This window comes from Lactuca serriola, chromosome 1, assembly GCF_051521515.1.
Source record: "Lactuca serriola cultivar US96UC23 chromosome 1, Lser_US96UC23_V15, whole genome shotgun sequence".
Lineage (NCBI taxonomy): Eukaryota > Viridiplantae > Streptophyta > Magnoliopsida > Asterales > Asteraceae > Lactuca > Lactuca serriola.
This window is the reverse complement of record NC_136408.1, coordinates 85,553,303-85,697,481: the sequence shown is the minus strand read 5'-3', so window position 1 is coordinate 85,697,481 and position 144,179 is coordinate 85,553,303. Positions and strand designations below refer to the sequence as shown.

General features: G+C 38.7%; 8 protein-coding genes and 2 pseudogenes across 8 annotated transcripts; 2 read left to right on the top strand and 8 right to left on the bottom strand.

Annotated features, from left to right (window-relative positions):
• Positions 1-23,082: 23,082 nt before the first annotated feature.
• On the top strand, positions 23,083-24,700 carry EDA3 (DnaJ/Hsp40 cysteine-rich domain superfamily protein). The gene is made up of 6 exons (XM_079032301.1): positions 23,083-23,239; positions 23,537-23,637; positions 23,753-23,906; positions 24,041-24,133; positions 24,223-24,354; positions 24,467-24,700. The coding sequence occupies exons 1-5, from the start codon at positions 23,158-23,160 to the stop codon at positions 24,351-24,353; spliced, it is 561 nt and encodes a 186-aa protein (XP_078888427.1). The 5' UTR covers positions 23,083-23,157; the 3' UTR covers position 24,354; positions 24,467-24,700.
• Positions 24,701-25,987: 1,287 nt separating this feature from the next.
• LOC145094031 (P-loop containing nucleoside triphosphate hydrolases superfamily protein) lies at positions 25,988-28,247 on the bottom strand. The gene is made up of 3 exons (XM_079032289.1): positions 26,961-28,247; positions 26,724-26,891; positions 25,988-26,590 (listed from the first exon to the last, which is right to left on the bottom strand). Exons 1-3 carry the CDS (start codon positions 28,185-28,187, stop codon positions 26,219-26,221), a joined length of 1,767 nt encoding a protein of 588 aa, XP_078888415.1. The 5' UTR covers positions 28,188-28,247; the 3' UTR covers positions 25,988-26,218.
• A 1,513-nt stretch (positions 28,248-29,760) lies between these two features.
• Positions 29,761-31,909, bottom strand: LOC145094023 (E3 ubiquitin-protein ligase SINAT2-like). Its single transcript, XM_079032283.1, has 4 exons — positions 31,771-31,909; positions 31,144-31,386; positions 30,495-30,881; positions 29,761-30,319 (listed from the first exon to the last, which is right to left on the bottom strand). The coding sequence occupies exons 2-4, from the start codon at positions 31,345-31,347 to the stop codon at positions 29,996-29,998; spliced, it is 915 nt and encodes a 304-aa protein (XP_078888409.1). The 5' UTR covers positions 31,348-31,386; positions 31,771-31,909; the 3' UTR covers positions 29,761-29,995.
• A 4,651-nt stretch (positions 31,910-36,560) lies between these two features.
• Positions 36,561-39,141, bottom strand: EMB1379 (embryo defective 1379). Its single transcript, XM_079032274.1, has 5 exons — positions 38,675-39,141; positions 37,954-38,150; positions 37,438-37,731; positions 37,232-37,309; positions 36,561-37,146 (listed from the first exon to the last, which is right to left on the bottom strand). Exons 1-5 carry the CDS (start codon positions 38,787-38,789, stop codon positions 36,853-36,855), a joined length of 978 nt encoding a protein of 325 aa, XP_078888400.1. The 5' UTR covers positions 38,790-39,141; the 3' UTR covers positions 36,561-36,852.
• Positions 39,142-47,673: 8,532 nt separating this feature from the next.
• On the top strand, positions 47,674-48,157 carry LOC145069806 (uncharacterized). The gene has a single exon (XM_079016756.1). The coding sequence runs from the start codon at positions 47,766-47,768 to the stop codon at positions 48,045-48,047; it is 282 nt and encodes a 93-aa protein (XP_078872882.1). The 5' UTR covers positions 47,674-47,765; the 3' UTR covers positions 48,048-48,157.
• A 28,449-nt stretch (positions 48,158-76,606) lies between these two features.
• On the bottom strand, positions 76,607-77,080 carry LOC145058195 (uncharacterized). Its single transcript, XM_079006108.1, has one exon. It carries the CDS (start codon positions 77,078-77,080, stop codon positions 76,607-76,609), a length of 474 nt encoding a protein of 157 aa, XP_078862234.1.
• Positions 77,081-77,718: 638 nt separating this feature from the next.
• LOC145058184 (uncharacterized) lies at positions 77,719-106,693 on the bottom strand (annotated as a pseudogene).
• A 2,054-nt stretch (positions 106,694-108,747) lies between these two features.
• LOC145058164 (uncharacterized) lies at positions 108,748-109,659 on the bottom strand. The gene has a single exon (XM_079006080.1). The coding sequence runs from the start codon at positions 109,657-109,659 to the stop codon at positions 108,748-108,750; it is 912 nt and encodes a 303-aa protein (XP_078862206.1).
• Positions 109,660-119,505: 9,846 nt separating this feature from the next.
• Positions 119,506-119,979, bottom strand: LOC145058155 (uncharacterized). Its single transcript, XM_079006071.1, has one exon. It carries the CDS (start codon positions 119,977-119,979, stop codon positions 119,506-119,508), a length of 474 nt encoding a protein of 157 aa, XP_078862197.1.
• A 638-nt stretch (positions 119,980-120,617) lies between these two features.
• LOC145058149 (uncharacterized) lies at positions 120,618-142,642 on the bottom strand (annotated as a pseudogene).
• Positions 142,643-144,179: the final 1,537 nt, after the last annotated feature.

The following is a 144,179-nucleotide window of genomic DNA, read 5'->3' as shown; positions in this document are numbered from 1 at the left end:
TCAAGGGATGACTCGGTGAGTCGAGTGTGAAAGGACTCAGAGTTGTTGGACTCGGCGAGTCTCGGGGTGACTCGGCGAGTTGAGTCGTGGATTGGGGAAGTTTTGTGCATGGGGACTCGACGAGTCATCGGGTTGACTCGGTGAGTAGAGTCAGTCAGGGGTTGACTTTGACTTTGACTTTGACCAAGGGTTGACCAATTGACTTCCAGGGGTATTTTGGTAATTGTTGGCATTTGTTTTGAGTTTAGTGTTTTGGTGATTGGTTAGTGGTGGAGATCGTATCAGCGGTCGGAGCAGCTTGGGTTATTCTCTTCAGTCTGCAGTTGCGAGGTGAGTTATCCTCACTATATCAATAGGGTCTACGGCACCAAGGCCGACCCTTTTATCAGATTGTGATCCGGGTATCGTTGTTATGTTTTGTTTGTTGTGATTTCATCCTGGTAGTTAGGATGATATATGTTAGAGACCTGGTTAAGGTCGGTATCCTGGTATATAGGATGATGCTATGCTAGTGACCGGTTAGGTCGGTATCCTGGTTAGGATGATGTTATGCTATGTGATCTATTAGATCAATTTGATTGGATGTGGTGTGCAATATGATTGAATGTTTATGTGCACATGGTTGTTGGACTGGGGTTGGGTTGAGGCGGAACCTGCTTTGTGCTGTAGGCCAACATACCCAGGGCGGACCGGTTATCCCGAAGGCCCAGCGAGCGGTCCGGATAGGCTGTAGGCCCCAAGAGGGCGGACCAGACGTGCCGAGGCTCGGAGAGTGGACCAGGCCGACTGAAGGCCCAGTGCGGGCGGACCAGTCATACTGTAGACTCAGAGAGTGGACCAGGTGGATTGAAGGCCCGGTGCGGGCGGACCAATCACACTGTAGACTCGATGTATGTGGCTAGACTCGGAGGGTGGACCAGGTGGACTGTTGGCCGGTGCGGCGGACTAGTCACACAGTAGACCCGAAGTGCACGGTTGTTCTGTGTTCTGTTATGATATGACATGTTATGCGTGTATGGTATATGTGGTTGGTATTTTGGGGGTATCTCACTAAGCTTTCGGGCTTACAGTTGTGGTTTAATGTTTTTCAGGTTCTTCAGGAGACCGTGGCAAGGCAAAGGCGTGATCGTACCGGTCCTCATGATTATGTTTTATGATATGTTTCTGGGAAGACTCTGATAATAATTGTATTGAAAACCTTTTTGTAATAACTTTGTGAAACCGGATTGTTTTTGAAAAGTTTAAATTGGCTTAAATTTTTAGAGTGTTACAAGTTGGTATCAGAACCTTGGTTTGAGCGAATTGGAGGAACATTCGTGTGAATCCAGCCTCAAATCGAGGAGGGTTTTCAAAAGAGAATTTAAAATGGTTTTCAAAATGAGTAAAGGAGGACGCGGAGGTACGATCAGCCGGAGCCAGTAAGTAACCCCAAAATACCATACATGATATTTGTTTTGAGCTTTGATAGAACAACATGCTAGTACTAGGCTAGGGATCTTCAGGATTTCATGATAATGTTGCTTGATTTATGATGCCTGTTAGCCTAGGGTTTCCTTTGTGGGAGATTTCCAGTGTTCCTCTAGGAGTGAGGGTTGAGTGCTTGTTATGCATGTTTTTCGCTAGGGTGTTGTGGTAGTACTTAATACAAATATGGGTAGGTGTGGAAGGTAGTATGAGCCCGTACTACTGAAAGCATAGGACCCATACGCATATCAGGGAAACCATGACCCTAGGGTTGGATTGGGAGTAGGTTCCCGGGATAGCGGGAAGTATCTGAGATCTTGTGGTGTTTTCAGTATGGAGATTCCGAGGCATGCTGGGAGTGGATCCGGGTCAGGATCGGGAGTAGGAGAGGGAGTTCAGGGCGGGTCAGTACCGCTCGAGGTTATTGGTCAGATGAGCACGTGCGAGTTGGATGCGAGGATTCGTGAGATCCTGCATGATGAGGTTGCTACGTTGTTCCGGGCTGAGTTGCCGGAACTGTTTGGGTCGATCAAGACCGCTATGGTTGAGTATTTTGATGAGCGCTATGAGGCCCTCATAGAGACGGCTGCCGCGGCGGCTACAGCGGCTGTAGCAGCGGCAGGGGGAGGAGCTGGTCGGGGTTTTAAGTATCGGGACTTCGATAATACGAAGCCTCACCTTCGACGGGGTTCAGGACCCGATTGTTGCTATGAGATGGTTGTTGGACGTGGAAGGGTGTTTCTTCACGTGTTCGTGCCCTGCTAATCAGAGGGTGAGGTGAGCTCTGAACCTGTTAAGGCTCGGGGCGAAGGATTGGTGGAGATTGACCACGGGGTCGTATTCGGATGCGCAGATAGCTGCGGTTTCATGGGATCAGTTCCGGGAGATGTTCAATACTGGTTATGTTCCGCGGGTTGAGAGAGAGAGAGGTTGGCTCAGGAGTTCCTGGAGCTGAAGCAGGATTCGGAGTCGGTGACGGAGATCACCAGGATGTTCATTGAGAGGGCGATGTTTTGCCCTGAGTTCGCTTCGGAGCAGGCTCAGATGTCCCGATATCTAAGTATGCTCAAGAGGGATATCAGGCAGCTTGTGTCTATGCAGAGGTGTGAGACTTTGTTGGAGTTGTAGGAGGCCGCCAGGCGGCGTGGGTTGGAGATTGAGTTGCAGTTGCGAGAGCTGAGGCAGGCTCCGGTGCAGTCGCAGCCGGCGCTGAAACGGTCTAAGACCTTTGATTCTAGATTAGGAGATCAGAGCAATCACACTTGTGGGAAGTATGGGAAGGGTCACACCGGGGTCTGTAGGTCCGGTGGTGCATGCCGCAAGTGCGGAAAGGAGGGGCACTACGTGAGGGATTGTCGGCAGGCAGCCTCGGGTCGGGATTTGAAGATTTGTTATCATTGTCATCAGGTTGGACACTTGAGGGACAACTATCCACAGCTAGCTGCAGGACCGATGCAGGCTCCAGCACCGACCACATTGAGGATCACGGGCAGAGGTCAGGGTGGAGCGGAGCCCCAAGGGCTCAGGGTCGTGCTTTTCAACTTACAGCAGAGGAGGTCAGGGCAGTGCCGGATGCAACTGCGGGTATGTTCCTTTCTTGATGTCTTGTTATCTTATGATTATTGTGGAGTATTGTATATCTGCTAGTCTTGTTGTGTGATTTCTGGTATTGTATTCGTTGTTCCTTGCGGGTTATGGTATGGTTAAGGGTTTGGTGTTGGGAATTTCATTGGTTATCGTTCATGAGGGTTATTAGTGGGAATTTGGCTTTTAGTCCAAATGTCGGGTATCATCTATAATCTGAGGAGTGGTTGCGGAAGGTCGGGCTTCTTTCGAGCCAAGATGATTTGTGTTGATATGTGATTTTGTGAAGGTTGCTCGTTCTAGTGGGAATCAGTTCGCGTGTAAGTGTTTGTGTTGTGTAGGGTTGTTGAGGGAGGTCGGTGATGGCGACCGGTGGTTGATAGTCAGTGCTCTAAGTGGGGGAGAATTGGAAAATTCTCCGGAAGGTCGATGGGCATGGGAGGTTGCTTAGCTGCTTGGGATTCAGCAGTGGTTCTGTCAGCCAAGAGTATAGGCTGGTATGAGTAAGTGACAGGTATGCGGGGCGGGATACAGACCAAGGGTGATTGATTGTGGAAGGCCTGGGATCAGGCCGGGGTGGAGATAGAGTTCGGAACCCCTAGAGGGCTAGAACAATATGCATGAGAGAGTTTTCCCGGAGGAATAATTCGGGATGTTGGATGCTGGTTGAGCGGTCCGGATAGACTGAAGGCCGGTGGGCGTACCAGTCAGGCCGAAGGCTCGGAGAACGGTCCAGACAGGCTGAAGGCCCTGGAGGGCGGTCCAGACCTGCTGTAGGTTCCAAGAGTGGTCCAGATGGGCTGAAGGCCTGGAAAGGCGGTCCAGTTATGCTGAAGATTCTGCTTGTGTTGAGAGATCGGTATGAGGATATGGATTGAGTATGTCGCGATGTGTTAGCGTCAGAAGGTCTGGCCCCGGGTATTGATCATGGTGAGTGGAAGGTAGAGCATGGACTTGAGAGTCCTTGCGAGTGAATCTAGAGTATGTGTAGTGCATGGGATAGTGGTTATGCTATAAGAGAATGGTGTAGTATTGGGTGAGCGTCGTGGCACTTGTCATAGTGACAAGGCGGCCAGGTGGATTTTCTTGCTAAGGAAAGGGAAAGGAATGTAGCTCCGAGAGGGAGTGTAAGTTCATGGAGGGGAAAGCAGTAGTGCAGAGTTATGATTGGGGTGTTCCAATCACGGTTGATGAGCAGTGTGTCTGTGGCTGTGGTATGGAATCACATCCGGGTTGGATGTTTGCTGAGGCTTGGAAGAAATGCAGGAATGGTATCTTGGATTTCCAGTTTGGTTTCGATCAAGGATTTATGTATATGATGGAAATTCATCCTGGGGGATGTTTGGAGGTGCTGTCAGTATATCGGGTTTTCCTAACCCGAAGATGCTAGAGCCAGTCCAGCATGGGTATGAGATAGCAGTGGAAAACTCATGGGAGTTGCTCTGAGGCTGAAGGATGTGTCATCCTGTTAGCATGGAATGGATAAAGTTGGGCTCAGACCGGGAATTCCAGTGGTTCATGGTTATTTCTAGCTCGTTGAGTCGAGTGATTGTTATGAGTTGGAGCGGGTGAAGTATCATGGAATGATACTCAATTGATAAGTTGGTAACTGTGGTTGTCAGAGGGCGAGGCCAGTGGCCGGCTTGAAGCAGTGGTCAGAACACCGCGGGAAGGAAAATTGGGTTTTTGAGTTTCGGTGGTTGTGCTTTGAGGAACCTGGTCTGGTTAATGCCAGGTGGTGCAGTGCGAGAGTAGTTCTGGAGTTGTGTTGCCGCAGGCTTCGATGACGAAGCCTAATTTAAGTGGGGGAGAATTGTAACATCCCGGAATACCAAGAGTAGAGTTTAAGGGGCTAAAAGTGTAAATGGGAAAGGGAAACTCGGCGAGTCCACGAGTGGGCTCGACGAGTAGGTTCGCGACTCTGGTCGCGTGTTAAGTGGCCAACTCGGCGAGTCGCAGGATGGACTCGGCGAGTAGGCGCTGAGTAGAGAAAACCCTAATTTCGAAGGATGAGCCCTATATAAAGGACATTATACCCTCTCCCCAGCCTCTTTACCCTCTCTTGAAGTCCAGAAAACCCTAAGACGCGATTGTGAGGGATTTGAGTGCATTTGAGCCTTGGAGAAGAGATTTTGGAAGAGATCTTGGAGAGTTAGGAGGCTTGGAGCAAGGGGCTTTGCTAAGATTCAAATTTCTCTTCTGTTGGGGCTTCCTTTTGAGGTATTACTTCGTTTCTTGGGCTGTTATTCTTCTAGATTCATCCTTTTGGAGTGTGTGGAAAGTTTAGCTTGTGGTATTTCGAGTTTGAAGGTTAGATCTGAGGTTGCTACCTCAGATCTGGAATGGAGAAGGTCTAGAGTGCATTAAAGTCCCTGTTCTTGAGTGTTTGGTGAAGCCATCTTGTCCCAAACCCTAGCCCTGTGTAAAATGCCTAGATCTCTTTGGATTCACGTAAAGTTTGCCACTTTACGTGATGGATGGGTTGTAGAAGGGTAGATCTATGTTTTGGATCAATTGCATGGCCTGGAAGGCTTCTGTATGGATTCAGATCTAGAGATACTCGGCGAGTCACACGGGTGTACTCGGCGAGTTGCTTGAAGATTGGCTGGAACTCGACGAGTTGGAAGAACAACTCGGCGAGTTGGATGAACATGGTCAGGAACTCGACGAGTTGGAAGAACAACTCGGCGAGTTGGTTGCAGATAGCCTTGGACTCGGTGAGTCTGGTCGTGAGGTCCTAACCTTTCTTATGGTTGAGCTGTGAACCGGTGAGTCAAGGGATGACTCGGTGAGTCGAGTGTGAAAGGACTCAGAGTTGTTGGACTCGGCGAGTTGAGTCGTGGATTGGGGAAGTTTTGTGCATGGGGACTCGACGAGTCATCGGGTTGACTCGGTGAGTAGAGTCAGTCAGGGGTTGACTTTGACTTTGACTTTGACTAAGGGTTGACCAGTTGACTTCCAGGGGTATTTTGGTAATTGTTGGCATTTGTTTTGAGTTTAGTGTTTTGGTGATTGGCCAGTGGTGGAGATCGTATCAACGGTCGGAGCAGCTTGGGTTATTCTGTTCAGTCGGCAGTTGCGAGGTGAGTTATCCTCACTATATCAACAGGGTCTATGGCACCAAGGCCGACCCTTTTATCGGATTGTGATCCGGGTATCGTTGTTATGTTTTGTTTGTTGTGATTGCATCCTGGTAGTTAGGATGATATATGTTAGAGACCTGGTTAAGGTCGGTATCCTGGTATATAGGATGAAGCTATGCTAGTGACCGGTTAGGTCGGTATCCTGGTTAGGATGATGTTATGCTATAGGGATGAGCAACGGGCCGAACCCGGACCGAACCGGCCCAAAGACCGAAAACCCGAAGACCGAAAATCATGAATTGCCTTACCCGAAAACCGGACCGTTTTTGGGTGTAGCGGGTCCGGGTATGGTCCGGTCCGGTTTCGGGTACTAAACCGGGTTTCGGGTTATGGACCGAATTAGACTTTAGTAGTATTGTTTACGGTTTCGGTCCAATCCTGTACCAAACTAGGTTTCGTATGTTTGTTATTTACGGTTTCAGGTTTTGTTTGTCATGTCACTCTCTAGCATAGTATTTCAAATTATAATCTTATTACGTAACATCCATCATTTGTATCTTTGTTGTTTGCACAATTCAACTAAAAAAATACATAAAAGATGATGAATACAATGGTACGATGCGAGACTAATTAGAATACGTGCAAATGAGGTGTATGCAAACAAATAAAAACGTTAGTAAAAAGTCACACTATTTTATTAAAAAAAACCTACACTATTTATATATAAAAAATTTACACTTAACATCACTATTTTTATGTAAAAAACTGCACTATTTTTATAAAAAAAAATTACACTTAACAACATTATTTTTATTAAAAAATACTTTAAAAAAACTGCACTATTTTTATTAAAAAAAATGTAGTAGGAAATATCTTTTGGTTTTTCGAGAAAAAAAAATCGACACCATAATACGATCAAGAGAAGAGGTCGAAACAAAAAAAAAATGACACTATAATGTGATCCACAGGAGAGGCCGAATCAATTCAATCGGACAACATTTTTTTTATTTTAGTAATTCTCGTTTACTGTTTGTCGATAAAAAAAAGAAAATAATTTTTGGTTTTCCGGTCCGGTCCGGGTTAAATCCTTTAATTCGGGTACGGTCCGGTCCAAACCCGAAACCCGATTATTGATAAAAACCAAACCCGAAAACTGGCCCATTAATATGATAATCCGGTTCAGTCCGGGTCCGGTCCCGGTTTTTTTCCGGTCCCGTCCGGTCCCATGGGTCGTATGCTCATCCCTATTATGCTATGTGATCTGTTAGATCAATTTGATTGGATGTGGTATGCTATATGATTGAATGTTTATGTGCACATGGATGTTGGACTGGGGTTGGGTTGAGGCGGGACCTGCTTTGTGCTGTAGGCCAACATACCTAGGGCGGATCGGTTATCCCGAAGGCCCAACGAGCGGTCCGGATAGGCTGTAGGCCCCAAGAGGGCGGACCAGACGTGCCGAGGCTCGGAGAGTGGACCAGGCCGACTGAAGGCCCAGTGCGGGCGGACCAGTCATACTGTAGACTCAGAGAGTGGACCAGGTGGATTGAAGGCCCGATGCGGGCGGACCAATCACATTGTAGACTCGATGTATGTGGCTAGACTCGGAGGGTGGACCAGGTGGACTGTTGGCCGGTGCGGCGGACCAGTCACACAGTAGACCCGAAGTGCACGACTGTTCTGTGTTCTGTTATGATATGACATGTTATGCGTGTATGGTATATGTGGTTGGTATTTTGGGGGTATATCACTAAGCTTTCGGGCTTACAGTTGTGTTTTAATGTTTTTTAGGTTCTTCAGGAGACCGTGGCAAGGCAAAGGCGTGATCGTACCGGTCCTCATGATTATGTTTTATGATATGTTTCTGGGAAGACTCTGATAATAATTGTATTGAAAACCTTTTTGTAATAACTTTGCGAAACCGTATTGTTTTTGAAAAGTTTAAATTAGCTTAAATTTTTAGAGTGTTACATTTTCGGTAAAGTTCTTAAGTCTTGGTTATAATGATTGCATCATTTTCACAGCTCGGTTATTGTCGCTTCATGTTGATAAACAAAACCATTAAACTTTTGTTGGTGTTCCTCCACTTCAAGTATATTTGATGGTGTGTTCGATAGTTGCCTTTCTTCATTTGGGCAATGAAACATTTTCATACTTTCTTATAAAGAATCATCCCACTTGGTCTTCTGAAACGTCAATTCATGATTATGTCGACGTCTTTTGTCTCTTCTATACGTCCAGGTCCACAATATATTTAGGGCCTTTTTTTTGTTCCAGTTAGGTTGACCATCAAAATCGGCTGATGAACCGATTTAGGGTTGAGGTTGGGGTTAGATTGAGATTGGAATTGAGTTTTTTGAATTGTCTCAAATGGATTAAAATCGGATAGGGATTAAGATGGGAATTAGTTTTGGTTCAGATGGATTATAAAATAGACCATTTTGGCATAATGAAACATTGTTGGTGAATAGACTTGACGATCCAATTGAGGTTGGTACCACCAGGGTGATGAAGGGTTTGGAGAACAAGGGTTTGTAGTTTTTTTTCTTGTTTCTCCTTCTAGTTTTTTAGTTGCTTGCAGAAGACATTTGAAGCTTGAGTATGGAGGGTTTGAGAGAAATAATTGAAATTTTGAAGGTTAAAATGTTGTAGGAAATGGATGTTGATGTTAGTATTTATATTGGTTAATAATTATAATTTTTTGATTAAAAATGGCTAGTTTTTTTTATTGGAAATGGATAAAAAAAGTATTTTTTTTCTTTTATCTTCAAGTTGGTGCTGTTGGGAGATGCCGATCTTGACATGGTGCAAGTATGGGATGGCGTTTACCTAAACCACCTTAATAATGTCGAGGCCACAACCCTAGTCTTATAACCTAAGAAGATATTTTTTGATAAAACTGCAAGAATGGTCATTGTGGTATGTCACAACTCGCAATTTTGGTCCAAAAAGATTTGGACTCGTGTCAGTGGTCCAAAAGTTTGATTTTGTTGCGAGTTTGTTCCAGTTTGTTTTGAATTTTTTTTAAATGCCGTTTTTGCCCTTTTTATTTTCTTTTTTCATTTTTTTATTATAGAAATAACAAAAAATGAATACCCACCTTTCTTTCTCTCTCTCTCTCTCTCTCTCTCTCTCTCTCTCTCTCCCTCCCCCTTACATCCACATATATTCAAAACACTTTAACATTTAAATCATACACATATTCATATAAACACTCAAGAACACCATCGTTGGTCACCAGTTTCCGCGGAAAAAATAAGAACGTCACCACCGACATTGTGTCTCTCCTTTTCCGGCGACATTGTCTCTCTCCTTCTCCTTTCGCCTTGTTGCCCTTCTAATTTTACGAAACCCTAGCGTCGCCACCTTTCTCATCCGAAACTAGGGTTTTCATCTTCTAGATCTGATGAACATCAAGGGTGACAACGAGAAAACAAATGTTCAGATCTCAAAGATGGTTGAGGGTGTTCCTTCTTCTCCTACGTCAATGTAAGATCTGAGAAAGGGGGCTGACGGCGTAGATCTGAGAAATGAGTGACGTAGATAGGCTTATTTTCTGTTCCAACTTCTTTTTGTTGTCAGATCTGCTTTAGATATGTTCATCGATTGGTATATTTTCTGTCTGTTTGTCACCGGAGTTCAGACCACCCTTTTCTGTCTTTTTAGATTCGAAATAAAAACTTGCCAGAGAGAGAGAGAGAGAGAGAGAGAAAGAGGTTCTGGTTTGGTTAGGGTGTGTGTTCCTCAGATTTCGTGTATATGTTTATCTAATTTTGTGTGTGTGTTCATCAGATTTCATGTGTGTGTGTTCATCTGATCTGATTGTGTGTGTGTTCATCATATCTGATTTTTATGTGTATGTATTCATCAGATGCGGGCGAACTAAAAAAAACCCATATTTTATGTATGGTTATTGTTTTTAGGATGATTTTTTGGTGGAGATGGAGGTGGCAGACGGTGGTGGTGGAGGAAGATGTTCTTGAGTGTTTTTGAAGCTATGAATATGTTCTTTGTTGTTTATCAAACACAAACCCGAAGAGAGAGAGAGAGAGAGAGAGGGTGAGTATTTTTTCTTTTTCTTTTTTTATTTCTGTAATACAAAATATTGAAAAAGGTAAAATAACAAAAGGGCAAATATGCCTTTATAAAAGAAATTTAAAATTTAGACAAAACTCACTACAAAATCAAACTTTTGGATCAAACTTGCGAGTTGTGACATAACATAGAGATTATTCTTGCAATTGACTTTTTTTTCTCTGTAGGATCCCAATTGGCTTCCATGTAGATAAAAAGCTATAAAACTGATTCTAACCTATTACAAATACCTACTAAATGTATCATATAAACTTAATTGGATTATGCATAACAAAAGAAATCCTAATTGGTATCTTTTTAGTCAATATTATCAATATGAATTACTAACATTTGAATAAAAAATACATGAATAAATATTGTAGTTTAGAGAAATTTTAGTGTTTCGTTTACATCTTTCATCTTTCTTGGGTACCATTTTTGTGGTATTTTCTAGTGCGGTTTTCGTCACTGACAGATAAAAAAGGACTATACTAACTTTACTTTTAAAAAAAAATTAGGTTGATTTTGAGGTTTGAATTTCAAGTTTGGTTTGGATTTCATGCTTAAGGTTTGATTTTGGTTTAGTTTTATTATATTTTGTGTCAGTGATGAGTGTTAGTGGTTGTTGGAGGTGAATATGGTGTCGTTGATGGTTGCTTGAATAAAGAATGACGAAGTTAGTGTAAGCTTTGTGGGTCCAATAAAAAACACAAAATAATATTTAGAAATGGCAATACGTTAATTAATATGTAACATGGATGAAAACTTGATGAAATAATACTACATGAACAATCTAAAAAATAGAGACAACTTGTTAGATGCATTTCATGCATCCATTTTGTAGTTTTACTCCATGAAAGTGCATTGCATATAGGCTTATACTCATGCATTTTGCATGTTTTTCGGGATTTTTCATGAGGCAATTTTATTCACACATTTTTGTGATATTTCAGGGACTTTTGGAGGTTGGATCTTACTTGAGGAGATAAATAAGAGGTAAATGATGTTTTGGGATTTGCGGAGCACCAAGGAGGAAGATGTCACACCCCCAAACCAGAACGACGGAAACGTTCGGGGGCGGATGACGTCATGTGGTAGCATAACAAATGAATACATAGTAAAGAAAGCAATACAACCATCATATATATAATTGAAAGTTTACATTGTTTAAAAAGTACATGTTCAAAACCAATTACAATATGATGCCAAAATATGAAGTTAAACTGACGACGCAGCGTCCCTTCTTCAAAAGCTGTTTGATACCTGTAATTACTGAATCCCTGGGACATACAAGCAGTTTAGAAAGAGTAGATCAACATTTAAGCTGGTGAGTTTCATAAGTATTAAATGACAACGTTTGTATGAAATGAAATGTTTTGTTTTTGTTTGTTTGTTCTTAGAAAATCCCATATTTTCTACTAGTATAAATGTAGCCTTCTATCAAGACTAATGTTTGTTTCTAGAAAATGTATGTACGTATAAAATATCCAATATGTTTGAAAAACCTCGTAAATCAATGTATTTTTAATACCCCATGTGAGTTTTATAACCATGCTATTGACTCGGATTGCCTATACACAACGTTCTTCAGGCGTTGGAATGTTCTGACGTTTGTCACCCCAAACGGTGGACTGTAGCTAACAGTCAGGGTGCGGGTTGTCAAGCCCGTATAGATCTATACACAAACACCACGCTCCCCCTCCAAGGGATTCTGGTATATAATACAGGACTTGAAATGTGTACTCGAACGTACGTGAAGTTAATGTCTCACAAAACTTAGTATAAAAACATATTTACGTGTTAAAATGCTCGTTTGTTCTTGTATGTGAAAGTGACTTCTTGAAAATCGCGTTTCTAGTATGTAAAAGTTAGTAATGTTCTCGTAAAACTATACCTATTATAGCTTTCTAAAAGTGTGTCTCGTTTGTTTAGAAATCCCTAGAAAATGAATCCCTTGTTATGAAAGTATAGATTTTTATAGTGTCTAAGTTGGACACATATACATGCAATCTAAAACAGAGTGTTTAAACTATACCTATATAACAACATTTTTCGTTTCAAAAGATATAATGTTATCGTGATATATTTTACATACGAAAGTTCCCTATAAAGTTTATAAATCACATATGATTATGTTGAATAAAAATGTATAATAAAACTTTATATAACACACGATAATAATCGGGTGTTTTACTTGTATTCCCCCCCCCCCCCCTGAAAGCATATAAAAGCATTTATAGAATATTTAAAAGGGTTAATTAAGGGGTATGAACTCACTTGAAAGATCGAAGAAAGGCGAGATGAAAACCGGGCAGAATTTCTTCTCGGGAAAACGGATTTTCTCGGGAATATCGGAAGTACAAACGACCTTCGGGACTTAAGCAAAGTGACCGGGGCTTCGGGTTAGCACGGGCACGGAAAACGAGGCAACAACGCAAGAGAAATGGGAGAGAATGACCCTTTTCTTCGGAACCCTCGCATCCCTTTTATAGGGGGTGGGAACCGCCTCGGTACGCTGGGCGTACGCGTGCGTCACGCATGACCGGATCCTCGACTGCCTCGGAGTTCGGATGGGACGGGTGCTAGCTTCGCATAGGGCGAGACGTGGACGATCCGAGGCCTAGGCCTTGAGTACGCTAGGCGTACGAGCTTACGCTGGGCGTAACTCGGCCCTATCTGATGACTCGCCTTCGGATAATACCAAGATTAAATAATAAAATTTATATTTTATTTATTTAATAAACTTCTAAAATTCATATCTTCTTCATACGAACTCCGTTTTCGATGTTCTTTATATCCACGCGTAGGTGAGACTACGCTCTACAACTTTCGTTTAGATTCCGTCGGCAAATTTTGAAATTATTTTTATTATTTATTTTTAAAAGGTCGTGTTAAGAGAATTTCGTTAGAAATTCATAACTTCTTTATCTGACGTCTGTTTTTGCCAGACTTTTTACCGTTGAAATACCATTGTCGAGACCTTCGATTCTCGTTTAGGGCAATCCGGTCAAAAGTCGTTCGATCTCCGATTCGAGTTTTTAGCTGTCTGTCGCTAAGCCGAACTTGTAAAAATCATAACTTCAATATACGAAGTCGGATTTGGGCGTTCTTTTTACGTACAATCATGGTTTAATGACATCAAACATAGTAGATAATTAAATAGAAACTTTTTGGACATTTTATTTTCGAAGCTAATTTCATTATCACAAAAGTGGTTACAACACTTGACTTTTAGGTCATTACATAGAGTTGAAATATCGGGTTGTCACATCATCCCCCCGTTAGAGGGAATTTCGTCCCAAAATTTAAAGTAGTAAAGATACTAGTGAATCAGAGAAAAAGATGAGGGTACTTTTCTTTCATCTGATCTTCGCGTTCCCATGTGAATCCAGGTCCCCGCTTGGCGTTCCAGCGAACCTTCACGATGGGTATGCGAATTTGTTTCGTTTGTTTGACCTCTTGGTCCATGATTTCTACCGGTTCTTCCACAAATTTGAGGCTCTCGTTGATCTCGATCTCGTCGAGTGGAATAACAAGAGTCTCATCGGAAAGACACTTTTTCAAGTTCGAGACATGGAAGGTTGGATGTATGTTACTAAGTTCACGCGGTAGATTAAGCTTGTAAGCCACAGGGCTGATTCTAGCAAGAATCTCGAAAGGCCCTACGTATCTTGGATTTAGTTTCCCACGCTTTCAAAGCGTATTAAGCCCTTCCACGGTGAGACCTTTAATAAAACATGGTCTCCTACCTGGAATTCCAAAGGTTTCCTCCTTTGGTCAGCGTAGCTTTTCTGTCGGTCTCTAGAGGCTTTCAATCATTCACGAATTTGAACGATCTTCTCTGTCGTTTCTCGTATGATTTCCGGACCGGTGAGAGTGCTTTCAAGAACTCGTCCTTTAGCTAACTGGGTGTCGCCAACTTCCGTCCAACACAGAGGGTACCTGCACTTTCGACCATAGAGGGCTTCAAACGGAGCAGCCTTTATGCTTGTATGATAACTATTGTTGTATGAAAATTCGACAAGGGGTAAATGGACATTCCATGCTTTTCCAAAGTCAATCACACAGGCTCTCAACACATCTTCCAAAGTTTGTATTGTTCTCTCACTTTGCCCGTCTGTTTGTGGGTGGTAGGCTGTACTCATGTCTAGCCTAGTCCCCAGGGAACTTTGTAGTGACTGCCAGAATCTTGAAGTGAATCTACTATCTCTATTGGAGATAATGGATATCGGAACACCATGCAGTCACACTATTTCCCTTAAATAAGTTCTTGTAAGCTTTTCCATCTTGTCAGTCTCCTTGATTGGTAGGAAATGCGCGGATTTGGTCAATCTGTCGACGATGACCCATATGGTATCGAGTCCGCCCGTCGTCTTGGGCACCTTGGTTACGAAGTCCATAGTAATCTGTTCCCATTTCCATTCCGGGATCTCCAGCTGTTGCAGTAATCCTGACGGTTTCTGATACTCGACCTTAACCTTAGCGCAAGTAAGGCATTTACTTACGAAGGTAGCAATTTCTGCTTTCATGTTAGGCCACCAATATAGTTTCTTAAGATCAAGATACATTTTATCTGAACCTGGGTGAACGGAATATCTCGTGTTGTGTGCTTCGGTCATGACTACGTCTCTGAAACCACCATGTTTCGGTGTCCGGATTCGATCTATGAGATAATACGCTCCGCCATCCTTGATTTCTAGATTCTTTTCCATTCCTCTCAGGGATTCACCCGCCACATTTTCAGGTTGTAATGCTTGCAGTTGAGCCTCCTTAATTTGTGTGGATAAGTGGGAATGGATAGTCATAGTCAGAGATTTGACTCTCCGCCCAATGTATTCTTTTCGACTAAGGGCGTCAGCTACCACGTTGGCCTTGCCAGGATGATAACGAATTTCACATTCGTAGTCATTGAGTATCTCGACCCATCGTCGTTGTCGCATGTTGAGCTCCTTCTGATAAAAAATGTGTTGAAGGCTCTTGTGATCGGTGAATATAGTACTCTTGGTTCCATACAAGTAGTGCTTGCCAAAATCTCAAATTTTGTTATAAGTTAGGACCTCGGCAAAAAGTTTTTTAAATTTCTTAAACTTTGTAACCGGAGACCCTTATAGGGGTCAAATTTTCGTGATCATTGTATCAACTATTATATTAATATAAGTGGCACTATTATTACTACGTGGGGTATTTCATTCAATCCTTAAAAAAGTTATGGAAAAACCAAATGCTTGTTTCATATTTTCAGTCTTACATATAACTTTCATTCTTCTATTTTGAGACTCGTACTATCATCTGTTGTTAGGCTATAGCAATTTAGTTCATGAGACACATACAGTTTCTATGCTATGGAATTCTTATCTTTATCTTTTCAACCTATAGTTGAAGGATGCCTCTGCGTAGGAACCCAAGACGAAACAACGGTGGGGAAGCTCCTATACCACCACCACCTCCACCTCCTCAATTTGATGCTGTCATGTTCCAGGCAGCAGTCACCGCAGCTGTAGCAGCTGCCATGTCACAGATCAATAACTCGAGTACTACTGGCTCGGGAACTGGCACACACCCATCCAACCATGGCGAGAGTCATGGGCAATCCCGAGAATGCACCTATAAGGAATTTACTAATGCCAAACCCCTGATGTTTAATGGAACTGGTAGTGTGATGACTCTGAGGCAGTGGATCGAAAGGACAGAATCAGTCTTTGAAATCTGCTCATGTCCCGAGCACAACAAAGTCAAGTTTGCAACCTTTACACTTACTGATAGGGCTTTAACTTGGTGGAATGGCTACGTTAAGGTACTTACCCTGATAGTGGCAAACTCCATAAGCTGGGAGAGCTTAAAAATCATGCTGATGAGAGAATATTGTCCACGAGGAGAGATTCAAAAACTCGAGCACGAACTCTGGACTCTTGGAATGATTTATACCGACATAGCAACTTATACCAACAGATTCTGCGATCTGGCAATCCTTTGCCCATATATGATTGCTCCTGAGAGCAAGAAAACAGAGAGATACATTTGGGGACTGTCGCCCCAAATTCGATCAAGCGTGTTAGCTTTAAAACCTGACACTTTTGAAAGTGCCAAGGAACTGGCACAATCTCTTGTTGATTACGGAGGTCATCAGAACTCAACGGTTTCTACACCAGAACCACAAAAGGGAAACAACAACAACAATAACATGAAGAGAGTATGGAATAAAGGGAAGGGTGGGTCTTCCCAAGAATCCGCGAAGAAACAACAACTGGTTTCAGTGAATGCTGCTACTGTACCTACTACCGTTCCTACAAATCCCTAACCAACAAATCCTTATGGGGGTAAACTTCCAAAGTGCACCAAATGCACTTATCACCATCATGGACCTTGTCGGGAAATGCAGTGCTCCAACTGCAACAGAAAGGGACACACTGTCCGTTTCTGCAAGGATCCCGCGAAGCCGATCACTCAAGTTCCCAGCGCGGGTGTAGGCCAAACTTGCTACGGTTGTGGCGAGGTGGGCCACTACAATAGAAACTGCCCAAAGGCAGCAAATACCGGTGGGGTGGGACGAGTGTTGGCTATAGGCCACGATGAAGCCGTAGCTGATCCGACTGTAGTTGCTGGTACGTTCCTTCTCGATAATTCATATGCATGCATATTATTCGATAGTGGAGCGGAGAGAAGCTTCGTGAGTCAAAACTTTATTCACTTACTTAAACATAAACCTAGCAAGTTAGAAAAATCATTCACTGTAGAGATGGCAAATGGAAAAACGGAAAACACTAACTGCATATAAATGGACTGTACGTTAACTTTAGACGGTCATTCTTTCCCAATCAACCTCATGCCGGTCCAAATTAAAAGTTTCGACGTCATAGTCAGCATGGATTGGTTAAGTCTTCTTCGTGCCAACATCATGTGCTTTGAGAAAGCAGTTCGTCTTAGTCTTCCTAACGACGAAACATTAGTGATTTACGGCGACAAATCAAGTACAAACCTTCGCATCATTTCGTGCATCCAAGCTCGAAAGTGTTTGCGGAAGGACTGTCATGCATTTATTGCGCACATCGTCGATACGAGTCATGAATTAAGAGACATCAAGAGCATTCCTGAAGTATGCGACTTTCCCGATATCTTTCTAGAAGAACTACCGGGATTACCACCACAACGCCAAGTCGAATTCAGAATCGACTTAGTTCCAGGGGCTACCCCGGTAGCGAAATCGCCTTATCGCCTAGCACCAGCAGAGATGCACGAACTTTCCATCCAGCTTAACGAACTCCATCAAAAAGGATTCATTAGACCAGTTTTCTCACCTTGGGGAGCACCGGTCCTATTTGTAAAGAAGAAAGGCGGATCGTTCCGCATGTGCATCGACTACAAAGAACTAAACAAACTTGCTGTAAAAAATCGTTATCCTCTACCCCGCATTGGTTGCGCTTGGAGCTTGACTCCGCATCCGATTGCTTCAATTCCATTAGACGCCTATCAAAGGCGGCTTGTTGTTCCCTTAATTTGGCGAGGGCTGCAATCATTTATGCTTGGAATGCCTCGGTCTGGAGTTAGGCATTGTCCTGAATTCTGTCCAGCCTACGGATGTCAGAAGTGTGAACCTGTACTTCCACATTGACATCCCAAATCCGGCTAGCTTGAACTCCGGATTGGTAGGACTGATTGGCTAGTTTGCCCACCATTACTGGGAGTGCCCGATCAGCCGAACCTCCGCCACGGACATCGTAGAAGTCTCGGCACATGCCGTAGGGAGGGCGTAGGTTTTGTTGTTGGCTCCAATGGTGGAGGTGACTTCCCCAGATGGGAGTCGGTCCTTGAAAGTTCCTTACAAAGACGGGAGGTTGTGCGGGTGGTGGGTTGATCACTTCCGGCTCTGAGTCGGTTCCGGAGTCATCATCCAATTCTATGGGTTCTTCGCCCTCCTCGGGATCCTCTTCGATCCATCCCCCGTTGCCTTGGTTGGGATAGTAGGGGTCGTCGGGGTGGTGAAATCCCGCCATTTGACTGTACGAGAATAGGGTTTATAAGAATCGAATAATTTTTGGAACATGTAAGACTAAACAGGTATGTTAAGCTATTCTAAGTAATAAATACTCCTATAGTATTTAAATTCGTGTGTTTGATTCTCGTGATGTTTTGGTAAGTTTTGACTTGTTGTTTACTACGAGCAATCCTCGATATATATTGGTCCGATCTCGGACAAATATAGTTGATCATGCTATATTTGTCCCAAATCCGATTACATATATCGAGTCTTAATCGTAGTGTCCAACTTGTCTAAATACTTCTTGTATAGTTATAATCATGAAAATAAGTTTGTTGTATGCAAGTATTTGTACTTGAATGAACTAACATTATAAGTTAAACAAAACGCGGCTTAGGCGTAAAACAAAAAAAATGTTTTATCAGAGGTATGTCCCCTAAGCATTTATAGTTTGTATATCTTATGTGGTTCGATATACTTAGTTCACTATAAACATTGCTCTGATACCAATTTGTCACACCCCCAAACCAGAACGGCGGAAACGTTCGGGGGCGAATGACTTCATGTGGTAGCATAACAAATGAATACATAGTAAAGAAAGCAATACAACCATCATATATATAATTGAAAGTTTACATTGTTTAAAAAGTACATGTTCAAAACCAATTACAATATGATGCCAAAATATGAAGTTAAACTGACGACGCAGCGTCCCTTCTTCAAAAGCTGTTTGATACCTGTAATTACTGAATCCCTGGGACATACAAGTAGTTTTGAAAGAGTAGATCAACATTTAAGCTGGTGAGTTTCATAAGTATTAAATGACAATGTTTGTATGAAATGAAATGTTTTGTTTTTATTTGTTTGTTCCTAGAAAATCCCATATTTTCTACTAGTATAAATGTAGCCTTCTATCAAGACTAATGTTTGTTTCTAGAAAATGTATGTACGTATAAAATATCCAATATGTTTGAAAAACCTCGTAAATCAATGTATTTTTAATACCCCATGTGAGTTTTATAACCATGCTATTGACTCAGATTGCCTATACACAACGTTCTTCAGGCGTTGGAATGTTCTGACGTTTGTCACCCCAAACGGTGGACTGTAGCTAACAGTCAGGGCGCGGGTTGTCAAGCCCGTATAGATCTATACACAAACACCACGCTCCCCCTCCAAGGGATTCTGGTATATAATACAGGACTTGAAATGTGTACTCGAACGTACGTGAAGTTAATGTCTCACAAAACTTAGTATAAAAACATATTTACGTGTTAAAATGCTCGTTTGTTCTTGTATGTGAAAGTGACTTCTTGAAAATCGCGTTTCTAGTATGTAAAAGTTAGTAATGTTCTCGTAAAACTATACCTATTATAGCTTTCTAAAAGTGTGTCTCGTTTGTTTAGAAATCCCTTGTTATGAAAGTATAGATTTTTATAGTGTCTAAGTTGGACACATATACATGCAATCTAAAACAGAGTGTTTAAACTATACTTATATAACAACATTTTTCGTTTCAAAAGATATAATGTTATCGTGATATATTTTACATACGAAAGTTCCCTATAAAGTTTATAAATCACATATGATTTTGTTGAATAAAAATGTATAATAAAACTTTATATAACACACGATAATAATCGGGTGTTTTACTTGTATTCTCCCCCCCCCTGAAAGCATATAAAAGCATTTATAGAATATTTAAAAGGGTTAATTAAGGGGTATGAACTCACTTGAAAGATCGAAGAAAGGCGAGATGAAAACCGGGCAAAATTTCTTCTCGGGAAAACGGATTTTCTCGGGAATATCGGAAGTACAAACGACCTTCGGGACTTAAGCAAAGTGACCGGGGCTTCGGGTTAGCACGGGCACGGAAAACGAGGCAACAACGCAAGAGAAATGGGAGAGAATGGCCCTTTTCTTCGGAACCCTCGCATCCCTTTTATAGGGGGTGGGAACCGCCTTGGTACGCTGGGCGTACGCGTGCGTCACGCATGACCGGATCCTCGACTGCCTCGGAGTTCGGATGGGACGGGTGCTAGCTTCGCATAGGGCGAGACGTGGACGATCCGAGGCCTAGGCCTTGAGTACGCTAGGCGTACGAGCTTACGTTGGGCGTAACTCGGCCCTATCTGATGACTCGCCTTCGGATAATACCAAGATTAAATAATAAAATTTATATTTTATTTATTTAATAAACTTCTAAAATTCATATCTTCTTCATACGAACTCCGTTTTCGATGTTCTTTATATCCACGCGTAGGTGAGACTACGCTCTACAACTTTCGTTTAGATTCCGTCGGCAAATTTTGAAATTATTTTTATTATTTATTTTTAAAAGGTCGCGTTAAGAGAATTTCGTTAGAAATTCATAACTTCTTTATCTGACGTCTGTTTTTGCCAGACTTTTACCGTTGAAATACCATTGTCGAGACCTTCGATTCTCGTTTAGGTCATTCCGATCAAAAGTCGTTCGATCTCCGATTCGAGTTTTTAGTTGTCTGCCGCTAAGCTGAACTTGTAAAAATCATAACTTCAATATACGAAGTCGGATTTGGGCGTTCTTTTTACGTACGATCATGGTTTAATGACATCAAAAATAGTAGGTAATTAAATAGAAACTTTTTGGACATTTTATTTTCGAAGCTAATTTCATTATCACAAAAGTGGTTACAACACTTGACTTTTAGGTCATTACATAGAGTTGAAATATCGGGTTGTCACAGAAGATATCAAAGAAATGATGATTTTGGTTTTTCAGAGGTTTACACGGCCGTGTAAACGAAGTCTCTCGAGCATTGTAGTTTGAAAGCCTGGCCAATTTTCGCAGTGTACTTTTTGCATTTACACGACCGTGTAAATGTTTACATGGCCGTGTAAACGTGGTCACGAGTTTAAAATAGGTTTTCTTTTTTCTAAAAAGGGGCAACCGGTTCCAGAAAAATGGGGGTCGATTTTGTGAGTTCTAGAGGCGATTTTGGGGAGCATTTTGAAGGCAATTGTTGCTTGAAAACACTTGGAAACATTTGATTTCATTTTGTAAGAACTATAATTTCATTTTCTAGATTCTTGATCTTGTTCTAGTCATGAGTGGCTAAAACCCTAGATTCTCCAACTTTATGTCTTGACTTCTAGTTGTGATTTCAATCATATGACTTGATGTTTGCTTTCAATTTTCTATCTAGTGAATTAGCTTTTGTTTCAATTGAATGTTTGATTCTAATTGTGATTCTTATTGGCCATTTGAATTAGGATTAGATCATTCAAGTTATCTAATTGCAAAATCCGTAATTGTTTTGTAAATTGGACTAGGTAACAAGCACTAAACTGATTTCTATTCAATGAATTTAGTGTAAATCTTATTCATGTATTGTTATGCTCTCGAGCTTATGAGGAGTATTGAGTGTTGTTGGGAACATTCACATAAAGTTTAATGCAATCTTTCAACCTAATTCTAAGAGCTTGTTTAGATTAGATTGGTAAGGTTAGGAATAATCAAAGAGCTTATTTTGGTTAATCAATGTGGTGAATGGGAGGTGCTAAAGCTTGTTACCATTTCCATGTACCAACTTAGATAGAATTGAACAAATATCATTTCATCCATGGAATCACATTGCTAATTTGTCTTGCATAGAGTTGGAGTACTTACAAATATTTAATTTATTTCACTTAATCATTTGCTTACTTATTAATTCAGTTCTTTATTTGAATCATTGCATTTAAATCCCCTCTCTTTTGTGATCATGTTTGTACCTTACGCAAAAAGGGTATAAACATTTGTTCCGTGTCTCTATGGATCGACCCTACTTAGCTTGTATTACCTTTTTAGTGCAAAGTAGTAGTGTTTTTTGGAGTCATTTGTACCCCTTTATTTGTTGGGTTTGACACGCCTAACACAACTGCATGGAGTGGCTCGGTGCCATCTCTCGGCAAGATGACATGAACTCGGTAGTGTCGAAGGAATCCTGTCACCTGCCTCAACATGATGAACTCAACAATTTCTTACATAAGAGAGAGAAAGTCCAAAATTCAGATATGTTCCCATTTTTTTTTTCCAATAATTAAAAAAAAGGCTCAATATGTTATGAGAACACACCCTTTCTAAATGAAAAAATGTTGAAAATGTAAGACAAATATGACATGACACCTACGTAACAGAAAAATTAATACGTCAAAAGTAACGTTAATCCTCTAGCTTTAATTCAATGCTCAAATCCATTTGAGCGATTTGTGTAATTTACTTAACTTTTTTGATACAAACGAGTGCAACGAGTCGCGCATTATGATGTTACGACCCAATATCTATGGACATAGTTTTTAGAAGAGTTAGTTTTGTAATTCAGTAAATGATGACGTCGTAACTTGTTGTCCATTTTTCTTCCTTCTCACTGTAATTTTATTTTGTTTTTTAGATTTGAACTTTACGGAAAATTTCATATTACATTAGATTGGAAAACTAACTTTTATTATCATTATAACAAATTTAAAGTATAGACATATAACTTAAGGATTCAAAAGATGAAAGGTTTGATTTGAAATTTGCATATTAAATTAAGGGTTTGAATGAAAAATAACAGTATATCAATTTCTAGAGTAATATCATAAAGGCGACGCGGATTTGATGATCATGGATGTCAGGTTGACGGACAATGACATATAAAGACAAATCTTCTTATAAATATTTATTTGATGTATCCTAAAATAATAATTTAACTCTTAACTAGCGGGAAAACGCGGTCTTTGCCCCAGACCAATTTTTTATGTGTTTTTATGAAAAAATATAAAAGTTTTGGCTATAAGGACTAAAAATGTCAAAACTTCTTTAAAATGTAACAAGTTTCGAGCATTTGTAACGTTTGGTTTGTAAGTTAATTGACGGTTGGTCATAGGCCACGTCACCCCTATCATATCCATCAATAAACGGTCTTCCATAGCTGCTCATCTTCTTCAAACAGAGCCTCTGTCGAGAAGGACGAAATGGCGTTTAACCTTTCTTCTCCTTCTCCCTCCGCAATTACACCTCTATCTGCCCATTCAAACCCTCGACATGCTCTACAATGTAAGTCACTCGCTCTCTTCTTTACCAAATCGAACAACCTAGGGTTTCTGAAAACACTCTTCACCTTTCTTATTCTACTCAGCTTCTGTGATTGTTTGCGATTTCCGCTGCCTGTTTGTGAATAACGTTGATATTTACTCCAACTGAATCAAATTGGAACGTTTTTGAACTCAACTTTTTATTTGATTGAATCAATACAATTTCATCTCATCAGTTTACACATTGAAAAATAGCTAATTTTAAAAGTCGGAATTTCAGTTTCTAGCGTTTACTTACATTTCTACTTTTGGTGATTAGCCAATTTGAAGTCGGTGAGCTATCGCGTGAGATGTAGCTTAGAATCAGAGAGCTCTTCAACAGATGTTCCAGACACCTCACCAGAACCTATCACGACAAAGGTCTGTACTCTGTAGACTGTATCTATTCATTTTTTTCTTTAGATATTTCCGATTCCAACTATGATTGATTGATTGATTGATTTCTAAATCTAAATCTAAATCATCATCTTCACAGACTCAAAACCATTTGACATCACGAAGAAGATGCCTAGCATGTTTAACTTCATCAATAGCTTTAATAAGCAATTCAAGTAGTCCCCAGGAAAAGGCAATCGCATCTGATATGAAACCAGGGTGTCGGAACTGTGGGGGCAGTGGTGCTATTATATGTAAGTTTTGCTTTATCTTCACAACAATCAACACTCAATTTTGAAGATGGAAGATTAACTTGATATGATTGAAAGATTATTGTTCTTGATTTTGGGTTTTTACTTGGTATATGAGATGTTGATTTTGTATCTAGGTGAAATGTGTGGTGGAACTGGAAAATGGAAAGCTTTGAATAGAAAACGAGCTAAAGATACATATGAGTTTACTGAATGCCCTAATTGCTATGGTATAATTCTTTTTGCATTCATAATAATTGTATTTAATTCATTGAAATTACAAGTGTTTGAGAATTTATGTTCTTGATTTTGGAAACAGGTAGAGGGAAACTTGTATGTCCTGTTTGTTTGGGTACTGGTTTACCTAACAACAAAGGTCTTCTTAGGAGGCCTGATGCCAAACAATTGCTTGAAAAGATGTATAATGGGCGCCTACTTCCAAACTCTTAAGGTCATTTTCCAAATTTCTATAAAAGTCAACTTTGTATTTGATTTTGACCCTAAAAAGTCAAAATGTAGTATCCCAATCTTAATGTCATATGTTTAATGTTTCTGCTTTTTAGGTGTCATTTGGAATTGGGTTTTGGGGTGATTCTTGAATATGGTAAATAGAGGAGCAAAAACTGTTTGGTATATAGAAGCGGCTTGAGGGCAAAAACGTAATTGTCTTTAAGTTCAAGCTGCTGTTGAGAGGTTGAATACAGGTTTCAGCTTTGTTCATCTATAAAATAAGATGAAACGACTATTTTATTATGTATTATGTATCATGATATGATGAAAGGAAGATAGATTAGCAATCTGCTGAAACCTTCTATAGAATTTAAAATGTAGCTTATTGGATACAAATTTTGCACTAACAAGAATGAAAGTTTATGGTTATTACATGGAGTTTTCCATTTTGGGCAATAATCTTTAATAGAATGGAAATGTACTTCCACTTTGTTAAATTTTATTCCTTAGACAATGTGTGTTTTTTTTTCCTTAAAAAATTGTACTATAACCCATTATTATTTATAAAAAATTTAATTACCCCAAAATCCAAATGACACCTAGATACGTGTATACATTTTTTTTTAATAAAAATGTATTTGTATACAAATATATTTATTATAAAATAGGTGTTTACATATTTCTTTTTTATAAAATACATGTTTGTATACATTTGTTTTTATAAGAAAACGGATTTATATTTATGTACTTAATAAATTTAACGACCCCAACCCAAATGACACCTAAATACTTGTATACATTTTTTTTTATAAAAACGTGTTTGTATACAAATGTATTTATTATAAAATAGGTGTTTACATATTTCTTTTTTATAAAATACATGTTTGTATACATTTGTTTTTATAAGAAAACGGATTTATATTTATGTACTTAATAAATTTAACGACCCCAACCCAAATGACACCTAAATACTTGTATACATTTTTTTTTATAAAAACGTGTTTGTATACAAATGTATTTATTATAAAATAGGTGTTTACATATTTCTTTTTTATAAAATACATTTTTGTATACATTTGTTTTTATAAGAAAACGGATTTATATTTATGTACTTAATAAATACATACTTTACAATAGATATTTCGCATAAAAAATGTTTTTTTTTTTAAGTTTTTATATAGACAAATGAAGGCTTTTATGTGAAAATATATATGTTTTTTTGTACAAATGAGATTTTGAAAAAAAAATATTCGAAACAAATTTTTGAAAAAAAAAAAAGATGTAAAAAAGAACTAAATTTAAAATGAATTTGTAACAAAATTTGAAATCTATGCAAAAAGTGTAAAATTTTAAACTAAATTTGTAATAAAATTTAAAATCTAAGTCAAAAGTGTAATTTTTAAAATTTAAATGACCTGTTAACCTGGTAACATGGTTAAAATGAATATTTTTCGGTTTTTATGACTTAATTGACTAAAAAAAGATAAGAACAAAATCGATTATGAGGTCTAAAAACTAAACATAAAACTTTTCAGTAGATTTCTCTGTTAAAAGAAACACCAAAAAAATGAGAAACTAAAACATATTGTTCATAACATACCCCATTAAAATAAAAGTATTTTATGAATAAAACATTCAACAACTTACTTTTGATTGCATTTTTTTAAAACCATGGTATATTAAAAAAGAAAACAAATAGTTCCTTCCTGAACCTAAAATTCAAATGAACAACTCATTCCATTTACCTAAACCATTTCATTCCTTTATAATCCCCGTAATCTTTGCATTGTGCATTGAACTTGTTGAGACCATAAACCTCATTACAAATAAATCTTCACTTTATAATAAATAATTCGCATGATAAATCACAATTCAGCACTTGTTACATTAGTTTCCAAATCCCCAACTTTCCTCTTCTTCTCATTCTCATTCTCATTTTGCTTTTGCCTTTGCTTATTCAAAGATTTATCGGCTTTTGATACAATTTTTGAAACAGTAAACCCCGTGACTTCAAAGGTATGAGATCGATGAGGAATCAAAGCATTGCGGAGGGTGACATCAACACCATCATATGTCCAAACACCAACAACCGCCTCTCCTTTTAATCCAATCGCAAACCAACCAAGACCACCACATGCAATATCAACGCAACTCGAGTCCCACCAATTCCCACGCACGCGAAATTCCTTTCTTACCCATCTTCCAAGCTCCTCCACTCTTTGCTTCCCAATTGGCGGCTGAGGGTATAATCGGAAATTACAACATCTTATTCCCATATGACAATTACCATTACAAATTACGATGACAAAATGACATTTAGATCTAAATTATCATGATTCATGAACACAAAATCTTGAATTATTATTGTACCTGTAATTGACGACCAAAATGATCTTCCACCATTGTTGATGCTTTCTCTGTTTTTCCCATGTGAAGAGGAAGATGAGGAGATGCCCAAACAGTTACATATATAGAATCAACCGATGATTCTTCAATATCAAGCCTCATAAGTCCCCCAATATGCACAGAATGCCCAACCTAATTCATAACAAATTACAACACAAATATCACAAAAACACATAATAAAGGGTATATTTGGAAGATCACCTTGATCCTATAAGTCCTTGGTTTCAACTCTTTGCTGATGTGGACTAACTTCTGTTCCTCCGTAGTCAACCGCGTGGTAATCTGGTGTGGATGTAGTAATCCCGGTGTATCAAACAACTTTGTTCCACCAGGAAGCACACCCTCCACCCGAACAATCCCTAATGTAGTTCCGGGTATTGGAGCCTCGGTCAAAATGGTCATTTTACCACCTATGGATTTCCCCATTGCATTAATAAGTGTTGATTTTCCAGCATTTTGTGCACCAATGACCCAAATATGCCCTCGTGGTCCAGCTAATGACACCATATCATCTGCGAGATTCTTTAATCCCCAGTTTTTTACAGCGCTTACAAGATGAACTTTGGTTAATTTGGTAGCTCCTCCTTCTCTTGCCCTAGTTCTAACCCAGTGTTCGAATCCAGTTGGGGATAAAGATGAAGGGAGAAGATCGATTTTTGTAACGACTAACACAATTCTAGGTAAATTACTTGATTTCCCTTCTTTCCAAGATCTAGAATGAACGTCGATTGTGTTGGAAACTAACTCTGCGACTTTTCTGGGGAATGATCCGTCGAAATCGACGGCGTCTACCACCATTACGACGACAGTTCGTGTACCTGAAACCGAATTCAACCTCTTTCCGACTGTATGATCGAAGTCGAAATCGGGTAGCAGGTTTTCGACGGTTTGATCCTTCACTTTCCCGTAGTTCCTCAAGCTGTGGCACCTCGCGCAAACGACTGGTCTCTCGGGAGATTTGGGGGCAGGGTTTTCGAGGGTTTCATCGGGTTCAATTAAGATTCCTTTTTTGAGAGAATCTGGAATGTGGGTTTCGTCTGCTAAGGGGTTTTGGTCGATTTGTTGTTTGTAAGTTGGATCTTTGACTGAGGGTGTGATGAAGAACCCGGGTTGTTTAGCGTCGGAGTCCTGCATTTGGATTCCACATCCAGGGCAAATTCTGCGGCTTTGGGAGGTTGTTTCATCGTAATTTCCGTCTCTGGAGAGGGTCGGAGGTGGAACCGAAGTGTGATTTGAAGAGAAGAGTCTGAAATGGAGGTTTGGCGTTGCTAGGGTTTTAGCAGGGTTTAAGAGATCTGAAATTTTTGGGGGGTTTATGATGGAGGTGAAACTGGAGTTGGATACAGATTGTGTGTATGCATAGGTAGTGAAGGGAGAGAGGGCAAGAAGGTTCTTGAGCTTTGATTGAGTTAATTTTCGAGAAATCATTTCTGTGTTTGAAGCTCTACTTCCATGGAGGTTTTGGTAGTTAGGGTTTGGCAGACTAGTGAGTAATGAATGATAGTGAATACTTCCAATAAGATCCCTTAAGATTGGGAATAATCCTATAATGGTCCCTCGAGTTATTTTAAATTAAAAAATATTCCCTTTCGGTTCATATTTATTTGGTATTTTGTTAGAAGCAATTAATTTAATTTTAAGAAAACCGTTTTTTTTTAGAAAATGGAAGGTATTTAGGCCCGTTATCGTATACTTATTAATCCTTGCCTATGTCTCATACTCTAAAGTCATAGACAAACCTCCATTATAGACGAATCTCTATGACCATATGACTTAATAGTGTCAGAAGTTGAACATTAGTTATTAAGTTAGTCACCATATCTTTTGACATCTTATAATGTATTAATATATAAAACTCGATAGAAATATGATGTGATTGAAGATCGAGATTTACATTTTGATATTTTATAAGATAACAAAAGGATAACATATACCATCTATGTCGTCATTGACATCATATCTAATCGTCATGTAACTTAAATGAAACCTATTAATAGAGTTGTACTAAAATTTGGATGATATTGATAAATAAAAATTAGTATTTTTTTCTTAACAAAAAAAAAAAACATATGAGTTTTTTTGGTATATACATACATGTTATGTTTTTTTTTTTTGTATTTTATATTTTACCCGTAATATAATGTTAAAACATTAATTAAGTATGTAATATAATATTATATAATATTTAATAGAAAAATCAAAATAATATAATACTCCTTCCGTCCCAATATTATTGTCTACAGATAAAAAAAAACGCACAGATTAAGAAAAGCATTAATTACCACTAACTTTATATAATCAAATGACAGCTTTGTCCTTACTTTGCATTTAATGTTCCATTAAATGCTTAGTTGTTTAAATAATAATGAGGGAGTATTTTAGTAAAAATGTAATTTATTTTTAGAAGTGGATTATTATTTTGGGACAAACAAAAAAGAAAAGATGGACTATAATTTTGAGACGGAGGGAGTATTTAATGTTTAATATATAATATAATATTTAATTAAGTATGATTTTAATATAAAAAAATATATACGTTACAATTAATTTACTAGTGGTGTTACTATGGTGAAAAACTAATCTCAAATCATTATTATTTTTTTTTATATATTTTTATGGCTATGTTATCCCTTAGATAACAAGAAGTTGATTTGGTGCCTCGTGAATTTTTTTTTTTCTTATCGATTTAGTATTACTTCAAATTTTAATTATTAGGTTGATTATTTAAAAGTCATTGTATTCATAAAACTTTTAACATTTCCGAATGAATTTTACTATTTGAATTCAAGATGTCATGAAAATGATCAAAAGCCTTCAAGTCTTGGCATAGTTGGTTTTTGGCATAGTTGGTTTCTATATGGTATACTTGCATTAAAAAAAATAAAAAAAAGGGTCAAAAATATCGCATGAGTTTAAATTTTAATATAGATTAGATTCCTATAACAGACGGTTGTATAACTGATTTAAAGTTGCCAGTAGAATAACCATTTTCACAGAAAAATGATCAAAAAGAAAGCTTACATTCTCTCGCCTTAAGATCATCCACAACGCAAAAATGTTTCAAGTAACAAAACTAACCCTTCAAACCCCAATCTAAACCTTTACATAGATATTGCATATAATTATAAACCCTAAAAACCACCCTTCTTTCTTTCTATTTCACAAAAACAAAAAAACGAGGTTGTGCGAGGCGGTGTGAGTGGCGGCAAGTGGTGGTGGTGGTTCAACTTCAAGAATCAAGACTGCTCTCTCCAAATCCGTCCGGCCACTTTCAACTTGAGCTCCTTCCTATCACCACCGGAGAAAAACAACCCTATATTTCTTGTTATGATCAACCCATCTAGACTATCTCTAACCGTTTTATGACTATCACGGATACTCCGTGGGACCCCTTGCCATTTTAGCTTTCTTCCATTCCCACCAACCTCCAAACTATAACTGAATTTACTCGCGTCATTTTCATCCCCCATAAAACGCAAAAACGCCATGTAAACGGGTGCCATGCCCAAATGAAACGCCTCAAAGTGCAAACAAAATTGATACCCGAAGCAATTGAAAATCTACATCCAATAAAAAAATCAAGAAACTAGATTTTAGTAAGTCGTTCTTTTTACATTAAGTGAAAAGAAACAATCAAACTTAAAGGAATGGAATGGAATGAACCATTCCATTCCATTCCTTGTCTGATTCCATCATACCAAACACTACCTACACACACATAGAGAAAGATCATACCGTTAACATCCATGTGGCGTTTTCAATTTCATGAGGATTGGGCTTCACATAGCGGTGGTTGAATGTGGACCCATCATGCATGTCAACATTATGATCTGTCTTGAGATGTGCAACAAGGAATGGAATATCACCCGTGACATAGCATTCCGTTCCCGCATATGGACAATTATACCCCCGGTATTTACAATTCTCCTCATGTCTTATCCTACTATGATAAGGAAAAATATCATGGCATCCCAAATAATGGTACTTGCATGGCAACTCTATCGACTCTGCAACTTTCTCCAATGCCAAACACCGAATATTCCCAAGCTCTTGTCGGCATATCGGACAGCTATTTTGCACTTTTGATTTACATACAACACATATTGTGTGGCCATTTGGACACTTCATAAAGTAATAAAAAATACATCAGTAACCAATAACCAGTTACTAACCCAGTAACAGTAACCGTTGTTACCGTTACCTGGTAACCACTAAAAACAACGGTAACTGATAACCGGTTACTAGTAACCAGTTCTAAACTAATTAGTAACTGGTTACTACTAAGTAGTAACCAGACAGTAACCGGTTATCGGTTACCACTAAACAGTAACCGGTTAGTGTTAGCAAGCGGTTACTGTTAGTAACCAGAGTAAGAAGAACATACTTGATGAATTGGAGGGTGCATTATGCCAAGGCAGACAGGGCACTCGAGTAGATCATGGACAGCACTGTTTGAAGCCAATCCATGCCTTCCACCAGCAGATCCGCATAATCTCAAGCAACTTCTTCCTTCTATATTTGCAGATTTAACACCAAAATCAGCACGCGATTCACTAACATCTTGAAAAATATTACCACCAGGGCCCATAATTAATGGTGTTTATAGTTTCTGTTTGTGATATTCCTCCTGACAAGAACAACCAAACAAAAGTTAACGTCTCATAGTCTCAATTCCACTCGTTTTTCGCATTCTACAGAAGGAAAGATGCCCAAATTGTTATCAACTATATATATTTAGGTTTAGCTATTACACACAAATCTAAGCATGTTCGACACAAAAATGATGTATTTATTCATGAGAAAGTGATCGGAAACTATGGGAGCTAAGATGTCAACAAAACTGCAAATTCAGAAAGTCACGACCATGAAAGATGAGTAATTTTTCATCGAACCCTAGAGAAAACTATCGGGTTTCCTCAAATTTGCAGAATTGAAACATACCCAGAAACAAAAGCACTTGCAATTGATAAAGGAAGTGGGAGAAAAAGAAAATTGGTAAGAAAGAACTGACCTAGAACTGCAAACCCCAGATGAGAAATTCAGCTCGCAGAAGATAAAATCAATCAACCCATCAATAATTAGGGGAATTTTTCTTGTTGTAAAATTGATGTAATGAGCCACGATGAAGGTGTGATGTGGAAGCTAAATTGTGAGAGCAGGAGACTAGATTGACGTGTTGAAACCGGAGTTTGTTTATAAAGAATACTATAATCGGATGAATTGAAGATGTCCAGAAAGTCAAAGATTTCCCGAAATCAATCGCGCTTCTATTCTAATTTCTACCAATGGAACAGTGGAGCTTTTAGGATCGAAATTAAAATTGGGGTTGTTCAATCATAGATGGATGGGTGTACAGCTAAGGATTTGGGGAACTTGTTTCATGTCTCGAAGTTTAATGGTTGTTTTGTGTTGTCATTTTCTTGCGTACAGAGTGTGCAAATGTTGGCTTCTAACAAATTATTGTTTGAATTTATAAACATTATTTTATTATATATTTATATGTGTGTGTATGTATTGTATTTATCATAGTACTATCGGATGGTGTACAAAAACGACATTTTATCAAATTTTTGTATAAAATGTGTTGGAATTATTAAAAAATGTAACAAAGACAGTTGAATTTTGTATCCATTCACATAAAATACAACACACTTACAACTATCATATATAAATCATTGTTAGATTTTATAAAATAGCATTATTTTAATTGAACAAACTTATAAAGCATCTTATATATTTGATTAGACTAATTCACATGACCCATACAAAAAATATTTTTTTTAATATAATTTAACAAACTTTAAATTTACTTATAAGGAGTTAATAATAACATCTAATAAAAAATGAAACTTAACATATACTTTATGAAACACCGAACCTCAATAATTAACCACTAGCTCGACAAATTATTATTACTAAATTTTCAATTAATTTTTACATCATGTTGATCCATGTTTGTATATAAAAAGTACACCAAAATCATTTACAAAGTAATGACCATGTTACTCATGATTTTTTTTTCTTCCAAATATCTATTTGCTTTTTCCATCGACGTTATTAAACTTTAATATACTTATATTATTGCATATATATTGGAAAATATTATTAAATAATAAGTAAGTTTCAGATTACTCTAAGTTTGTCATATTTTTTAAGAGATATAATCACAGAAGTTTTAATTTGCTTCCTTGTAATGAGGTTTTTTTTATACTAGTTAAACTTAGACTATATATATATATATATATATATATATATATATATATATATATATATATATATATATATATATATATATATATATATATATATATATATATATATATATATATATATATATAACCAAATTGTGATTTAGTTATAATTTTAAAGCATTGAAAGCCATTGATGTGGTCATTGAAAGTGAGAAACTTTTTCCAATTACAAAAAAAGGGCATAATCAAACATCAATCGACCATGTAACGATATTTAAATAGGCGTGTTCAATATTGAGTTTTTGATGGTTTTAGAAGCTTTTAGTTTTAAGGAAAAAAACTTGGAATTTTTTTTGGTTTCACAATCGAAGCTTTTAACTTTTATTAAACAAAAAACTTCGAATCTAACAATAGTTTTTGCAAGCCTTTAACTTTTTGAAACTTTTAATTTTTGGTTTTATATAGTTTTATACTTTAAAAGCTAACAATTATTTTTACCGAACTATTATGCACAAATAAAAGTTATAATCTTCAACTTCCAACTATCAACTATCTACCATTTAGTTTTGCCAAATATGTCCATAATCAAGTGATGCAAAATCTGTGTAATGTTATTAATGTTAATACTAATATTAGTGTTGATTGTCATGAGTATATTATTGATAAACTCTCTACCCATGATGATATTGTTTTAATTACTTTGCGTAATTCCATTTATATTTTAGTTGTTAGTTTTGTTTTGTATGAGACGTGGATGGAGAATTTAATTGAATAATTTTAATATCTTCTCGAATAACTTCACTTCCATTTTTAATAATTACTTTACACTTGGACTATAAGCAAGATTATTAGAATCATTTATTTGATACTCTCTAGTTTGTTTGTTTTGTTTTTTGTATTATAACAATTACATTAACTAATCTTTAAGAAAATTATATTTAATATGATTATAAATAACGTGGATGGAAGTAACAAAAATACAAATGAATATCACAACAAATAGATATGTATTTGTAGTTAATTTTCATAATGTATTTGTAGTTTAGTACAATAAGATTGTTCAAAAATTATACATACATACTTATTTAACAAAATGATCATCCTTATTGATTTATGAATGGTCCCACAACAAAACACTCTAAAAAATTATGAAGAACCAAATCTTGTACTTTTACAGATCCAAAATCTCATTCTAGCCCTCTACATAAATATAGTCCTGGTCTTACTCACATAGATGTAATCTATCTATATTACTCTATACACATAGAAGTAAATGACATATAACAAACTAAACAAGACAAGTCTCATCAAACTCTATTTACAAAGAAAAAAATACTTTAGGGTTTGTAGGGATGAGCATATGGACCGGGGAACCGGAACCGGAACCCGATGGAACCGGTCGGGCCGGGACCGAGACGATATTCTTGTGGATTTTTGGAATCGGGAACCGGTAGAACCGGAAAAAACCGCTAGAACCGGAAAAAACCGCTAGAACCGGCAAAAACCAGAACCGTTTGTTGCTATTTATCAAAGACCGGTTCTAATATTGAAGACACGACAAGAACCGGTAGAACCGGGAACCGGTAGAACCGACGGTCTGCTTCGGTTCTTAATTTTTGCCGACTTCGGTTCCTAGGTCGGGTCCGATTCAGGCTGGTTCCAGCCGGGTCAGTTCCTTTGCTCATCCCTAAGGGTTTGTATGAAAGAAACGATACATGTTGATGATTTTAGTGTCACCATGTCATTTTATGTAACCGGAACTAACATGTGAGTTAAGGGGCTTCTTAATTTGTACGCTAATATATGTACGAGGTTGGTGCGGAGTGCACACATGTATAAGATCAAATTAAAAGTTGGTTCGACGACTAGCCGGGGGTCCAAGGGCAACGCCATAGGGTCCAGGTTTCCAAAGGGGCAGCGCCCTTTTAGCGGGGTCTAGGGGAGCTCCCCTAGCGGGGTCCAAGGGGCAACGCCTCAAAACCTCACCGGAATTTACATATGGGAACATAATGGAAAATTCAATATCTTGAGGGTGATTATACGAAACTCGTTAGTTTTAGTAATCCTAAATCCTCATTAACCTTACCTACTTCCAAAGAAACTATGATGACCCAACCCTAATAAAACCCTAATCTCGTTCAATATATAAACGACTCTTCAGTCTCAGAAGAGGGTTATAAATGTTAGCTCTCATTTTCATCAAACTCTTACATAATCTCTCTAGCAAATTGGCTTACGATTTATGCGTCTAGAATCGTAAGTGTCCACTTGGATTATCGTAGGCTGAATTTCCTGTAACCCAGGCGTAAGGTAGGAATATCAATTCGAAAAATGATCTCGATTCAAGTTGGTATCCAGATCTCCACCATAAACTCTTAGTTTTCTTACCATACACACCCTAAAACCCCTAAATTGAAAGAGATATTTTTACTCCGACTAATTCCACAAGCAGATCTTCTATTTTCCCTTTATAACTCTAGTAACCATTTGTAGAGTACCCCGACACCCTCCAACTTTTGTTTACTTGCATTAACAGCCACAATAATAGTCTTCAAACTGAATTTAAACTTTTAAGCCTTTGCACTTTAATTTGTTACTATGGCATACACATCTTTTTTTATTTTTCTACATTAAGAAACAAACCAATTTAGAATCTCTACTTTCGATATTTTCAAGTTTATGATTGAACAAGAATTATTGTTGTTTCTCAACAAATACGATACCATTTCAAGATAAATTTGATCATTTTAAGGTTTTCTTTTAGGAAACAATTCAGAAAGCAATTTAACAGTTCATAAAATTCAAAAAGATGATCTATTTGTTAAATGAACCAACCATTTTTGTGATTAATTCCTTAACACAATGCATCTCATTTTAAAGGTAAAGCATTCCCTATTTCATGGGTTGTATCATTGACAAAATTTCAACCATCTTGACATTTTTCCTTTATTTACGATGATAAAAGAAACAACAAAACTTCCAAAAATGGGTGCAAAATAGTTGGTAACCATTATTATATACGACCCATTAGGGATGTTAAAAAGTACCGTGGGACCCCGTCCCGTTTGGGGGATTTTTTTAAAAAAAATTAGGGGGCAGGGACGGGGTTAGGCAATCCCGTCCCGAAACCCTGATGGGGACCCCGTTAATAAATTACACAAATAATTACATATGTTAATTATTATATAAATATAATAAACAATAGCATGATTTTGAGCTTCCAAAATTCATCAAAAAAAACATGTTTTTAAGTTGTTAGTATAATTTTTTAAAATGCTATAACTTTTTATTTTTAACAAGTAAAATTCTACTATAAATAATTATTTGTTACCAAAAAAATAGTTTATTTTAGCCTAAATAATAATTTATTTTAGCCTAAAAAAAGGTAGCCCAAAATCAATTGGGGGCGGGGGCAGGGGTAGAAAGGCTGAACATTCCGGGGGCAGGGGCGGGGGATGCACTCTCCGTCCCGTTTGCTCCCGTTGACATCCCTACAATCCATGACATAACTTGTACCATATCTATAACAAAATTTAAAGTTTGCACCAAAAAATACAAATATGAAATACAGAAGAAAAAAAAAAAAAAAACACACACACACACACACACATAGATTGTTAACATTTTTACAACATTTTTTAGGTTTGTTGACAACACGAAGACAATTGAAATAATACATTTCCCAAAAACAATCTTAAACCTTAAATAAAATATACAAAAAAAAAAAAAAAGCTTTGCATATATCCCACTTACTGAAGTATTCACTACAGACATACACATACACAGGACATCATTTACCCATTCAACACTTAATCCACACAGCACTTAATAGAGAACAAACAAAAAGACCTTAAGCTGACATGGTTTTTTTAAGTCTTTCAAAAACTACACATACCAACTAATCACCGGTGTAACCGGGCAGAATTTCGGGTTGCCCGTTTTGTCCCGGGCAGCTGAGATGGAACAAACCCATTGTCATCATAATCAACTTTCACAGCTACCTGTCTCCGGGAGGGTTGACTATTTGACTCTCTCTCTCCCTCTTCAACATGTCTGGAGCTTCTTTGCCTCTTTCGCATGTGGGGCCCACGAGGAGGAGGCTGCTGGACATCTGTCTCCTCTTCTTCAATAACTTCTGCTTTTGCCATTACTACGTATGGCCACTGGGTCCCACATCCAGGGCAAACTTTTTCCATCTGAATTAATAATATATATTAATAACTTAATATTAATATAATATACCAAACTAATTATATAAATAAATAAATAAATTATAAATACCCTTTGTTGAGAGAATTTTGCTTGTAGACAGTATTTGTGAATTCTAACACTACAGCTTTCATTCGGACACAAATCAGCCTGAAGATTAAAAAAAATTACATTATGAGAAATATATAATGATTCTATTGGAAAGGGAATAAGGGATTATGGAATGGAATCACATTCCGATGTGGAAAACAAACTACATAACAGATGAATAAACAAACCTTAATTCCAGATTCATTGCAAACATCACAAGGAGGAACTTGATTGTTATGAAACCAGCTCCTGAGATCCAGAAATGATCGAACACCAAGTCCAATATTACCATCTGACGTGGCACATAACCATTGGTCATTCACCAATTCCCGTATAGTTTTTTCCTTTTGTGTCATAGAAAAATTCTTGAAAGCTGTAGGGACTTGAGATGAAGAGGCACCCTGATTTTCTAGCTGAATATTGAGGGCTTTGATATTGGAAATGGTACCCTGAGCTGTGTGATCAAGAACAATGGCTTCAATCTGTTTTAAACCAATCATTATATTCAAAAATCAGTATCAATCCACGAAATTAGTGAAACTAATCTAGTTTTGCATTGTATTAGATCGTTATAGATTACAGATTGCCCAATGTGTACATATCATTTCACCTCATGATTCATACACAATTCCCAAAGATGCAATGAAGTATACATGAGATTCAACAATGGAAATTGGTGAATTTAGAAGTGAAAGGCAGCTTACAATGGCTTTATAGAAAGCAATTTGAGGAACTGTGTATTTTGAACCAAGCTTTGACTGCTCATCTGCAACAGTGTTGACCACTCCATAAAATACACCACTGTCATATTGGTTTCTGCATGCTCGTAGCTCAAACTGGACATAAGATAGCTCCATGTTTATCTTTCGAAGATACTCATTGAACAATTGTTGATGGGAATCTGAAAGAAAAATGAATATGTGATTTATATGTAGCAGATGATTTATTATTCTGTTCCATACACACATCTGAAATTTGGAAATGGGATGATTATATCAACAGATGAGACAGCAGTTTGATTTTTGAAATCAACCCTAAACTTGGTATGAACTTTGCTGCAAATTCCTAGCCTGTCCATAAATGTTTGAAGTAGTTGAGAGTCTGTTCTAGAGAGTTAAAAGGCCACAACAATTTTGAACTTGAACACAAAACATTTCACAATCAAATGAGAAAGTGTACTATCTGTTTCTGCTAAAGAGAATTTCAATCGTCAATAACGTCTACAGGAAGGTAATACTTTCTTATAAATTTACTTTGTAGGTAGTAGGAAAGTGTTAATTCCGTTTATTTCAGACCGATAAAGTGAGCAAACAAATCAAAAATGACCTCCTACACACAAGGAAACATACGCGTAAACCTAAGATGGAAATCACTCAAAAAATAAGTAGAAAAAGAGATCGCATATAGGGGAAACAGTGTAAGAACCTAAGCTTTTGCCGGTGACATCGGAAAATATAGCGTGAAAGTCCTTTTCCTTGAGTGGACCACGGGATAGCAGAGCTTGAATCAGCGTATGGTGTCTCCAGCTTAACGGCGGCATTTCTCCGCAGTAGGAGAACAATTCCTGGAACCCTAATTTGAACAAGAAGAGCACAACGGTGAGGAAAACCCTAGATTTCTTCGTGAACAATCAGACGAATTTGGGGGAAGTGAAGATTTGGAAATATTGGCGGGAAAATAGGCAATTTACAATGGAGAACTCTCTCGCATCTTCTGTAGTTTTAGGGGAACACAAACATTATTTCTATGTAGACAAGGTTGAAGTTAGGGATGAAAAAAAAAAAAAAAAAAAAAAAAAAAAAAAAAAAACTCATATTCCATGGGAATTTTAAATTCACACACGTTTTGATCGGGAAATTCTCAAGTAGACCGGAGATGACAACGAGAACAAGGAATTTCCGAATAAAAATGTGAAGATGGTGATATCCCTAATCCGTAATGCGGGACCCGCCCTCGATATATATAAATATATAAAAATAATGCAAAACACATATTTATAATACATAAAGAAAAAACATCATAAATGGTCCCTGTGGTTACCCAAAATTTGAAGTTTAGTCTCCGTGGTTTAAAACCTCATAGATGATCCTTATGTTTTCAAAACTTTTGATATTTGGTCATTTTTCCTACCTCTGTTAGCTTTCTACCGTTAAATGAAGAGTATTTCCGTCATTTAACTATCCAAGGACCTTTTATGAGGTTTTTTTTAAGAAAAAATAATTAAATTTAATATCCAATGGGTCTCTCTCTCTCTCACACACACTCTCTCTCTCTCGAACAGACATTAAGATAAACAATCATAAAATGGCAGATCATTTCTATCCAAATGAAATGTCAGAGTTCATCAAAGAAGAAGACCCACCTCCACCTGAAACCACCACAAATCCCCTAACAAAGACTTTATCTCTTCCCTACAACCTATTTTCCGATCAACTCAAACAAGCAACCTTTGACCTCAAATAAATTGTATTTTTTACTTCTTTATTCCCTTAATTTATGTTTTCTCCCTTTCTTCCTTGTGTTGATTTTTGATTTACACGTGTTCCCAATTATAGATTGTATCGAAGACTTGGGAAACACAGGAAAACGTTTAGACGATTACACACTGTACACAAGTGCCCTAGGTACTACTTTGATGGTTTTCAAAGTTTACAAAGTTACACACAGAGAAGAACATGAAACCAAGAACCATAAAGAACATGAAAGACCTACCCTTTTTCATCTCTTTACCTGAATCAAACTTTATTTCCCTTCTATCCTCTCTTCATTCACACAAACACAACCGATTTCAGTTTGATTCAAATTTAAGATTCCGATTCAAACTTCCCCTCTGCCACCACCGGAGAAAACACAATTCGTAAAGGACGTCACAATCAGCTATGCTTCTTAGATGCATGCATCTCATACGTGTCCCGACAAGAAGAAGAAACCGCTGCCCTTTTCTACGACTTGGTCTTAATCGAATCAGGCAACAAAAATCACAACTCCCTTCAATCTCTTTCCTCCTAAATCGATCGATCTCTCATCTATTTCTATATTTCCTAAATCACACAAGGATTGGTCCTCCTTATCTAATCGATCGCAATCCTTCCCTCTTCTCTCGAATTTGATGTGGCAGATCTATCATTTTAAGGTCAGATTTGGTGTTGTAGATGTAGACAATGGACCTTGATTCAATATTTGTGTGTAAGAATGGTCACCAATGGTAGTGAGTATGAAGGTGGTTGTTGGTGGTGGTAGATGTGGCGTTCGTCGGAGGTGGTGTGTAAGAAGCCAATCACAAAATGTAGGCTATGATGGTTGATTCAAGGATTTCCAGTTTCCACATTAATCTTGGAGAGAGAGAGAGAGAGAGAGAGAGAGAGAGTGAGTGAGAGTGAGAGAGAGACCTTTTATATATTTAATTATATTTAATTTTTTATTTTTTTAAAAAATACGAGAAAACATCATAAATGGTCCATGTGGTGGTGAAATGACGAAAATACCCTTCAGTTAACGAACAAACTTAACGGAGTTAGCAAAAAGGACCAAACATCAAAAGTTTTGAAAACACAGAGACCATCTATGAGGTTTTTAAACCATGAGGACCAAACTTCAAATTTTGGGTAACCACAGGTAGGCCTGACAATCGTGTCGTGTTCGGGTTGGCGTGTCGCGGGTTGGCGGGTCAAAATATGCCAACCCAAACACGACCCATTTAAATATACAGGTCGCGGGTTGGCGGGTTTGGAACATAAACCCATATATGACCCGCCAACCCATTTATTTATACAGGTTCACAGGTTGGCGGGTTCATGGGTCAGATTTGGGTTCGTGGGTCCGAATTTTAGACATTTAAGTCTTAAACATCCAAATGAAAAGTAAAAACATTCATAGAAACATGTTACAGACTTAGCCTTATAGGTTACGACTTACGACCTTAGACCATCCACCACGAGTCAAAATGTCAAAACAGTCAAATGGTCTATGAATAAATGATATATATTATATAACACTTATTAAATATTAATACTTGATACATAAATACATTTAAAAATAAAATAATTTTTTTATTAAGAATATAAACGGGTTGGCGGGTCAACCCATTTATTTTTTTAGAAACCCATATATGACCTGTTTAATAAACGGGTTGGCGGGTTGAAAAACTCAACCCAAACTCATTTATTTCGTGTCGTGTCGCGTGTCGTGTCGAAAATTGTCAGCCCTAACCACAGAGACTATTTATGATGCTTTTTCATACATAAAATTTGATCCAAATAATGTAACTCACTAGTAATTACTTAGTTGAATTATATATTTTTTTTTCTTTTATCTAATTTAAACTTGTGTATATTTTTTCTCCTTAATTTATCTCTTTTACCTCAAATATCAATCTGATAATTTTTTTCTCTATTTGATTTTTATGTATGTACTTAAATTTGGTATAAAAACCGTGTATATTTTTTATGCAGTTTATGAATATTTTTATATTTTGTAAATATTTAAATTTATGCCGGTAAAATTAAAATTTAAAGTTTTTCTTTACGTAAAAGTTTTCATAGAAAAAGAAATCCTCGATTCCCTGATGGGGATTCCCGATTCTTGTTGGGGGTGAGGATGAAGGTTTACTTATATTCTCGGATGGGATGAGGATGTGGATCTAAATGAGGATGGGGATTGTGGTCTATTGTATTTCTCAACCCCGTTACCATCTCTAGTTGAAGTTAGGGATGGCAAAAATGCCAAAACCCGACGGGGAAACCCGAAACCCGATCATTTCGGGTCGGGTAACGGGTCTTTATCGAGTTTGTTATCGGGTTCGGGACAGGGAGTGGGTTTTCCTCGCCCCGACCCGCCCCGATTATATATATATATATATATATATATATATATACACACACACACACACACAAACATCCTTTTGATGTTAATTGCACGCATTCAAAGATAAAATACTTATTGTGGACAATTTTTTTAGTTTTTAAAAATATGGTGTGAATGATTATTTTTTATGTCTTGACATATTACATAAAACTTAAATCAAATAATATTTTTAGTTGTTAGCAATTATTTATGTTTTGAAGTATTATACTAAACTTAAATCAAATAAATTTTAACATAACGTCGAGTTTATTTTATTAAAGTGATGCATCGTATTTTTAATTTAAAAGGGAGGTTAGAACATGTATTTTTTAAAAGACATCGGAGTACCCTAAAACGGAATAAAGATTTTTTTATGAATTATTATAAACCCGATAAGATACCCGAAACCCGACGGGAAAACCCGAAACCCAATGGGGCGCCCCAATAAGAAACCATAAAATTATCGGGGCGGGTTTGGAAAACCATGCCCCGCCCTGAACCCGCCCCGTTGTCGTTCCTAGTTGAAGTATGTATAATAAAAGAACAAATTGTTGAAATCGTTTGTGGTTTGACAAAATTGAGTCTTTGCCCCCCATAACCTTTTTTACATTTGGACCGTCCCTATAGTTTTATTTTGTTACGTCTTTTGTCCCTAATAGAAGTGAAAAGACCAAACTACCCTTTCTGTTTTTTTATCCTTTTTTATAATTATTTTTAGTTTTTTTTTTTTTAAATATTAATGGGTGTGACAAAAATATTAATTAGGATAGGCCCCACCTCACACACTTTATCATTTACTCTCAGCGTCCCTCTCTTTATCTCTCCTATTTCTCTATTACACAAACCTACTATGGCCAAAGCAGTCACTGATCACCATCGTCATACTCGTCGACAACATCTGTAACAAGCAAGACATCGTTCATTCACCACTGTCTAACATCACCACACCGTCCTTTACTTCTTCCTCTATTATGAGATACAACGTAGCCCATGTTAAGATCCATCGTCGCCCCTGTTAAGATACAACTCTGAACCTGTTAACAATGTTGGGTAACACATGCATCAAATACACTCTATAACTAGGCAGCTGAAGAATCGAAACAACAAAACGATTTACCTAATTGTACATGCCCCCTATGGATCTATGACTTCATACTATTACTTCTACCATATGAAATCCGAAAATACAAGGAAGAATACTAACCTCTTTAGCAGCTAATGATCTTCGAGCTTGACTTGTTGTGCGTGCCACCTTGTTTGGATGATGAGGATCCAAACTAGAATCCCTCTCTTGGTTCACACCCAATGAACTCAAAAGAGTAGAAACAAATATTAAACTAGGAGGAATGAACTAAAATAAAGTTCTTCCACAATGAGGGAGAAAGAAGGTGGCGAATACTCAAGCTAGAACGAGCAAGGAGGAATGAATCCCTAAGGCCCTATTTATAGTCTTGGATACCTCCTATGGTTTTATCCTTCCACCCATCTGGGATGGGATAGGCTATGAACGAAATTCACTTTATCCAAAGGGAATTTTCATCCAACCCCCTTCATTCTAGGGTTCTGGAATGTTCCCTGATCAACCAACTATTGATTAATTCACATTCAACCCTTTATTAATTAAACTGTTAATTAATTCACAAATTGTTTTCCAATTAGTTTCTAATTAATTATTAAACAATAATAATTAATAAACTAATCACTCCTATTATTTATTCTACTCAATTTTGAGTCTTGAGGGCAACCTAAGAGGACCCTGCTATTATTAGAAATATCACCAATTAGTTAATGACATTGGACACACTTCCAACAAACAACACCACTGCCAACAATCTCAAGTATACTTGAAGAAGAACCCAAACATAACCAATAAAAATAAGCATCAACTACGAAAGTGGGTTTTGTTTTTTGATTTCTATAACCATTTTTAGAGGGGTTTATTTTGGTTTAGTTTGTTTTGTAGTTCACCTTTAAACCTGGAACCATTTTTTGGAAGGGGTTCTAATTTAGGTTATTTTTTTTGATTTGGATTACATGGGGTTTGTTTTTTCTATTTTGATTTGATTTGTTTTAAAATTTGGTTATGTTTCATATGATTTAATGGTAACCAATGGTAGTTGGTTGTAGGTGATGAACGGTGGTCGTTGGTTGGAGGAGGTGAAAGGTGGTGGCTGATCGAAGGCGAGCAACAATGACTAGCCAAAAGTGAATGGTGGTTGGATGCAGAGGTGTCACCAAAGCTATTAGGGAGGAAAAGATGTGAATGATAGTTCCAACATGATGACCCATTTTCCCGTAGAAGACAATTGCATCATGTGGAGGGTTATCGACGAAGAGAATTGGTGGTACGTGAATGTTTGGTAGGTGGGGGTTAATCGGAGATGAGTTGTCGATTAATATGAGAGAGATAGACAATGGATTTGGGACCCATCAATATTTTAATAATAACATAAATAATTTAAAAATAAATCAGTTGAAAAATAAAATTTAAAGAGCATTATAGTCATTTTCTATTGGGTAGGGACTTACACCGTAATAAAATCAAAAGGTAGGCACGATCCAAGTGCAGAAGAAAAGTTAGGGACTAAACGCGTAATTTTAACAAACCACAAAGACGATTTAAGTAATTTGTTAAAAAAATCAAAATACATACAACACAAAAATATGATATATAGGATGTGATATTCATGATAAAAAGGAATGATAATAGGAGGACTAATGACATTTATTTTAGGGTAAATTACACGATTATCACCGCCAATACCTCCTGAACCACCACCAGTCGACTACCACCAGAAACCACCATCCACTACTACTTAACCAAACCAAACCAACTCTGTAATCAACACCAAACAAACGGTGGAGCTCAATCTGAAACCCTAGGCGGTGACGTTAAAGAACCCTTAGATCGGAATTATGAGACGATAAAGGCAGCGACATTTAAGGCCCAAAGATGATGAAGGTTTGAAACAACTCACATTTGATACAAAAATGGTGCACATCGTCCTCCAAATATGTGAGCTTCGACGAACTACCACCTCCATCTCCTAATTTGCGAGTCCAATGAGCCAACACCTCAAAATATGCAACCTTCAACGAACCAACACCTTAAAGAAACCTTAGATCGGAGAAGGAGGGGGGAGAGTTATGGTCGACGGTGTTTCTGAGAAGTATCGATCAACAGTGGTCTGATGGTAATGGAACGTGTTAGTGTCTTAATGCTTTGGTGAGCTGATAGGGAAAAAGCAAAATAATGACATTAGTTAGGATTTTAGGGTTAAGTGGAATAGGGTGTGGGTGGGGTGGGGTTGTAATTGTTTTTTTTTTCTCTTTTTAAATACAAACTAAAATATAATTTAATTAAAAATAAAACAACAAGGGCATTATAGTCATTTTATGTATGGTAAAGGAAACAACTTGCAAACTTAAACTAATGAGGGATGAAGCATTCACATTTTAAACAAATGAGAGACGATCCAAAATAATTTTAGAAAATAAGGACTAACTATGTATTTTGACACATACAAGAAAGATGATTGGTTTAGTTTACTCTTTATTTTAATTAAAAAGAGATAATTATGATAGAAGTATAGAATTAAAACATATTTTTTTAAATAGATGGATAAAAAACATAAATAAAAATATCACATTTTATATCATATCTTAGATGTTGTTTGTTTTTTCTAAGTGAAAATGTATGAAGTTTGCGGACCACGTCTGCAACCCTCTGTAGCAGAAGAGGTAGACCAAACGGTTGCATCATGTAATAAAATGTTTGTTTGTGCTTTAACATATGTATACTGCTGCAATAAGTTAAAGTAAGGTATGAAGAGGTTTGAAGCAGATTGTCTAAGTGTTGCGCCACACATCACACGCGCAACAGTTTTTAAGTTAGAAGTTTTCTGAAAAACAAACAGCTACGAGTGGCCAAGTGTTGAGCGTGTGCTCATGGGCGGACGCAAGATTTCACAGTAGGGGTTGTACGAGAAAGTTAGAGGTTGCACGATAGTAGAAAATATAAAAATTTTAAAAAAAGTTATTCCACTGCGGCCGTAAAAGTTAGGGGTTGCCGGTGCCACCGTGGACCACCCTAAATCCACCCATGCACGTGCTGCGCGACACAACAATAAGTAATGAGAAATGGTTTTTTAGAAAAAAACAAACAACACCTTAGTGGTTTGCGTTTCTTCCGGTGTAGTATGTATCTTGCAAATTTTTGGTATTCGTTAATTCTTTTATACGTTATATATATTTACCGGTAAATATTGTTTCAATGTCACAAAAAAAAATTATATTACGGTAAGGCTATACGAAGTGCATCTCCAACTTACGTGTTGCATGACTTGATAAGGCCAAGTCACGCATAACATGCATTCCAACATCACCCCCATGTTGCGTAAGTGTGGCTTTTGTGATTGTGGCTACGATTCTTCAAAGTGAGAAAAATCTTTTTTTTTTTTTTTTTTTTTTTAATATCTCTCTTTCTGTTCTCTCTGCTTTTTTTTCCTCTCTAACTCACTAGCAAATTGACCACTCAACGTCATTTTATATATATAATAAGAAGCAAGTGACTTGATTTTTTGGATGATGTGGTACACCTTCACGGAAATGGTGTTGTCTTTTCCGGTAATGGTGTTGTGTTCCCTTATATACAACCTAACCAAAAATAAGAAGAATTGAATCAATGAAATACTAAAAGCAAAGATTGCTTAGTCATTCGGTCTAGTTGGTAAAATTTGGTCTAGTGGTAAAGAGTGACACTTTCAAATGAAAGGTCATGGTTGAAGTTTCATTAGAATACATAATACATAAGTGGTTATTTAGGAGTAGGTTAGTTTGTGGGTTAAAAAAAATGAATGTGTATATATTGGTGTGTAATTAATGGTATATACGTCTCATTTTCCATGTTGAAAATGACTCACATCTCACACAAAAACAAATAAAGTTATAATCAAATAAAATGTGGAACGTATAAATGATAACGACCCAAACCTAATCCACAACGCAATCTAGAAATCAAGTGGGAATAGTCATGGGATAAAACAACCAATAAATATAATATTTAAACGTGCCGATTATACATACGATTTTTTATACTCCTCTTTTTTTGTTGTTCACGTCAACGAATTCTTCCTTTAGTTTTGGCTTATCTCGTTTACAGGTCTTCATTAGTGTTAATGTTAAAGGTTTTATATGCGACACAGTCATTCTTCGGTGTATGTTTTAATAGAATGTCTAAAGTCTCTCGTTGTTGTCGCACAAGCATGACATGTTTAAAACATGTCTAATTTAGTTTTGATTTCTGCATAAATCAAATACTTGTATATTTGCAAATATATTTTTTAAATTAAAGCTTATATATATTATTTCAAACAGTTTGGTATTATTGTATTTTTTGTATAAAATTTTCATTTGTCAAGTTGGTGTTTTATTTAATATGAAATATAAATGCTCTTTGTTATCACCATCCTTGCGGTTTCCCTTTTTCAAACTAAAGCACGTTTCCGGTCAAATCAAACAACCTTCTCCTTCTTATTCCTCCATACGCAACGTCAACGATGGCTTCTCCCCTCTCTATAAATACCTTGCATGCATTCAAGCCTCTTACATACTTTCACTTCTATTACAAATTTACAACAACTTACATTAATCTTATCGGAAAAATTGTTCATATATGGCAATGATGGAGTTTTCGTTCGAAGATGTGTTGATGAAGGGTACGCTTTTCGTGATTGTTCAAGCTCTGATTTATTTAATCCTCTCGAATTCGTCTGATGTGTTCTCGAAGACGAAGATGGTGAGATCGTTTAGCTTCAAACCTGCACGATCTGTTAGTATTCGCCGGATGTTTGCTGCCATAGCTGATATGCCTGCCGGAGGCGAGGCGTCTCCGTCGTCATCGAGAAGGGGGTTTCCGTTCTCCTCGTCGGAGGATGATTTCAATAAATTTGATTAGATTTTGGATGATGTTAGTAACAGTGGGTGTGGGTGTATTCATTTATTTTAATTAATTCTTTAATTGTTTTATGGATATTTATTTCTAATGAAAATAGTTTGCTTAGATTTTGGATGATGTTAATATAAATTTATGCAAAGTTGCAAAGTATATGGTCAAATTGTGTTGAAATGTCGAAATAGTGATTTGTATAACACATAAGATTTAAGCGAATAGAGCATGTTACACCTAATACATAAGACTAGTTATCAAGTGAAAATGTATTTGATGTAATATTTTTTAAAAATAGTGATTGCCAAGCATCTTCCAAGCATGAGATGATACATTATTTGACCAAAGCATGAGTTACATGAAATGACATCCAATTTTTTTTTTAATATGGGGTATAACTCTACAAGCATAATAAAAATTTAGAATAACATTCGAAAAAATAAAAAATATGGGTGAAAAACATGAAGCTTCTTGACATTTCATTTTTTAACGAAAAATATCAAAATGATGATGAAAGACAAATCTTGTTCCCGTCTGAGTCTCTCGGCAACGGAAATCAAAATTTACAGCTATTCTATACGAGTTTATTCGTTGAAGATTCTTATTAATGAGTGATTCTTTTTCTAAAACAAAATTAACATTTTTTTAAAAAGAGTTATGTCCAAAATCATAGTTAGGCCTCTAAAAAAAACCCAAAACCCGTTCTACCCACCCGACCCGTTCTGAATTTGGGTAGAATGGGTCGGGTAGAACGGGTAACGGGCATGAACATTCGGGTAATAGGTTAACCCTATAATAATATAGGTCGGGTTTTAGGTATGAAAATTTATTTTTGGGTATACCCGAATACCTGAATTCGTTTTTTAAATAATATCAAATATACAATGCAGTTACGTACGCACACTTCAAATAAAACAAAACCATTTGTTTTCTTCTTATGAACGACGGCTCGACAGTCGACGCAAACTTGCAAAGGGAATACGACGATAAAACTGAAGTCCTGAACCGTTATCACAATTATCAGTTTCTCACTATCGCATATAATGACATTAAAAAAGTACATAACGTATTATAATGATTTGTATCGTTATTATATATGTACTTGTTAATTGTATGGAGTATTTTCCTACCCGATTCTTTATTAAACCAACCAACATGTAAAAATAAATAAATAAATTATCAATAAGTGTCATTTAAGAAAGTTTCGGGTATACCCGATAATTACCCGACCCGACCTCAAACTCGAATACCCGAAAACCCGAATTATAATATAGGTCGGGTATCGGGTATTATTTCCTTAAGGAAATACCCGTTCTTCCCGACCCGTTCTACTCGAAACCCGAAAAATTTACCCGTTCGACACCCCTAATCATAGTAAACATATAACAATCCCAAAGACTATTATTTATACAAAAATTAATAAGTTAATAAAATAGTTATATTACGAATATTACTATAAAAATACATAAATCAATTAAATGAATAAGATGCCTTTTATTTCCTATTTTGAAAAACAAATATGCAAAAATTGAAAATCTTTTATTGTTTCCAATGCATAATGACATATTAAACATGTTTTAAAAAGGTCGTCATGACTTCGTCATGACACGTCATGGTTCCAAAGCTTGTATTTGATGTTATGTTTTAACAAAATGCTGCCTTAAATTATATATATATATATATATATATATATATATATATATATATATATATATATATATATATATATATATATATATATATATATATATATATATATAGGTTATAATGTGGATGGACAACTATTGTGTGGACGTATGGACAGTGCTATTTTATGAAAATTACTAAGATAATAAGTTGTTTAGTAATGCGAATATGTTCAACCTCACACAACTATCGTCATTTTCATGCATTATCACTAATTCTTATTCAGTTTAGTTATCACACATCGTTTTTCACTCATTTCATTCTTACAGAATACGACTTAATAAACATTCTGTTTATTCTGACAACATTCTGACAAAATAAGAATGATAATAAAAAGTCTATAATAACCTTATAGACAATTTAATTAGTGAGAATGTGTGATAATGACAATAATTATGTAAGATTGAACGTATTTATATTATCAAACAATATATTTTCTTTATCATTCTCACATAATTGGACTGTCCACATGTCCGCACAATATATGTCAATCCATATTTGAACCTAGCCCTGTTTCTCTCTCTCTCTCTCTCTCTCTCTATATATATATATATATATATATATATATATATATATATATATATATATATAATTATTAATTATATACAAAATTGTCATCTTAAGTCACGCCTTACAAACAACGTAACTTGCCACGGCTCGTAAAAGCTTGAGCTTTGACATTGCCACCAAAGTCACACTTAATGTTATTTAGAACCTTGAATATACCAAAGAAAAAAGAACATGAATTGAGACATGCCACAACATAATACTATACTTATAAAGGAGACATTTTTCCTGTCACTTCATGCATTTGAAACCCCCACATAAATTTCCAAGCACCTCATGCATTTGAAACCCCCATACTTCAAAGTAATTAATCACACATCATGAAAGGTTATATAACTTATATAATATGTTTAAGAGTAAATTACTGAAATGGCCCCTATGGTTTGGTCAAAATTACACGTTTGGTCCCTAACTTTTTTTTTTGCACTCGGATCGTCCCTGTGGTTTGATTTTGTTGCATTTTTCGTCCCTTACATACATAAAGTTAGGGACCAAACGTGCAATTTTGACCAAACCATAGGGACAAAAAAACACAACAAAATCAAACCACAGGGACGATCCGAGTGCAAAAAAAAAATTAGGGACCAAACATATAATTTTGACCAAACCATAGGGACGATTTCAGTAATTTACTCTACGTTTAATAAGCAATTAATGGATAGTCTACTATAAAAATGTCATTCTCTTTGAGTAGACACACAAATACAAATTGCATATAAAATTCACAAAGAAAACAAGTTTAAAGGTTTTGTGTTGGTTTGAGGGCTTTGGACCATTTTTCGAGTCATGTTATTATGTTAAAGTTTTTAATTTGTAAGCTTGTTATATACTAATTCGTTTCTTATATTTTTCTTTGTTTAAGTATTCTTTTAATACAATCATTGTATGTTGTGGTTGAAACTTTAATGTAAATTAGATTAGATTCATGTTATCGATCATATGTTATTGAAAGTGATATATATATATATATATATATATATATATATATATAATATTTAATTGAATATTGTATATATATGTTTGTATGTTTGTGTTGCTTCAAAGTAATAATTAATAAAAAATCAAGGATATGCAATACTATCCATAGTATCCATGTAAGTCTCTTTAAAATGCAAATTGTCTATCTTATCATTTTATATTTGAGTATATATTTAACATTCTAATAATAAAAACTAGATTACGACCCGCGTAAAACGCAGACAACATATAAAGGTATAAAAAAGTTGGCTTTATAAAAAAAATAAAGTAACAGAAACAGATTTAGTATTATTGGTAACACTGAAATGTCTGGAAAAAAAACAATGAAACACTTGAATATCTATAATCGTTGAAGGATCTCTTTGTAGACATACCTTTTTGTTTTATTAGTTGGACGCCCTCATCATATATGAGTAATTTCAATCCTTTTTCACTTGCGACACGAGAAACAAAAAACATATAACTGACAATGACTGAAGACGGGCCTACGCAAGTATAATCCAACATTTGATAATTATTGTCATTGACTTTTGTTAACGGCCATAACAAAATAAACAACTATGGGGGATTGTCTCCGCTAAAAACTGAATAAGATTCTTTTATTAGACAGAGTTAACTTCATGCAAGGTATATAAGTAGTCTCGTTGAAGAATCTAGCATATATGATTCAGGCTTCAATGACGTGTAATCATAACAATATGTAACCTAGTACTATTGCATAGTCCTTTGGTTTGTTTGATATTACGAAGTAACATGACTAAAACACTTATTTTTAGTGTAAGTTTATGGTTGGAAATTTTAAACGCCTTAAAATCATTCAACCCAACTGAAGAGTAGATTGATTCCTCAAAAAAATCTAGTAACTCTATCTCACATAAGGAGTTTGAACTCATATATGTTTTCCCTTCATCTTTCATCAATCCTAAAATATAGTCATTGGTAGCATCGAATTCTTCATTTGCAGGTACCAAAATAGTTTTATCTTGAAAATATGTTGGTATTAATGAATTTTTTTTGCAAAAAATCTGGTAACTCTATTTTTTAAAAGTGCGATGCTATTAATGAATTTTTTTTTGCAAAGTTCAACGCTATTAATAAACTTTTTTTTAATGATGATCGAACACAATACTAGTCTACACAAATCGAAGCCGACATATATTCTATTTCTTCTTTCCCCATTTTCTTCCCCTTTACAAAACTTAGGTTAGATAAATTATGTAAAGAAAAAAGGGAGAGAGGGTAGGGTACTCGTAATGAGGGATGAAACGAGACATTTTTTTCATTTTATTTTTGGTGAGATTTAATTGTCATTAATAGAATTCCTAATTTAATTTATTTTATTTTTGATGAGATTGAACTGTTATTAATAGAATTCTTAATTTAATTCATTTTATTTTTGGTGAGATTTAATTGTAACTAATAGACTTCCTAATTTAAAACGTGATATATGTTTTATAAAATTTGTGAACAAAAACAAAAGGGTTGACAAAAATGATGTCAACAAATAATCCAATGGTGGAAAATATAGGATTGAAATGTAATCAATGGCCCTGATTTCTTCAAGTTATAATTAAAGGTTCTCTTTTAATAATATTTAGAGATAAATGTATTTTAAAAGTTTTCTTGCGTTTATTAATAATAATAAGTGGTTTTTAAAACTAATGAACCGTAATTATAAATAATAAAATCAAATTATAAAAATCATTAATATGTGAAACATCCCAAAATATGGTCCAAAATTTTCATTTTAAAAATATAAACAAACCAAAAGCGTCGTCAATTGTATAAAATCATAGGTCGTGTATCTCAAAAATATCATTAACAACTGTCAATATATCAAAATCATGTGACAAATCATCAGAGTAAGTCATCCCAGACTAAAAGATGTGGTGTGTGCCATGCAGTCATCCCGAACCCAAAACTGAAAACTGTAAGCACGGAGCTTAGTGAGTCTCCCCAAACTACCACATACCATACACATAAACACATAATAGCATACATTGGGTCTTGCTCACTACATCGGGCCCCGCCCGACATTAAAAGAATCCGACATCGGGCCCCGCCTGACATCGAGCTAAAGTCCGGTATACATATAATATATCAACAAGCATATGACATAAACATATAAACATTCCTCGGGCTTGTCCCGACATCGGATCGAAGCCCGGAACATATAACACATAACATATAAGCTAAACATTCCTCGGACTTGCCCTGACATCAGATTGAAGCCCGAAGCATATAACATACACATGTCAGAATCACGAAGACATCCAGCATACAAAACATTCCTCGGGCTTGACCCAACATCAGACCGAAGTCCAGTATTATACAATCTACATCGAGCTATCCTCGACATCGGACCAAATTCTAACATACTCTAACATACATAAACGGGCCGACATTGGTGCCTTCGAACCGTTCCTACTGGAGGAAAACTCTCCTCACAAAGCTGGTTGTTGAATCTCTCGGTAAGGGGTCTCTATCGGCTGCTTTCGCGACTCCTCAGCTAACATCATCACAATAACACTTAATCAATATCTAAAATCCTTCTTAGGGTAGAATGACTACATTACCCTTGGTCAAAGTCAACATTTTGGGTTAACTCAACTCGCCGAGTTGACCCATCAACTCGCTAAGTTCTATGAATCAAAAGTCCTGAAATCGCGATCTAACTCGTCGAGTCATCCCCCTGACTCGCCGAGTTCTCTAGCTACTCATAGTCGTGATAAAACGAGTCAACTCGTCGAGTCCCTTCACAGACTCGTCGAGTTCTACCTTAAACCGAATCGGGACATAACGACTTAACTCGTCGAGTCCTTCTCTGGACTCGCCGAGTTCCTCAGTCTGTTTGGGCCATCTTAAAGGATTAAGCCCCTACTCTTCAGATCCAAGCTTCTTGTTTCTCCTATATACTGAATATGTCCTTTTAGGGGTAAAGTTTCCAACTTTACCCGTTAATAGCCCTTCCTCAATGGTTTAGCCCAAACCCTGCCCTTTTAGGACCTAGATCTTGGTCCACAAGCCATCCATACTCCAACTAAGGCATATTCATTGAGATCTAGACTCTAAGCACCCCCATGAACACGTAAAGTTCCTGCCTTTTCCTCCATGCATGGCCTTTTGGGGCTTAAAAGGCTAAAATGACCACTTATAGCTTGCATGGGGCTTCCATGGCCATAAACTTTGCACCTTTATGCCATGTGAGCCCCTCAATGTCCTAGATATGAAAGTATATCCACTTGGGATGTCCATGTCCCAAAGGTTATGTTTCTTGGACCAAAAATCCCATAAAATGATAAGAAGAAGATCTAACAAGCTACTAAGCAAGGTTGAGACTTGCTTACCAGAAAATGGAGGGAATGAGATGTTGTTTCTGGATCTACTAGCTTCCTTCTGAATCCTCGAGCCTCTCCTATTCTTCACAAGCTTCAAGTACACAAAGTTCACTGAAAAATGGATCATAAACTCACAAAAGGCTCTAGGGTTTCGTGGATTAGGGTGTGGGACTTGGAGGCTGGAAATGAGGCCAACAAGTGGGGATTAGGATGCTTAAATAGAGTGCAAAACCCCGAAATTAGGGTTTCATCCTGGCAGCTCTACTCGTTGAGTCGAGGCTTCTCAACTCGTCGAGTAGGCGACTTAAAATCCCGCGGCCAATCTCATTTCTACTCGACGAGTATGGGGCTCCCAACTCGTCGAGTAGCTCTACAGATATGAATAAATTATAATTAAAGCGTACCAGGAACCAGGAGTTACAATTCTCCCTCACTAATCTTAGACTTCGTCCTCGAAGTTTGCTGCTTCGGGAAACAACTTTGGGTAGTGCTCCCTCATCTCCTCCTCGGGCTCCCAAGTCCACTATGAACCCTTGTGGTGCTGCCACTGCACCTTCACCAGCTCAACCCTCTTGTTCCTCAGCTCTTTCATCTTTTTGTCAAGAATAGCAATTGGTCTTTCGATGTAATTCAGGCTGTCATCAACTTGAATATCCTCTAGAGGCACAACCGTTGAGTCATCCACTAAGCACTTCTGCAGCTGAGAAACATGGAAAGTGTTATGGATCTGGCTGAGCTCTGCTGGAAGATCCAAACGGTAAGCAACCCTGCCTACCCAAGCCAACACCCTAAACGAACCGATGTATCTGGGGCCCAGCTTGCCCTTCTTCCTGAAACGGATGACACCTTTCTAAGGTGACACCTTCATGAGGACCATATCGCCCACATGAAACTCCAAGCCTGAACGACGCTTGTCGGCATAGCTTTTATGCCGACTCTGAGCAGTCTGGCACCTGCTCCGAACCTGCTGGATCCTCTCAGTAGTCTTGAGTACTACCTCGGTACTCCCTATGAATCTCTGACCAACCTCGCCCTAATAGATTGGGGTGTTGGGGTCCTACACTTCCTCCCGTAGAGCATCTCGAAGGGAGGTCGGTCTATGGTGGCGTGGTAACTGTTTTTATACGAAAATTCTGCTAACGGAAGATACGTATCCCAACTACCACTGAAATCCAAGACACATACGCGTAGCATGTCCTAAAGAGTCTGTATCATCCTCTCGCTCTGTCCATCCATTTGAGGGTGGAAAGAGGTGCTGAAATGGAGACGAGTACCCATCTCGTCGTGAAACCGCTTCGAAAATCTGGAAGTGAAACGGACATCTCGTTCTGACACCACCGAGACAGGCACTCCATGTCGTGCCACTATCTCACGTACGTAAATCTCAGCCAACTTCTCACCCGATATACTCTCCTGGATCGGGATAAAATAAGCACTCTTGGTCAACCGATCCACGATGACCCAAATCGAATCTACTCCACGTGCTGTCCTGGGAAGCTTGGTTGTGAATTCCATGGTGATATCCTTCCATTTCCACATGGGAATATCCAACGGTTGGACCTTGTTGTGGGGTCGCTGGTGCTCGGTCTTGACCTTCCTGCAGGTCAAGCACCACTCCACATACCATGCTACGTCCCACTTCATGCAGGGCCACCAGTATCAGGGCGAAGATCCTGATACATCTTCTTCGCCCCAGGATGGATGGAGAACATCGACTTGTGGGCCTCATCCATCAGAATCTGTCGTACTCCGCCCAATATGGAACCTATACCCTCCCATGCAGGGTAAACAGCCTACGGCTGTCATAATCAAATGAGGCCACCTAGCCTATAATTCGCTCGCACTTCCGACGCTCCTCCTTCAGGCCCTCGACCTATGCCTCCCAGATCTGATCTAGCAATGGGATAATCATTGTCATCCTCAGACATATGTCTCGAATTGGGATCGCTACTGCCTTGCGGCTCAAGGCATCGACCACCACGTTGGCCTTGCATGGGTGATAAAGGATCTCACTGTCGTAGTCCTTCACCACATCTAACCACCGACACTGCCTCATGTTCGGATTCGGCTGATCCATGAGGTACCTCAAACTCTTGTGGTCTGTGTAAATGGTACAACGAATCCCATAGAGGTAATGCTGTCAAATCTTGAGGGAGAAAACCATAGCCCCGAGCTCTAAATCATGTGTCGGATAGTTAGCCTCGTGAGACTTCAACTACCTCGAAGCGTATGCTATCACATGACCCCGCTGCATCAGTACCACACCTATGCCCGTGATCGAAGCGTCACAGTAAACCACAAAGTCATCAAAAACCCTCCGGCAAAGTCAGAATTGGTGCTTCGCATAACCGTTGTCTGAGAGTCTCGAAGGTTGCCTGCTGCTCAGGCTCTAACAGAATGTCATCGATTTCTTGGTCAGTCGAGTCAAATGAACAACGACCTTGAAGAAATCCTGGATGAATCTCCGGTAACAACCCGCTAGACCAAGAAAACTCCAAATCTCAGTTGGAGACCTTGGAACCTCCCACTGGATCACGGCTTTATCTTGTCCAGATCGACCAGAATACCATTCTGGTTGACAAGGTGCCCCAGAAACTGCACTTCGTGCAACTAGAACTCACACTTGGAAAACTTTGTGAAAAGTCTCTCCCTACTCAGTGTCGCCAACACCTCCCTCAGGTGTTCCTCATGTTGCTCCTGAGTCTTGGAGTAAACCAAGATTTCATCAATGAAGACTATCACAGACCGGTCCAACATCGGTCTGCACACGCGGTTCATGAGGTCCATGAACGCGGATGGAGCATTGAGCCCAAACGACATCACCCCAAACTCATAGTGACCATAGCGAGTTCCTAAAATATGTCATCTGTACATCCTCGTCTCTGACTCGCATATGGTGATAACCCGATCGCAAATCAATCTTGGAGAACCAAGATGCGCCCTGTAGCTAGTCAAATAAATCATCAATCCTCGTGAGGGGGTAACGGTTCTTCACCATCACCTTATTCAACTCCCGGTAGTCTATACACATGCGATATGATTCGTCCTTCTTCTTTACAAGCAGGATCAGGTCTCCCCATGGTGAACTGCTTGGCCTGATAAATCCCTTGTCTAGCAGCTGTGTAGACAACTCCTACATCTCGCGAGGAGCCAACCGATATGGTGCCTTGGCTATCGGAGCCGCACTAAGGACTAGTTAAATCCCGAACTCAACCTGTCTTTCCAGAGGTATCCCAGGCAAATCCTCTAGGAATACGTTCGGGTACTCTCGCACAATCGGTACATCGTCCACTATCGCCTTACCCTTATCCCGGATATCCATAACATAAGCGACATAACCTGCGCAACCCTGCTGAACATAGAGTTGGTCCACTCTGTGGCTTCTCGCCCTGAATCACTAACCCTCCCCCACTGGGAGTCCGAACCCTCACTAGTTGCTGCTCGCAGTCGATCATTGTCCCATTGGGGCTCAACCAGTCCATACCAACTATAACCTTATTCCCTCGAATGGGAATATGGATTAGATCCACAGAAAATTGGGTATCAAACAACTGCAGTGTACATCCTCGGTGAAGCCTCGCGACCCTAACGGTCCTATCATCGGCTATCTCCACGTCAAGTGGGCAATCCAACTCTCTCAGAGCCCCTACAAATCGCTTGCTAAGCGCGAGCGATACAAAAGATCGGGTAGCCCCCAAATCAAAGAATACCATAGCAATATACTGTTCACAAGGAACGATCCTATAATAAAACACATAAACATAAGCAATAATCAATATAATTAAAGATATAAGGAAAGGATACATACCCGTCACCACGTCGGGAGCTGATCGTGCCTCATCTATTGTTAACTGAAAGGCCCTGCTCCTAGCCAAAATCGCCTCTGCCTGACCCTGACGGCCGTCTTAATCCTCATTGTAGCAGGAGCGGATGCTGCCACCTGCCCTACCGCTGCTAAACTCGGGCTTTGGGACCGCTTGAGTCCCCTCTGATTGCACTGAAAGCAAATCATGTCTAATATTGTCGTGGTGGTGGTAGTAGCTGTACAATCTCTGCTCACGTGACCAGTTCGGCCGCACTTGAAGCGGCCTGAACTTCATGTCTTGCACGTCCCCTCGTGTAACTTGCTGCATTTTCCACAACGACTTCGATCCTGCTGGATCCTAGGTATGTGGTATGATACCTTGGGATTCTTGCCCGAACTCCGTGATTGAACCCCCTCACGTTTCCTCTTTCTCTCCATCTCCAAATCAAACTCTCTCTAGCCATAACAATCATATCCTCCAGCATCTTGCAGTTGGATCGGCTCACAAACTGGTGGATATCATTCCGCAACATCTCATGATATCAGGCCTTTTTCATCTCCTTGTCCGCCACGTACTGCAGAACGAGAAGGGCCCTCTCTCGGAACATGGCAGCGATCTCGGTCACCGTCTCAGTCGTCTGCTGGAGATCCTGGAACTCCTTAGCAAGTTGTTGCACCTCGATCATAGGTGCACACTCGGCCCTGAAACTGGCCGAAAAATCACTCCAGGTCATCGCATCTAGAATTGCATCATCTCTAATGGCTCGTCCGACTTCCTCCCACCAATCATGTGCCCTGTCCTTCAGAAGACAGGAAGCAAGTCATACCTTGTCCCCCTCGGAACATCTGCTGGTACGAAAAGCGTTGGAGACATCAGCCAACCATCTAGTGCCAACAATAGGGTCCCGAGCCCCATGGTCATCAGGAGCTCCACAAGCCCTAAAATCCCTGAATGTCAGTGTACGCGACCCCATCATGGCCGCCACCTTGGTGCGGAATGCACTCAGTCTCTCATCCAAAAGCTCTAAAATACCTTCCTTGATTGTGCCGAAGATCACAGGAGTCTGATCTAGAATATTGCACGTGACCTCAGGCGAAATGAACTCCCTCGTCTGCTCGTCTATCTGACCGACTCCAGAGCCCGAGCCTGATCCCTCACCGGCACCTGAACTGCCGATTGGCCTAGTGTGTAGCGTCACCATACTGAAAATACACCATAACAAACATCAGTATATGCATCATAACTCGAGGGATCCCACGTACTACAAGTTCCCTGGATTCATCTCGACCTTCCTTAATTCGAGTACAAATCCTTTGATTTTAGTAGTACGGGCCTATACTACCTTCCACATCTATCTGTACTTTCCTCAAGAACCGCCTTGACTCCACTAGGTCCTTTCTACTACTACTGCTGTTCTCATGCTAATCTCATCCTAGGCTTTCCCTAAAGTATTCACCAACCCACTCTCCGCTATCAGCTACATAAGAAGTCCCTGCTATCTCCCCCTAACTAAATCGTGAATACCATTACATATCACTAAGACTAGATAAGTCTTCGAATGAGAGATCCTACCTTACAACGGTTGGACTTAAACAAGAGCTGTGAAATAGAGCTAGACCTAACCTTCTAAAATTATTTAGTCCTTGCAATATGTAACTTAACATATTCGTTTACTAATTAGTAAAAGATAATTATAACTCCTTAAAGCACAAAGCAAGCAACATTCGAGCATCGAGTAAGCATAATCAAGCATATCTCTTTCAGGCCATCACTGACTAATCTGTACTACCATGCAGTTCATAAAGTTGATATACATATAACAGGAACATAAGGCATCCTTCCTAGATCCTTATCCCTAATCTAGCAAAGTTCTCATAAACATATCATAACATAAACTTGTATGGGTAATTTGGGAGTACTTACTTGAGCTTGGTTGATTGCATGCACCACATCCTTTTCTCTTTTCAAACTTTTTTTTTTCTCTTTTCAAAATTCTTTTTATATAAATGATTTTCTTTTGAAAATTTTCATACAAAGTCCTCAGTTTGAGTCCAGACACACCCGAGAGTGTGCCCGAATCCCTCAAACCAAGGCTCTGATACCAATTTGAAATATCCCAAAAATATGGTCCAAAAATTTCGTTTTAAAAATATAAACAAAACCATAATCGTTATCCATTATATAAAATCATAGGCCGTGTATCTAAAAATTATCATAAACAACTATCAATATAAATCATGTGACAAATCATCAGAGTAAGTCATCCTAGGCTAAAAGCTTTGGTGTGTGCCATGCAGTCATCCCGATCTCTTCCCTATACTAGCGGAAGTACTTGAACCCAAAGCTGAAAACTATAAGCACGAAGCTTAGTGAGTCTCCCAAAACTACCACATACCATATACATAAACACATAATAGCATACATTGGGCCTTGCCCACTACATCGGGCCTCGCCCGACATCGGATGAATCTGGCATCGGGCCCCGCCCGTCATAGGACCGAAGTTTGGTATACATATAACATATCAACAAGCATATAACATAAACACCTAACATAAACATATAAACATTCCACGGGCTTGCCTCGACATCGGACCGAAGCACGAAACATATAACACATAACATATAAACTAAACATTCCATGGGCTTGCCCCGACATCGGAACAAATCCCAAAACATATAACATACACATGGAAGAATCACGAAGACATCAAGCATACAAAACATTCCTCAGGCTTGCCCCCTAGCATCGGACTAAAGTTCGGAATCATACAATCTACATCTGGCTATCCCCGACATCAGAACGAAGTCTGGCATATGCTAACATACATAAACGGGTCGACATTGCTGCCTTCGACCCGTTCCTACTAGAGGAAAACTCACCTCACAAAGTTGGTTGTTGAATCTCTCGGTAAGGGGTCTCTATCGGCTGCTTCCGCAACTCCTCAGCTAACATCATCACAAAAACACTTAATCAATATCCAAAATCTTTCTTAGGGTAGAATGACTACATTAACCTTGGTCAAAGTCAACATTCTGGGTTGACTCAACTCGCCGAGTTTACCCATCAACTCGCCGAGTTCTATGAATCAAAAGTCCTAAACTCGCGATCCAACTCGTTGAGTAATCCCCCTGACTCGCCGAGTTCCTTGGCTACTCATAGTCGTGATAAAACAAGTCAACTCGTCGAGTTCTACCTTAAATTGAATCGGGGCATAACGACTCAAATTGTCGAGTCCTTCTCTGGACTCACCGAGTTCCTCGGTCTGTTTGGGCCATTTAAGGGATTAAGCCCCCACTTTTCAGATCCAAGCTTCTTGTTTCTCCTATAGACTAAATATGTCCTTTTAGGGGTAAAGTTTCCAACTTTACCCGTTGATAGCCCTTCCTCAAGGATTTAGCCCAAACCCTACCCTTTTAGGACCTAGATCTTGGTCCACAAGCCATCCATACTCCAACTAAGGCATATTTACTGAGATCTAGACTCTAAGCACCCATGAACACGTAAAGTTCCTACCTTTTCCTCCATGCATGGCCTTTTGCGGCTTAAAAGGCTAAAATGATCACTTGTAGCTTGCATGGGGCTTCTATGGCCATAAAGTTTGCACCTTTATGCCATGTGAGCCCCTCAAGGTCCTAGATATGAAAGTATATCCACTTGGGACGTCCATGTCCTAAAGGTTACGTTTCTTAGACCAAAAACCCCATAAAATGATAAGAAGAAGATCTAACAAGCTACTAAGTAAGGTTGAGAATTGCTTACCAGAAAATGGAGAGAATGGGATTTTTTTCTGGATATACTAGTTTCCTTCTGAATCCTCAAGCCTCTCCTCTTCTTCACAAGCTTCAAGTACACAAAGTTCACTCAAAAATGACTCATAAACTCATAAAAGGCTCTAGGGTTTCGTGGATTAGGGTTTGGGATTTGGAGGCTGGAAATGAGGCCAGCAAGATGCTTAAATAGGGTGCAAAACCCCGAAATTAGGGTTTCATCCTCGTAGCCCTACTCGTCGAGTCGAGGCTTCTCAATTCGTTGAGTAGGCAACTTAAAATCGCGCGGCCAATCTCGTTTCTACTCTCTGGGGCTCCCAACTCATCTAGTAGCTATACGAAAGTGAACAAATTATAATTAAACGCGTGACAGGAACCAAACGTTACAATATGTCATATTATCCATGCAAATCTCTTTTGAAATACAAGTTGTCTATCTTATCAGTTTATTATTTAGTGTATGTTTTACATTTTAATAGTAATATTAAGTGTTTCTTAAAAGTATTATCTAACTTATTAATAATAATAAGTGGTTTAAAACTAAAGAACAATGATTTTAAATGATAATAACATTAATTTGTAAATTACATAACGTTAACAACATATAAATTATATTTTAAATGAACATCATTATTGGAATTAGAAAATAATCGCATAAGTAAAAGTTTAAATTAATCAATCATAACAATTGTTAAAAATAATATTATAATATTAATTAGATAATTATATTTAATTTTATTAATAAGGAGGTTGGGTTATTGTCAATGAATAATATTCTTCAAAATATTATGTCAAAGTTAATGTCAGTAACATAACCATTTTAAACATACATTTTGCAACATTTTAACAATATGTTTTTAACCTATGTTGCACAACACGCTAAAATTCATCTAGTTTAATATAAAGAGATTGGGAAAAATCAAAACCCTTCATATTACAAAATTTAATGAGAGAAAAAGAGTAGCTCTCAAAGTTAGAGAAGTGATTACATACATGAAGACCTCGAAATGCCACAAGGTAACTCTCTTAAGACAAGAAGTTAGGTAAGGGGATGGTTCTCGCCAAACAAGATTGTGAGATTAAGGTTTTAGTTTTTGATGTCTTTTGGAAAAAAATTGTATATTTATTTGTGATGTTTTATAGAAGTTTTAATATATTTGAAAATGAAATCTCTAAATCCCTATTTATAGCCTTAGATTCCTTTCTAGGTTTAATCCTCCATCCTATATAGGATGAAGTAGATTTCGAAATTCCCTCTCATCCAAGAGGGAGATTTCATCCACCTGAATCTCATAAAGGGTTATGGAATATTCATGATTAATCAATAATTGATTAATTGATATTCGATCCTTTAATTAATTAAAATGATAATTAATTCCCAAAATATTTACCAATTAGTTTCTAATTAATTATCAATCCATAATAAATAATAAACTAATTTCTTCTTTAATTGTTCCATTTAATTTAAGTCTTGAGGACAACATTGGGAGGACCCTGTTATTATTAAAAATATTTCCAACACTAGCTAGCTCTATACTGAATGTTCGTATGGTAATATGAACAAATCAATAGCTATTCTCACAATCGTTACACACACCTCACAACTCACATTATGGGTAATAATCCAGAAAGTCACTTTATAAATAAAGACATTCTAAAATGTTAGTGCCATTTTTGTGGTCTTCGCGATATCATCAAGCATTTAATTATGCCATACCCAAATTTATGGTTAAATATCTACTTTCTTTTGTCGTAGGTTTTTTCTTGGTTGCATTAAAAAAATCTAAAATATGTTTTACATTATATGTCGAATTGTTTGTCTTTAGAATGTCACACAATCTTCGTGTAAGGGGGTTCTTAATAGTATTTATTAACTACCAGTGTGTGTTTCTGCCAAACAACCTTAAGTAATATTGATTTTGGAGTAATGGAGTTGAAGTGGTAGATATTAACTACCAAAGTGTTCTTAATAGTAGATATTAACTACCAAGATGTGTTTTTGCCAAATAATCTTCGTATACTAGTTTATTTGGATCCTTAAGTAATGTTGATTTTGGAGTAATGGAGTTTAACTAGTATGTACGTTAACTACCAATGTGTGTTTCTGCCAAACGACCTTAAGTAATGTTGATTTTGGAGTAATGGAGTTTAGCTAGTAGATATTAACTACCAAGGGGTTCTTAATAATAGATATTAACTACCAAGGTGTGTTTCTGCCAATCTTAGGGTTTATTTGTATCCTTAAGTAACACTGATTTTGGAGCAATGAAGTTTAACTTGTATGTATATTATCCATAAATACTGAATATGTAGAGATGCACTGTACTTTGTGTTCCAAAAAACTCATCAACAGATTTTTTAGGACTTCTAAAAAGTGATGTTGATTACATTCAAATTCTTGAAAATGGATATAAAAATGGTGGTAGAATAGATGCATATGTTGACTATTCTGATTAAACTCTGACATTGGATTGTATAAGAGAGAGCATAATAGGTGTACAAAGTTGATATTAAGAAATCTGTAAGATGCTATATATGGGTGATGTTGAATTATTAGGTTTAATTAACTTTAAGAATGCAGTTTTTCCCATATTGAGCATGAATTCCGAAACCTAAACATTATCAAAAGGACATATGTTTATATGTTCGTGTTCTCCTCCATGATACCTTTATTTTGGTATATCACACATCCAAAAAGAATTTAAGATGAATGATAAATTGTATATTAAAGTCAGGCGTTTGGAGGAATTAACAAATAGGTTAAATTTGTTTTATTTCATCCCATATAGGTGAGAGTATGAAAAAAATGAGTTTATAACTACAAATTATTTTTAGCTTTGTAAGTCTTATCGCATAAAGGCTCTCTCTTGCGTGTGCAGGGGGGTTGCAAATACAAAATCAATTTGTCTTAGGTTAACTGAACTTGTTTGAAAGCGCGCGTCCTACGGATATGAATGCATAATTGGTTAACAAATTGGCTAGAAAATACATTGGTTGCAACAACAGGAAGAAGTAAAAGAAGAATTATATGGAAGGAAGAAAAAGTTGCTTCATTTGGGTATCTCAACTAGTCACTAAGGTGTTATATACACATTTAGTTACGAAAAGAAAGTAATTGCAAAAAAGCCATTGAACTTTTTTGGTCAATCGGTGGTGCATTCGTACCCGTAGGACGGGTGCTTGCACACAAGTTTAGTGAACCAAAATAAATTTGGTTCTCATATTTGCATCCTTTGCGCACGCATGAGAGAGCCTTTGTGTTATAAGACTTACACGACTAAGAAGCATTTGTTGTAATAAACTTATTTTTTTTTCATACTACCACCTATTTTGGGATAAAAAAACTCATTAAACCCCTTTGATAGTTTCTTTCAAACACCTCACGTTAACATACGATTTCTTATTCATCTTAAATCTGTTTTGGACATGTTATATACCAAAATGAATGTCTCATATGTGACATCCCAAATTTCACGGCTAGAAAATACCGATTTGTTTATGCTTTATTTAAAAACCAGAGTATTATTTTGAAGAATAATGTTGCGGAATTTGTTCCCAAAAATATGATAAAGATAATATCAAAGCATTTCCGAAGAAATGTGTTTTAATTATATTAAAAACAATGAGATGTCGTTGTCAATACAGTACAATAGCATAAACAAAAATAGTACAGGTCTTACAACATCTATTATTCTAATGGCTTATAATCCATAGATCTCTCATCTATTCATTAATCCTGTTCTCTTTTGCCACTATCTGTAATACAAGAAACTGAGTGGGTCAGACTTAGGATTCTAGTGAGAAAATAGGGTTTTCAACCCACAATAGGTAAGTTTATTAGTTTCATCAAATCATTCAACCCGATTACCCGTTCCCATTATTCTCACTTTTTGTCCCTAAAGTATCTAATTTAAGGGACCTAGCCTAAGGATTATCGTCGGGATGGACAACACTACTTAGGGGATTCCTCAACAATATATGTCAATAAGGCAACCATGAGGGGGATGGAGTACAGCTGGTGAACACGTAGTTCAAAAACACCTACAGGTTGCGAGCCTGCTAGCGTTCCACTGGACTGTCTAGAATAGTTCGTGACCGTCATCTATACTCTGCTAGATGACTGAATCAGCTTAAACATCGCCTCTCATCATTTATTTCATCATATCATCTACCCATGTTTACCCAACATAATTATAGGTATAAAATACATATACAATTGAAATTGAATAAAACATGTATATTTTGCTCATCCAACATAGATATCAATAACACAGATAATATGCACACATAGCACGTAATTTATATTAAATACTTCATATCTATGTGTAAGATGAAATTAACTATGCGCTTACTTGTTAAAGTGATGACTCGAAATTTAGGCAACACTTCGCTTCTAACAATTTTCTTTTCCTTTGACGAAACCTAGTATCATTATTACTAGATTTTAGTCTAATATTTATTGCGACTAACTAATAGTCTAGATTTATCATTAACTCAAAGTCTACTTTTATGATCTATCAAGTAAGGAACAACCAAGTAGGATCATATCGGAGGTAGGGTCCGTTTGGTATACGAAGTATATTGTTTGGAAAGCCCACTTTAAACACCTCACAAAATCAAAGTCTAGACATCATCCCCGTAAGTAGATCAATCAGTATAATGACTTTGAATCACTGATAAATCTTGTTTGTAGGATCATAATAACGATAATGATCTTAAACATAAGTTATACTTAAATTAGGGTAAGCATAACTCACTTACAAGGGGGTTTAGCGAGGAGTCGGACTCTGCGCGGGCAGAACTTCTGAGCCGAAATCTCTTCTTCTCGGAGTGTTTTGGCGCTCCAGGACTCGCCTCTAACACCCAAGAAGTTCTAGGGAAAGAGGAAGAGGGTTTGGGGGTGTTTGGTAGAAAAGGTTAGAAATGTGTGAGAAAATGAAGTGATTTGCGCCTCTATTTATAGGTTAGCAGATCGGGTTACGTTGGGCGTACTCGGTATGCTGGGCGTATGCAGGCCACGTGTCGAGATCGTATGCGAAGTCGTGGGGAAGAAGGTGTGGCTAGGATGGTGTCACGTGTCGCTTCAAAACTTTAATAGAAAATTAATTATCTTCTAAAATCCGAAACTTTCGCATATAAGCTCCATTTTTGAAGTTATTTATTTCCACACGTTGGTAGTGACGTGATCTACAACTTTCGTTTAGACTCTGTCGGCTAATTTTGGCTTTATTTTTAAAGTTATATTTTAATAAGCTTAGACAGATAAAGTCCGTTAAAAATTCAATTCCGAACCTCCTTCCAAAACCGGGTAATTGATACTAGTTGGAGTTTGTATAACATCGATCTCCATCATTTGCCTCAAAGTTCTTTCGAGAGCCTCTCCTCCATTCGCCATTGCAATTGGTTCAATAATGGGGGAGTTTTGTGATGGTGTTTCAGGAATTTCTTGGCAGGGGTCGGGACTAGAATTGGGTTCCGTGTCACTTGATGAAGTGGGTTCAACCTCTGGATCCCCGTGAGGATTGGAAGTTTGTCCACGTTCTATTCTTTTTTTCCTTCGCCAAACACCTTGCTTCTTTTTCAATTTCCGGGTTATAAATCAAGTCACTTGTACGCTGAGATCTGAGCATAGAGAAACAAATTGATTAAAAATAAACCAATCCCCGACAACGGCGCCAAAATTTGTTGGTTGTCGAGGCCAACAAAATAAATGCCCTAAATATTACACACTAAAATAGTGTATAGTGGTAAAGGGATCGTATCCACGTAGATTGGTTCAATTTAAATCTCTATGTAAACCTCTTTGTAAAATACTTGTGAAACAAAATTAAAAGTAAAATATGAGGGGTTAATTCTTTTTGATTGTTTGACAAAATTAAAACTAGCTAGCATGGAAATATGACAAGTAAACAAGTAAAAGATTTGATTAAATTCAATGAAGTAAAATTGGTTGATTTTTGGGTACACCTCATGGATGACATGATTGGCTTATCATTAGACTTAATGGAATAACACTTGTGAATTGGTTTAAATTGGATATAGCAATTTATAAGCACAAATTGCCTCAACTCTTCTTAGAAATTAAAATGGCTAGATGAGCTCTTAACACATTTCCTTAATTGAAGTCACAAAATCAATGAAGCATAAAATCTTGTGAAAATTAATTAGCTTTAAGTTATAAGAGTTACCAAGTCCAAAAGATAATAAAATGATTACATTATCATTATGGAGGAAAAATTTCCATGGTCTAAATGAAATGAAAACAAACATATAAACCATTTGTTGCTTACTAATTTGAAGGTCCATTACTTAACCAAGAAATTAGTCAACAAAAACAAGCATTCATTCATCCAAGCTCATGATCAAAGATAAATAAACATAACAAGATGTTTAACTAGGAAACATTTCCATAAACTTCAAACACAAGATAATAATAAGTCTTCAAAGCAACTAATCATCCATGGGTTAAACCCTAATCAACCAAATGAAATTTTAGCCAAGCATGACCAAAGTAAAAGAAAAGGAATATAGTTTAGTGGTACCAAACATTGTCTTAGATGCAAGATGGAAAGAAATTACACTATTCTTCCAAAAATTCTTCAAATCTTCCAAAGTTTTCTTAAGAGAGAATGGTGTGTGTTCTTCAAGTGATAATCCCCAATAATGCCTCCAATCTCCAGCAAAAGGGAGCTGATTTCCGGATTAAAAAAGGTGCCAAAAGCCACCCACCAAACTTCCACAAATAGAGTCAACAAGTCAAAACCCGGAATCAAATCAGCACAATTCACGCGGATCGCGTATGGGTCTACGCGGACCGCGTGGGTCATGCTGAATGTGGGACTTGGTCCATTTAACATACAATCTAGCCTAATCTTCTCATTCACACTTCAACCCACATGCATAACTCTTTAGAGCCCATTTGTGCCATTCCAAAGCCTTCTAATGATTGATCCAATGCTCCTTCAATCTTTAGTAGCTCGATTCCGCGTCGCCTCATCATCATCCTTGCTCAAAAATTAAGTCTAAATTGATTTCTTGTTTATGCAAGCACCAAGCCCAATCGCACCACTCCAAATCCACAAGCAAACCGCAAGCCTCCATAAGTCCCGCACCCTTCTAAGCCTCCAATAACAAAAAGTCTTCGATAAATCCTGCAAATAAGCTCAAAAGACTAGAAAGCACCTGGTAAAGGAGAAAAATAACAAAAAGAGAAAATATGCATGAAGATTAACTAAAATGAGATGGTTTTAACTAAAAATAAACTACGGAAAGAAGTAATAAAATGATGCTATCCAATCACCCCATGCTTGAACCTTACTTGTCCTTAAGTAAGACAAGACTAAAATGAACTTGGGATGAATTACCCTAAAAATAAAAAGAATGGGCAGAACCATGGAACCTGTTCAACGTTAGTCAACATGGTAAGAATTGATCTCGCTGCTATCTCACAACTTTTTCATCCGATGACAATGGGATCATAAACCACAGCCAGGACAACTCTCCTAGGTGAGTAAGGAGGGATGGTCAGTCGCAGCCTCAATGGAACATGCATACAATGAAGAACATCTGTAGTAGGGACCAAGCAGCTGGATGGGCTTGGGTAGAGCTCTTCTTTAAGTGTACACTCTGATCTCACGTCTGCCGGTTTCTCTCATGTGTAACTAGGTTTAATCACTCGGGCATCGTTGTAGGAATCGGTTCACTTAGTGTTGGCCCAAACCTCCCGTAGTATCCGACTCGACAGTCTCCCTAACATCACCAATTTGCGAAAAACAACTCGATCTATATACAATAAAACAAACCTATACAAATGAATATCAAACGTCGGGTGGCCAAAATGTTGGAAAATTTTGTTCAATAATTGAACCGGTCACCCTTCTCATATTTCTGCAGCTGGAAATTTGCCTCCCATTTTTTTCTTTTATTTATTTTATTTTATTTTTGTTGTTTTTTTAACTAGATAACCCCTTTGACTCAAAATTTGGTTCCCAAAAGTGTGTAAGTGGGACCAAAAGGGTAGTAATATAATCTGAATGGTCTAAATATGAAAATGACCATGTGTGGAGCATAAAGATGTAATATAAGCTCCTTTTCAGACTTGCAATTTTCAAAAATAAAGAAAATGCCCTAATGTGGGCTAAAAGACACTCTAAAATCCTAAAAAAAATCGCGACAAGAAATGGTGATGTAAAGAGACCGGATATGGATCCTACTCGGGGACAAGCACCAGTGCTTCATCCTAACGGTTCAAACATGATCAATTGTGATCCTCTCGGCGGTAGTGACCGCAAGGCTAAGACATCCATTGCTATAGTATATCCTACAGTCATTAGTATTGTATGCATAATTCTTTATGGAAACTACCTGGCCATGATCAGTTACCTCTTTAAGCTACCAACATCTGATCCCAAGTATGAAATCCTAAACTGCAGCTAGTGGTCTCGGTTCGATGGGTGAGATAACAACAAAATCCTGGACCAATAATGATACAATAACTGTGAACCTATTCTATGGCATCCAAGAGAGGTGAGAATAAAAAGAAAACAAAAATGCATGAATGCTAATGCCCTAAGCTAAATGCCATGCAAAAATAAAAGATGAAAAAGAAGATAATAAAATCTTTTTGGAGTTTTATAAAAAAATGAATGCAATTTATACTAAAATGCTATGCGACCTAATTAAAATGCATGATAAATTAAAAAGAAAAAGGAATACCCGACCCCAAGATTAGAAATAAGCATTGTCCTCAATGCTTGGGGCGAGGCGAAAGTACCTAAACCGGGGGATTGGGAGGAGGATACGGGTATTGGGGGTAGGGGTAAGGGTAAGGTGGAGGGGGATAAGGATGGGCGGGTAGAGGGTATGGACAGGGAGGCGGAAGTGGGACGTTCTCATAATGGTTTTGGGATTGGTGCCCCCCCACATATGGTGCATTTGCTGGGATATGATTTGGTTTGATACACAAAGAGCCTCGAACCACTCGGAAAAATTAGGGGGGAGGGGAGCGGGTAGTACCCGGGAGGGGCTTGTGGTTGGGCATGCTGTGGACCATGGGTGGGCTTATCGTCGGGCTCGTCATCCACATGCATCTCGTCATCATCTTGATCCTGGAGCACATCCTCATTGACTGATTGAGTGATGGTCCTCGCGAGTCTCCACTAAGTGTGATCGTGGAAGGTGAAGTTGGTGACTCGAGGGTCGGGAAGAATGAGATATCCGACCCCTTGAGGACAATACCATGTGAAACTGCTCCTATTACTGCGATGGATGTGGTGCATGTTTATGAGAGCGCGCTCATCCAAAAGATTTTTGCTGTCAACAGGCTAGTATTCGTCTGGGAGCTCGATCGATATCAAGACCGCGAGCCAAAAGGGTGACAAATCCCCCAATGCAAATATCACCGGACGTTTTAGTTCTCATGTGTGCGCATTTATGGAAAAAGAACGAAGCAAAGTCCGGGATTGGTGGGCTGTCACTCCTCGTCATACACCAATGGAAGAAGAGCTCATTTTTGGTAACCTGGCCTGCTTCTTTGTGGGCAAAAACTGTATACACCAAGATGCGATGGGAAATGCGGAGGCACGGGAGAATGATAGAGGTTGCTTTATCCCGATCGGAACACGAAAAGATACCCCCAGTGATTTCCGTCCAAAAGGTCTCATGATTGAACTTAGCAGGTAAGACGTCGAAAACTGTGGATGTGTTTGAAGAAGGCAAGCCCAAGATGTCGTTTATTGTTGCAAAATCGATGTACCTTCGGTCCCCTAGAAGTTGGAATGCGACTTTTCTTTTTTCGCTAGCGTACCCGCAATCGGCAAGAAACTCTCTAGTGGGGAGCTCGTAAGTGTGAGCCATGAGGTTGAGAAGGTTTTCCCACCCAATGTTACGGAACAATTGGGTGACCCCTTCAAGAACCCCTAACGATATAAGCGTAGGCCTGCACATGAACTTGGTGGATGCAACCTTTTTAGGCAAGCTCTTCGTGTAGTTTCGGCTGCCTTGGCATCCCGAAATCTTGGAATATCGGGAGCATCGTTTTGATTTCTAGTTGGGGCTTTGCCTCGGGCAGCAGCCGGGCGCTTCCTAGATGTGGACATAAACTACCTGCACGAAAAATAACCACTACACGAACCACAATCTCAACAAACGATATGTCAATCCAAATCACCAACCAACTCCCTATAGACTTCTAAAGTGGTTCAACAATCAAAGCAAGAAATAATTCCTAAACTCATTTGATGCAATAACATATGAATGGTTGTTCAGAGACATGCATCTTGATTAATTAAAATAAAGGAAAGAAAGTACCCGTTTTTGTTGAAAGTTCAAAATTTGCGCGCGAGAATTCGGGATTTGAAAATCTTGCAACTCTCCACCCCAAGCTTTATGCTTTGTTCAATATCCCGTGAGAAGCAATTTACCGCGAAAACCTGAGGAATCCGGCAATGGCTTGAAATTACGGCGAACTTTTCCGGCGAGCTTTGAGAGATATTTTTGGTGGGGTTTATAGAGCTCGGAAATTGGTGAAGAATGATGGTGGTCTCGCGAAATTCCGACCGACGGTTTGACGGGAAACTGAGTTTTAGTGGCGGAGATGGAGGTGCTCTAATGGAGGTTAGGGGAAAGGAAGAAGAAGAAGTGGGAAGGTAGAAGGGCCGGCTGGGGGTTTAGGGGTATTAAGTTGCGGTCAAACCTGGTCAAAACGCGGTAAACATCGATCAACAACTCACACGGATGCGGACGCGAGTACACGCGATCCGCATGAATAACCCTCGAACTATTCTGTCTTGCATCATTTACACGCGGACGAACTTGAGATGATACACGGTCCGTTTTAATAAACACGCGGACGGACGCACGAGTACATGCGGTTCGCGTGAATTGTGTCACACCCCCGAACCAGACGGCGGAAACGTCTGAGGGCTCGCGTGACTTAAATTGAATATCATCACAATGAATATACATGAATCATAACATAGACATCACCATGCATCAATATATTACAACTGACATTGTTCACATCAAGTACATTGTTTTAACATTACAAATCCATAACATAAATTGTTTGATAGTTTTCAAAAGCACAACACCTAACATACTTGGTATTACTCCTCAGCTTACCTGTTACCTGAGAATACAAGTTATTTTGAAAAACGGTCAACATATGGAATGTTGGTGAGTTCATAAGCATGGTTGCTTTGAAAATGTTTGTATAGTTTATAAAACCCAGAAAATCTGATATTTTCTGAAAAAAGAAATTGTTCATACCAAAGTTTGAAGATCCATCGGTTTATGCCTGAATGATTTCAAAGCGTATATAAATGAAAAGTTTTGCATTATAGTTATTGAAAAATACAAATGAATGATGTTGATTTCCTCGAAAAACCCGATGTTTTCCAAAGAAAAGAAATATAATTGTTTCAAATTATTATACCGTCACGACGAATGATTTTGAATTTTCCCTGATTACTCGGATAGTGTTAGATTTGTTTAATTGTGAGTCGTTATAACTATACATGATAATGACTAGTTTGTCTGTCTTGGCATTCTAACGAACGCCGGAATTGATCTTAAGATTTTTGTCACCCTAGACTGGCCGAGTCTAACTGTAGCGAACAACTGAGGTGTAGGGCAGTCACCCCCGTATAGATCTATACACAAACTCTCGCTCTCCCTCCAGGAGACTTTGATTATAACTACAGACTACAGACGACCCGTAGAGGTGCCGCCCGCTATTACTCACTAAATCTAACATGAATTTGATTACCATTGATTAACAACTTGTATATGTTTACTGAATTGAAGGTAGGCCTAATAAACGAGGAGAAGAGGATTACGAGGTCCTACTGATCCCACGTATTATTTATGGCTATTGGGTATATGAAGGGCACGTTGACCCATTTCGCATTTGATTTACTTGGACCTTACTAGCAATGCTAATGGGCCACTAAGGCCCAATAACACTTAAAAGCCATTGAGGGTCCCTTAAATATGAAATTGGGTCATAAAAGGCCCAATAACATTTATTATTATCCCTTGGGCCCAAAAATCATGTTAATGGGTCACAAAGGCCCAACAAGCATGCTTGGAACTTTCAAGCCCAAATATTTGAATGTTTACTTGTTTTAGGTATAGTATAATTGTTGGAAAGTTTAATTGAGTGATTGTTAATTTCGCACCGGAACGAGGCCGGTCGGTTATTTATAACGATGTTTGGAATTATACGTATTTTCATCTTTCCATTTTCATGAATTGTAGTTTGGTATTTTTATTTTAACTCAAATATATTAAAAATAAAATAATTGACTCAAAAATATTGGTTTGAACCCTTTCAGCCCTTCTTTAGTAAAATTGACAATTTTAGTCCTTTATACAAAAAAAGACATTTTGGGCCCTTAAACCATTTTCTTGACATTTTTGACCCTTAGACTTGTTTAAAAGATGTTATTGGTTCAAAATTTACTCTTTGTCAGTTTCAGCCCCTCTAGAAAAGAATCTTTCGGTTTAAGCCCAAACTTTTCGCAATTTTTACAATTTTGGCCCAAAATCCAAAAAGTTTACATTTTTTTATCCTTGTTTGGAAAATACATCATTTTAACCCCTGATTTAGTTTTATTCACCCTTTTACCCCTTGTCTTGAGAAGTTTATCATTTCAACCCCTTGAAAGTTCTAATTTTCGCAAATTTTGGCTCAATGGGCCGAAAAGCCCAAAATTTGGCCCATTAAGCCATAAATTTTATTTCTAACCTTTAAAAGAGTATGATATTCATAAAAACACTTATTTTTACTGTTTTGACTCTTTTAATCCTGGAGAAAACCGTGAATAGCAATTTTTCAACCCAACTTTTGTTTGTTTGACAATTTTAGCCCAAAAGTGAGTTTTATGTTGCAATATGTATATTTTAATCTTAGAGGGTAATTTTTCTTGACTTGTTTTAGTGTAATACCTCTTAGATCATGTTTATCTTCCTCTTAGAGCCATAGATCTCGAATTTCTATTCTTTTTGTTACACATTTGCCACATAAACACATGAAATCACACATAAAATACACATACACATAGATCTACACATTTTACTTGTATTCTCCCCCATAAAACATATGAAAACCGAAAATAGAGGGGTATGAACTCACCTTTGCTTGTTGATTTCGATTTGAAGAAGAGATGGAAGAGTTTGATGTTATTTTCGGCCCTAGCAAGCTTTCTTGGGTTGATTTCGATATTAGAGATTTCTAGGATGATGATCATGAGTTTATATGAGTTAAGAAGAGATTTTTGATAAAACAAAGAGTCTAGATTATGGATCCAAGTATCAACTTACCTGAGATGATGATTTTTGTGGAACAACCTTCTTGAAAAGCTCTTAATCTCGAAATTTTGATGGAGAAAGGAGAGGTTGTTGTGAGTTCTTGAGATATGTTTAAGTGAGTTATGTGTGTGTGTGTGTTTTTCCCTTTGGACGAGAGTGATAAGAAGAGAAGGAGAAGAGAGAGAGGTGAAAGGATGGTTGCTTGGAGGTATAAGATGTTGCTTGGAAGTCCATGGGGTAATAAGGAGGTGGCTAACCCTCCTTATTTCATGAGTTTTTTTTCCTCTTGGGTCGAGAAAAGGGAAGAAAGAAAAAGAATTTGGGCCTTTGGTGCTTAAGTCCATATCATGGGCCCATTTTGATGATTTTCGGCCTAATATAATTTAAAGAATGAGTTTTATGGCCCATTAGGGCTATTTAGTTTTGTTATGGCCCATTAGGGTATTATATTTCATTCTAGGCCCATTATGGCCCAAAATGTTAAAATAAATGAAAGTGGGTCTAATTAGTGTCCATTTAAGGGTCTTAAGCCCAAAATAGTAAAATTGGAAGTTTATTGGTCCATTAGGCCCAATAAGGAAATCCTAGTCCATAATGGACTTAAACCAGGATTTTTAGGGCTTCCAATTCTTTGTTGACTATTTGAAGTGCTTGTATAGAGTGTTTGATGGAAAATTTGTTGTTATTGAATAAGCATCATACATGCTTTCACATTTTTGGTTCACAAATGTTATCATTGTTGTTGTTACAAAGCATCAAAATTTCTAGTTGTGACAAATTGCGCTGAAACTGTTCTGTTTGCTGATGCTGGACGCGAACACCTATAGAGACCACATGCGGGCCATTTGTTTATTAACGCGGACGGCCCTTGGAGTACACGCAGACTGCATGAAATCTTTTACCATTTTTCTCAATTTTAGCTCTTTGACCAATACGAACACCGGGTCTTCAAATCCAACATTCTTTTACCGCAAGAAGGAAGAAGAAGAGATGTTAAATGCAAAAATGGACCATCTACGACACTTATTCAGAATTAGAAAAAGACAAAAACTTTTAGCTTTCCAAAAATTCCCCTCTTTAACGTCTTTGGCGAGACGTGCTTCCCTCTTGATTTCAGTACACCGGGGCATCCAATTGGATGAAATCAAAGACATTTGCGTTAAAACCTTCATAGAAAGGTTTCAATCGATGCCCATTGACTTTAAAGGTTTGCCCCGTTTCTTCACTTTGAATCTCAACTGCTTCATGCTCAAATACTTTTAGCACAACAAACGAACCTATCCATCTTGACCTCAACTTTCCAGGAAATAATTTCAATCGCGAATGATAATGCAAAACCCTATGTCCCGGCTCGAAATGTCTGCGGGTAATGGACTTGTCATGGAAAAGCTTTGTCCTTTCCTTGTAAATTCTTGAGTTTTCATAGGAGTCATTTCTCAAATCCTCCAACTCTTGAAGTTGAAGCTTCCTATGCCTTCCCGCCTCATCGATGTTAAAGTTGCATTGTTTGACCGCCCAAAATGCACAGTGTTCCAATTCCACGGGAATATGACATGGTTTTCCAAAAACCAACCTAAATGGGGACATTCCTATCGGGGTCTTGTACACGGTCCGATAGGCCCACAAGGCATCATCAAGCCTTGAACTTCAGTTTTTTATTGAGGGATTCACCGTTTTCTCAAGTATACTCTTCATTTCACGATTCGAAACCTCCGCTTGACCGTTCATTTAAGGGTGATAGGCTGTTGAAACACGGTGGGTCACGTTATACTTCTTCAATAAATCCTCCATCATCTTGTTGCAAAAGTGCGTCCCCTATCACTAATCAAAGCCCTAGGCACACCAAACCTCACAAAAACATTAGATTTTAGAAAGTCGATAATTGTTTTGGCATCGACCGATCTTGTGGCTTTGGCCTCAACCCAATTAGAAACATAGTCAACCGCGAGCAAGATGTAAACATTGCCAAATGAAATGTGGAATGGGCCCATGAAATCAATCCCCCATACGTTAAAAATTTCACAAACAAGGATTGGTTTTTGTGGCATTTGATTATTTTGTGAAATGTTCCTTGTCATTTGGCACCGTTCACAACTTTTGCAAAACAAATAACAATCACGTGACATGGTTGGCCAAAATAATCCACATTCAAGGACCTTTCTCAAAGTCTGGCTAGGTCCTAAGTGTCCCCCACAAGTAAATTCATGAAAAAATTTCAAAATGGATTAGTGCTCTTGTTGGGGTACACATCGCCTAATGATTTGATCGAGACAGTGTTTCCACAAATAAGGCTCATCCCACACATAATATTTTGAATCACTTTTAAACTTGTCTTTTTGAGCACGTGTGAATGTGTCGGGATACCTCTTTGTGACCAAAAAGTTAACGATATCGGCATACCAAGGAGTAGATTGAGTGAGGGAAAATAGATGCTCATCCGGAAACTCGTCCCGCAAAGGGAGAGGAGTTTCGTTTGAAGTGATCCGGCTTAGGTGATCGGCAACAAGATTCTCACATCCACTATTGTCCCGGATTTCCAAATAAAATTCTTGTAACAATAAAATCCACCAGATGAGTCTAGGCTTTGCATCTTTCTTTGTCATCAAGTACTTAAGAGTTGCGTGATCCGAATACACAATGACCTTGGTACCAAGTAGGTATTGTCTAAATTTCTCCAAGGCGAACACTATGGCCAATAGTTTCTTCTCCGTAATAAAGTAGTTGCTTTGAGCATTGTCTAGTGTTCTCGATTCATAGTAGATCACATGGGAGGCTCGTCCATTCTTTTGACCCAAACGGTGCCTATTGCATAGTTGCTTGCATCACACATGATCTCAAAGGGGAGATCCCAATTTGGAGCTTGCATGATGGGGGCGGATGTAAGCAACTCTTTGAGCTTATCGAAAGCTTCTTTGCACGCCTCATTGAACTCGAAATCAACATCCTTTTGCAAGAGTTGGCACATTGGTCTTGTTATCTTTGAAAAATCTTTGATGAATCTCCGGTAGAAACCTGCATGGCCCAAAAAAGAACGAACTTCCCGAACACAAGTCGGGTAAGATAAGCTTTGAATAACATCTATCTTGGCCTTATCTACCTCAATTCCTTTCTTTGACACAATATGACCCAAAATAAGACCTTGACTCACCATAAAATGACATTTTTCAAAGTTTAAAACCAAATTCGTTTCAATGCATCTTTTTAAAATTTTGGTGAGATTGGTCAAACACTCTTGAAAGGAGTTTCCATATACTGTAAAATCATCCATGAATACTTCAATTATATTTTCAACATATTCCGAAAAGATACTAACCATACAACGTTGGAAAGTGGCCGGGGTGTTACATAATCCGAATGGCATTCTCCGGTATGCAAAAGTGCCAAATGGACATGTAAATGTTGTCTTTTCTTGGTCTTCCGGTGCCACCGAGATTTGGTGAAAACCTGAATACCCGTCTAAACAACAATAATGGGATTTTCCGGCCAACCTTTCTAACATTTGGTCGATGAAAGCTAATAGAAAATGATCTTTTCTAGTGCTTGCATTGAGTTTGCGGTAGTCAATACATACTCTCCACCCGTTTTGCACACGAGTGGGGACCATCATACCTTTGTTGTTCTCGACTACCATGATTCCCGTCTTCTTCGGCACGACTTGAACCGGGCTCACCCATTTGCTTTCCGAGATTGAATAAATCATTCCCGCATCTAGGTGCTTCAAAATATCTTTCTTGACCACTTCCATCATTTTCGGATTCAACCTTCTTTGAGTGTCTCTACTCGGCTTACATTCATCCTCCATTAAGATTTTGTGCATACAAGTGGAGGGACTCAAACCTTTGATATCAGTAATCGTCCAACCCATTGCCTCTTTATGTTCCCTCAACGCCTTGAGGAGTTGTTCTTCTTCACACTTGGTTAGGTGAGTCGAAATGATGACCGGAAGAGTCTCGTTGTCTCCCAAGTACACATACTTCAAATGTTGAGGAAGGATCTTCAATTCTAATTCCGGCGGTTGGACAAGGGAGGGCGGCAATCTCGTGTGAGTTTGAGGTAATTCAATTTGCTTCACACTAAATCCGGTGGTCTTCTTGATCTCCAAATTGTTGACTAATCTTTCAACTTCGGGGTCTAGTGAGTAGAGCTTCAACTTCTTGGCTAATTTTCCACAATCAAACCCTTTGCTCAAAACCATCTCCAACATGTCACCATTAGACAACTCGAACAAATCTTGGGTTAATGGTTCAACAACATCAACAAAGCACAAGGATGAAACATCACTAGGATACCTCATAACATCATAGATGTTACAACTTATTGTTTCACCATCAAATTCCATTGTCAAGCTTCCCGCATACACATCAATCTTTGTTCTAGCCGTCTTCAAGAATGGTCTCCCAAGTAAGATTATACCCGATTTTGAGGATACTTATTCATCTAGGTTAATCACATAGAAATCCGCCGAGAAGACCAATTGGTTTACTTGCACTAGGACATCTTCCAAAACACCTCAAGGAAAGACACTTGATTTATCCGCAAGAGATATTATGACACCGGTTTCACTTAAGGGTTCGACATTCAATGATTCATACACCGAATAGGGCATGACATTGATAGAGGCACCAAGATCAATCATAGCACTACTAAAAGTGACATCTCAAATCTTGCAAGGAACCGTGAACATTCCAGGATCTTTGCACTTGGGTGAAAGCTTCCTTTGTAAAACCGTTGATGCATTTTCGTTCATCGAGACTTTCTCATTTCCTTTCAACTTTCTCTTGTTGGTGCAAAGATCTTTCAAGAATTTTGCATATCTCGGAATTTGTTTGATTGCATCAAGTAAAGGAATGTTTACTTCCACTTTTCGGAAGGTGTCCAAAATCTCTTTCTCCTCCATTTTCTTCGTCGAAGTTGCAAGTCGGGAGGGGAATGGCGGTTGAGTGGCTATGGGTGTTACGAGGGGAATAGTCTTCTTTGGAACTCTGTCTTGTGCATCGTTCTTGACCATAGGTTCTTCAATGGGAATGACTTCTATTTCTTCCTCTTCATCCATTGGCGTCTTCTTTGAACTAATTTCTCCGGCTTGTTTGCCACTTCTCAAGGTCACCACATTGACATTTGGGTTCTTTTCGGTTTGAGAAGGCAATTTCCCATGAGACTCCAACTTGCTTATGGAGATAACTATATCTCTTATTTGCGGTTCAAGGTTAGAGATACTAGCTCTTGTCTCTTTTTGGAATTGTTGGGTGCTAGTGGCTAGGGATTTGACAATGTCTTCGAGAGACATTCCGGGGCTACTTGGTTGGGATTGAGGAGGTTGTTGGTGATGTGGAGGGTGTGGTTTGGGTTGATAATGTGGTTGCGGGTGTTGGTAGTGAGGTTGTGGTGGTGGGTAGGAAGGTCTAACCAATGCATTTTGAGGCAATAGTCCCGGGTTGTAGCTCATGTTGGGATTGGACTTCCAACTTGAATTATATGCATTTTGGTAACCGGATGGCTTATTGTGGTAGTTTTGGAACTCCCCCGTGGCATTTACATGCTCCTCATCTTCTTGAAGGATGGGACACATATCCGTAGGATGTCCCATTGTTGCACATATTCCACAAACCATCACTTGTGGAGTTTGTCTCATGGCTAGCTTTTGGACAACGGAGGTTAGATCTTTGATTTGAGACTCAAGATTTGATGTTCCCACTTCGTTGACTTTGTGTTGTGAATCTCTTTTCATGTCTTGGCGCGGGCCAAAATGTTGAGAATTCACGGCTATGGTGTTGAAAAGTTGTCTTGTTTGTTGTGGAGTTTTACTAAAGACATCACCACCACTTGAGGCATCAACTAATCTTCTCTCCATTGGCAACAATCCCTCATAAAAGTGTTGAATGAGGAGTTGTTCCGGAATTTGGTGTTGTGGGCAACTATAACACAAATTGTTGAACCTCTTTCAATAATCGTGAAAAGTCTCATTTTGACCTTGGCGGATTCTACAAATCTCATTTCTAAGACTTGAGACTCTTGACGCGGGATAGAACTTATCAAGAAATGCTCTTGCCATGTCGTTCCATGAGTTGATCGATCCCGGGGGGAGATAGAATAACCAATCCTTTGCTCTATTGGCCAATGAAAAGGGGAATGCCCTTAGCTTGATTTAGTCATCGGTTGACCCTTGTGGCTTCATGCTAGTGCAAATAATGTGGAACATCTTCAAGTGCTTATGCAAGTCTTCGTTCTCCAATCCATGAAAAGTTGGGAAGTGATGGACTAAACTTGACTTCAATTCCGAACCTCCTTCCAAAACCGGGTAATTGATACCAGTTGGAGTTTGTGTAACATCGATCTCCATCATTTGCCTCAAAGTTCTTTCGAGAGCCTCTCCTCCATTCGCCATTGCAATTGGTTCAATAATGGGGGAGTTTTGTGATGGTGTTTCAGGAATTTCTTGGCAGGGGTCGGGACTAGAATTGGGTTCCGTGTCACTTGATGAAGTGGGTTCAACCTCTGGATCCCCGTGAGGATTGGAAGTTTGACCACGTTCTATTCTTTTTTTCCTTCGCCAAACACCTTGCTTCTTTTTCAATTTCCGGGTTATAAATCAAGTCACTTGTACGCTGAGATCTGAGCATAGAGAAACAAATTGATTAAAAATAAACCAATCCCCGACAACGGCGCCAAAATTTGTTGGTTGTCGAGGCCAACAAAATAAATGCCCTAAATATTACACACTAAAATAGTGCAGAGTGGTAAAGGGATCGTATCCACGTAGATTGGTTCAATTTAAATCTCTATGTAAACCTCTTTGTAAAATACTTGTGAAACAAAATTAAAAGTAAAATATGAGGGGTTAATTCTTTTTGATTGTTTGACAAAATTAAAACTAGCTAGCATGGAAATATGACAAGTAAACAAGTAAAAGATTTGATTAAATTCAATGAAGTAAAATTGGTTGATTTTTGGGTACACCTCATGGATGACATGATTGGCTTATCATTAGACTTAATGGAATAACACTTGTGAATTGGTTTAAATTGGATATAGCAATTTATAAGCACAAATTGCCTCAACTCTTCTTAGAAATTAAAATGGCTAGATGAGCTCTTAACACATTTCCTTAATTGAAGTCACAAAATCAATGAAGCATAAAATCTTGTGAAAATTAATTAGCTTTAAGTTATAAGAGTTACCAAGTCCAAAAGATAATAAAATGATTACATTATCATTATGGAGGAAAAATTTCCATGGTCTAAATGAAATGAAAACAAACATATAAACCATTTGTTGCTTACTAATTTGAAGGTCCATTACTTAACCAAGAAATTAGTCAACAAAAACAAGCATTCATTCATCCAAGCTCATGATCAAAGATAAATAAACATAACAAGATGTTTAACTAGGAAACATTTCCATAAACTTCAAACACAAGATAATAATAAGTCTTCAAAGCAACTAATCATCCATGGGTTAAACCCTAATCAACCAAATGAAATTTTAGCCAAGCATGACCAAAGTAAAAGAAAAGCAATATAGTTTAGTGGTACCAAACATTGTCTTAGATGCAAGATGGAAAGAAATTACACTATTCTTCCAAAAATTCTTCAAATCTTCCAAAGTTTTCTTGAGAGAGAATGGTGTGTGTTCTTCAAGTGATAATCCCCAATAATGCCTCCAATCTCCAGCAAAAGGGAGCTGATTTCCGGATTAAAAAAGGTGCCAAAAGCCACCCACCAAACTTCCACAAATAGAGTCAACAAGTCAAAACCCGGAATCAAATCAGCACAATTCACGCGGATCGCGTATGGGTCTACGCGGACCGCGTGGGTCATGCTGAATGTGGGACTTGGGCCATTTAACATACAATCTAGCCTAATCTTCTCATTCACACTTCAGCCCACATGCATAACTCTTTAGAGCCCATTTGTGCCATTCCAAAGCCTTCTAATGATTGATCCAATGCTCCTTCAATCTTTAGTAGCTCGATTCCGCGTCGCCTCATCATCATCCTTGCTCAAAAATTAAGTCTAAATTGATTTCTTGTTTATGCAAGCACCAAGCCCAATCGCACCACTCCAAATCCACAAGCAAACCGCAAGCCTCCATAAGTCCCGCACCCTTCTAAGCCTCCAATAACAAAAAGTCTTCGATAAATCCTGCAAATAAGCTCAAAAGACTAGAAAGCACCTGGTAAAGGAGAAAAATAACAAAAAGAGAAAATATGCATGAAGATTAACTAAAATGAGATGGTTTTAACTAAAAATAAACTACGGAAAGAAGTAATAAAATGATGCTATCCAATCACCCCATGCTTGAACCTTACTTGTCCTTAAGTAAGACAAGACTAAAATGAACTTGGGATGAATTACCCTAAAAATAAAAAGAATGGGCAGAACCATGGAACCTGTTCAACGTTAGTCAACATGGTAAGAATTGATCTCGCTGCTATCTCACAACCTTTTCATCCGATGACAATGGGATCATAAACCACAGCCAGGACAACTCTCCTAGGTGAGTAAGGAGGGATGGTCAGTCGCAGCCTCAATGGAACATGCATACAATGAAGAACATCTGTAGTAGGGACCAAGCAGCTGGATGGGCTTGGGTAGAGCTCTTCTTTAAGTGTACACTCTGATCTCACGTCTGCCGGTTTCTCTCATGTGTAACTAGGTTTAATCACTCGGGCATCGTTGTAGGAATCGGTTCACTTAGTGTTGGCCCAAACCTCCCGTAGTATCCGACTCGACAGTCTCCCTAACATCACCAATTTGCGAAAAACAACTCGATCTATATACAATAAAACAAACCTATACAAATGAATATCAAACGTCGGGTGACCTAAATGTTGGAAAATTTTGTTCAATAATTGAACCGGTCACCCTTCTCAGATTTCTGCAGCTGGAAATTTGCCTCCCATTTTTTTCTTTTATTTATTTTATTTTATTTTTGTTGTTTTTTTTAACTAGATAACCCCTTTGACTCAAAATTTGGTTCCCAAAAGTGTGTAAGTGGGACCAAAAGGGTAGTAATATAATCTGAATGGTCTAAATATGAAAATGACCATGTGTGGAGCATAAAGATGTAATATAAGCTCCTTTTCAGACTTGCAATTTTCAAAAATAAAGAAAATGCCCTAATGTGGGCTAAAAGACACTCTAAAATCCTAAAAAAAATCGCGACAAGAAATGGTGATGTAAAGAGACCGGATATGGATCCTACTCGGGGACAAGCACCAGTGCTTCATCCTAACGGTTCAAACATGATCAATTGTGATCCTCTCGGCGGTAGTGACCGCAAGGCTAAGACATCCATTGCTATAGTATATCCTACAGTCATTAGTATTGTATGCATAATTCTTTATGGAAACTACCTGGCCATGATCAATTACCTCTTTAAGCTACCAACATCTGATCCCAAGTATGAAATCCTAAACTGCAGCTAGTGGTCTCGGTTCGATGGGTGAGATAACAACAAAATCCTGGACCAATAATGATACAATAACTGTGAACCTATTCTATGGCATCCAAGAGAGGTGAGAATAAAAAGAAAACAAAAATGCATGAATGCTAATGCCCTAAGCTAAATGCCATGCAAAAATAAAAGATGAAAAAGAAGATAATAAAATCTTTTTGGAGTTTTATAAAAAAATGAATGCAATTTATACTAAAATGCTATGCGACCTAATTAAAATGCATGATAAATTAAAAAGAAAAAGGAATACCCAACCCCAAGCTTAGAAATAAGCATTGTCCTCAATGCTTGGGGCGAGGCGAAAGTACCTAAACCGGGGGATCGGGAGGAGGATACGGGTATTGGGGGTAGGGGTAAGGGTAAGGTGGAGGGGGATAAGGATGGGCGGGTGGAGGGTATGGACAGGGAGGCGGAAGTGGGACGTTCTCATAATGGTTTTGGGATTGGTGCCCCCCACATATGGTGCATTTGCTGGGACATGATTTGGTTTGATACACAAAGAGCCTCGAACCACTCGGAAAAATTAGGGGGGAGGGGAGCGGTAGTACCCGGGAGGGGCTTGTGGTTGGGCATGCTGTGGACCATGGGTGGGCTTATCGTCGGGCTCGTCATCCACATGCATCTCGTCATCATCTTGATCCTGGAGCACATCCTCATTGACTGATTGAGTGATGGTCCTCGCGAGTCTCCACTAAGTGTGATCGTGGAAGGTGAAGTTGGTGACTCGAGGGTCGGGAAGAATGAGATATCCGACCCCTTGAGGACAATACCATGTGAAACTGCTCCTATTACTGCGATGGATGTGGTGCATGTTTATGAGAGCGCGCTCATCCAAAAGATTTTTGCTGTCAACAGGCTAGTATTCGTCTGGGAGCTCGATCGATATCAAGACCGCGAGCCAAAAGGGTGACAAATCCCCCAATGCAAATATCACCGGACGTTTTAGTTCTCATGTGTGCGCATTTATGGAAAAAGAACGAAGCAAAGTCCGGGATTGGTGGGCTGTCACTCCTCGTCATACACCAATGGAAGAAGAGCTCATTTTTGGTAACCTGGCCTGCTTCTTTGTGGGCAAAAACTGTATACACCAAGATGCGATGGGAAATGCGGAGGCACGGGAGAATGATAGAGGTTGCTTTATCCCGATCGGAACACGAAAAGATACCCCCAGTGATTTCCGTCCAAAAGGTCTCATGATTGAACTTAGCAGGTAAGACGTCGAAAACTGTGGATGTGTTTGAAGAAGGCAAGCCCAAGATGTCGTTTATTGTTGCAAAATCGATGTACCTTCGGTCCCCTAGAAGTTGGAATGCGACTTTTCTTTTTTCGCTAGCGTACCCGCAATCGGCAAGAAACTCTCTAGTGGGGAGCTCGTAAGTGTGAGCCATGAGGTTGAGAAGGTTTTCCCACCCAATGTTACGGAACAATTGGGTGACCCCTTCAAGAACCCCTAATGATATAAGCGTAGGCCTGCACATGAACTTGGTGGATGCAACCTTTTTAGGCAAGCTCTTCGTGTAGTTTCGGCTGCCTTGGCATCCCGAAATCTTGGAATATCGGGAGCATCGTTTTGATTTCTAGCTGGGGCTTTGCCTCGGGCAGCAGCCGGGCGCTTCCTAGATGTGGACATAAACTACCTGCACGAAAAATAACCACTACACGAACCACAATCTCAAGAAACGATATGTCAATCCAAATCACCAACCAACTCCCTATAGACTTCTAAAGTGGTTCAACAATCAAAGCAAGAAATAATTCCTAAACTCATTTGATGCAATAACATATGAATGGTTGTTCAGAGACATGCATCTTGATTAATTAAAATAAAGGAAAGAAAGTACCCGTTTTTGTTGAAAGTTCAAAATTTACGCGCGAGAATTTGGGATTTGAAAATCTTGCAACTCTCCACCCCAAGCTTTATGCTTTGTTCAATATCCCGTGAGAAGCAATTTACCGCGAAAACCTGAGGAATCCGGCAATGGCTTGAAATTACGACGAACTTTTCTGGCGAGCTTTGAGAGATATTTTTGGTGGGGTTTATAGAGCTCGGAAATTGGTGAAGAATGATGGTGGTCTCGCGAAATTCCGACCGACGGTTTGACGGGAAACTGAGTTTTAGTGGCGGAGATGGAGGTGCTCTAATGGAGGTTAGGGGAAAGGAAGAAGAAGAAGTGGGAAGGTAGAAGGGCCGGCTGGGGGTTTAGGGGTATTAAGTTGCGGTCAAACCTGGTCAAAACGCGGTAAACATCGATCAACAACTCACACGGATGCGGACGCGAGTACACGCGATCCGCATGAATAACCCTCGAACTATTCTGTCTTGCATCATTTACACGCGGACGAACTTGAGATGATACACGGTCCGTTTTAATAAACACGCGGACGGACGCACGAGTACATGCGGTTCGCGTGAATTGTGTCACACCCCCGAACCAGACGGCGGAAACGTCTGAGGGCTCGCGTGACTTAAATTGAATATCATCACAATGAATATACATGAATCATAACATAGACATCACCATGCATCAATATATTACAACTGACATTGTTCACATCAAGTACATTGTTTTAACATTACAAATCCATAACATAAATTGTTTGATAGTTTTCAAAAGCACAACACCTAACATACTTGGTATTACTCCTCAGCTTACCTGTTACCTGAGAATACAAGTTATTTTGAAAAACGGTCAACATATGGAATGTTGGTGAGTTCATAAGCATGGTTGCTTTGAAAATGTTTGTATAGTTTATAAAACCCAGAAAATCTGATATTTTCTGAAAAAAGAAATTGTTCATACCAAAGTTTGAAGATCCATCGGTTTATGCCTGAATGATTTCAAAGCGTATATAAATGAAAAGTTTTGCATTATAGTTATTGAAAAATACAAATGAATGATGTTGATTTCCTCGAAAAACCCGATGTTTTCCAAAGAAAAGAAATATAATTGTTTCAAATTATTATACCGTCACGACGAATGATTTTGAATTTTCCCTGATTTCTCGGATAGTGTTAGATTTGTTTAATTGTGAGTCGTTATAACTATACATGATAATGACTAGTTCGTCTGTCTTGGCATTCTAACGAACGCCGGAATTGATCTTAAGATTTTTGTCACCCTAGACTGGCCGAGTCTAACTGTAGCGAACAACTGAGGTGTAGGGCAGTCACCCCCGTATAGATCTATACACAAACTCTCGCTCTCCCTCCAGGAGACTTTGATTATAACTACAGACTACAGACGACCCGTAGAGGTGCCGCCCGCTATTACTCACTAAATCTAACATGAATTTGATTACCATTGATTAACAACTTGTATATGTTTACTGAATTGAAGGTAGGCCTAATAAACGAGGAGAAGAGGATTACGAGGTCCTACTGATCCCACGTATTATTTATGGCTATTGGGTATATGAAGGGCACGTTGACCCATTTCGCATTTGATTTACTTGGACCTTACTAGCAATGCTAATGGGCCACTAAGGCCCAATAACACTTAAAAGCCATTGAGGGTCCCTTAAATATGAAATTGGGTCATAGAAGGCCCAATAACATTTATTATTATCCCTTGGGCCCAAAAATCATGTTAATGGGTCACAAAGGCCCAACAAGCATGCTTGGAACTTTCAAGCCCAAATATTTGAATGTTTACTTGTTTTAGGTATAGTATAATTGTTGGAAAGTTTAATTGAGTGATTGTTAATTTCGCACCGGAACGAGGCCGGTCGGTTATTTATAACGATGTTTGGAATTATACGTATTTTCATCTTTCCATTTTCATGAATTGTAGTTTGGTATTTTTATTTTAACTCAAATATATTAAAAATAAAATAATTGACTCAAAAATATTGGTTTGAACCCTTTCAGCCCTTCTTTAGTAAAATTGACAATTTTAGTCCTTTATACAAAAAAAGACATTTTGGGCCCTTAAACCATTTTCTTGACATTTTTGACCCTTAGACTTGTTTAAAAGATGTTATTGGTTCAAAATTTACTCTTTGTCAGTTTCAGCCCCTCTAGAAAAGAATCTTTCAGTTTAAGCCCAAACTTTTCGCAATTTTTACAATTTTGGCCCAAAATCCAAAAAGTTTACATTTTTTATCCTTGTTTGGAAAATACATCATTTTAACCCCTGATTTAGTTTTATTCACCCTTTTACCCCCTGTCTTGAGAAGTTTATCATTTCAACCCCTTGAAAGTTCTAATTTTCGCAAATTTTGGCTCAATGGGCCGAAAAGCCCAAAATTTGGCCCATTAAGCCATAAATTTTATTTCTAACCTTTAAAAGAGTATGATATTCATAAAAACACTTATTTTTACTGTTTTGACTCTTTTAATCCTGGAGAAAACCGTGAATAGCAATTTTTCAACCCAACTTTTGTTTGTTTGACAATTTTAGCCCAAAAGTGAGTTTTATGTTGCAATATGTATATTTTAATCTTAGAGGGTAATTTTTCTTGACTTGTTTTAGTGTAATACCTCTTAGATCATGTTTATCTTCCTCTTAGAGCCATAGATCTCGAATTTCTATTCTTTTTGTTACACATTTGCCACATAAACACATGAAATCACACATAAAATACACATACACATAGATCTACACATTTTACTTGTATTCTCCCCCATAAAACATATGAAAACCGAAAATAGAGGGGTATGAACTCACCTTTGCATGTTGATTTCGATTTGAAGAAGAGATGGAAGAGTTTGATGTTATTTTCGGCCCTAGCAAGCTTTCTTGGGTTGATTTCGATATTAGAGATTTCTAGGATGATGATCATGAGTTTATATGAGTTAAGAAGAGATTTTTGATAAAACAAAGAGTCTAGATTATGGATCCAAGTATCAACTTACCTGAGATGATGATTTTTGTGGAACAACCTTCTTGAAAAGCTCTTAATCTCGAAATTTTGATGGAGAAAGGAGAGGTTGTTGTGAGTTCTTGAGATATGTTTAAGTGAGTTATGTGTGTGTGTGTGTTTTTCCCTTTGGACGAGAGTGATAAGAAGAGAAGGAGAAGAGAGAGAGGTGAAAGGATGGTTTCTTGGAGGTATGAGATGTTGCTTGGAAGTCCATGGGGTAATAAGGAGGTGGCTAACCCTCCTTATTTCATGAGTTTTTTTTCCTCTTGGGTCGAGAAAAGGGAAGAAAGAAAAAGAATTTGGGCCTTTGGTGCTTAAGTCCATATCATGGGCCCATTTTGATGATTTTCGGCCTAATATAATTTAAAGAATGAGTTTTATGGCCCATTAGGGCTATTTAGTTTTGTTATGGCCCATTAGGGTATTATATTTCATTCTAGGCCCATTATGGCCCAAAATATTAAAATAAATGAAAGTGGGTCTAATTAGTGTCCATTTAAGGGTCTTAAGCCCAAAATAGTCAAATTGGAAGCTTATTGGTCCATTAGGCCTAATAAGGAAATCCTAGTCCATAATGGACTTAAACCAGGATTTTTATGGCTTCCAATTCTTTGTTGACTATTTGAAGTGCTTGTATAGAGTGTTTGATGGAAATTTTGTTGTTATTGAATAAGCATCATACATGCTTTCACATTTTTGGTTCACAAATGTTATCATTGTTGTTGTTACAAAGCATCAAAATTTATAGTTGTGACAAATTGCGCTGAAACTGTTCTGTTTGCTGATGCTGGACGCGAACACCTATAGAGACCACATGTGGGCCATTTGTTTATTAACGCGGACGGCCCTTCGAGTACACGCAGACTGCATGAAATCTTTTACCATTTTTCTCAATTTTAGCTCTTTGACCAATACGAACACCGGGTCTTCAAATCCAACATTCTTTTACCGCAAGAAGGAAGAAGAAGAGATGTTAAATGCAAAAATGGACCATCTACGACACTTATTCAGAATTAGAAAAAGACAAAAACTTTTAGCTTTCCAAAAATGCCCCTCTTTAACGTCTTTGGCGAGACGTGCTTCCCTCTTGATTTCAGTACACCGGGGCATCCAATTGGATGAAATCAAAGACATTTGCGTTAAAACCTTCATAGAAAGGTTTCAATCGATGCCCATTGACTTTAAAGGTTTGCCCCGTTTCTTCACTTTGAATCTCAACTGCTTCATGCTCAAATACTTTTAGCACAACAAACGAACCTATCCATCTTGACCTCAACTTTCCAGGAAATAATTTCAATCGCGAATGATAATGCAAAACCCTATGTCCCGGCTCGAAATGTCTGCGGGTAATGGACTTGTCATGGAAAAGCTTTGTCCTTTCCTTGTAAATTCTTGAGTTTTCATAGGAGTCATTTCTCAAATCCTCCAACTCTTGAAGTTGAAGCTTCCTATGCCTTCCCGCCTCATCGATGTTAAAGTTGCATTGTTTGACCGCCCAAAATGCACGGTGTTCCAATTCCACGGGAATATGACATGGTTTTCCAAAAACCAACCTAAATGGGGACATTCCTATCGGGGTCTTGTACACGGTCCGATAGGCCCACAAGGCATCATCAAGCCTTGAACTTCAGTTTTTTATTGAGGGATTCACCGTTTTCTCAAGTATACTCTTCATTTCACGATTCGAAACCTCCGCTTGACCGTTCGTTTAAGGGTGATAGGCTGTTGAAACACGGTGGGTCACGTTATACTTCTTCAATAAATCCTCCATCATCTTGTTGCAAAAGTGCGTCCCCTATCACTAATCAAAGCCCTAGGCACACCAAACCTCACAAAAACATTAGATTTTAGAAAGTCGATAATTGTTTTGGCATCGACCGATCTTGTGGCTTTGGCCTCAACCCAATTAGAAACATAGTCAACCGCGAGCAAGATGTAAACATTGCCAAACGAAATGTGGAATGGGCCCATGAAATCAATCCCCCATACGTTAAAATTTTCACAAACAAGGATTGGTTTTTGTGGCATTTGATTTTTTTGTGAAATGTTCCTTGTCATTTGGCACCGTTCACAACTTTTGCAAAACAAATAACAATCACGTGACATGGTTGGCCAAAATAATCCACATTCAAGGACCTTTCTCAAAGTCTGGCTAGGTCCTAAGTGTCCCCCACAAGTAAATTCATGAAAAAATTTCAAAATGGATTAGTGCTCTTGTTGGGGTACACATCGCCTAATGATTTGATCGAGACAGTGTTTCCACAAATAAGGCTCATCCCACACATAATATTTTGAATCACTTTTAAACTTGTCTTTTTGAGCACGTGTGAATGTGTCGGGATACCTCTTTGTGACCAAAAAGTTAACGATATCGGCATACCAAGGAGTAGATTGAGTGAGGGAAAATAGATGCTCATCCGGAAACTCGTCCCGCAAAGGGAGAGGAGTTTCGTTTGAAGTGATCCGGCTTAGGTGATCGGCAACAAGATTCTCACATCCATTATTGTCCCGGATTTCCAAATAAAATTCTTGTAACAATAAAATCCACCAGATGAGTCTAGGCTTTGCATCTTTCTTTGTCATCAAGTACTTAAGAGTTGCGTGATCCGAATACACAATGACCTTGGTACCAAGTAGGTATTGTCTAAATTTCTCCAAGGCGAACACTATGGCCAATAGTTTCTTCTCCGTAATAAAGTAGTTGCTTTGAGCATTGTCTAGTGTTCTCGATTCATAGTAGATCACATGGGAGGCTCGTCCATTCTTTTGACCCAAACGGTGCCTATTGCATAGTTGCTTGCATCACACATGATCTCAAAGGGGAGATCCCAATTTGGAGCTTGCATGATGGGGGCGGATGTAAGCAACTCTTTGAGCTTATCGAAAGCTTCTTTGCACGCCTCATTGAACTCGAAATCAACATCCTTTTGCAAGAGTTGGCACATTGGTCTTGTTATCTTTGAAAAATCTTTGATGAATCTCCGGTAGAAACCTGCATGGCCCAAAAAAGAACGAACTTCCCGAACACAAGTCGGGTAAGATAAGCTTTGAATAACATCTATCTTGGCCTTATCTACCTCAATTCCTTTCTTTGACACAATATGACCCAAAATAAGACCTTGACTCACCATAAAATGACATTTTTCAAAGTTTAAAACCAAATTCGTTTCAATGCATCTTTTTAAAATTTTGGTGAGATTGGTCAAACACTCTTGAAAGGAGTTTCCATATACTGTAAAATCATCCATGAATACTTCAATTATATTTTCAACATATTCCGAAAAGATACTAACCATACAACGTTGGAAAGTGGCCGGGGTGTTACATAATCCGAATGGCATTCTCCGGTATGCAAAAGTGCCAAATGGACATGTAAATGTTGTCTTTTCTTGGTCTTCCGGTGCCACCGAGATTTGGTGAAAACCTGAATACCCGTCTAAACAACAATAATGGGATTTTCCGGCCAACCTTTCTAACATTTGGTCGATGAAAGCTAATAGAAAATGATCTTTTCTAGTGCTTGCATTGAGTTTGCGGTAGTCAATACATACTCTCCACCCGTTTTGCACACGAGTGGGGACCATCATACCTTTGTTGTTCTCGACTACCATGATTCCCGTCTTCTTCGGCACGACTTGAACCGGGCTCACCCATTTGCTTTCCGAGATTGAATAAATCATTCCCGCATCTAGGTGCTTCAAAATATCTTTCTTGACCACTTCCATCATTTTCGGATTCAACCTTCTTTGAGTGTCTCTACTCGGCTTACATTCATCCTCCATTAAGATTTTGTGCATACAAGTGGAGGGACTCAAACCTTTGATATCAGTAATCGTCCAACCCATTGCCTCTTTATGTTCCCTCAACGCCTTGAGGAGTTGTTCTTCTTCACACTTGGTTAGGTGAGTCGAAATGATGACCGGAAGAGTCTCGTTGTCTCCCAAGTACACATACTTCAAATGTTGAGGAAGGATCTTCAATTCTAATTCCGGCGGTTGGACAAGGGAGGGCGGCAATCTCGTGTGAGTTTGAGGTAATTCAATTTGCTTCACACTAAATCCGGTGGTCTTCTTGATCTCCAAATTGTTGACTAATCTTTCAACTTCGGGGTCTAGTGAGTAGAGCTTCAACTTCTTGGCTAATTTTCCACAATCAAACCCTTTGCTCAAAACCATCTCCAACATGTCACCATTAGACAACTCGAACAAATCTTGGGTTAATGGTTCAACAACATCAACAAAGCACAAGGATGAAACATCACTAGGATACCTCATAACATCATAGATGTTACAACTTATTGTTTCACCATCAAATTCCATTGTCAAGCTTCCCGCATACACATCAATCTTTGTTCTAGCCGTCTTCAAGAATGGTCTCCCAAGTAAGATTATACCCGATTTTGAGGATACTTATTCATCTAGGTTAATCACATAGAAATCCGCCGAGAAGACCAATTGGTTTACTTGCACTAGGACATCTTCCAAAACACCTCAAGGAAAGACACTTGATTTATCCGCAAGAGATATTATGACACCGGTTTCACTTAAGGGTTCGACATTCAATGATTCATACACCGAATAGGGCATGACATTGATAGAGGCACCAAGATCAATCATAGCACTACTAAAAGTGACATCTCAAATCTTGCAAGGAACCGTGAACATTCCAGGATCTTTGCACTTGGGTGAAAGCTTCCTTTGTAAAACCGTTGATGCATTTTCGTTCATCGAGACTTTCTCATTTCCTTTCAACTTTCTCTTGTTGGTGCAAAGATCTTTCAAGAATTTTGCATATCTCGGAATTTGTTTGATTGCATCAAGTAAAGGAATGTTTACTTCCACTTTTCGGAAGGTGTCCAAAATCTCTTTCTCCTCCATTTTCTTCGTCGAAGTTGCAAGTCGGGAGGGGAATGGCGGTTGAGTGGCTATGGGTGTTACGAGGGGAATAGTCTTCTTTGGAACTCTGTCTTGTGCATCGTTCTTGACCATAGGTTCTTCAATGGGAATGACTTCTATTTCTTCCTCTTCATCCATTGGCGTCTTCTTTGAACTAATTTCTCCGGCTTGTTTGCCACTTCTCAAGGTCACCACATTGACATTTGGGTTCTTTTCGGTTTGAGAAGGCAATTTCCCATGAGACTCCAACTTGCTTATGGAGATAACTATATCTCTTATTTGCGGTTCAAGGTTAGAGATACTAGCTCTTGTCTCTTTTTGGAATTGTTGGGTGCTAGTGGCTAGGGATTTGACAATGTCTTCGAGAGACATTCCGGGGCTACTTGGTTGGGATTGAGGAGGTTGTTGGTGATGTGGAGGGTGTGGTTTGGGTTGATAATGTGGTTGCGGGTGTTGGTAGTGAGGTTGTGGTGGTGGGTAGGAAGGTCTAACCAATGCATTTTGAGGCAATAGTCCCGGGTTGTAGCTCATGTTGGGATTGGACTTCCAACTTGAATTATATGCATTTTGGTAACCGGATGGCTTATTGTGGTAGTTTTGGAACTCCCCCGTGGCATTTACATGCTCCTCATCTTCTTGAAGGATGGGACACATATCCATAGGATGTCCCATTGTTGCACATATTCCACAAACCATCACTTGTGGAGTTTGTCTCATGGCTAGCTTTTGGACAACGGAGGTTAGATCTTTGATTTGAGACTCAAGATTTGATGTTCCCACTTCGTTGACTTTGTGTTGTGAATCTCTTTTCATGTCTTGGCGCGGGCCAAAATGTTGAGAATTCACGGCTATGGTGTTGAAAAGTTGTCTTGTTTGTTGTGGAGTTTTACTAAAGACATCACCACCACTTGAGGCATCAACTAATCTTCTCTCCATTGGCAACAATCCCTCATAAAAGTGTTGAATGAGGAGTTGTTCCGGAATTTGGTGTTGTGGGCAACTATAACACAAATTGTTGAACCTCTTTCAATAATCGTGAAAAGTCTCATTTTGACCTTGGCGGATTCTACAAATCTCATTTCTAAGACTTGAGACTCTTGACGCGGGATAGAACTTATCAAGAAAAGCTCTTGCCATGTCGTTCCATGAGTTGATCGATCCCGGGGGGAGATAGAATAACCAATCCTTTGCTCTATTGGCCAATGAAAAGGGGAATGCCCTTAGCTTGATTTAGTCATCGGTTGACCCTTGTGGCTTCATGCTAGTGCAAATAATGTGGAACATCTTCAAGTGCTTATGCAAGTCTTCGTTCTCCAATCCATGAAAAGTTGGGAAGTGATGGACTAAACTTGACTTCAATTCCGAACCTCCTTCCAAAACCGGGTAATTGATACCAGTTGGAGTTTGTGTAACATCGATCTCCATCATTTGCCTCAAAGTTCTTTCGAGAGCCTCTCCTCCATTCGCCATTGCAATTGGTTCAATAATGGGGGAGTTTTGTGATGGTGTTTCAGGAATTTCTTGGCAGGGGTCGGGACTAGAATTGGGTTCCGTGTCACTTGATGAAGTGGGTTCAACCTCTGGATCCCCGTGAGGATTGGAAGTTTGACCACGTTCTATTCTTTTTTTCCTTCGCCAAACACCTTGCTTCTTTTTCAATTTCCGGGTTATAAATCAAGTCACTTGTACGCTGAGATCTGAGCATAGAGAAACAAATTGATTAAAAATAAACCAATCCCCGACAACGGCGCCAAAATTTGTTGGTTGTCGAGGCCAACAAAATAAATGCCCTAAATATTACACACTAAAATAGTGCAGAGTGGTAAAGGGATCGTATCCACGTAGATTGGTTCAATTTAAATCTCTATGTAAACCTCTTTGTAAAATACTTGTGAAACAAAATTAAAAGTAAAATATGAGGGGTTAATTCTTTTTGATTGTTTGACAAAATTAAAACTAGCTAGCATGGAAATATGACATGTAAACAAGTAAAAGATTTGATTAAATTCAATGAAGTAAAATTGGTTGATTTTTGGGTACACCTCATGGATGACATGATTGGCTTATCATTAGACTTAATGGAATAACACTTGTGAATTGGTTTAAATTGGATATAGCAATTTATAAGCACAAATTGCCTCAACTCTTCTTAGAAATTAAAATGGCTAGATGAGCTCTTAACACATTTCCTTAATTGAAGTCACAAAATCAATGAAGCATAAAATCTTGTGAAAATTAATTAGCTTTAAGTTATAAGAGTTACCAAGTCCAAAAGATAATAAAATGATTACATTATCATTATGGAGGAAAAATTTCCATGGTCTAAATGAAATGAAAACAAACATATAAACCATTTGTTGCTTACTAATTTGAAGGTCCATTACTTAACCAAGAAATTAGTCAACAAAAACAAGCATTCATTCATCCAAGCTCATGATCAAAGATAAATAAACATAACAAGATGTTTAACTAGGAAACATTTCCATAAACTTCAAACACAAGATAATAATAAGTCTTCAAAGCAACTAATCATCCATGGGTTAAACCCTAATCAACCAAATGAAATTTTAGCCAAGCATGACCAAAGTAAAAGAAAAGCAATATAGTTTAGTGGTACCAAACATTGTCTTAGATGCAAGATGGAAAGAAATTACACTATTCTTCCAAAAATTCTTCAAATCTTCCAAAGTTTTCTTGAGAGAGAATGGTGTGTGTTCTTCAAGTGATAATCCCCAATAATGCCTCCAATCTCCAGCAAAAGGGAGCTGATTTCCGGATTAAAAAAGGTGCCAAAAGCCACCCACCAAACTTCCACAAATAGAGTCAACAAGTCAAAACCCGGAATCAAATCAGCACAATTCACGCGGATCGCGTATGGGTCTACGCGGACCGCGTGGGTCATGCTGAATGTGGGACTTGGGCCATTTAACATACAATCTAGCCTAATCTTCTCATTCACACTTCAGCCCACATGCATAACTCTTTAGAGCCCATTTGTGCCATTCCAAAGCCTTCTAATGATTGATCCAATGCTCCTTCAATCTTTAGTAGCTCAATTCCGCGTCGCCTCATCATCATCCTTGCTCTAAAATTAAGTCTAAATTGATTTCTTGTTTATGCAAGCACCAAGCCCAATCGCACCACTCCAAATCCACAAGCAAACCGCAAGCCTCCATAAGTCCCGCACCCTTCTAAGCCTCCGATAACAAAAAGTCTACGATAAATCCTGCAAATAAGCTCAAAAGACTAGAAAGCACCTGGTAAAGGAGAAAAATAACAAAAAGAGAAAATATGCATGAAGATTAACTAAAATGAGATGGTTTTAACTAAAAATAAACTACGGAAAGAAGTAATAAAATGATGCTATCCAATCACCCCATGCTTGAAACTTACTTGTCCTTAAGTAAGACAAGACTAAAATGAACTTGGGATGAATTACCCTAAAAATAAAAAGAATGGGCAGAACCATGGAACCTGTTCAACGTTAGTCAACATGGTAAGAATTGATCTCGCTGCTATCTCACAACTTTTTCATCTGATGACAATGGGATCATAAACCACAGCCAGGACAACTCTCCTAGGTGAGTAAGGAGGGATGGTCAGTCGCAGCCTCAATGGAACATGCATACAATGAAGAACTTTTTTAGTAGGGACCAAGCAGCTGGATGGGCTTGGGTAGAGCTCTTCTTTAAGTGTACACTCTGATCTCACGTCTGCCGGTTTCTCTCATGTGTAACTAGGTTTAATCACTCGGGCATCGTTGTAGGAATCGGTTCACTTAGTGTTGGCCCAAACCTCCCGTAGTATCCGACTCGACAGTCTCCCTAACATCACCAATTTGCGAAAAACAACTCGATCTATATACAATAAAACAAACCTATACAAATGAATATCAAACGTCGGGTGACCTAAATGTTGGAAAATTTTGTTCAATAATTGAACCGGTCACCCTTCTCAGATTTCTGCAGCTGGAAATTTGCCTCCCATTTTTTTCTTTTATTTATTTTATTTTATTTTTGTTGTTTTTTTAACTAGATAACCCCTTTGACTCAAAATTTGGTTCCCAAAAGTGTGTAAGTGGGACCAAAAGGGTAGTAATATAATCTGAATGGTCTAAATATGAAAATGACCATGTGTGGAGCATAAAGATGTAATATAAGCTCCTTTTCAGACTTGCAATTTTCAAAAATAAAGAAAATGCCCTAATGTGGGCTAAAAGACACTCTAAAATCCTAAAAAAAATCGCGACAAGAAATGGTGATGTAAAGAGACCGGATATGGATCCTACTCGGGGACAAGCACCAGTGCTTCATCCTAACGGTTCAAACATGATCAATTGTGATCCTCTCGGCGGTAGTGACCGCAAGGCTAAGACATCCATTGCTATAGTATATCCTACAGTCATTAGTATTGTATGCATAATTCTTTATGGAAACTACCTGGCCATGATCAATTACCTCTTTAAGCTACCAACATCTGATCCCAAGTATGAAATCCTAAACTGCAGCTAGTGGTCTCGGTTCGATGGGTGAGATAACAACAAAATCCTGGACCAATAATGATACAATAACTGTGAACCTATTCTATGGCATCCAAGAGAGGTGAGAATAAAAAGAAAACAAAAATGCATGAATGCTAATGCCCTAAGCTAAATGCCATGCAAAAATAAAAGATGAAAAAGAAGATAATAAAATCTTTTTGGAGTTTTATAAAAAAATGAATGCAATTTATACTAAAATGCTATGCGACCTAATTAAAATGCATGATAAATTAAAAAGAAAAAGGAATACCCAACCCCAAGCTTAGAAATAAGCATTGTCCTCAATGCTTGGGGCGAGGCGAAAGTACCTAAACCGGGGGATCGGGAGGAGGATACGGGTATTGGGGGTAGGGGTAAGGGTAAGGTGGAGGGGGATAAGGATGGGCGGGTGGAGGGTATGGACAGGGAGGCGGAAGTGGGACGTTCTCATAATGGTTTTGGGATTGGTGCCCCCCACATATGGTGCATTTGCTGGGACATGATTTGGTTTGATACACAAAGAGCCTCGAACCACTCGGAAAAATTAGGGGGGAGGGGAGCGGTAGTACCCGGGAGGGGCTTGTGGTTGGGCATGCTGTGGACCATGGGTGGGCTTATCGTCGGGCTCGTCATCCACATGCATCTCGTCATCATCTTGATCCTGGAGCACATCCTCATTGACTGATTGAGTGATGGTCCTCGCGAGTCTCCACTAAGTGTGATCGTGGAAGGTGAAGTTGGTGACTCGAGGGTCGGGAAGAATGAGATATCCGACCCATTGAGGACAATACCATGTGAAACTGCTCCTATTACTGCGATGGATGTGGTGCATGTTTATGAGAGCGCGCTCATCCAAAAGATTTTTGCTGTCAACAGGCTAGTATTCGTCTGGGAGCTCGATCGATATCAAGACCGCGAGCCAAAAGGGTGACAAATCCCCCAATGCAAATATCACCGGACGTTTTAGTTCTCATGTGTGCGCATTTATGGAAAAAGAACGAAGCAAAGTCCGGGATTGGTGGGCTGTCACTCCTCCTCATACACCAATGGAAGAAGAGCTCATTTTTGGTAACCTGGCCTGCTTCTTTGTGGGCAAAAACTGTATACACCAAGATGCGATGGGAAATGCGGAGGCACGGGAGAATGATAGAGGTTGCTTTATCCCGATCGGAACACGAAAAGATACCCCCAGTGATTTCCGTCCAAAAGGTCTCATGATTGAACTTAGCAGGTAAGACGTCGAAAACTGTGGATGTGTTTGAAGAAGGCAAGCCCAAGATGTCGTTTATTGTTGCAAAATCGATGTACCTTCGGTCCCCTAGAAGTTGGAATGCGACTTTTCTTTTTTCGCTAGCGTACCCGCAATCGGCAAGAAACTCTCTAGTGGGGAGCTCGTAAGTGTGAGCCATGAGGTTGAGAAGGTTTTCCCACCCAATGTTACGGAACAATTGGGTGACCCCTTCAAGAACCCCTAATGATATAAGCGTAGGCCTGCACATGAACTTGGTGGATGCAACCTTTTTAGGCAAGCTCTTCGTGTAGTTTCGGCTGCCTTGGCATCCCGAAATCTTGGAATATCGGGAGCATCGTTTTGATTTCTAGCTGGGGCTTTGCCTCGGGCAGCAGCCGGGCGCTTCCTAGATGTGGACATAAACTACCTGCACGAAAAATAACCACTACACGAACCACAATCTCAAGAAACGATATGTCAATCCAAATCACCAACCAACTCCCTATAGACTTCTAAAGTGGTTCAACAATCAAAGCAAGAAATAATTCCTAAACTCATTTGATGCAATAACATATGAATGGTTGTTCAGAGACATGCATCTTGATTAATTAAAATAAAGGAAAGAAAGTACCCGTTTTGTTGAAAGTTCAAAATTTGCGCGCGAGAATTCGGGATTTGAAAATCTTGCAACTCTCCACCCCAAGCTTTATGCTTTGTTCAATATCCCGTGAGAAGCAATTTACCGCGAAAACCTGAGGAATCCGGCAATGGCTTGAAATTACGGCGAACTTTTCCGGCGAGCTTTGAGTGATATTTTTGGTGGGGTTTATAGAGCTCGGAAATTGGTGAAGAATGATGGTGGTCTCGCGAAATTCCGACCGACGGTTTGACGGGAAACTGAGTTTTAGTGGCGGAGATGGAGGTGCTCTAATGGAGGTTAGGGGAAAGGAAGAAGAAGAAGTGGGAAGGTAGAAGGGCCGGCTGGGGGTTTAGGGGTATTAAGTTGCGGTCAAACCTGGTCAAAACGCGGTAAACATCGATCAACAACTCACACGGATGCGGACGCGAGTACACGCGATCCGCATGAATAACCCTCGAACTATTCTGTCTTGCATCATTTACACGCGGACGAACTTGAGATGATACACGGTCCGTTTTAATAAACACGCGGACGGACGCACGAGTACATGCGGTTCGCGTGAATTGTGTCACACCCCCGAACCAGACGGCGGAAACGTCTGAGGGCTCGCGTGACTTAAATTGAATATCATCACAATGAATATACATGAATCATAACATAGACATCACCATGCATCAATATATTACAACTGACATTGTTCACATCAAGTACATTATTTTAACATTACAAATCCATAACATAAATTGTTTGATAGTTTTCAAAAGCACAACACCTAACATACTTGGTATTACTCCTCAGCTTACCTGTTACCTGAGAATACAAGTTATTTTGAAAAACGGTCAACATATGGAATGTTGGTGAGTTCATAAGCATGGTTGCTTTGAAAATGTTTGTATAGTTTATAAAACCCAGAAAATCTGATATTTTCTGAAAAAAGAAATTGTTCATACCAAAGTTTGAAGATCCATCGGTTTATGCCTGAATGATTTCAAAGCGTATATAAATGAAAAGTTTTGCATTATAGTTATTGAAAAATACAAATGAATGATGTTGATTTCCTCGAAAAACCCGATGTTTTCCAAAGAAAAGAAATATAATTGTTTCAAATTATTATACCGTCACGACGAATGATTTTGAATTTTCCCTGATTACTCGGATAGTGTTAGATTTGTTTAATTGTGAGTCGTTATAACTATACATGATAATGACTAGTTCGTCTGTCTTGGCATTCTAACGAACGCCGGAATTGATCTTAAGATTTTTGTCACCCTAGACTGGCCGAGTCTAACTGTAGCGAACAACTGAGGTGTAGGGCAGTCACCCCCGTATAGATCTATACACAAACTCTCGCTCTCCCTCCAGGAGACTTTGATTATAACTACAGACTACAGACGACCCGTAGAGGTGCCGCCCGCTATTACTCACTAAATCTAACATGAATTTGATTACCATTGATTAACAACTTGTATATGTTTACTGAATTGAAGGTAGGCCTAATAAACGAGGAGAAGAGGATTACGAGGTCCTACTGATCCCACGTATTATTTATGGCTATTGGGTATATGAAGGGCACGTTGACCCATTTCGCATTTGATTTACTTGGACCTTACTAGCAATGCTAATGGGCCACTAAGGCCCAATAACACTTAAAAGTCATTGAGGGTCCCTTAAATATGAAATTGGGTCATAGAAGGCCCAATAACATTTATTATTATCCCTTGGGCCCAAAAATCATGTTAATGGGTCACAAAGGCCCAACAAGCATGCTTGGAACTTTCAAGCCCAAATATTTGAATGTTTACTTGTTTTAGGTATAGTATAATTGTTGGAAAGTTTAATTGAGTGATTGTTAATTTCGCACCGGAACGAGGCCGGTCGGTTATTTATAACGATGTTTGGAATTATACGTATTTTCATCTTTCCATTTTCATGAATTGTAGTTTGGTATTTTTATTTTAACTCAAATATATTAAAAATAAAATAATTGACTCAAAAATATTGGTTTGAACCCTTTCAGCCCTTCTTTAGTAAAATTGACAATTTTAGTCCTTTATACAAAAAAAGACATTTTGGGCCCTTAAACCATTTTCTTGACATTTTTGACCCTTAGACTTGTTTAAAAGATGTTATTGGTTCAAAATTTACTCTTTGTCAGTTTCAGCCCCTCTAGAAAAGAATCTTTCGGTTTAAGCCCAAACTTTTCGCAATTTTTACAATTTTGGCCCAAAATCCAAAAAGTTTACATTTTTTTATCCTTGTTTGGAAAATACATCATTTTAACCCCTGATTTAGTTTTATTCACCCTTTTACCCCTTGTCTTGAGAAGTTTATCATTTCAACCCCTTGAAAGTTCTAATTTTCGCAAATTTTGGCTCAATGGGCCGAAAAGCCCAAAATTTGGCCCATTAAGCCATAAATTTTATTTCTAACCTTTAAAAGAGTATGATATTCATAAAAACACTTATTTTTACTGTTTTGACTCTTTTAATCCTGGAGAAAACCGTGAATAGCAATTTTTCAACCCAACTTTTGTTTGTTTGACAATTTTAGCCCAAAAGTGAGTTTTATGTTGCAATATGTATATTTTAATCTTAGAGGGTAATTTTTCTTGACTTGTTTTAGTGTAATACCTCTTAGATCATGTTTATCTTCCTCTTAGAGCCATAGATCTCGAATTTCTATTCTTTTTGTTACACATTTGCCACATAAACACATGAAATCACACATAAAATACACATACACATAGATCTACACATTTTACTTGTATTCTCCCCCATAAAACATATGAAAACCGAAAATAGAGGGGTATGAACTCACCTTTGCTTGTTGATTTCGATTTGAAGAAGAGATGGAAGAGTTTGATGTTATTTTCGGCCCTAGCAAGCTTTCTTGGGTTGATTTCGATATTAGAGATTTCTAGGATGATGATCATGAGTTTATATGAGTTAAGAAGAGATTTTTGAGAAAACAAAGAGTCTAGATTATGGATCCAAGTATCAACTTACCTGAGATGATGATTTTTGTGGAACAACCTTCTTGAAAAGCTCTTAATCTCGAAATTTTGATGGAGAAAGGAGAGGTTGTTGTGAGTTCTTGAGATATGTTTAAGTGAGTTATGTGTGTGTGTGTGTTTTTCCCTTTGGACGAGAGTGATAAGAAGAGAAGGAGAAGAGAGAGAGGTGAAAGGATGGTTGCTTGGAGGTATGAGATGTTGCTTGGAAGTCCATGGGGTAATAAGGAGGTGGCTAACCCTCCTTATTTCATGAGTTTTTTTTCCTCTTGGGTCAAGAAAAGGGAAGAAAGAAAAAGAATTTGGGCCTTTGGTGCTTAAGTCCATATCATGGGCCCATTTTGATGATTTTCGGCCTAATATAATTTAAAGAATGAGTTTTATGGCCCATTAGGGCTATTTAGTTTTGTTATGGCCCATTAGGGTATTATATTTCATTCTAGGCCCATTATGGCCCAAAATATTAAAATAAATGAAAGTGGGTCTAATTAGTGTCCATTTAAGGGTCTTAAGCCCAAAATAGTCAAATTGGAAGCTTATTGGTCCATTAGGCCCAATAAGGAAATCCTAGTCCATAATGGACTTAAACCAGGATTTTTAGGGCTTCCAATTCTTTGTTGACTATTTGAAGTGCTTGTATAGAGTGTTTGATGGAAATTTTGTTGTTATTGAATAAGCATCATACATGCTTTCACATTTTTGGTTCACAAATGTTATCATTGTTGTTGTTACAAAGCATCAAAATTTCTAGTTGTGACAAATTGCGCTGAAACTGTTCTGTTTGCTGATGCTGGACGCGAACACCTATAGAGACCACATGCGGGCCATTTGTTTATTAACACGGACGGCCCTTGGAGTACATGCAGACTGCATGAAATCTTTTACCATTTTTCTCAATTTTAGCTCTTTGACCAATACGAACACCGGGTCTTCAAATCCAACATTCTTTTACCGCAAGAAGGAAGAAGAAGAGATGTTAAATGCAAAAATGGACCATCTACGACACTTATTCAGAATTAGAAAAAGACAAAAACTTTTAGCTTTCCAAAAATTCCCCTCTTTAACGTCTTTGGCGAGACGTGCTTCCCTCTTGATTTCAGTACACCGGGGCATCCAATTGGATGAAATCAAAGACATTTGCGTTAAAACCTTCATAGAAAGGTTTCAATCGATGCCCATTGACTTTAAAGGTTTGCCCCGTTTCTTCACTTTGAATCTCAACTGCTTCATGCTCAAATACTTTTAGCACAACAAACGAACCTATCCATCTTGACCTCAACTTTCCAGGAAATAATTTCAATCGCGAATGATAATGCAAAACCCTATGTCCCGGCTCGAAATGTCTGCGGGTAATGGACTTGTCATGGAAAAGCTTTGTCCTTTCCTTGTAAATTCTTGAGTTTTCATAGGAGTCATTTCTCAAATCCTCCAACTCTTGAAGTTGAAGCTTCCTATGCCTTCCCGCCTCATCGATGTTAAAGTTGCATTGTTTGACCGCCCAAAATGCACAGTGTTCCAATTCCACGGGAATATGACATGGTTTTCCAAAAACCAACCTAAATGGGGACATTCCTATCGGGGTCTTGTACACGGTCCGATAGGCCCACAAGGCATCATCAAGCCTTGAACTTCAGTTTTTTATTGAGGGATTCACCGTTTTCTCAAGTATACTCTTCATTTCACGATTCGAAACCTCCGCTTGACCGTTCGTTTAAGGGTGATAGGCTGTTGAAACACGGTGGGTCACGTTATACTTCTTCAATAAATCCTCCATCATCTTGTTGCAAAAGTGCGTCCCCTATCACTAATCAAAGCCCTAGGCACACCAAACCTCACAAAAACATTAGATTTTAGAAAGTCGATAATTGTTTTGGCATCGACCGATCTTGTGGCTTTGGCCTCAACCCAATTAGAAACATAGTCAACCGCGAGCAAGATGTAAACATTGCCAAACGAAATGTGGAATGGGCCCATGAAATCAATCCCCCATACGTTAAAAATTTCACAAACAAGGATTGGTTTTTGTGGCATTTGATTATTTTGTGAAATGTTCCTTGTCATTTGGCACCGTTCACAACTTTTGCAAAACAAATAACAATCACGTGACATGGTTGGCCAAAATAATCCACATTCAAGGACCTTTCTCAAAGTCTGGCTAGGTCCTAAGTGTCCCCCACAAGTAAATTCATGAAAAAATTTCAAAATGGATTAGTGCTCTTGTTGGGGTACACATCGCCTAATGATTTGATCGAGACAGTGTTTCCACAAATAAGGCTCATCCCACACATAATATTTTGAATCACTTTTAAACTTGTCTTTTTGAGCACGTGTGAATGTGTCGGGATACCTCTTTGTGACCAAAAAGTTAACGATATCGGCATACCAAGGAGTAGATTGAGTGAGGGAAAATAGATGCTCATCCGGAAACTCGTCCCGCAAAGGGAGAGGAGTTTCGTTTGAAGTGATCCGGCTTAGGTGATCGGCAACAAGATTCTCACATCCACTATTGTCCCGGATTTCCAAATAAAATTCTTGTAACAATAAAATCCACCAGATGAGTCTAGGCTTTGCATCTTTCTTTGTCATCAAGTACTTAAGAGTTGCGTGATCCGAATACACAATGACCTTGGTACCAAGTAGGTATTGTCTAAATTTCTCCAAGGCGAACACTATGGCCAATAGTTTCTTCTCCGTAATAAAGTAGTTGCTTTGAGCATTGTCTAGTGTTCTCGATTCATAGTAGATCACATGGGAGGCTCGTCCATTCTTTTGACCCAAACGGTGCCTATTGCATAGTTGCTTGCATCACACATGATCTCAAAGGGGAGATCCCAATTTGGAGCTTGCATGATGGGGGCGGATGTAAGCAACTCTTTGAGCTTATCGAAAGCTTCTTTGCACGCCTCATTGAACTCGAAATCAACATCCTTTTGCAAGAGTTGGCACATTGGTCTTGTTATCTTTGAAAAATCTTTGATGAATCTCCGGTAGAAACCTGCATGGCCCAAAAAAGAACGAACTTCCCGAACACAAGTCGGGTAAGATAAGCTTTGAATAACATCTATCTTGGCCTTATCTACCTCAATTCCTTTCTTTGACACAATATGACCCAAAATAAGACCTTGACTCACCATAAAATGACATTTTTCAAAGTTTAAAACCAAATTCGTTTCAATGCATCTTTTTAAAATTTTGGTGAGATTGGTCAAACACTCTTGAAAGGAGTTTCCATATACTGTAAAATCATCCATGAATACTTCAATTATATTTTCAACATATTCCGAAAAGATACTAACCATACAACGTTGGAAAGTGGCCGGGGTGTTACATAATCCGAATGGCATTCTCCGGTATGCAAAAGTGCCAAATGGACATGTAAATGTTGTCTTTTCTTGGTCTTCCGGTGCCACCGAGATTTGGTGAAAACCTGAATACCCGTCTAAACAACAATAATGGGATTTTCCGGCCAACCTTTCTAACATTTGGTCGATGAAAGCTAATAGAAAATGATCTTTTCTAGTGCTTGCATTGAGTTTGCGGTAGTCAATACATACTCTCCACCCGTTTTGCACACGAGTGGGGACCATCATACCTTTGTTGTTCTCGACTACCATGATTCCCGTCTTCTTCGGCACGACTTGAACCGGGCTCACCCATTTGCTTTCCGAGATTGAATAAATCATTCCCGCATCTAGGTGCTTCAAAATATCTTTCTTGACCACTTCCATCATTTTCGGATTCAACCTTCTTTGAGTGTCTCTACTCGGCTTACATTCATCCTCCATTAAGATTTTGTGCATACAAGTGGAGGGACTCAAACCTTTGATATCAGTAATCGTCCAACCCATTGCCTCTTTATGTTCCCTCAACGCCTTGAGGAGTTGTTCTTCTTTACACTTGGTTAGGTGAGTCGAAATGATGACCGGAAGAGTCTCGTTGTCTCCCAAGTACACATACTTCAAATGTTGAGGAAGGATCTTCAATTCTAATTCCGGCGGTTGGACAAGGGAGGGCGGCAATCTCGTGTGAGTTTGAGGTAATTCAATTTGCTTCACACTAAATCTGGTGGTCTTCTTGATCTCCAAATTGTTGACTAATCTTTCAACTTCGGGGTCTAGTGAGTAGAGCTTCAACTTCTTGGCTAATTTTCCACAATCAAACCCTTTGCTCAAAACCATCTCCAACATGTCACCATTAGACAACTCGAACAAATCTTGGGTTAATGGTTCAACAACATCAACAAAGCACAAGGATGAAACATCACTAGGATACCTCATAACATCATAGATGTTACAACTTATTGTTTCACCATCAAATTCCATTGTCAAGCTTCCCGCATACACATCAATCTTTGTTCTAGCCGTCTTCAAGAATGGTCTCCCAAGTAAGATTATACCCGATTTTGAGGATACTTGTTCATCTAGGTTAATCACATAGAAATCCGCCGAGAAGACCAATTGGTTTACTTGCACTAGGACATCTTCCAAAACACCTCAAGGAAAGACACTTGATTTATCCGCAAGAGATATTATGACACCGGTTTCACTTAAGGGTTCGACATTCAATGATTCATACACCGAATAGGGCATGACATTGATAGAGGCACCAAGATCAATCATAGCACTACTAAAAGTGACATCTCAAATCTTGCAAGGAACCGTGAACATTCCAGGATCTTTGCACTTGGGTGAAAGCTTCCTTTGTAAAACCGTTGATGCATTTTCGTTCATCGAGACTTTCTCATTTCCTTTCAACTTTCTCTTGTTGGTGCAAAGATCTTTCAAGAATTTTGCATATCTCGGAATTTGTTTGATTGCATCAAGTAAAGGAATGTTTACTTCCACTTTTCGGAAGGTGTCCAAAATCTCTTTCTCCTCCATTTTCTTCGTCGAAGTTGCAAGTCGGGAGGGGAATGGCGGTTGAGTGGCTATGGGTGTTACGAGGGGAATAGTTTTCTTTGGAACTCTGTCTTGTGCATCGTTCTTGACCATAGGTTCTTCAATGGGAATGACTTCTATTTCTTCCTCTTCATCCATTGGCGTCTTCTTTGAACTAATTTCTCCGGCTTGTTTGCCACTTCTCAAGGTCACCAAATTGACATTTAGGTTCTTTTCGGTTTGAGAAGGCAATTTCCCATGAGACTCCAACTTGCTTATGGATGTAACTATATCTCTTATTTGCGGTTCAAGGTTAGAGATACTAGCTCTTGTCTCTTTTTGGAATTGTTGGGTGCTAGTGGCTAGGGATTTGACAATGTCTTCGAGAGACATTCCGGGGCTACTTGGTTGGGATTGAGGAGGTTGTTGGTGATGTGGAGGGTGTGGTTTGGGTTGATAATGTGGTTGCGGGTGTTGGTAGTGAGGTTGTGGTGGTGGGTAGGAAGGTCTAACCAATGCATTTTGAGGCAATAGTCCCGGGTTGTAGCTCATGTTGGGATTGGACTTCCAACTTGAATTATATGCATTTTGGTAACCGGATGGCTTATTGTGGTAGTTTTGGAACTCCCCCGTGGCATTTACATGCTCCTCATCTTCTTGAAGGATGGGACACATATCCGTAGGATGTCCCATTGTTGCACATATTCCACAAACCATCACTTGTGGAGTTTGTCTCATGGCTAGCTTTTGGACAACGGAGGTTAGATCTTTGATTTGAGACTCAAGATTTGATGTTCCCACTTCGTTGACTTTGTGTTGTGAATCTCTTTTCATGTCTTGGCGCGGGCCAAAATGTTGAGAATTCACGGCTATGGTGTTGAAAAGTTGTCTTGTTTGTTGTGGAGTTTTACTAAAGACATCACCACCACTTGAGGCATCAACTAATCTTCTCTCCATTGGCAACAATCCCTCATAAAAGTGTTGAATGAGGAGTTGTTCCGGAATTTGGTGTTGTGGGCAACTATAACACAAATTGTTGAACCTCTTTCAATAATCGTGAAAAGTCTCATTTTGACCTTGGCGGATTCTACAAATCTCATTTCTAAGACTTGAGACTCTTGACGCGGGATAGAACTTATCAAGAAAAGCTCTTGCCATGTCGTTCCATGAGTTGATCGATCCCGGGGGGAGATAGAATAACCAATCCTTTGCTCTATTGGCCAATGAAAAGGGGAATGCCCTTAGCTTGATTTAGTCATCGGTTGACCCTTGTGGCTTCATGCTAGTGCAAATAATGTGGAACATCTTCAAGTGCTTATGCAAGTCTTCGTTCTCCAATCCATGAAAAGTTGGGAAGTGATGGACTAAACTTGACTTCAATTCCGAACCTCCTTCCAAAACCGGGTAATTGATACCAGTTGGAGTTTGTGTAACATCGATCTCCATCATTTGCCTCAAAGTTCTTTCGAGAGCCTCTCCTCCATTCGCCATTGCAATTGGTTCAATAATGGGGGAGTTTTGTGATGGTGTTTCAGGAATTTCTTGGCAGGGGTCGGGACTAGAATTGGGTTCCGTGTCACTTGATGAAGTGGGTTCAACCTCTGGATCCCCGTGAGGATTGGAAGTTTGACCACGTTCTATTCTTTTTTTCCTTCGCCAAACACCTTGCTTCTTTTTCAATTTCCGGGTTATAAATCAAGTCACTTGTACGCTGAGATCTGAGCATAGAGAAACAAATTGATTAAAAATAAACCAATCCCCGACAACGGCGCCAAAATTTGTTGGTTGTCGAGGCCAACAAAATAAATGCCCTAAATATTACACACTAAAATAGTGCAGAGTGGTAAAGGGATCGTATCCACGTAGATTGGTTCAATTTAAATCTCTATGTAAACCTCTTTGTAAAATACTTGTGAAACAAAATTAAAAGTAAAATATGAGGGGTTAATTCTTTTTGATTGTTTGACAAAATTAAAACTAGCTAGCATGGAAATATGACATGTAAACAAGTAAAAGATTTGATTAAATTCAATGAAGTAAAATTGGTTGATTTTTGGGTACACCTCATGGATGACATGATTGGCTTATCATTAGACTTAATGGAATAACACTTGTGAATTGGTTTAAATTGGATATAGCAATTTATAAGCACAAATTGCCTCAACTCTTCTTAGAAATTAAAATGGCTAGATGAGCTCTTAACACATTTCCTTAATTGAAGTCACAAAATCAATGAAGCATAAAATCTTGTGAAAATTAATTAGCTTTAAGTTATAAGAGTTACCAAGTCCAAAAGATAATAAAATGATTACATTATCATTATGGAGGAAAAATTTCCATGGTCTAAATGAAATGAAAACAAACATATAAACCATTTGTTGCTTACTAATTTGAAGGTCCATTACTTAACCAAGAAATTAGTCAACAAAAACAAGCATTCTTTCATCCAAGCTCATGATCAAAGATAAATAAACATAACAAGATGTTTAACTAGGAAACATTTCCATAAACTTCAAACACAAGATAATAATAAGTCTTCAAAGCAACTAATCATCCATGGGTTAAACCCTAATCAACCAAATGAAATTTTAGCCAAGCATGACCAAAGTAAAAGAAAAGCAATATAGTTTAGTGGTACCAAACATTGTCTTAGATGCAAGATGGAAAGAAATTACACTATTCTTCCAAAAATTCTTCAAATCTTCCAAAGTTTTCTTGAGAGAGAATGGTGTGTGTTCTTCAAGTGATAATCCCCAATAATGCCTCCAATCTCCAGCAAAAGGGAGCTGATTTCCGGATTAAAAAAGGTGCCAAAAGCCACCCACCAAACTTCCACAAATAGAGTCAACAAGTCAAAACCCGGAATCAAATCAGCACAATTCACGCGGATCGCGTATGGGTCTACGCGGACCGCGTGGGTCATGCTGAATGTGGGACTTGGGCCATTTAACATACAATCTAGCCTAATCTTCTCATTCACACTTCAGCCCACATGCATAACTCTTTAGAGCCCATTTGTGCCATTCCAAAGCCTTCTAATGATTGATCCAATGCTCCTTCAATCTTTAGTAGCTCGATTCCGCGTCGCCTCATCATCATCCTTGCTCAAAAATTAAGTCTAAATTGATTTCTTGTTTATGCAAGCACCAAGCCCAATCGCACCACTCCAAATCCACAAGCAAACCGCAAGCCTCCATAAGTCCCGCACCCTTCTAAGCCTCCAATAACAAAAAGTCTTCGATAAATCCTGCAAATAAGCTCAAAAGACTAGAAAGCACCTGGTAAAGGAGAAAAATAACAAAAAGAGAAAATATGCATGAAGATTAACTAAAATGAGATGGTTTTAACTAAAAATAAACTACGGAAAGAAGTAATAAAATGATGCTATCCAATCACCCCATGCTTGAACCTTACTTGTCCTTAAGTAAGACAAGACTAAAATGAACTTGGGATGAATTACCCTAAAAATAAAAAGAATGGGCAGAACCATGGAACCTGTTCAACGTTAGTCAACATGGTAAGAATTGATCTCGCTGCTATCTCACAACTTTTTCATCCGATGACAATGGGATCATAAACCACAGCCAGGACAACTCTCCTAGGTGAGTAAGGAGGGATGGTCAGTCGCAGCCTCAATGGAACATGCATACAATGAAGAACATCTGTAGTAGGGACCAAGCAGCTGGATGGGCTTGGGTAGAGCTCTTCTTTAAGTGTACACTCTGATCTCACGTCTGCCGGTTTCTCTCATGTGTAACTAGGTTTAATCACTCGGGCATCGTTGTAGGAATCGGTTCACTTAGTGTTGGCCCAAACCTCCCGTAGTATCCGACTCGACAGTCTCCCTAACATCACCAATTTGCGAAAAACAACTCGATCTATATACAATAAAACAAACCTATACAAATGAATATCAAACGTCGGGTGACCTAAATGTTGGAAAATTTTGTTCAATAATTGAACCGGTCACCCTTCTCAGATTTCTGCAGCTGGAAATTTGCCTCCCATTTTTTTCTTTTATTTATTTTATTTTATTTTTGTTGTTTTTTTAACTAGATAACCCCTTTGACTCAAAATTTGGTTCCCAAAAGTGTGTAAGTGGGACCAAAAGGGTAGTAATATAATCTGAATGGTCTAAATATGAAAATGACCATGTGTGGAGCATAAAGATGTAATATAAGCTCCTTTTCAGACTTGCAATTTTCAAAAATAAAGAAAATGCCCTAATGTGGGCTAAAAGACACTCTAAAATCCTAAAAAAAATCGCGACAAGAAATGGTGATGTAAAGAGACCGGATATGGATCCTACTCGGGGACAAGCACCAGTGCTTCATCCTAACGGTTCAAACATGATCAATTGTGATCCTCTCGGCGGTAGTGACCGCAAGGCTAAGACATCCATTGCTATAGTATATCCTACAGTCATTAGTATTGTATGCATAATTCTTTATGGAAACTACCTGGCCATGATCAATTACCTCTTTAAGCTACCAACATCTGATCCCAAGTATGAAATCCTAAACTGCAGCTAGTGGTCTCGGTTCGATGGGTGAGATAACAACAAAATCCTGGACCAATAATGATACAATAACTGTGAACCTATTCTATGGCATCCAAGAGAGGTGAGAATAAAAAGAAAACAAAAATGCATGAATGCTAATGCCCTAAGCTAAATGCCATGCAAAAATAAAAGATGAAAAAGAAGATAATAAAATCTTTTTGGAGTTTTATAAAAAAATGAATGCAATTTATACTAAAATGCTATGCGACCTAATTAAAATGCATGATAAATTAAAAAGAAAAAGGAATACCCAACCCCAAGCTTAGAAATAAGCATTGTCCTCAATGCTTGGGGCGAGGCGAAAGTACCTAAACCGGGGGATCGGGAGGAGGATACGGGTATTGGGGGTAGGGGTAAGGGTAAGGTGGAGGGGGATAAGGATGGGCGGGTGGAGGGTATGGACAGGGAGGCGGAAGTGGGACGTTCTCATAATGGTTTTGGGATTGGTGCCCCCCACATATGGTGCATTTGCTGGGACATGATTTGGTTTGATACACAAAGAGCCTCGAACCACTCGGAAAAATTAGGGGGGAGGGGAGCGGTAGTACCCGGGAGGGGCTTGTGGTTGGGCATGCTGTGGACCATGGGTGGGCTTATCGTCGGGCTCGTCATCCACATGCATCTCGTCATCATCTTGATCCTGGAGCACATCCTCATTGACTGATTGAGTGATGGTCCTCGCGAGTCTCCACTAAGTGTGATCGTGGAAGGTGAAGTTGGTGACTCGAGGGTCGGGAAGAATGAGATATCCGACCCCTTGAGGACAATACCATGTGAAACTGCTCCTATTACTGCGATGGATGTGGTGCATGTTTATGAGAGCGCGCTCATTCAAAAGATTTTTGCTGTCAACAGGCTAGTATTCGTCTGGGAGCTCGATCGATATCAAGACCGCGAGCCAAAAGGGTGACAAATCCCCCAATGCAAATATCACCGGACGTTTTAGTTCTCATGTGTGCGCATTTATGGAAAAAGAACGAAGCAAAGTCCGGGATTGGTGGGCTGTCACTCCTCGTCATACACCAATGGAAGAAGAGCTCATTTTTGGTAACCTGGCCTGCTTCTTTGTGGGCAAAAACTGTATACACCAAGATGCGATGGGAAATGCGGAGGCACGGGAGAATGATAGAGGTTGCTTTATCCCGATCGGAACACGAAAAGATACCCCCAGTGATTTCCGTCCAAAAGGTCTCATGATTGAACTTAGCAGGTAAGACGTCGAAAACTGTGGATGTGTTTGAAGAAGGCAAGCCCAAGATGTCATTTATTGTTGCAAAATCGATGTACCTTCGGTCCCCTAGAAGTTGGAATGCGACTTTTCTTTTTTCGCTAGCGTACCCGCAATCGGCAAGAAACTCTCTAGTGGGGAGCTCGTAAGTGTGAGCCATGAGGTTGAGAAGGTTTTCCCACCCAATGTTACGGAACAATTGGGTGACCCCTTCAAGAACCCCTAATGATATAAGCGTAGGCCTGCACATGAACTTGGTGGATGCAACCTTTTTAGGCAAGCTCTTCGTGTAGTTTCGGCTGCCTTGGCATCCCGAAATCTTGGAATATCGGGAGCATCGTTTTGATTTCTAGTTGGGGCTTTGCCTCGGGCAGCAGCCGGGCGCTTCCTAGATGTGGACATAAACTACCTGCACGAAAAATAACCACTACACGAACCACAATCTCAACAAACGATATGTCAATCCAAATCACCAACCAACTCCCTATAGACTTCTAAAGTGGTTCAACAATCAAAGCAAGAAATAATTCCTAAACTCATTTGATGCAATAACATATGAATGGTTGTTCAGAGACATGCATCTTGATTAATTAAAATAAAGGAAAGAAAGTACCCGTTTTTGTTGAAAGTTCAAAATTTGCGCGCGAGAATTCGGGATTTGAAAATCTTGCAACTCTCCACCCCAAGCTTTATGCTTTGTTCAATATCCCGTGAGAAGCAATTTACCGCGAAAACCTGAGGAATCCGGCAATGGCTTGAAATTACGGCGAACTTTTCCGGCGAGCTTTGAGAGATATTTTTGGTGGGGTTTATAGAGCTCGGAAATTGGTGAAGAATGATGGTGGTCTCGCGAAATTCCGACCGACGGTTTGACGGGAAACTGAGTTTTAGTGGCGGAGATGGAGGTGCTCTAATGGAGGTTAGGGGAAAGGAAGAAGAAGAAGTGGGAAGGTAGAAGGGCCGGCTGGGGGTTTAGGGGTATTAAGTTGCGGTCAAACCTGGTCAAAACGCGGTAAACATCGATCAACAACTCACACGGATGCGGACGCGAGTACACGCGATCCGCATGAATAACCCTCGAACTATTCTGTCTTGCATCATTTACACGCGGACGAACTTGAGATGATACACGGTCCGTTTTAATAAACACGCGGACGGACGCACGAGTACATGCGGTTCGCGTGAATTGTGTCACACCCCCGAACCAGACGGCGGAAACGTCTGAGGGCTCGCGTGACTTAAATTGAATATCATCACAATGAATATACATGAATCATAACATAGACATCACCATGCATCAATATATTACAACTGACATTGTTCACATCAAGTACATTGTTTTAACATTACAAATCCATAACATAAATTGTTTGATAGTTTTCAAAAGCACAACACCTAACATACTTGGTATTACTCCTCAGCTTACCTGTTACCTGAGAATACAAGTTATTTTGAAAAACGGTCAACATATGGAATGTTGGTGAGTTCATAAGCATGGTTGCTTTGAAAATGTTTGTATAGTTTATAAAACCCAGAAAATCTGATATTTTCTGAAAAAAGAAATTGTTCATACCAAAGTTTGAAGATCCATCGGTTTATGCCTGAATGATTTCAAAGCGTATATAAATGAAAAGTTTTGCATTATAGTTATTGAAAAATACAAATGAATGATGTTGATTTCCTCGAAAAACCCGATGTTTTCCAAAGAAAAGAAATATAATTGTTTCAAATTATTATACCGTCACGACGAATGATTTTGAATTTTCCCTGATTACTCGGATAGTGTTAGATTTGTTTAATTGTGAGTCGTTATAACTATACATGATAATGACTAGTTCGTCTGTCTTGGCATTCTAACGAACGCCGGAATTGATCTTAAGATTTTTGTCACCCTAGACTGGCCGAGTCTAACTGTAGCGAACAACTGAGGTGTAGGGCAGTCACCCCCGTATAGATCTATACACAAACTCTCGCTCTCCCTCCAGGAGACTTTGATTATAACTACAGACTACAGACGACCCGTAGAGGTGCCGCCCGCTATTACTCACTAAATCTAACATGAATTTGATTACCATTGATTAACAACTTGTATATGTTTACTGAATTGAAGGTAGGCCTAATAAACGAGGAGAAGAGGATTACGAGGTCCTACTGATCCCACGTATTATTTATGGCTATTGGGTATATGAAGGGCACGTTGACCCATTTCGCATTTGATTTACTTGGACCTTACTAGCAATGCTAATGGGCCACTAAGGCCCAATAACACTTAAAAGCCATTGAGGGTCCCTTAAATATGAAATTGGGTCATAGAAGGCCCAATAACATTTATTATTATCCCTTGGGCCCAAAAATCATGTTAATGGGTCACAAAGGCCCAACAAGCATGCTTGGAACTTTCAAGCCCAAATATTTGAATGTTTACTTGTTTTAGGTATAGTATAATTGTTGGAAAGTTTAATTGAGTGATTGTTAATTTCGCACCGGAACGAGGCCGGTCGGTTATTTATAACGATGTTTGGAATTATACGTATTTTCATCTTTCCATTTTCATGAATTGTAGTTTGGTATTTTTATTTTAACTCAAATATATTAAAAATAAAATAATTGACTAAAAAATATTGGTTTGAACCCTTTCAGCCCTTCTTTAGTAAAATTGACAATTTTAGTCCTTTATACAAAAAAAGACATTTTGGGCCCTTAAACCATTTTCTTGATATCTTTGACCCTTAGACTTGTTTAAAAGATGTTATTGGTTCAAAATTTACTCTTTGTCAGTTTCAGCCCCTCTAGAAAAGAATCTTTCAGTTTAAGCCCAAACTTTTCGCAATTTTTACAATTTTGGCCCAAAATCCAAAAAGTTTACATTTTTTATCCTTGTTTGGAAAATACATCATTTTAACCCCTGATTTAGTTTTATTCACCCTTTTACCCCCTGTCTTGAGAAGTTTATCATTTCAACCCCTTGAAAGTTCTAATTTTCGCAAATTTTGGCTCAATGGGCCGAAAAGCCCAAAATTTGGCCCATTAAGCCATAAATTTTATTTCTAACCTTTAAAAGAGTATGATATTCATAAAAACACTTATTTTTACTGTTTTGACTCTTTTAATCCTGGAGAAAACCGTGAATAGCAATTTTTCAACCCAACTTTTGTTTGTTTGACAATTTTAGCCCAAAAGTGAGTTTTATGTTGCAATATGTATATTTTAATCTTAGAGGGTAATTTTTCTTGACTTGTTTTAGTGTAATACCTCTTAGATCATGTTTATCTTCCTCTTAGAGCCATAGATCTCGAATTTCTATTCTTTTTGTTACACATTTGCCACATAAACACATGAAATCACACATAAAATACACATACACATAGATCTACACATTTTACTTGTATTCTCCCCCATAAAACATATGAAAACCGAAAATAGAGGGGTATGAACTCACCTTTGCTTGTTGATTTCGATTTGAAGAAGAGATGGAAGAGTTTGATGTTATTTTCGGCCCTAACAAGCTTTCTTGGGTTGATTTCGATATTAGAGATTTCTAGGATGATGATCATGAGTTTATATGAGTTAAGAAGAGATTTTTGATAAAACAAAGAGTCTAGATTATGGATCCAAGTATCAACTTACCTGAGATGATGATTTTTGTGGAACAACCTTCTTGAAAAGCTCTTAATCTCGAAATTTTGATTGAGAAAGGAGAGGTTGTTGTGAGTTCTTGAGATATGTTTAAGTGAGTTATGTGTGTGTGTGTGTGTTTTTCCCTTTGGACGAGAGTGATAAGAAGAGAAGGAGAAGAGAGAGAGGTGAAAGGATGGTTTCTTGGAGGTATGAGATGTTGCTTGGAAGTCCATGGGGTAATAAGGAGGTGGCTAACCCTCCTTATTTCATGAGTTTTTTTTTTCCTCTTGGGTCGAGAAAAGGGAAGAAAGAAAAAGAATTTGGGCCTTTGGTGCTTAAGTCCATATCATGGGCCCATTTTGATGATTTTCGGCCTAATATAATTTAAAGAATGAGTTTTATGGCCCATTAGGGCTATTTAGTTTTGTTATGGCCCATTAGGGTATTATATTTCATTCTAGGCCCATTATGGCCCAAAATATTAAAATAAATGAAAGTGGGTCTAATTAGTGTCCATTTAAGGGTCTTAAGCCCAAAATAGTCAAATTGGAAGCTTATTGGTCCATTAGGCCTAATAAGGAAATCCTAGTCCATAATGGACTTAAACCAGGATTTTTATGGCTTCCAATTCTTTGTTGACTATTTGAAGTGCTTGTATAGAGTGTTTGATGGAAATTTTGTTGTTATTGAATAAGCATCATACATGCTTTCACATTTTTGGTTCACAAATGTTATCATTGTTGTTGTTACAAAGCATCAAAATTTATAGTTGTGACAAATTGCGCTGAAACTGTTCTGTTTGCTGATGCTGGACGCGAACACCTATAGAGACCACATGCGGGCCATTTGTTTATTAACGCGGACGGCCCTTGGAGTACACGCAGACTGCATGAAATCTTTTACCATTTTTCTCAATTTTAGCTCTTTGACCAATACGAACACCGGGTCTTCAAATCCAACATTCTTTTACCGCAAGAAGGAAGAAGAAGAGATGTTAAATGCAAAAATGGACCATCTACGACACTTATTCAGAATTAGAAAAAGACAAAAACTTTTAGCTTTCCAAAAATGCCCCTCTTTAACGTCTTTGCCGAGACGTGCTTCCCTCTTGATTTCAGTACATCGGGGCATCCAATTGGATGAAATCAAAGACATTTGCGTTAAAACCTTCATAGAAAGGTTTCAATCGATGCCCATTGACTTTAAAGGTTTGCCCCGTTTCTTCACTTTGAATCTCAACTGCTTCATGCTCAAATACTTTTAGCACAACAAACGAACCTATCCATCTTGACCTCAACTTTCCAGGAAATAATTTCAATCGCGAATGATAATGCAAAACCCTATGTCCCGGCTCGAAATGTCTGCGGGTAATGGACTTGTCATGGAAAAGCTTTGTCCTTTCCTTGTAAATTCTTGAGTTTTCATAGGAGTCATTTCTCAAATCCTCCAACTCTTGAAGTTGAAGCTTCCTATGCCTTCCCGCCTCATCGATGTTAAAGTTGCATTGTTTGACCGCCCAAAATGCACGGTGTTCCAATTCCACGGGAATATGACATGGTTTTCCAAAAACCAACCTAAATGGGGACATTCCTATCGGGGTCTTGTACACGGTCCGATAGGCCCACAAGGCATCATCAAGCCTTGAACTTCAGTTTTTTATTGAGGGATTCACCGTTTTCTCAAGTATACTCTTCATTTCACGATTCGAAACCTCCGCTTGACCGTTCGTTTAAGGGTGATAGGCTGTTGAAACACGGTGGGTCACGTTATACTTCTTCAATAAATCCTCCATCATCTTGTTGCAAAAGTGCGTCCCCTATCACTAATCAAAGCCCTAGGCACACCAAACCTCACAAAAACATTAGATTTTAGAAAGTCGATAATTGTTTTGGCATCGACCGACCTTGTGGCTTTGGCCTCAACCCAATTAGAAACATAGTCAACCGCGAGCAAGATGTAAACATTGCCAAACGAAATGTGGAATGGGCCCATGAAATCAATCCCCCATACGTTAAAAATTTCACAAACAAGGATTGGTTTTTGTGGCATTTGATTTTTTTGTGAAATGTTCCTTGTCATTTGGCACCGTTCACAACTTTTGCAAAACAAATAACAATCACGTGACATGGTTGGCCAAAATAATCCACATTCAAGGACCTTTCTCAAAGTCTGGCTAGGTCCTAAGTGTCCCCCACAAGTAAATTCATGAAAAAATTTCAAAATGGATTAGTGCTCTTGTTGGGGTACACATCGCCTAATGATTTGATCGAGACAGTGTTTCCACAAATAAGGCTCATCCCACACATAATATTTTGAATCACTTTTAAACTTGTCTTTTTGAGCACGTGTGAATGTGTCGGGATACCTCTTTGTGACCAAAAAGTTAACGATATCGGCATACCAAGGAGTAGATTGAGTGAGGGAAAATAGATGCTCATCCGGAAACTCGTCCCGCAAAGGGAGAGGAGTTTCGTTTGAAGTGATCCGGCTTAGGTGATCGGCAACAAGATTCTCACATCCACTATTGTCCCGGATTTCCAAATAAAATTCTTGTAACAATAAAATCCACCAGATGAGTCTAGGCTTTGCATCTTTCTTTGTCATCAAGTACTTAAGAGTTGCGTGATCCGAATACACAATGACCTTGGTACCAAGTAGGTATTGTCTAAATTTCTCCAAGGCGAACACTATGGCCAATAGTTTCTTCTCCGTAATAAAGTAGTTGCTTTGAGCATTGTCTAGTGTTCTCGATTCATAGTAGATCACATGGGAGGCTCGTCCATTCTTTTGACCCAAACGGTGCCTATTGCATAGTTGCTTGCATCACACATGATCTCAAAGGGGAGATCCCAATTTGGAGCTTGCATGATGGGGGCGGATGTAAGCAACTCTTTGAGCTTATCGAAAGCTTCTTTGCACGCCTCATTGAACTCGAAATCAACATCCTTTTGCAAGAGTTGGCACATTGGTCTTGTTATCTTTGAAAAATCTTTGATGAATCTCCGGTAGAAACCTGCATGGCCCAAAAAAGAACGAACTTCCCGAACACAAGTCGGGTAAGATAAGCTTTGAATAACATCTATCTTGGCCTTATCTACCTCAATTCCTTTCTTTGACACAATATGACCCAAAATAAGACCTTGACTCACCATAAAATGACATTTTTCAAAGTTTAAAACCAAATTCGTTTCAATGCATCTTTTTAAAATTTTGGTGAGATTGGTCAAACACTCTTGAAAGGAGTTTCCATATACTGTAAAATCATCCATGAATACTTCAATTATATTTTCAACATATTCCGAAAAGATACTAACCATACAACGTTGGAAAGTGGCCGGGGTGTTACATAATCCGAATGGCATTCTCCGGTATGCAAAAGTGCCAAATGGACATGTAAATGTTGTCTTTTCTTGGTCTTCCGGTGCCACCGAGATTTGGTGAAAACCTGAATACCCGTCTAAACAACAATAATGGGATTTTCCGGCCAACCTTTCTAACATTTGGTCGATGAAAGCTAATAGAAAATGATCTTTTCTAGTGCTTGCATTGAGTTTGCGGTAGTCAATACATACTCTCCACCCGTTTTGCACACGAGTGGGGACCATCATACCTTTGTTGTTCTCGACTACCATGATTCCCGTCTTCTTCGGCACGACTTGAACCGGGCTCACCCATTTGCTTTCCGAGATTGAATAAATCATTCCCGCATCTAGGTGCTTCAAAATATCTTTCTTGACCACTTCCATCATTTTCGGATTCAACCTTCTTTGAGTGTCTCTACTCGGCTTACATTCATCCTCCATTAAGATTTTGTGCATACAAGTGGAGGGACTCAAACCTTTGATATCAGTAATCGTCCAACCCATTGCCTCTTTATGTTCCCTCAACGCCTTGAGGAGTTGTTCTTCTTCACACTTGGTTAGGTGAGTCGAAATGATGACCGGAAGAGTCTCGTTGTCTCCCAAGTACACATACTTCAAATGTTGAGGAAGGATCTTCAATTCTAATTCCGGCGGTTGGACAAGGGAGGGCGGCAATCTCGTGTGAGTTTGAGGTAATTCAATTTGCTTCACACTAAATCCGGTGGTCTTCTTGATCTCCAAATTGTTGACTAATCTTTCAACTTCGGGGTCTAGTGAGTAGAGCTTCAACTTCTTGGCTAATTTTCCACAATCAAACCCTTTGCTCAAAACCATCTCCAACATGTCACCATTAGACAACTCGAACAAATCTTAGGTTAATGGTTCAACAACATCAACAAAGCACAAGGATGAAACATCACTAGGATACCTCATAACATCATAGATGTTACAACTTATTGTTTCACCATCAAATTCCATTGTCAAGCTTCCCGCATACACATCAATCTTTGTTCTAGCCGTCTTCAAGAATGGTCTCCCAAGTAAGATTATACCCGATTTTGAGGATACTTGTTCATCTAGGTTAATCACATAGAAATCCGCCGAGAAGACCAATTGGTTTACTTGCACTAGGACATCTTCCAAAACACCTCAAGGAAAGACACTTGATTTATCCGCAAGAGATATTATGACACCAGTTTCACTTAAGGGTTCGACATTCAATGATTCATACACCGAATAGGGCATGACATTGATAGAGGCACCAAGATCAATCATAGCACTACTAAAAGTGACATCTCAAATCTTGCAAGGAACCGTGAACATTCCAGGATCTTTGCACTTGGGTGAAAGCTTCCTTTGTAAAACCGTTGATGCATTTTCGTTCATCGAGACTTTCTCATTTCCTTTCAACTTTCTCTTGTTGGTGCAAAGATCTTTCAAGAATTTTGCATATCTCGGAATTTGTTTGATTGCATCAAGTAAAGGAATGTTTACTTCCACTTTTCGGAAGGTGTCCAAAATCTCTTTCTCCTCCATTTTCTTCGTCGAAGTTGCAAGTCGGGAGGGGAATGGCGGTTGAGTGGCTATGGGTGTTACGAGGGGAATAGTCTTCTTTGGAACTCTGTCTTGTGCATCGTTCTTGACCATAGGTTCTTCAATGGGAATGACTTCTATTTCTTCCTCTTCATCCATTGGCGTCTTCTTTGAACTAATTTCTCCGGCTTGTTTGCCACTTCTCAAGGTCACCACATTGACATTTGGGTTCTTTTCGGTTTGAGAAGGCAATTTCCCATGAGACTCCAACTTGCTTATGGATGTAACTATATCTCTTATTTGCGGTTCAAGGTTAGAGATACTAGCTCTTGTCTCTTTTTGGAATTGTTGGGTGCTAGTGGCTAGGGATTTGACAATGTCTTCGAGAGACATTCCGGGGCTACTTGGTTGGGATTGAGGAGGTTGTTGGTGATGTGGAGGGTGTGGTTTGGGTTGATAATGTGGTTGCGGGTGTTGGTAGTGAGGTTGTGGTGGTGGGTAGGAAGGTCTAACCAATGCATTTTGAGGCAATAGTCCCGGGTTGTAGCTCATGTTGGGATTGGACTTCCAACTTGAATTATATGCATTTTGGTAACCGGATGGCTTATTGTGGTAGTTTTGGAACTCCCCCGTGGCATTTACATGCTCCTCATCTTCTTGAAGGATGGGACACATATCCGTAGGATGTCCCATTGTTGCACATATTCCACAAACCATCACTTGTGGAGTTTGTCTCATGGCTAGCTTTTGGACAACGGAGGTTAGATCTTTGATTTGAGACTCAAGATTTGATGTTCCCACTTCGTTGACTTTGTGTTGTGAATCTCTTTTCATGTCTTGGCGCGGGCCAAAATGTTGAGAATTCACGGCTATGGTGTTGAAAAGTTGTCTAACATGAATTTGATTACCATTGATTAACAACTTGTATATGTTTACTGAATTGAAGGTAGGCCTAATAAACGAGGAGAAGAGGATTACGAGGTCCTACTGATCCCACGTATTATTTATGGCTATTGGGTATATGAAGGGCACGTTGACCCATTTCGCATTTGATTTACTTGGACCTTACTAGCAATGCTAATGGGCCACTAAGGCCCAATAACACTTAAAAGTCATTGAGGGTCCCTTAAATATGAAATTGGGTCATAGAAGGCCCAATAACATTTATTATTATCCCTTGGGCCCAAAAATCATGTTAATGGGTCACAAAGGCCCAACAAGCATGCTTGGAACTTTCAAGCCCAAATATTTGAATGTTTACTTGTTTTAGGTATAGTATAATTGTTGGAAAGTTTAATTGAGTGATTGTTAATTTCGCACCGGAACGAGGCCGGTCGGTTATTTATAACGATGTTTGGAATTATACGTATTTTCATCTTTCCATTTTCATGAATTGTAGTTTGGTATTTTTATTTTAACTCAAATATATTAAAAATAAAATAATTGACTAAAAAATATTGGTTTGAACCCTTTCAGCCCTTCTTTAGTAAAATTGACAATTTTAGTCCTTTATACAAAAAAAGACATTTTGGGCCCTTAAACCATTTTCTTGACATTTTTGACCCTTAGACTTGTTTAAAAGATGTTATTTGTTCAAAATTTACTCTTTGTCAGTTTCAGCCCCTCTAGAAAAGAATCTTTCAGTTTAAGCCCAAACTTTTCGCAATTTTTACAATTTTGGCCCAAAATCCAAAAAGTTTACATTTTTTTATCCTTGTTTGGAAAATACATCATTTTAACCCCTGATTTAGTTTTATTCACCATTTTACCCCCTGTCTTGAGAAGTTTATCATTTCAACCCCTTGAAAGTTCTAATTTTCGCAAATTTTGGCTCAATGGGCCGAAAAGCCCAAAATTTGGCCCATTAAGCCATAAATTTTATTTCTAACCTTTAAAAGAGTATGATATTCATAAAAACACTTATTTTTACTGTTTTGACTCTTTTAATCCTGGAGAAAACCGTGAATAGCAATTTTTCAACCCAACTTTTGTTTGTTTGACAATTTTAGCCCAAAAGTGAGTTTTATGTTGCAATATGTATATTTTAATCTTAGAGGGTAATTTTTCTTGACTTGTTTTAGTGTAATACCTCTTAGATCATGTTTATCTTCCTCTTAGAGCCATAGATCTCGAATTTCTATTCTTTTTGTTACACATTTGCCACATAAACACATGAAATCACACATAAAATACACATACACATAGATCTACACATTTTACTTGTATTCTCCCCCATAAAACATATGAAAACCGAAAATAGAGGGGTATGAACTCACCTTTGCTTGTTGATTTCGATTTGAAGAAGAGATGGAAGAGTTTGATGTTATTTTCGGCCCTAGCAAGCTTTCTTGGGTTGATTTCGATATTAGAGATTTCTAGGATGATGATCATGAGTTGATATGAGTTAAGAAGAGATTTGTGATAAAACAAAGAGTCTAGATTATGGATCCAAGTATCAACTTACCTGAGATGATGATTTTTGTGGAACAACCTTCTTGAAAAGCTCTTAATCTCGAAATTTTGATGGAGAAAGGAGAGGTTGTTGTGAGTTCTTGAGATATGTTTAAGTGAGTTATGTGTGTGTGTGTGTTTTTCCCTTTGGACGAGAGTGATAAGAAGAGAAGGAGAAGAGAGAGAGGTGAAAGGATGGTTTCTTGGAGGTATGAGATGTTGCTTGGAAGTCCATGGGGTAATAAGGAGGTGGCTAACCCTCCTTATTTCATGAGTTTTTTTTTCCTCTTGGGTCAAGAAAAGGGAAGAAAGAAAAAGAATTTGGGCCTTTGGTGCTTAAGTCCATATCATGGGCCCATTTTGATGATTTTCGGCCTAATATAATTTAAAGAATGAGTTTTATGGCCCATTAGGGCTATTTAGTTTTGTTATGGCCCATTAGGGTATTATATTTCATTCTAGGCCCATTATGGCCCAAAATATTAAAATAAATGAAAGTGGGTCTAATTAGTGTCCATTTAAGGGTCTTAAGCCCAAAATAGTCAAATTGGAAGCTTATTGGTCCATTAGGCCTAATAAGGAAATCCTAGTCCATAATGGACTTAAACCAGGATTTTTATGGCTTCCAATTCTTTGTTGACTATTTGAAGTGCTTGTATAGAGTGTTTGATGGAAATTTTGTTGTTATTGAATAAGCATCATACATGCTTTCACATTTTTGGTTCACAAATGTTATCATTGTTGTTGTTACAAAGCATCAAAATTTATAGTTGTGACAAATTGCGCTGAAACTGTTCTGTTTGCTGATGCTGGACGCGAACACCTATAGAGACCACATGCGGGCCATTTGTTTATTAACGCGGACGGCCCTTGGAGTACACGCAGACTGCATGAAATCTTTTACCATTTTTCTCAATTTTAGCTCTTTGACCAATACGAACACCGGGTCTTCAAATCCAACATTCTTTTACCGCAAGAAGGAAGAAGAAGAGATGTTAAATGCAAAAATGGACCATCTACGACACTTATTCAGAATTAGAAAAAGACAAAAACTTTTAGCTTTCCAAAAATGCCCCTCTTTAACGTCTTTGCCGAGACGTGCTTCCCTCTTGATTTCAGTACATCGGGGCATCCAATTGGATGAAATCAAAGACATTTGCGTTAAAACCTTCATAGAAAGGTTTCAATCGATGCCCATTGACTTTAAAGGTTTGCCCCGTTTCTTCACTTTGAATCTCAACTGCTTCATGCTCAAATACTTTTAGCACAACAAACGAACCTATCCATCTTGACCTCAACTTTCCAGGAAATAATTTCAATCGCGAATGATAATGCAAAACCCTATGTCCCGGCTCGAAATGTCTGCGGGTAATGGACTTGTCATGGAAAAGCTTTGTCCTTTCCTTGTAAATTCTTGAGTTTTCATAGGAGTCATTTCTCAAATCCTCCAACTCTTGAAGTTGAAGCTTCCTATGCCTTCCCGCCTCATCGATGTTAAAGTTGCATTGTTTGACCGCCCAAAATGCACGGTGTTCCAATTCCACGGGAATATGACATGGTTTTCCAAAAACCAACCTAAATGGGGACATTCCTATCGGGGTCTTGTACACGGTCCGATAGGCCCACAAGGCATCATCAAGCCTTGAACTTCAGTTTTTTATTGAGGGATTCACCGTTTTCTCAAGTATACTCTTCATTTCACGATTCGAAACCTCCGCTTGACCGTTCGTTTAAGGGTGATAGGCTGTTGAAACACGGTGGGTCACGTTATACTTCTTCAATAAATCCTCCATCATCTTGTTGCAAAAGTGCGTCCCCTATCACTAATCAAAGCCCTAGGCACACCAAACCTCACAAAAACATTAGATTTTAGAAAGTCGATAATTGTTTTGGCATCGACCGACCTTGTGGCTTTGGCCTCAACCCAATTAGAAACATAGTCAACCGCGAGCAAGATGTAAACATTGCCAAACGAAATGTGGAATGGGCCCATGAAATCAATCCCCCATACGTTAAAAATTTCACAAACAAGGATTGGTTTTTGTGGCATTTGATTTTTTTGTGAAATGTTCCTTGTCATTTGGCACCGTTCACAACTTTTGCAAAACAAATAACAATCACGTGACATGGTTGGCCAAAATAATCCACATTCAAGGACCTTTCTCAAAGTCTGGCTAGGTCCTAAGTGTCCCCCACAAGTAAATTCATGAAAAAATTTCAAAATGGATTAGTGCTCTTGTTGGGGTACACATCGCCTAATGATTTGATCGAGACAGTGTTTCCACAAATAAGGCTCATCCCACACATAATATTTTGAATCACTTTTAAACTTGTCTTTTTGAGCACGTGTGAATGTGTCGGGATACCTCTTTGTGACCAAAAAGTTAACGATATCGGCATACCAAGGAGTAGATTGAGTGAGGGAAAATAGATGCTCATCCGGAAACTCGTCCCGCAAAGGGAGAGGAGTTTCGTTTGAAGTGATCCGGCTTAGGTGATCGGCAACAAGATTCTCACATCCACTATTGTCCCGGATTTCCAAATAAAATTCTTGTAACAATAAAATCCACCAGATGAGTCTAGGCTTTGCATCTTTCTTTGTCATCAAGTACTTAAGAGTTGCGTGATCCGAATACACAATGACCTTGGTACCAAGTAGGTATTGTCTAAATTTCTCCAAGGCGAACACTATGGCCAATAGTTTCTTCTCCGTAATAAAGTAGTTGCTTTGAGCATTGTCTAGTGTTCTCGATTCATAGTAGATCACATGGGAGGCTCGTCCATTCTTTTGACCCAAACGGTGCCTATTGCATAGTTGCTTGCATCACACATGATCTCAAAGGGGAGATCCCAATTTGGAGCTTGCATGATGGGGGCGGATGTAAGCAACTCTTTGAGCTTATCGAAAGCTTCTTTGCACGCCTCATTGAACTCGAAATCAACATCCTTTTGCAAGAGTTGGCACATTGGTCTTGTTATCTTTGAAAAATCTTTGATGAATCTCCGGTAGAAACCTGCATGGCCCAAAAAAGAACGAACTTCCCGAACACAAGTCGGGTAAGATAAGCTTTGAATAACATCTATCTTGGCCTTATCTACCTCAATTCCTTTCTTTGACACAATATGACCCAAAATAAGACCTTGACTCACCATAAAATGACATTTTTCAAAGTTTAAAACCAAATTCGTTTCAATGCATCTTTTTAAAATTTTGGTGAGATTGGTCAAACACTCTTGAAAGGAGTTTCCATATACTGTAAAATCATCCATGAATACTTCAATTATATTTTCAACATATTCCGAAAAGATACTAACCATACAACGTTGGAAAGTGGCCGGGGTGTTACATAATCCGAATGGCATTCTCCGGTATGCAAAAGTGCCAAATGGACATGTAAATGTTGTCTTTTCTTGGTCTTCCGGTGCCACCGAGATTTGGTGAAAACCTGAATACCCGTCTAAACAACAATAATGGGATTTTCCGGCCAACCTTTCTAACATTTGGTCGATGAAAGCTAATAGAAAATGATCTTTTCTAGTGCTTGCATTGAGTTTGCGGTAGTCAATACATACTCTCCACCCGTTTTGCACACGAGTGGGGACCATCATACCTTTGTTGTTCTCGACTACCATGATTCCCGTCTTCTTCGGCACGACTTGAACCGGGCTCACCCATTTGCTTTCCGAGATTGAATAAATCATTCCCGCATCTAGGTGCTTCAAAATATCTTTCTTGACCACTTCCATCATTTTCGGATTCAACCTTCTTTGAGTGTCTCTACTCGGCTTACATTCATCCTCCATTAAGATTTTGTGCATACAAGTGGAGGGACTCAAACCTTTGATATCAGTAATCGTCCAACCCATTGCCTCTTTATGTTCCCTCAACGCCTTGAGGAGTTGTTCTTCTTCACACTTGGTTAGGTGAGTCGAAATGATGACCGGAAGAGTCTCGTTGTCTCCCAAGTACACATACTTCAAATGTTGAGGAAGGATCTTCAATTCTAATTCCGGCGGTTGGACAAGGGAGGGCGGCAATCTCGTGTGAGTTTGAGGTAATTCAATTTGCTTCACACTAAATCCGGTGGTCTTCTTGATCTCCAAATTGTTGACTAATCTTTCAACTTCGGGGTCTAGTGAGTAGAGCTTCAACTTCTTGGCTAATTTTCCACAATCAAACCCTTTGCTCAAAACCATCTCCAACATGTCACCATTAGACAACTCGAACAAATCTTAGGTTAATGGTTCAACAACATCAACAAAGCACAAGGATGAAACATCACTAGGATACCTCATAACATCATAGATGTTACAACTTATTGTTTCACCATCAAATTCCATTGTCAAGCTTCCCGCATACACATCAATCTTTGTTCTAGCCGTCTTCAAGAATGGTCTCCCAAGTAAGATTATACCCGATTTTGAGGATACTTGTTCATCTAGGTTAATCACATAGAAATCCGCCGAGAAGACCAATTGGTTTACTTGCACTAGGACATCTTCCAAAACACCTCAAGGAAAGACACTTGATTTATCCGCAAGAGATATTATGACACCAGTTTCACTTAAGGGTTCGACATTCAATGATTCATACACCGAATAGGGCATGACATTGATAGAGGCACCAAGATCAATCATAGCACTACTAAAAGTGACATCTCAAATCTTGCAAGGAACCGTGAACATTCCAGGATCTTTGCACTTGGGTGAAAGCTTCCTTTGTAAAACCGTTGATGCATTTTCGTTCATCGAGACTTTCTCATTTCCTTTCAACTTTCTCTTGTTGGTGCAAAGATCTTTCAAGAATTTTGCATATCTCGGAATTTGTTTGATTGCATCAAGTAAAGGAATGTTTACTTCCACTTTTCGGAAGGTGTCCAAAATCTCTTTCTCCTCCATTTTCTTCGTCGAAGTTGCAAGTCGGGAGGGGAATGGCGGTTGAGTGGCTATGGGTGTTACGAGGGGAATAGTCTTCTTTGGAACTCTGTCTTGTGCATCGTTCTTGACCATAGGTTCTTCAATGGGAATGACTTCTATTTCTTCCTCTTCATCCATTGGCGTCTTCTTTGAACTAATTTCTCCGGCTTGTTTGCCACTTCTCAAGGTCACCACATTGACATTTGGGTTCTTTTCGGTTTGAGAAGGCAATTTCCCATGAGACTCCAACTTGCTTATGGATGTAACTATATCTCTTATTTGCGGTTCAAGGTTAGAGATACTAGCTCTTGTCTCTTTTTGGAATTGTTGGGTGCTAGTGGCTAGGGATTTGACAATGTCTTCGAGAGACATTCCGGGGCTACTTGGTTGGGATTGAGGAGGTTGTTGGTGATGTGGAGGGTGTGGTTTGGGTTGATAATGTGGTTGCGGGTGTTGGTAGTGAGGTTGTGGTGGTGGGTAGGAAGGTCTAACCAATGCATTTTGAGGCAATAGTCCCGGGTTGTAGCTCATGTTGGGATTGGACTTCCAACTTGAATTATATGCATTTTGGTAACCGGATGGCTTATTGTGGTAGTTTTGGAACTCCCCCGTGGCATTTACATGCTCCTCATCTTCTTGAAGGATGGGACACATATCCGTAGGATGTCCCATTGTTGCACATATTCCACAAACCATCACTTGTGGAGTTTGTCTCATGGCTAGCTTTTGGACAACGGAGGTTAGATCTTTGATTTGAGACTCAAGATTTGATGTTCCCACTTCGTTGACTTTGTGTTGTGAATCTCTTTTCATGTCTTGGCGCGGGCCAAAATGTTGAGAATTCACGGCTATGGTGTTGAAAAGTTGTCTTGTTTGTTGTGGAGTTTTACTAAAGACATCACCACCACTTGAGGCATCAACTAATCTTCTCTCCATTGGCAACAATCCCTCATAAAAGTGTTGAATGAGGAGTTGTTCCGGAATTTGGTGTTGTGGGCAACTATAACACAAATTGTTGAACCTCTTTCAATAATCGTGAAAAGTCTCATTTTGACCTTGGCGGATTCTACAAATCTCATTTCTAAGACTTGAAACTCTTGACGCGGGATAGAACTTATCAAGAAAAGCTCTTGCCATGTCGTTCCATGAGTTGATCGATCCCGGGGGGAGATAGAATAACCAATCCTTTGCTCTATTGGCCAATGAAAAGGGGAATGCCCTTAGCTTGATTTAGTCATCGGTTGACCCTTGTGGCTTCATGCTAGTGCAAATAATGTGGAACATCTTCAAGTGCTTATGCAAGTCTTCGTTCTCCAATCCATGAAAAGTTGGGAAGTGATGGACTAAACTTGACTTCAATTCCGAACCTCCTTCCAAAACCGGGTAATTGATACCAGTTGGAGTTTGTGTAACATCGATCTCCATCATTTGCCTCAAAGTTCTTTCGAGAGCCTCTCCTCCATTCGCCATTGCAATTGGTTCAATAATGGGGGAGTTTTGTGATGGTGTTTCAGGAATTTCTTGGCAGGGGTCGGGACTAGAATTGGGTTCCGTGTCACTTGATGAAGTGGGTTCAACCTCTGGATCCCCGTGAGGATTGGAAGTTTGACCACGTTCTATTCTTTTTTTCCTTCGCCAAACACCTTGCTTCTTTTTCAATTTCCGGGTTATAAATCAAGTCACTTGTACGCTGAGATCTGAGCATAGAGAAACAAATTGATTAAAAATAAACCAATCCCCGACAACGGCGCCAAAATTTGTTGGTTGTCGAGGCCAACAAAATAAATGCCCTAAATATTACACACTAAAATAGTGCAGAGTGGTAAAGGGATCGTATCCACGTAGATTGGTTCAATTTAAATCTCTATGTAAACCTCTTTGTAAAATACTTGTGAAACAAAATTAAAAGTAAAATATGAGGGGTTAATTCTTTTTGATTGTTTGACAAAATTAAAACTAGCTAGCATGGAAATATGACAAGTAAACAAGTAAAAGATTTGATTAAATTCAATGAAGTAAAATTGGTTGATTTTTGGGTACACCTCATGGATGACATGATTGGCTTATCATTAGACTTAATGGAATAACACTTGTGAATTGGTTTAAATTGGATATAGCAATTTATAAGCACAAATTGCCTCAACTCTTCTTAGAAATTAAAATGGCTAGATGAGCTCTTAACACATTTCCTTAATTGAAGTCACAAAATCAATGAAGCATAAAATCTTGTGAAAATTAATTAGCTTTAAGTTATAAGAGTTACCAAGTCCAAAAGATAATAAAATGATTACATTATCATTATGGAGGAAAAATTTCCATGGTCTAAATGAAATGAAAACAAACATATAAACCATTTGTTGCTTACTAATTTGAAGGTCCATTACTTAACCAAGAAATTAGTCAACAAAAACAAGCATTCATTCATCCAAGCTCATGATCAAAGATAAATAAACATAACAAGATGTTTAACTAGGAAACATTTCCATAAACTTCAAACACAAGATAATAATAAGTCTTCAAAGCAACTAATCATCCATGGGTTAAACCCTAATCAACCAAATGAAATTTTAGCCAAGCATGACCAAAGTAAAAGAAAAGCAATATAGTTTAGTGGTACCAAACATTGTCTTAGATGCAAGATGGAAAGAAATTACACTATTCTTCCAAAAATTCTTCAAATCTTCCAAAGTTTTCTTGAGAGAGAATGGTGTGTGTTCTTCAAGTGATAATCCCCAATAATGCCTCCAATCTCCAGCAAAAGGGAGCTGATTTCCGGATTAAAAAAGGTGCCAAAAGCCACCCACCAAACTTCCACAAATAGAGTCAACAAGTCAAAACCCGGAATCAAATCAGCACAATTCACGCGGATCGCGTATGGGTCTACGCGGACCGCGTGGGTCATGCTGAATGTGGGACTTGGGCCATTTAACATATAATCTAGCCTAATCTTCTCATTCACACTTCAGCCCACATGCATAACTCTTTAGAGCCCATTTGTGCCATTCCAAAGCCTTCTAATGATTGATCCAATGCTCCTTCAATCTTTAGTAGCTCGATTCCGCGTCGCCTCATCATCATCCTTGCTCAAAAATTAAGTCTAAATTGATTTCTTGTTTATGCAAGCACCAAGCCCAATCGCACCACTCCAAATCCACAAGCAAACCGCAAGCCTCCATAAGTCCCGCACCCTTCTAAGCCTCCAATAACAAAAAGTCTTCGATAAATCCTGCAAATAAGCTCAAAAGACTAGAAAGCACCTGGTAAAGGAGAAAAATAACAAAAAGAGAAAATATGCATGAAGATTAACTAAAATGAGATGGTTTTAACTAAAAATAAACTACGGAAAGAAGTAATAAAATGATGCTATCCAATCACCCCATGCTTGAACCTTACTTGTCCTTAAGTAAGACAAGACTAAAATGAACTTGGGATGAATTACCCTAAAAATAAAAAGAATGGGCAGAACCATGGAACCTGTTCAACGTTAGTCAACATGGTAAGAATTGATCTCGCTGCTATCTCACAACTTTTTCATCCGATGACAATGGGATCATAAACCACAGCCAGGACAACTCTCCTAGGTGAGTAAGGAGGGATGGTCAGTCGCAGCCTCAATGGAACATGCATACAATGAAGAACATCTGTAGTAGGGACCAAGCAGCTGGATGGGCTTGGGTAGAGCTCTTCTTTAAGTGTACACTCTGATCTCACGTCTGCCGGTTTCTCTCATGTGTAACTAGGTTTAATCACTCGGGCATCGTTGTAGGAATCGGTTCACTTAGTGTTGGCCCAAACCTCCCGTAGTATCCGACTCGACAGTCTCCCTAACATCACCAATTTGCGAAAAACAACTCGATCTATATACAATAAAACAAACCTATACAAATGAATATCAAACGTCGGGTGGCCAAAATGTTGGAAAATTTTGTTCAATAATTGAACCGGTCACCCTTCTCATATTTCTGCAGCTGGAAATTTGCCTCCCATTTTTTTCTTTTATTTATTTTATTTTATTTTTGTTGTTTTTTTAACTAGATAACCCCTTTGACTCAAAATTTGGTTCCCAAAAGTGTGTAAGTGGGACCAAAAGGGTAGTAATATAATCTGAATGGTCTAAATATGAAAATGACCATGTGTGGAGCATAAAGATGTAATATAAGCTCCTTTTCAGACTTGCAATTTTCAAAAATAAAGAAAATGCCCTAATGTGGGCTAAAAGACACTCTAAAATCCTAAAAAAAATCGCGACAAGAAATGGTGATGTAAAGAGACCGGATATGGATCCTACTCGGGGACAAGCACCAGTGCTTCATCCTAACGGTTCAAACATGATCAATTGTGATCCTCTCGGCGGTAGTGACCGCAAGGCTAAGACATCCATTGCTATAGTATATCCTACAGTCATTAGTATTGTATGCATAATTCTTTATGGAAACTACCTGGCCATGATCAGTTACCTCTTTAAGCTACCAACATCTGATCCCAAGTATGAAATCCTAAACTGCAGCTAGTGGTCTCGGTTCGATGGGTGAGATAACAACAAAATCCTGGACCAATAATGATACAATAACTGTGAACCTATTCTATGGCATCCAAGAGAGGTGAGAATAAAAAGAAAACAAAAATGCATGAATGCTAATGCCCTAAGCTAAATGCCATGCAAAAATAAAAGATGAAAAAGAAGATAATAAAATCTTTTTGGAGTTTTATAAAAAAATGAATGCAATTTATACTAAAATGCTATGCGACCTAATTAAAATGCATGATAAATTAAAAAGAAAAAGGAATACCCGACCCCAAGCTTAGAAATAAGCATTGTCCTCAATGCTTGGGGCGAGGCGAAAGTACCTAAACCGGGGGATTGGGAGGAGGATACAGGTATTGGGGGTAGGGGTAAGGGTAAGGTGGAGGGGGATAAGGATGGGCGGGTAGAGGGTATGGACAGGGAGGCGGAAGTGGGACGTTCTCATAATGGTTTTGGGATTGGTGCCCCCCCACATATGGTGCATTTGCTGGGATATGATTTGGTTTGATACACAAAGAGCCTCGAACCACTCGGAAAAATTAGGGGGGAGGGGAGCGGGTAGTACCCGGGAGGGGCTTGTGGTTGGGCATGCTGTGGACCATGGGTGGGCTTATCGTCGGGCTCGTCATCCACATGCATCTCGTCATCATCTTGATCCTGGAGCACATCCTCATTGACTGATTGAGTGATGGTCCTCGCGAGTCTCCACTAAGTGTGATCGTGGAAGGTGAAGTTGGTGACTCGAGGGTCGGGAAGAATGAGATATCCGACCCCTTGAGGACAATACCATGTGAAACTGCTCCTATTACTGCGATGGATGTGGTGCATGTTTATGAGAGCGCGCTCATCCAAAAGATTTTTGCTGTCAACAGGCTAGTATTCGTCTGGGAGCTCGATCGATATCAAGACCGCGAGCCAAAAGGGTGACAAATCCCCCAATGCAAATATCACCGGACGTTTTAGTTCTCATGTGTGCGCATTTATGGAAAAAGAACGAAGCAAAGTCCGGGATTGGTGGGCTGTCACTCCTCGTCATACACCAATGGAAGAAGAGCTCATTTTTGGTAACCTGGCCTGCTTCTTTGTGGGCAAAAACTGTATACACCAAGATGCGATGGGAAATGCGGAGGCACGGGAGAATGATAGAGGTTGCTTTATCCCGATCGGAACACGAAAAGATACCCCCAGTGATTTCCGTCCAAAAGGTCTCATGATTGAACTTAGCAGGTAAGACGTCGAAAACTGTGGATGTGTTTGAAGAAGGCAAGCCCAAGATGTCGTTTATTGTTGCAAAATCGATGTACCTTCGGTCCCCTAGAAGTTGGAATGCGACTTTTCTTTTTTCGCTAGCGTACCCGCAATCGGCAAGAAACTCTCTAGTGGGGAGCTCGTAAGTGTGAGCCATGAGGTTGAGAAGGTTTTCCCACCCAATGTTACGGAACAATTGGGTGACCCCTTCAAGAACCCCTAATGATATAAGCGTAGGCCTGCACATGAACTTGGTGGATGCAACCTTTTTAGGCAAGCTCTTCGTGTAGTTTCGGCTGCCTTGGCATCCCGAAATCTTGGAATATCGGGAGCATCGTTTTGATTTCTAGTTGGGGCTTTGCCTCGGGCAGCAGCCGGGCGCTTCCTAGATGTGGACATAAACTACCTGCACGAAAAATAACCACTACACGAACCACAATCTCAACAAACGATATGTCAATCCAAATCACCAACCAACTCCCTATAGACTTCTAAAGTGGTTCAACAATCAAAGCAAGAAATAATTCCTAAACTCATTTGATGCAATAACATATGAATGGTTGTTCAGAGACATGCATCTTGATTAATTAAAATAAAGGAAAGAAAGTACCCGTTTTTGTTGAAAGTTCAAAATTTGCGCGCGAGAATTCGGGATTTGAAAATCTTGCAACTCTCCACCCCAAGCTTTATGCTTTGTTCAATATCCCGTGAGAAGCAATTTACCGCGAAAACCTGAGGAATCCGGCAATGGCTTGAAATTACGGCGAACTTTTCCGGCGAGCTTTGAGAGATATTTTTGGTGGGGTTTATAGAGCTCGGAAATTGGTGAAGAATGATGGTGGTCTCGCGAAATTCCGACCGACGGTTTGACGGGAAACTGAGTTTTAGTGGCGGAGATGGAGGTGCTCTAATGGAGGTTAGGGGAAAGGAAGAAGAAGAAGTGGGAAGGTAGAAGGGCCGGCTGGGGGTTTAGGGGTATTAAGTTGCGGTCAAACCTGGTCAAAACGCGGTAAACATCGATCAACAACTCACACGGATGCGGACGCGAGTACACGCGATCCGCATGAATAACCCTCGAACTATTCTGTCTTGCATCATTTACACGCGGACGAACTTGAGATGATACACGGTCCGTTTTAATAAACACGCGGACGGACGCACGAGTACATGCGGTTCGCGTGAATTGTGTCACACCCCCGAACCAGACGGCGGAAACGTCTGAGGGCTCGCGTGACTTAAATTGAATATCATCACAATGAATATACATGAATCATAACATAGACATCACCATGCATCAATATATTACAACTGACATTGTTCACATCAAGTACATTGTTTTAACATTACAAATCCATAACATAAATTGTTTGATAGTTTTCAAAAGCACAACACCTAACATACTTGGTATTACTCCTCAGCTTACCTGTTACCTGAGAATACAAGTTATTTTGAAAAACGGTCAACATATGGAATGTTGGTGAGTTCATAAGCATGGTTGCTTTGAAAATGTTTGTATAGTTTATAAAACCCAGAAAATCTGATATTTTCTGAAAAAAGAAATTGTTCATACCAAAGTTTGAAGATCCATCGGTTTATGCCTGAATGATTTCAAAGCGTATATAAATGAAAAGTTTTGCATTATAGTTATTGAAAAATACAAATGAATGATGTTGATTTCCTCGAAAAACCCGATGTTTTCCAAAGAAAAGAAATATAATTGTTTCAAATTATTATACCGTCACGACGAATGATTTTGAATTTTCCCTGATTACTCGGATAGTGTTAGATTTGTTTAATTGTGAGTCGTTATAACTATACATGATAATGACTAGTTCGTCTGTCTTGGCATTCTAACGAACGCCGGAATTGATCTTAAGATTTTTGTCACCCTAGACTGGCCGAGTCTAACTGTAGCGAACAACTGAGGTGTAGGGCAGTCACCCCCGTATAGATCTATACACAAACTCTCGCTCTCCCTCCAGGAGACTTTGATTATAACTACAGACTACAGACGACCCGTAGAGGTGCCGCCCGCTATTACTCACTAAATCTAACATGAATTTGATTACCATTGATTAACAACTTGTATATGTTTACTGAATTGAAGGTAGGCCTAATAAACGAGGAGAAGAGGATTACGAGGTCCTACTGATCCCACGTATTATTTATGGCTATTGGGTATATGAAGGGCACGTTGACCCATTTCGCATTTGATTTACTTGGACCTTACTAGCAATGCTAATGGGCCACTAAGGCCCAATAACACTTAAAAGCCATTGAGGGTCCCTTAAATATGAAATTGGGTCATAGAAGGCCCAATAACATTTATTATTATCCCTTGGGCCCAAAAATCATGTTAATGGGTCACAAAGGCCCAACAAGCATGCTTGGAACTTTCAAGCCCAAATATTTGAATGTTTACTTGTTTTAGGTATAGTATAATTGTTGGAAAGTTTAATTGAGTGATTGTTAATTTCGCACCGGAACGAGGCCGGTCGGTTATTTATAACGATGTTTGGAATTATACGTATTTTCATCTTTCCATTTTCATGAATTGTAGTTTGGTATTTTTATTTTAACTCAAATATATTAAAAATAAAATAATTGACTAAAAAATATTGGTTTGAACCCTTTCAGCCCTTCTTTAGTAAAATTGACAATTTTAGTCCTTTATACAAAAAAAGACATTTTGGGCCCTTAAACCATTTTCTTGATATCTTTGACCCTTAGACTTGTTTAAAAGATGTTATTGGTTCAAAATTTACTCTTTGTCAGTTTCAGCCCCTCTAGAAAAGAATCTTTCAGTTTAAGCCCAAACTTTTCGCAATTTTTACAATTTTGGCCCAAAATCCAAAAAGTTTACATTTTTTATCCTTGTTTGGAAAATACATCATTTTAACCCCTGATTTAGTTTTATTCACCCTTTTACCCCCTGTCTTGAGAAGTTTATCATTTCAACCCCTTGAAAGTTCTAATTTTCGCAAATTTTGGCTCAATGGGCCGAAAAGCCCAAAATTTGGCCCATTAAGCCATAAATTTTATTTCTAACCTTTAAAAGAGTATGATATTCATAAAAACACTTATTTTTACTGTTTTGACTCTTTTAATCCTGGAGAAAACCGTGAATAGCAATTTTTCAACCCAACTTTTGTTTGTTTGACAATTTTAGCCCAAAAGTGAGTTTTATGTTGCAATATGTATATTTTAATCTTAGAGGGTAATTTTTCTTGACTTGTTTTAGTGTAATACCTCTTAGATCATGTTTATCTTCCTCTTAGAGCCATAGATCTCGAATTTCTATTCTTTTTGTTACACATTTGCCACATAAACACATGAAATCACACATAAAATACACATACACATAGATCTACACATTTTACTTGTATTCTCCCCCATAAAACATATGAAAACCGAAAATAGAGGGGTATGAACTCACCTTTGCTTGTTGATTTCGATTTGAAGAAGAGATGGAAGAGTTTGATGTTATTTTCGGCCCTAGCAAGCTTTCTTGGGTTGATTTCGATATTAGAGATTTCTAGGATGATGATCATGAGTTGATATGAGTTAAGAAGAGATTTGTGATAAAACAAAGAGTCTAGATTATGGATCCAAGTATCAACTTACCTGAGATGATGATTTTTGTGGAACAACCTTCTTGAAAAGCTCTTAATCTCGAAATTTTGATGGAGAAAGGAGAGGTTGTTGTGAGTTCTTGAGATATGTTTAAGTGAGTTATGTGTGTGTGTGTGTTTTTCCCTTTGGACGAGAGTGATAAGAAGAGAAGGAGAAGAGAGAGAGGTGAAAGGATGGTTTCTTGGAGGTATGAGATGTTGCTTGGAAGTCCATGGGGTAATAAGGAGGTGGCTAACCCTCCTTATTTCATGAGTTTTTTTTCCTCTTGGGTCAAGAAAAGGGAAGAAAGAAAAAGAATTTGGGCCTTTGGTGCTTAAGTCCATATCATGGGCCCATTTTGATGATTTTCGGCCTAATATAATTTAAAGAATGAGTTTTATGGCCCATTAGGGCTATTTAGTTTTGTTATGGCCCATTAGGGTATTATATTTCATTCTAGGCCCATTATGGCCCAAAATATTAAAATAAATGAAAGTGGGTCTAATTAGTGTCCATTTAAGGGTCTTAAGCCCAAAATAGTCAAATTGGAAGCTTATTGGTCCATTAGGCCTAATAAGGAAATCCTAGTCCATAATGGACTTAAACCAGGATTTTTATGGCTTCCAATTCTTTGTTGACTATTTGAAGTGCTTGTATAGAGTGTTTGATGGAAATTTTGTTGTTATTGAATAAGCATCATACATGCTTTCACATTTTTGGTTCACAAATGTTATCATTGTTGTTGTTACAAAGCATCAAAATTTATAGTTGTGACAAATTGCGCTGAAACTGTTCTGTTTGCTGATGCTGGACGCGAACACCTATAGAGACCACATGCGGGCCATTTGTTTATTAACGCGGACGGCCCTTGGAGTACACGCAGACTGCATGAAATCTTTTACCATTTTTCTCAATTTTAGCTCTTTGACCAATACGAACACCGGGTCTTCAAATCCAACATTCTTTTACCGCAAGAAGGAAGAAGAAGAGATGTTAAATGCAAAAATGGACCATCTACGACACTTATTCAGAATTAGAAAAAGACAAAAACTTTTAGCTTTCCAAAAATGCCCCTCTTTAACGTCTTTGCCGAGACGTGCTTCCCTCTTGATTTCAGTACATCGGGGCATCCAATTGGATGAAATCAAAGACATTTGCGTTAAAACCTTCATAGAAAGGTTTCAATCGATGCCCATTGACTTTAAAGGTTTGCCCCGTTTCTTCACTTTGAATCTCAACTGCTTCATGCTCAAATACTTTTAGCACAACAAACGAACCTATCCATCTTGACCTCAACTTTCCAGGAAATAATTTCAATCGCGAATGATAATGCAAAACCCTATGTCCCGGCTCGAAATGTCTGCGGGTAATGGACTTGTCATGGAAAAGCTTTGTCCTTTCCTTGTAAATTCTTGAGTTTTCATAGGAGTCATTTCTCAAATCCTCCAACTCTTGAAGTTGAAGCTTCCTATGCCTTCCCGCCTCATCGATGTTAAAGTTGCATTGTTTGACCGCCCAAAATGCACGGTGTTCCAATTCCACGGGAATATGACATGGTTTTCCAAAAACCAACCTAAATGGGGACATTCCTATCGGGGTCTTGTACACGGTCCGATAGGCCCACAAGGCATCATCAAGCCTTGAACTTCAGTTTTTTATTGAGGGATTCACCGTTTTCTCAAGTATACTCTTCATTTCACGATTCGAAACCTCCGCTTGACCGTTCGTTTAAGGGTGATAGGCTGTTGAAACACGGTGGGTCACGTTATACTTCTTCAATAAATCCTCCATCATCTTGTTGCAAAAGTGCGTCCCCTATCACTAATCAAAGCCCTAGGCACACCAAACCTCACAAAAACATTAGATTTTAGAAAGTCGATAATTGTTTTGGCATCGACCGACCTTGTGGCTTTGGCCTCAACCCAATTAGAAACATAGTCAACCGCGAGCAAGATGTAAACATTGCCAAACGAAATGTGGAATGGGCCCATGAAATCAATCCCCCATACGTTAAAAATTTCACAAACAAGGATTGGTTTTTGTGGCATTTGATTTTTTTGTGAAATGTTCCTTGTCATTTGGCACCGTTCACAACTTTTGCAAAACAAATAACAATCACGTGACATGGTTGGCCAAAATAATCCACATTCAAGGACCTTTCTCAAAGTCTGGCTAGGTCCTAAGTGTCCCCCACAAGTAAATTCATGAAAAAATTTCAAAATGGATTAGTGCTCTTGTTGGGGTACACATCGCCTAATGATTTGATCGAGACAGTGTTTCCACAAATAAGGCTCATCCCACACATAATATTTTGAATCACTTTTAAACTTGTCTTTTTGAGCACGTGTGAATGTGTCGGGATACCTCTTTGTGACCAAAAAGTTAACGATATCGGCATACCAAGGAGTAGATTGAGTGAGGGAAAATAGATGCTCATCCGGAAACTCGTCCCGCAAAGGGAGAGGAGTTTCGTTTGAAGTGATCCGGCTTAGGTGATCGGCAACAAGATTCTCACATCCACTATTGTCCCGGATTTCCAAATAAAATTCTTGTAACAATAAAATCCACCAGATGAGTCTAGGCTTTGCATCTTTCTTTGTCATCAAGTACTTAAGAGTTGCGTGATCCGAATACACAATGACCTTGGTACCAAGTAGGTATTGTCTAAATTTCTCCAAGGCGAACACTATGGCCAATAGTTTCTTCTCCGTAATAAAGTAGTTGCTTTGAGCATTGTCTAGTGTTCTCGATTCATAGTAGATCACATGGGAGGCTCGTCCATTCTTTTGACCCAAACGGTGCCTATTGCATAGTTGCTTGCATCACACATGATCTCAAAGGGGAGATCCCAATTTGGAGCTTGCATGATGGGGGCGGATGTAAGCAACTCTTTGAGCTTATCGAAAGCTTCTTTGCACGCCTCATTGAACTCGAAATCAACATCCTTTTGCAAGAGTTGGCACATTGGTCTTGTTATCTTTGAAAAATCTTTGATGAATCTCCGGTAGAAACCTGCATGGCCCAAAAAAGAACGAACTTCCCGAACACAAGTCGGGTAAGATAAGCTTTGAATAACATCTATCTTGGCCTTATCTACCTCAATTCCTTTCTTTGACACAATATGACCCAAAATAAGACCTTGACTCACCATAAAATGACATTTTTCAAAGTTTAAAACCAAATTCGTTTCAATGCATCTTTTTAAAATTTTGGTGAGATTGGTCAAACACTCTTGAAAGGAGTTTCCATATACTGTAAAATCATCCATGAATACTTCAATTATATTTTCAACATATTCCGAAAAGATACTAACCATACAACGTTGGAAAGTGGCCGGGGTGTTACATAATCCGAATGGCATTCTCCGGTATGCAAAAGTGCCAAATGGACATGTAAATGTTGTCTTTTCTTGGTCTTCCGGTGCCACCGAGATTTGGTGAAAACCTGAATACCCGTCTAAACAACAATAATGGGATTTTCCGGCCAACCTTTCTAACATTTGGTCGATGAAAGCTAATAGAAAATGATCTTTTCTAGTGCTTGCATTGAGTTTGCGGTAGTCAATACATACTCTCCACCCGTTTTGCACACGAGTGGGGACCATCATACCTTTGTTGTTCTCGACTACCATGATTCCCGTCTTCTTCGGCACGACTTGAACCGGGCTCACCCATTTGCTTTCCGAGATTGAATAAATCATTCCCGCATCTAGGTGCTTCAAAATATCTTTCTTGACCACTTCCATCATTTTCGGATTCAACCTTCTTTGAGTGTCTCTACTCGGCTTACATTCATCCTCCATTAAGATTTTGTGCATACAAGTGGAGGGACTAAAACCTTTGATATCAGTAATCGTCCAACCCATTGCCTCTTTATGTTCCCTCAACGCCTTGAGGAGTTGTTCTTCTTCACACTTGGTTAGGTGAGTCGAAATGATGACCGGAAGAGTCTCGTTGTCTCCCAAGTACACATACTTCAAATGTTGAGGAAGGATCTTCAATTCTAATTCCGGCGGTTGGACAAGGGAGGGCGGCAATCTCGTGTGAGTTTGAGGTAATTCAATTTGCTTCACACTAAATCCGATGGTCTTCTTGATCTCCAAATTGTTGACTAATCTTTCAACTTCGGGGTCTAGTGAGT

What these genes read in the sequence shown, in the direction of transcription:
- LOC145094031 (XM_079032289.1), bottom strand. Translation starts at nt 28,187, where the DNA reads ATGATTTCTCGAAAATTAACTCAATCAAAGCTCAAGAACCTTCTTGCC. An exon ending in CAAGGACTTATAGGATCAAG is followed by an intron (nt 26,892 to 26,960) that starts GTGATCTTCCAA and finishes GTTATGAATTAG; the next exon opens with GTTGGGCATTCTGTGCATAT. An exon ending in ATTTTGGTCGTCAATTACAG is followed by an intron (nt 26,591 to 26,723) that starts GTACAATAATAA and finishes TTATACCCTCAG; the next exon opens with CCGCCAATTGGGAAGCAAAG.
- LOC145058155 (XM_079006071.1), bottom strand. Translation starts at nt 119,979, where the DNA reads ATGTCCCCATTTAGGTTGGTTTTTGGAAAACCATGTCATATTCCCGTG.
- LOC145058164 (XM_079006080.1), bottom strand. Translation starts at nt 109,659, where the DNA reads ATGTGTCCCATCCTTCAAGAAGATGAGGAGCATGTAAATGCCACGGGG.
- EMB1379 (XM_079032274.1), bottom strand. Translation starts at nt 38,789, where the DNA reads ATGCCGCCGTTAAGCTGGAGACACCATACGCTGATTCAAGCTCTGCTA. An exon ending in TTGCTTTCTATAAAGCCATT is followed by an intron (nt 37,732 to 37,953) that starts GTAAGCTGCCTT and finishes GGTTTAAAACAG; the next exon opens with ATTGAAGCCATTGTTCTTGA. An exon ending in CAAAATTCTCTCAACAAAGG is followed by an intron (nt 37,147 to 37,231) that starts GTATTTATAATT and finishes TTATTAATTCAG; the next exon opens with ATGGAAAAAGTTTGCCCTGG.
- LOC145058195 (XM_079006108.1), bottom strand. Translation starts at nt 77,080, where the DNA reads ATGTCCCCATTTAGGTTGGTTTTTGGAAAACCATGTCATATTCCCGTG.
- EDA3 (XM_079032301.1), top strand. Translation starts at nt 23,158, where the DNA reads ATGGCGTTTAACCTTTCTTCTCCTTCTCCCTCCGCAATTACACCTCTA. An exon ending in GGGCAGTGGTGCTATTATAT is followed by an intron (nt 23,907 to 24,040) that starts GTAAGTTTTGCT and finishes TTTTGTATCTAG; the next exon opens with GTGAAATGTGTGGTGGAACT. An exon ending in TGAATGCCCTAATTGCTATG is followed by an intron (nt 24,134 to 24,222) that starts GTATAATTCTTT and finishes TTTTGGAAACAG; the next exon opens with GTAGAGGGAAACTTGTATGT.
- LOC145069806 (XM_079016756.1), top strand. Translation starts at nt 47,766, where the DNA reads ATGGCAATGATGGAGTTTTCGTTCGAAGATGTGTTGATGAAGGGTACG.
- LOC145094023 (XM_079032283.1), bottom strand. Translation starts at nt 31,347, where the DNA reads ATGGGCCCTGGTGGTAATATTTTTCAAGATGTTAGTGAATCGCGTGCT. An exon ending in TGCACCCTCCAATTCATCAA is followed by an intron (nt 30,882 to 31,143) that starts GTATGTTCTTCT and finishes TACTTTATGAAG; the next exon opens with TGTCCAAATGGCCACACAAT. An exon ending in ACGCCACATGGATGTTAACG is followed by an intron (nt 30,320 to 30,494) that starts GTATGATCTTTC and finishes TATTGGATGTAG; the next exon opens with ATTTTCAATTGCTTCGGGTA.